General features: G+C 38.9%; 4 protein-coding genes across 19 annotated transcripts; 2 read left to right on the top strand and 2 right to left on the bottom strand.

Annotated features, from left to right (window-relative positions):
* Positions 1-25,670: 25,670 nt before the first annotated feature.
* On the bottom strand, positions 25,671-32,600 carry LOC143846533 (uncharacterized). 2 transcript variants are annotated; one of them, XM_077354989.1, is made up of 9 exons: positions 32,431-32,600; positions 29,790-29,867; positions 27,867-28,156; positions 27,574-27,643; positions 27,323-27,378; positions 26,781-26,856; positions 26,620-26,656; positions 26,068-26,182; positions 25,671-25,990 (listed from the first exon to the last, which is right to left on the bottom strand). In XM_077354989.1, the coding sequence occupies exons 3-9, from the start codon at positions 28,148-28,150 to the stop codon at positions 25,741-25,743; spliced, it is 888 nt and encodes a 295-aa protein (XP_077211104.1). In that variant the 5' UTR covers positions 28,151-28,156; positions 29,790-29,867; positions 32,431-32,600; the 3' UTR covers positions 25,671-25,740. The 2 variants fall into 2 exon arrangements, with proteins under 2 accessions (XP_077211104.1, XP_077211105.1); XM_077354990.1 differs by lacking the exon at positions 29,790-29,867.
* Positions 32,601-47,693: 15,093 nt separating this feature from the next.
* On the bottom strand, positions 47,694-54,149 carry LOC143893147 (RHOMBOID-like protein 5). 3 transcript variants are annotated; one of them, XM_077398139.1, is made up of 6 exons: positions 53,775-54,149; positions 53,264-53,427; positions 52,970-53,133; positions 52,489-52,748; positions 48,293-48,404; positions 47,694-48,114 (listed from the first exon to the last, which is right to left on the bottom strand). In XM_077398139.1, the coding sequence occupies exons 1-5, from the start codon at positions 54,041-54,043 to the stop codon at positions 48,353-48,355; spliced, it is 909 nt and encodes a 302-aa protein (XP_077254254.1). In that variant the 5' UTR covers positions 54,044-54,149; the 3' UTR covers positions 47,694-48,114; positions 48,293-48,352. The 3 variants fall into 3 exon arrangements, with proteins under 3 accessions (XP_077254254.1, XP_077254255.1, XP_077254256.1); XM_077398140.1 differs by having other exon boundaries at positions 47,694-48,097; XM_077398141.1 differs by having other exon boundaries at positions 47,694-48,090.
* Positions 54,150-57,153: 3,004 nt separating this feature from the next.
* LOC143847140 (uncharacterized) lies at positions 57,154-127,295 on the top strand. Of its 13 annotated transcripts, none has more exons than XM_077355838.1 (7): positions 57,154-57,480; positions 58,174-58,243; positions 61,286-61,355; positions 61,437-61,568; positions 61,968-62,064; positions 125,198-125,302; positions 126,911-127,295. In XM_077355838.1, the coding sequence occupies exons 1-5, from the start codon at positions 57,439-57,441 to the stop codon at positions 62,041-62,043; spliced, it is 390 nt and encodes a 129-aa protein (XP_077211953.1). In that variant the 5' UTR covers positions 57,154-57,438; the 3' UTR covers positions 62,044-62,064; positions 125,198-125,302; positions 126,911-127,295. The 13 variants fall into 13 exon arrangements, 10 of the variants coding, with proteins under 10 accessions (XP_077211953.1, XP_077211955.1, XP_077211956.1 ...); XM_077355844.1 differs by having other exon boundaries at positions 57,155-57,480; positions 61,976-62,064; XR_013234953.1 differs by lacking the exon at positions 125,198-125,302 and adding an exon at positions 58,383-58,487 and having other exon boundaries at positions 57,158-57,480; positions 61,464-61,568; positions 61,976-62,064.
* Positions 127,296-137,098: 9,803 nt separating this feature from the next.
* On the top strand, positions 137,099-138,642 carry LOC143846514 (putative sugar phosphate/phosphate translocator At5g25400). Its single transcript, XM_077354964.1, has one exon. It carries the CDS (start codon positions 137,217-137,219, stop codon positions 138,267-138,269), a length of 1,053 nt encoding a protein of 350 aa, XP_077211079.1. The 5' UTR covers positions 137,099-137,216; the 3' UTR covers positions 138,270-138,642.
* Positions 138,643-144,179: the final 5,537 nt, after the last annotated feature.

The following is a 144,179-nucleotide window of genomic DNA, read 5'->3' as shown; positions in this document are numbered from 1 at the left end:
CAGTGGTTGTTTCCCACTATCCAACGTCCCAGATCAAACCCGATCTAGCACTAGGAAACATCCAAGTGATCCTACAGTGCAGATCGCACCCGCTTGGGATCACATTCGATCAACATGATCTTGATCGGATGGTTCAGAACGAATTTGGAAAAATTTAAGTGCCGTAATCGCTCCTCGAGACAATGCGTACGTGCAAAGTGCGCCTAAAAGCGCCCTACAGCCTACGCCACCGTCCTTTGGTTCCACCATTTCCAAAACCCACTAGTGTTCCCACCACACTTCTACATTCTTTTGAAAAAAGTAATTTTTTCCAAAAGAAAAGTTTTCTTTTCCAAAACACTCTAGAAAAATATTTTCCAAAACACTAAATTTTGACAAAATCCTCGATTGTGAAAATCAAAATATCTAACACATTTGAGTCCTTTGTTTTCACTATCTAGGGTGTTTCAAGGATAGAGATGTTGGTTTCCATATTTAAATGTATCATCCTTGACTAGCCGCGTTGCCTGAAAAAAAGAGAGGGGGTAAACCCGATAGTTGCCACCGGTAGGATCAGGGATCAAAGGTGGAACAGTTGACAACGGAGAAAACCAAATGACATAAATCCAAAAGGGAAATGTTATGAGCACTACTGTATTTTGATGAGGGCACTCCTCACTTTATTAAAAGTACGGTATGGCCCACACCATAGGGATATCCAAACAGTCCACTAGATGGGCCACAACCTAAATAGGTTGTGCCCCAAAAATCATTTCCAAAGGTTGATCCTAACCCTCCGATCTGAATGGTAGAGGGTTGACAAAACCCTCCGATTGCTATACAAAGCTCATTCTAAGATATAGAAAAGGAGCCAAAAGATTACATAATCCATGCACGTGAAATTCTTACATGCAATTTGATACTAAATATTTCCTTGGATTGCATCAATCTAAATGAAACGGAGCAGTCAGTAACGAAAAGATTCATATAAATAGGAAGAAATGCTTAGACATAAGAACAAAAATTTACAGTTTGTCTCATGGGTAGAATGGTAAGAGAAATGATCTCTCTATCTCCCTCTCTCCTCTCTAAAACAATGTTATAACATTTTTTTTTTTGTTTTGCAGAAGGTTGTCATTCTCTTTGTTAGCTTGTGTGTGGCTTCCTTTGGGTTAACTCGCTTGGAAGCCTTGCCTGTTTTCAATGTTGTTGATTTTGGAGCAGTAGGAGATGGAAAAACTGATGATTCCCCTGTAAAATCCATCTACATATCTGCTTCTTCTCTTCTTTTTCTTTTCTTTTTTCCCAGTTTTTTTAGTAATGGTATAATGAACCATCTGTTTTATATTGGTTGAACACATGTCACTTAATTCAAATCATAAGATCCAAAATTATTTCAGATGGTGACCTAGAATATCCACAAAATTTGATGGAGAGTCATAGATCCAGATGGGTGGCTCAACTGTACCAAAGTACACTTCATGAGAAGTATTTTCATAATACTTAAGAACCCTACTTCAAATGACAAACAATATTACATCTTTTAGCTCTTCATTTTGACTACAACTGTCACACACTGTTGGAGATAAAGTGTTGATATGGTGGGAAGTAGAATAAATAAAAAGAAATGCTTCAAGGCACGATGTCGCTTTCCTTAAGACAATATTCACCCCACCAGTAGGTGTGCGAGGGGTACCATGAATTTGCCTCCAAAATACAATGAAGCTCGGTGTAGTCTACACCAAAATGTTTCTTGACGCTTTGCTCTAAGAGGAAACAAACTCAGAATCACCTTTGGGTGGAAGCAAAGCGTCAACAAACTCAAAATCACCTTTGGGTGGAGCAAGTATTTGAGATACCTAGCTACTGTTTCTATAGAAAACGGTAAACTAAAATGTTATTTGCAAACAGTACTTTAGAAAGGCCCAAGTTTGGATTTCGAATTCTGATGGAAATGGCATGTATCTATTCAATGTGGGTTTGATTACGGCCGTTAGATCGCTCCCATCCGCGATTCTACAGTCCATATTGATCCTGGAGTGATTGTTGGCTTCAGTAAAACCTCCCTCCAACCCCGTAACCGATAGATCAACCATCCATGGTGATGATCACACCCTGGCGCCCTACAACCCACTACACACGCCGCATGTGTATGAACTGTGTGTTGCACCGTCCCGCGGGTCCACCCAATGGCTAAAACCCATTGTGCACTAAAGCAACAGAGAGAAGTGGGAAAAGCTATATAAACCTCTCTCAAACTTTTTAACTTACAATGTGGGACAATCTTTCCAAAGCACTTTTACTCCCTTTTCAAAAGAACCCATATTTTACAAAACAAAAGCAATTTTCTTTATAAAATCTTTTCAAAAATCCACTTTATTTTGAAAATACTCTAACACACTCTTTGGCTATCTACTTTTTTTTTTCTCTTCTGTTGAGAAAGTTGCCTATATATAGCATAAAAAGAGGAATGATAGATGCAAGGGCCGGAAATCCCCTAAAAACTAGTTAAAATAAAATAGCTATATTTAGAAATGGTTGTGATTTCTTGATTTTCAGGAGCTTTTCATACTCTCCTCACTCCAGCTTCTCCACACCCCCATCTCTCTCTCTCTCTCTCTCTCTCTCTCTCTCTCTCTCTCTCTCTCTCTCTCTCTCTCTCTCTCACACACACACACACACACACACACACACACACACAACTGGTCACAAATATTTCATGAAAGTGTAGAAACTACCCTTTCATGATGACCCTTAAATCAACGGTTGAGATCACCGTGCACAGGCCATGAAGTGAACCCTTTTGCACATCTTGCACATACACATATTGCATTTATTTTCTTACCATTCTAGAATAAAAACCTAATATCAACCCTTTCATTGTGTGGATTTATAGGCCGTCTTAAAAGCTTGGGGAGCTGCGAGCAATGCGACAGGAGATCAGCCCACCGTATTAATTCCAGCGGGGAAGACATTTCTATTGAAGCCTATAGGTTTTGGGAACACCAAAAATAGCATTCGCATTCAGGTAAGCAAAATGATTAGGCTACTGATATTAGCACTACCCTGTTTTGATATTTGCAAACTCATCTTGTCTTTTCTTACTTAATTCCCCCCCTTAGATCTTTTTGGGAATTTTCATAACTTTTGACTTACATCCTCGAGTTATAAGTATGAAGATTATCCAATGTTAATGAACTATTTTTCAGTAGAGAAAGAAATTTGAGCAATTTAGTATGAGTTTATTTAATACCCGGATCCACCTAAAAGAAGTTTATTTTTTTGGGTGTCTTTATCAAAAACTGAGTTTATGGTTTAATTTCATTAATCTTATGAATGATTGAAGTTCTTGGACTTTGATTTAATGGATTATTCATTAACAAAAATCATTAGTTATATTTTGGTATTAATGGAATTGTCGATTGCTCTATATTGTAGCCTTGCACATATGTGAGTCTTGTCTGTAGGTGTGCGGTGCTATTACATGCCTGGGCACAGACTCGGTTCGGGATGTGATAGTTTAGGCTGCCTTCTTTACTGCTTCTCATTCCTCTTTCTCAAGAGCAAAGCAAATGGACGGTGCTGCAAGCCTGCTTCTGTTGTAGAAGAAATTATATGATGCCCGACCGTCAAGTCACATGATGGTGGTACTTCAAAAGTACCACCCTTGATATTTGATCCAACAGCAGCCTCTTAAAAAGTGGGTAGCTGTTAGATCAAATATCAAGGGGGCACCATTTTGACGGTACTTGACGGTCGGCCACCATGTAAAAACTCCTGTTGTAGAATTGCAAAAGCATAACAAGAAATGGGCCGAGTTAAAAAATGCCATTTTGTGCTTTTTTATATTTCATTTTTGCAAAACAAGAGAGGGGGGGGGGGGGGGGGGGGGCGCTTGAATATGCAATATTCATAATATATAAGGATATTGCTGCATTTGGTGAGTGTCACTTGATAAGTCAATTTATCGTATCACCTGCATACCCTAATTTATTAATATTGTTTTATTTTTATCTCTTTTATTATGAATTATTTTTATCTCTTATAAATGTAAATTTCTTTATAGTTAATACCACCGTAGATAACAAACAATTGTTTTGAAGAAATTTATTTTAATATGCTGTGTCATATGATTATTGAAACATACGGAAATGTATACTCGAAAATAAAATCTTCCAAAAAGAGATAAAAATAGTTGCATTGTAAGGAAAAAAAACTAACACACACATGTCATGATGAAACTAAACATAAAAAAAAAGTAAATAGAAAAATAAAGGTGAATCTAGATCCAATCATGTCTCCGCTTTCAAACCATAAAAACTTTCTAGTAAGAAGCATATATGTTTTGCATGATTTATGTTGATACATAGTTTATGGTTAGAAATGAAATAATGTTTCGTGCAAGTATCTGAATTTTCGAAGTGCAGATTTTAGGGAATTTAACTGCGCCCAGAGACAGATTCGCGTGGAATGGAGCAACTCAGTGGCTAAAGTTTCAGGGCTTATACAACCTCACCATAGATGGGTCCCGAAATATGGATGCACAGGGTTCCCCATGGTGGCCTTGCAAAGCAAACACATCACTTGTATGTTCTATCTTATCCATTTTCAGTTACCTTTGGTCTTTTGTTCACAGACATGTTAGGGTCGATAAGACATATTTTTGTTCCATCTGTTCTAATATTGCTTTATCGAATAATCACTTTTACTCCGAGCAATTTAATAAAAAGGATTGTCTCTCCTTTTCTTTATGTGAAACCAATTACCCCAAAAGCTTAAGCCGTTGGTGATGGAATTATTATTATTTTTATACTACACTCCCCCTCACACCTGACCCCTCTTTTTAGGGTAGGACTATACATAGAACATGTGGCCCCTCTTTTGGGTTGGCTATTACATGTGGATTTTTAATATCAAAGAGTTTTGAATGCAAGACCTTTGCTCTGATACTATGTTAAACAACCAATAACTCCAAAAATAGCCATTGGAGATGGCGTTATTTAATCTTTTAAACACTTTACCAGTGATCGATTCAATAGTCAATAGATTACCTTAAGTCACAACCCATTGGTTTAGATTGACAACGATAAGAACAGATGAGAATGATCCTTTATGTTCCTTTCACATATAACCAACTATATAGACTATCACTTTTCTTGATATATCTCTTGTATCATTTCACTTTTTGATAGAGAGCTTTTCACGTAGCTCACCCTAACTAAGCCCGTGATGATATGACTATGATGCTTATGACATGAGTTCGTCCCATCTATCATGGTTAACTCATGATAGTCAACTATGGAGCATTGTTTCTAATACATGTGTTAGACATTTAAATTCAAAAAGTTACTTTCGTAGTTTAAAATTTGGAGCGAAGATTCAAAATTGAAATATCCCTCTTCTTTTCAAAATGTTTAAACCCAAGACCTAAGAGTGTGTGGAGAGAGTCTCAACTCAAATGCAAAAACTTTAGTCCCACGTTGGAACTTTTAAGAGAGTCTCACCCCTTTATAAGAGGTGGATTGGGAGGAAAGGTTTGGGCCTTTCAGGAGGCCTTGGAATATGTTGGGTGATCAGGTTTGATATGAAACCAAGTTCATATAAACACACACATCCGGGTTTGGGTTTGCGTTTGTGTAAATTAAAATAGCACTTTGATGCAAAAAATGTTTTGATGTTTTAATTAATTCTAAAAATAGTTTAACTTCTTCAAACTTTTTTGGTAATGACACCCATTAATGTGAACCATTTCATATCCACCAACAGTCACAAAAGTGATTGTTGGGAGAGAAACATTTGTCTCTTAATGGGTGTTAATTTCTCCTCAATGGTCATATTTCTCTCTATAAAAGACAAAGATGGCAGTAGACCTGGCAAAAGTGACCCGGACCCGCGGGTCCACCCGGCCCGCCCGTAAATTTCCGGGTCCGGGTCACCTATTGGTGACCCGTTAGAAATTGACCCGCGGGTCCACCCGGCCCGTCAAAAGTGGGCCGGGTCGGGTGGACCCGCGGTGCCCGTAAAAAAAGTGCAAAAGACTGTTTTTTTCTTATAATTGTCATATTGTTTTACTTTTTTCCGTAGTTTTCTCGGTAATTGTCATATTTTATATGTAATTATTTTACTTCTGACCCTTTTGCGGTAATTTTTCATTTCAAACTTACGAATCTTTTAAAAATCCGTAATGATTACTTCTCTTTATTCTCTGTATTGCTAGCCACCTTTGCCGCAGACCGTACTTCACCCAATCTTTGCAGCAAAGGAGAGGCTACAAGCCGAAAAATAGCCCAGGAGAAGGTGGCTAGCAAATCCCTAAATAAAAAAAAAACTCTTAAAAAATACGTCAACAATCCGGGTGACCCGCGGGTCGACCCGGCCCGTACGGGCCGGGTGCGGGTCCAATGTCAATGACCCGTAGAATTTTCCGGGTCACTTTGACCCGGGCCGTTTGACCCGGACCCGTACGGGCCGGGTCAAATCCGGCCCTGCCCGCCCGTTTGCCAGGTCTAGATGGCAGCACTGTTTTGTGCAAATTTTCACACAGAAAAATACATACGAAATACACAAACTTGAAGAGAAAAGTTGAGTACTGTTTTAGTACTATTTTACACATTGAATTCCAGATTTCTCTCCTTCCTTCTTCCTCCATTCTGTTTCTTGTCTGACCACAATTTCAAGGTGGGTCAAAGTGAACTAGTCAGCGAGTGCACTTGGACTAGAGCCTGTTTGGGTTGTTTTATCTTGGAAGTCGATTTGCATACCCCGATTGCACTGTAAGAGGCAGATTCGATTCTTAAGGAGAGTGACTATGTGGCACCGACTCAGCCTTCCTCCATCATCAACAATCTGATTACATAAAGTATTTTTGTCAAAACTATAAGTGCAATATGTTTTTCAAGTTTCATTTCAATTCTGGAATTTTTAACTGTACATAAATTTTTGGGTTCGAGTTGGCACCAATTTAGAGCTGAGTAAAAAACTTGGGATCGAGTAACCAGTTTTGGGTTCGAGTAACCAAGCCGGGTTCGACTTACTTATTTTTGGGTTCGACTAAGACATGGACCAGCCCCTCTTTGATCTGTATTCCCAAAAATATGTGTCAAGCCTCATGTTATAGGTATTCTTCCGAATGGGCCAAGTATTCATTAGGGTCCTTTTTTGGAACTTTTGGATCTCTTTTATCTATATTTTATGAATATTATTACCACAACTTCACAGTTACCATATATTTTCACTTTTATCCATCTTAATTGCAAGTTTTTGTATGGAAAGTAATTATTGTATTTACTTAGCCTACTTAAAATTTTAATATTTTAGTTGTTATACAATTATTACTACGGGAAAAATATAAATTTGAGAATTGATTAAATTATTTTGCAAAACCACGAATCTATCTTTTTAAATTACGTTGAATTTGACACTTTATATCCATGTCAGATTCTAGCAATGTAGGTCAACCTTAATGACCATGAACCTTCTAAATTTTTTATTTATAATTTTGAATGATACAAATTTTTTGAGAAAATGTAGTTACGACCTTGTGGTGCTAAAGAGGTTCTTTGATTCGGGAAATGTAATTAGTATCCGAGATAAAGATAGAAAATGGGGGCAAAACAACTGAAATTTTATTGAAATTCGATAAAATTGACAGCAAGAGGTATACTTAGCTCAGTTTAAAGCTTATAATTGAGATGAAGATGAAAGCCTTCTTGAGCAAGAATTCTCTTCTCACATCAATCTAAGCTCCTCTTACAAGTGTTTTCTCTCTCCCAAGTCAAGAGTAAAATTGACAGCAAGAGGTATACTTAGCTCAGTTTAAAGCTTATAATTGAGATGAAGATGAAAGCCTTCTTGAGCAAGAATTCTCTTCTCACATCAATCTAAGCTCCTTTTACAAGTGTTTTCTCTCTCCCAAGTCAAGAGTACAAGCTCTTCAATTCAAATATCAGCAAAAGCCCCAAAACAAATGACTTCTCCACTATTTAAAGTGGACGATCAGCCCTCTTTTCCCTCTCATTTTCAAAAGAGCTTACTTTATCCCTCACACCCTCTCTTATTACAAGTATGCCCTACTTACAATCATTTTCCATTAAGACTTATTACAATTATGCCATCCTACTTGCATAGACCTGTCATACTTTGGCCGGGATCCAGTCCTCATCAAGTTGTTACGAAAGAGCTTAAAATCCATGCCTACTAGAATTTTTCATAGCAAATACAAAACATTCTAGGTGATCGATTTTTTTTTTGTTTTCATTTTAATTTATTGTGGCTATTTGCACATGAACTAAGCTTGTCTTAGTTTGAGCTTTTCTGTTAATATCATTATCCCTCAAATTCTTAAGTACTGACATATTTTTCTTCTTCTTCTTGTTTGCAGAAATGTACAATGCCACCGACGGTAAATATATTATGATATTTTGAAGATTTTAAACATCAGCAATTGCTCGATAACATTCAAAATTCCGTCGGATCATCATATATTTATTGTTGATCGTTCCTCTATGAATGTCAGATCTTGACATGTTGGTGATCATCCACTACGAAAAGATACCTCCATTTCTTTCGACATTAAATCGGTGTAAAATAAATTTTATGTCCAGTTTCCCACTTACAAATAGTCGTAAAATTTGTATTACACCCATTTTTCTTTGAAAGAAATAAAGCAGTAAAGAAAAGTCCTGCTCAAGGTTGCCAGAGCGGGAATTGAAAGCGGTGTTTAAAAATCTACTTACAAAATATGTTTGTTGGTGGACATAGGCATTGTCGTCTCAGTCAGTAGACGGCCTTTTTCCTAGAGAATGGAAGCTTTTCAATAGCCCAAGGAATCATATACTCATAAATGGATGCTATAGAGTTTTTATCAACAACATTTTTGATATCGGCACCGAAAGATAGCCCAAACACTGATGGTATTAACATAGGAAATTCACGTCATATTCACATCCGAGACTCTGTCATTGCATGTGGTAAGATTTCTACACTCTCTCTACCCTTTCACATTTTCTCCCCATTCATCCTAACTTATCTAATCTTACTCTTTACCACAGGAGATGACTGCATTTCTTTTCTTTCGGGCACTTACAAAGCCGATGTTAGTGGGATTACATGTGGGCCTGGCCGTGGTATAAGGTTTGTATGAATTTCAAAAATGCATATTATTCATGCATGTTAATTGGGTATGACTTGCTCCACCATAGAAAAGAAGAGTTATGCTAGCTGATAAACAAGTAAGCAAAAGGGCACGTACAATAGAAAGGAAAGTGAGTGAATTTTTTTGCTGATCTCAATAGTTTGACAATATACAAGGTCTCAAAGCTGCAAACTTCCTAAGGGAGCCGTTCACTCATTGACTGGAACGGAGTCTGAATATATGCTTGTTCCACCAGTCTAAAGACTAAACAAAACTTGCACCTTCCCACTTTCCTCTAACATAACCCAGAACCGACCTAATTCAGCCCCGTAATCATGGAATCCCATCACACAATTTGTTGAACAGTTTTTGTTTATTTTTATTTTTTATTTAAGTTGGGATTGAACCCCTGCCTCCTCGTCAATGAACAACGCCTCGACCATTGAGCTAGAGGCTCAATCCCAAATTTGTTCAACAGTAGGCAATGTATTCAAGACCCACAAACATCTGTTAGGAGAACCGAATTTATATCTGGGCAAAAAATCGAGCACATCAGTTATTCCCACGACATCGTAAGTGATGTAGGTTGAATTCTGGTTACATTGGATGTCCTAATCATACTTAAATTGGAATTCATAACAATATAGTTAAATTACAAGTCCTATTAGGAGTCAGCTTAGAAGTACTAGTAGGGTTGATATTAGTTTAAGTTGGTTAAGAATTCAATGAAAGAAATTAAACACTATATAGTGGACATGAGTGATGTGAATGAGTATTAGTGGAGTTGTTGCATGCATGCACTATGTTACCATATCATTTAGAAAAAACTGAAAACAGAATAATGCTATGTTGGGATGATGCTCACAGTGTCGGAAGCATAGCAGGACCGTCCCAAAGAATTTCTGGAGTACATGTGGAGCATTGTAGTTTCTCGGGTACTTAATTCAAATGGAGCAAGGATCAAATCTCGACAGGTAACACTGAACCTTTTGTTTTTTGGGTTTTTTGCAAAATAAGTCCTCTAGCTACTTTGCTCTAGTTGTAAAAATAGTCTTCTAGTTTGACAATTTGCAAATAGAGCCATTACGTTTGAAAGAAATTTGCAAAACCAAAATATCCATGATGGATTTTTTTTCCCTGTACATGTGAAAACATGAAGATTAAAAGACCAAAATACTCTCAATGCTCAGTGATATGTGTTGATAGGGTGGGTCCCACCAACTCAATTTAAACTCATGCATCGGGTGGGGCCCACCATTTTGCCTCATGTTTTGATGGGTTACGTCTCACAATCTCCACCTGAGCCCATGTGTACGGTGGGAGCCACAATTTTACGTGTGTTTGATGGGTTGGGCCATTTTTTACGACCATGCATAAGAAAGTTAGCATATATATAGAAAATGATATTCCCACACCCTTGATTCAAATCTCATCATTGATTGCATGGTTATTTTGGTCTTCTTTTCACGTATAAGGACAGTTTGGTCTTTCCAATGACTTAAAAAACAAAGAAGGAAAAATTACCAACGGGACACAAAAATAAAAAATTGTCAACATGACCCATGCTTTTCTAAAATTATCAACGAGGGACAAAAGAGGTCTTGTCAGTAAAAGCTGGACAAAAATGCCATTTTCTTAAGCAACGAGTTTTACTTTTCCACTTTTCTCTCTTCCCCTTCTTCCCTCTTTTTCTTACTTTTTCCATTCTCAACTTTGTTTTTTTACCCTACCAGTCATCTTCCCCCGTCCAGCCACCATTGTCGCTAGGAAGCTTCAAAAACTTGAAACGTGAGTTCATTCCCATCTATCTCTATGTTTCTAGGTTTTGTTTTTCATTTGTTATAGGGTTTTGCATTTCTCCTTCTCCCTTTCAATGGCGGATGAGGAAGATGAATCATAGGGTAGAAAGACAAAAAAACGGTGAAAATGAACGAGTGACTTGATAAGCCCATTCGGAAATTGGTAACCCTGTTTTTTATACTAGATAATCCCAAAGACTTGAAAACCCCCTTCCAAAACTCCAGTATCCTTGGCCAATTTTCAGGGAATTGATAACCCCATTTTTTATACTAGATAACCCCAATCCCAGAGACTTGAAACCCCCCTTCCAAAACTCTAGTAACCTAGGCCAATTTTCAGGGACTTGATAAGCCCAGTAGGAAATTGGTAACCCCGTTTTTTATTCTAGATAACCCCAATCCCAGAGACTTGAAAACCCCCTTCCAAAACTTCAGTATCATTGGCCAATTTTCAGGGACTTGATAAGCCCATTTGGAAATTGGTAACCCCATTTTGGATACTAGATAACCCCAATTCCAGAGACTTGAAAAAACCCTTACAAAACGCCAATACCCTCGGCCAATTTTCAAGGACTTGATAAGCCCATTCGAAAATTGGTAACCCTACTTTGGGGAGTTGCTAACCCCCTTCCAGAGAGTTAATAAACCCCTTCTGCTTCAAAACCCCCTGCTTATAACAACTCTTCTAATGGCATTACAATTTTGCTCATGATAGAAATAACAAAAGAAATTGATGGTGTATTCATTAAATGTGCTTCATGTATTACACCCCAATTCGTGTACTACAAAAAAATTTAAGTACATCAAAAAATGTGTAGCCATCCATTCATGTATTACGTCAATTTTTTCTTATACAACCAATTGTCTTCCAAAAAGTGGGTGAAGCCATCCAAGCATTATACAAACCATTTAAACCCTAAACAAGATAAATACAAAACATAGGAATAAAAAATAGTGCAAAACCCTAAAAAAAAGAAAAACAAAACCTAGATAGAAAAAGATAGATGGTAAGAACAATGATGGCTGCTTGAGGAGGAAGATGACTAGTAGGGTAAAAATAAAAAAGGTGAAGATGGAAAAGTAAAAGAAGAGGGAAAAAGGAAAAGAAACAAGGTGAAAACGTGTTGTAAATGCCAAAGAGCATTTTTGTCCAGCTCATACTGACAAGACATCTTTTGTCCCTAGTTGATAACTTCATAAAAGCATGGGTCCTGTTGACAATTACGTCATTTTTTTGTCCCCCATCGGTAATTGTTCCAAAAAAAATCTACCATTGGTTTTTTGGTCACAAATTGATGGCATGACCTGATTTGCAAAATTAACTCAACATGACGACTCTATCTGCAAATTTTCAAACTAGAAGAGTCTTTTTGTTAATAAAGCAAAGAAGAAGACTCCTTTTGCAAAAACGCCTTGTTTTTTTTATGGGTGGGTAACACGGATCTCCATCAAACTATGTACATGTTAGGGGTGCAACTTGGCAGGTCAGGTTCAGGCCAACCATAGCCCAACCCAAGATAGCATTCCCTCAACCCTAACCCAACCCGTCTAACCTGTTTTCTTCCAAATCGGGTCGGGTTGGGTTCGGGTTAGCCAAGGAAAAAACAGAAAAAAACAATAGCAAATGTAAGCGTAAGAAACCACAATAAAATTAGAGGATAACCGTCGGGATCGGGATCGGGTTCGGGTTGCCCAAGGGCCCAACCTAAACCCAACCCGAAATTAAATCAGGTTGGCTTTTCCTAACCCTAGCCCAACCCAACCCGAACCAAAATTGGATTGAGCCTCACCCAAGTTGCACCTCTAGTAAAAATGGGCGTAAATTTGCTTTTACGCCTGTTGTTCGTAGAAAGAAACAGAGCCTTTTTTGAAATTGAATGTAAACTTTCTACAGGGAGCAGCAGGGTATGTAAACGACATCTGGTACCAGCATATTGAGATGAACGCGGTCGATATCCCAATCATGATCAACCAATATTACAATTCTTATGGTAATCAGGAAAGTTTTGTTCTTAAAAAGATATTCGTGAACAAAATTCTAATATGGTATATGAATTCGCAAGGCTAAGTTTGTTTCCACATGGGGGATATGGATATAGTGAAAAAAATTCAGTGTAAATTTTCCTTTGAAAGATAGCTTTTCAGCGTGTTACTAACTCTTTTCCCATGACAAACTTTCAAGAAATCAATGTTTCCCTATGTTTTATGAATTTTTCATTCCAGTAGGACCTTATCTTTCCGTGAAAAGTTTTCTAGCAAAATTTTCTTTTTTGGCTATATTTTCTTTTTCCATGGTTTAGAGGGAATAGCTATGATTTTAGAGGGGGCGAGGTTTCTAAGGTATTGTGCAGCCTGAGCAAGCCACTATAAATACACCATCTCTATGTAGTTTGACTCATCCTACCCATTCATTCTATAGCACCTCACACAGATAGGGTGTTCCTAACAAACCATCTCCATACCATAATCCTAATTATTCGATCTATAGGAGCCTAATTTCTAGCCATCCAACTCAAAACCTCCACAAATCATAACTCTAACCATAACCCATAATCCTAACCATAACCATAACCATAATCCTACCTATAACCTATAGAATGAATGGGTTGGATGAGTCCAACAACTACGGGAGATGGTCTATTTAGAGGGCTGCTCAGGCTGCACGATACCTCGAAATTAGGCTCCTATAGATCGAATGGTTAGGATTATGGTATGGAGATGGTTTGTTAGGAACACCCTATCTGTGTGAGGTGCTATAGAATGAATGGGTAGGATGAGTCAAACTACATGGAGATGGTGTATTTATAGTGGCTTGCTCAGGCTACGCGATACCTTAGAAACCTCGCCCCCTATATCAGGAAAAGGTTTCTGAGCTATCCCGCAGGCTGAGCTTAGAAACCTCGCCCCCTATATAGAGAGAGGGCGTGGTTTCTGAGCTCTATCGCAGGCTGAGCTAGAGCTTAGAATACACCATCTCCCATAGTAGTTTGACGCATCCAACCCATTCATTTTATACTACCTCACATAGATAGGGTGTTCCTAACAAAGTAGCTCCATACCATAATCCTAACAATCCGATCTATAGGACCATAATTTCTAGCCATCCATTCTAAACCTCCACAAATCATAACCCTAACCCTAACCATAACTGAAATGCAAGTGTGACAACCCAAGAGGGGGGGTGAATTGGTCAATTAAAAAATCTTGAATTGATTAAGTAGAATATTAAAATTAATTTACTAATTAAGCATTTGTTAGTCTAACCCTTGTTCACATAATCAAGATAATGAAAATTAGGGTATAGATATTACTTTATGCTTATATGCTCTAACCCTTGTTCAACAAAATATAAATACAAGTAAAGGGTAGAGATTACCAATCACCAAATGCAAATAGAAGAAGAAGAAGATGCAACCACAAGGCACAAGATTTATAGTGGTTTGGTCTATCACAAGACCTACTCCACTCTTCCAAGTTGATCTCCTTGGACACTCCACTAAAGTTGAGATTCTTCAATAACGAATCTCCAAGCCGAACATCCAACTCCTCCAACTTTAAAGGGGACAAACCCTTTTTGCACAAAGCCTTGCGATGGCACACTCCCTCTTACAATGGATTCACCTTTGTTACCGGGCCGAATCGAAGACCCTCAATACAAACGAAGAACTAAAAATAAAACTCTCTTAGCCTCTTAATAGGCTTGATACAAACAATGATAGCTCACAAACTCTCCAAGAATAGACAATGTAAAGGCCTAATGGAGATCCTCTTGATAGAATGTAAAAATACAAGTTCAAAGAGGTTTAGCTTTTGATGTGAAGGTTTTAGCTCAAAACTATGGGATTTGATCTTTCAAAATGTTCAAAAGCTTGTTTAGATAGGTTTAGATGATGTATATATAGCCCATTTGAAAATATGACTGTTTGGGGATAAAACTGTAAAAAACAGGGTTGAAAAAGTCAACCTGCGGAAGCCCCAACGACTCTTTTGCCAGAACGGCGCAGTCGACCGAGCCACCGCGGTCCTCCGCCCCTATCAGGCTACCTTTTTTTTTTCAAATTTTATACCGTCGCGGTCGACCGGCCCATGGCGGTCGCCCAGCGAGGGCTACCTGTTTGTTCAAAAATTTAGGCTCAAAAACCTATCCGCGGTCGCCCGGCTTACTCCGGTCAACCGGCCCGCTATTTGAAACCAAGTGTTGGATTTCCAACTTGCTTCCGCGGTCGCCCGGGAAACCCCGGTCGACCGGCCCTATTTGAAAATCCATTTTAACATATAAAGATCAAGGATTTTGGGCCATGATCTTTAGGCTTTAGTCCTAGATTTTCAAACACATTTTTGAGTATGTGTGGTTTCCAAAGATGTAAAAATTTAAGTATAAAAACCATTTGAAAACTTATTGAAAGTGCATTTAATATAAAATCAAGAGGACTCTAAATATATTCTAAAAATGATACCATTGAGTCTTCTTGGAATGTATCGGCCCCTTCGCACTTCCTTGGACTTCTTCAACTTATGAGTGAACATCTTCAACTTGTCTTGACTCTTGTGACTCCCTCCAATCTTCAATGCAAGTTGAAAGGTGCATGAGGTGTCACCATGTTGGTTTATCTTCAAGCTTCTTCTTGAAACTTGCTAGGTATGCTTGAGGGATCTTCATCTTGAGCTTCTTGACTTGAACATCCTCCAATGGTGATATCTTCACTGTGAGTGCAAGCTCCTTGATCGTTGTGTGTGTGGATCCGCAAGCCATGTGTTGAGATGAGTTGTGTAATGGCGATTGACATGTGAAATTCCTGTATAAAACACAATACCTCAAAGCAACACATTAGTCCATAAATGCTAATCAATTTTGGTTTGCTAGCATCAAAACAAGAAGGTAAGGTAAATGATTGAACCCATGGGAACCCTGCTTACAAAAACCATAACCCTAAGCATAACCTATAAACTAAATGGGTTGGATGACTCAACCAACTATAGGAGTAGTGGTTTCTGAGTGAGCTCAAGCTCAAAAACCTTTTCCTGCTCAAAAACCTTTTCCTAATATATATATATATATATATATATATATATATATATATATATATATATATATATATATATATATGAGAAAAGTGTTCTTACAGGATCGTGTAGATAAGTTATCTACTCAGTCGGCTTAAAACATCGTGGGCCCACATTGTTTGGGTGATCCAAACCATTCATTTGATGGGTCATCACATAGATAGGGTGTGCCCAAAAAATAAACTCTATATGATCATCCTAACCCTTCAAACAATGTTGGCCCACTTTATTTCTAGTCGACGGAGTGTTGGGCATGTTATTCTCTTTCAGTCTCATTGATTATCTTTTCTAGTTGATAACGAAGGATGAACTGGCTGTGAGTGATGTGAAGTTCATCGATATCCATGGGAATTCAACAGGCAAATTCGAGGCCATTAGGCTTTCGTGCAGTCCGACTATTCCCTGCACCAACATTATTCTTGACAATATTCACCTAACATCTCTGATTCTAACAATCCCGTCATTCACCAACTGCAGCAACATACGTGGACCGCCTTGCCCCGACTGCACACCCCAAATACCATGTCTCCACGACTGAATCCAACCTTGTCGTTTGTTAAAATATCTTCCTTGTTATTTGGGTCGTAGTTGATTCTGCTAGTAAATTAGCAACAATAAGAAAATATGAATATGTGAGTGTGTGTGAAGAAGATGTTTGTAATCGAAGTACTTTCCAAAATTATCATGGGTGAGTGTTAATCTCCAACCAATGACTGCTCAAGGTCAGCAAGATTGTGTTGAAGGACAACATTAATATCCTGTTTAATCAATCTTTTGTCTCTATTAACAGGTAACAATCTAGTTTCTTTCGAGGTCTTTGATATATTAGTTTTGTTGAAGCAAAATAGTTTCGCAACACCCCCCCCCCCCCCCCCCCCCACAACGCGCACGTGTCCAAAAAGAAATTTTTTTTGTTATCGGAATCTCTTAGAGATGCTTCCAAATGCGCAAACGATGTCATTGATGCATGCAGATTAAAGAGGGGCTGGTCCATGTCTTAGTTGAACCCAAATATAAGTAAGTCGAATCCGGCTTGGTTACTCGGACCCAAAACTGGTTACTCGATCCCAAGTTTGCTACTCGGCTCCAAATTGGTGCAACTTGATGATGGAGGAAGGCTGAGTCATGCCACATTGTCACTCTCCTTAAGAATTGTATCTGCCCCTTACGGTGCAATCGAGATATGCAAATCGACTCTCCAAGATCAAACAGCCCGTGCACTCACAACTAGTCACTTTGAACCACCTTGAAATTGTGGTCAGAAACGAAACGGAACGGAGGAAGAAGGAAGAAGAGAAATCTGGAATTCAATGTGTAAAATTGTAGTAAAACAGTGCTCAACTTTTCTCTTCAAGTCTGTGTATTTCGTCTGTATTTTTCTGTGTGAAAATCTGCACAAAACAATGCTGCCATCTTTGTCTTTTACAGAGAGAAATATGACCATTGAGGAGAAATTTACGCCCATTAAGTGACAAACGTTTCTCTCCCAACAATAACTTTTGTGACTGTTGGTGGATATGAAATGGTTCACATTAATCGGTGTCATTACCAAAAAACGTTTGGAGAAGTTAAACTATTTTAAGAATTAATTAAAACATCAAAACGAGGACCGATGGGGAACAGCATCCAAGCAATTGCGAGGACCGATGGGGAGATTACTACCAACCCGGATGAAATTGAAGATATTTTGGTTAACTATTTCCATTCAACCTTGAATCATAATCAGTCTTTCGAAGGAGACTCTCCAGATCCTTCTAAAACTCTTTCAATTGAAGAAGCAAATTCCCTCATTTTGCCTTTTTCCAATGAAGAAATCAGGGAGGTTGTTTTCAAGGCTGATGGCAATAAAGCCCCTGGTCCCGATGGTTTTAATGGCTCATTTTTTAAAAGTTTTTGGTATCTAATTGGTGGCGATATCACTCTGGCTATTCAGCACTTTTTCCATTCAGGTAAACTTTTACCTGCTCTTGACACCACTTTCATTTCTCTTATTCCCAAATGTGCTAATGCAACCGGTCCTAATCATTTGAGACCTATTTCCCTCTGCAATTTTCTTTACAAAATTATAACCAAGTTGATGGCTAACCGGTTAAAGAGAGTTATGGACAAAATTATAAGTCCAAATCAATCGGCCTTTATTCAAAGAAGATTGATCCAAGACAATATTCTTCTTACCCATGATCTCTGCCATGGTTTTCACAGAAACCAAAGGAAAAAAGCAATGTGTGTTAAATTAGATCTAAGGAAGGCTTTCGACAATGTCAATCATAACTCTCTAATATCCTTCATGAGGAAAATTGGCTTTCATGAGACTTGGTGCAGGTGGGTTTCACAATGCATCTCCACAGCTTCATTTTCTATCCTCCTCAACGGGATTCCCAAAGGCTTCTTCAACTCCACCAATGGGCTCAGACAAGGAGATCCCCTCTCCCCTCTTCTATTCTGTATAATCATGGAAATGTTGACTTCCTCCCTTGATCAAGCTCTCCTTCACAAGTGCTTTTCGAGCCCCTTCTCCAGAGGAGATCTCACCATCACGCATCTCCTATTTGCCGACGACGTAATGATCTTCATTGATCCATCAACGGAATCTGCTTTAGGAGTAAAAAATTGTTTACCCCAATTCAGGAATTGGTCTGGGCTGGATATCAACACCTTAAAGAGCGAAATTTTCTTTACGGGATGCTCAGATCTTGTTAAAGAGCACATCTGTGCGATTCTGAACATTTCTGAGGGAGCCCTCCCCATCAAATACTTGGGCCTCCCACTTGTCACTTCTAGGCTCTCTGCTAATGATTGTCAGCCGCTTTTGAGCAAGATAAGGAACAGGATTGGGCTCTGGAGTAATAAGATGCTTGCAAGGGCAGGGCATCTTGAACTTATTAAATCTGTCCTGGGTTCTTTCCAATGCTACTGGTCTGCTTCATTCAACCTGCCTGAAGGGGTGCTTCAATCAATCGAAAGAATTATGCGTGACTTTCTTTGGGCTGGTTCGAGTCTCCTGAGGAAGTATCACCCAATTGCGTGGGACACTATCTGTAGGCCCCAATCGGAAGGAGGAGTTGGCCTGAGGAAACTTTCGGATATCAACAAAGCGGCCCAGGCCAAATTGTTCTGGCACTTAATTGGTGGGAGAAAATCGCTCTGGGTTAATTGGTTCAAGCTGAAATACCTCAGAAAGAAGAATATTTGGACCAGGCCTATGCCTTCTGATCTTCCTTGGGGAGTGAGAAGCATCTTTAAAATCCGAGATTTTGCTAGAGACCATATTTGCTATGTGGTGGGCCAAGGGAAAAATATTGACTTCTGGAAGCACCCATGGCATCCAGATGGTCCAGTTATTAAGCAGACTTCTGAAGGAACCCAGTTTAATCTGTTGAAAGATGTCACAATTGCATATATGAAATTATCAGGAATCTGGGAATTCATGCTGCACTCTGAACATCGAAAAGACTTTCAGAAAATCATGAGATCTGGTATCTTCTCAACTCATTCTAAAGACAGGGCGATTTGGAAGCCCACTTCGAGTGGCATTTTCACAACTTCGAGTGCGTGGAATCAAATTAGGTCCCCGCATGGTAAATCTGATTGGCACTCGACTGTTTGGTTTCGTGGGAATGTTCCTCGGCAGAGCTTCATTTCTTGGCAGGCTATGAGTAATGGCCTTAGCACTAGGGACAGATTGTGATTCCTGGGCCCGAACCGTGACTCCAGGTGTGTTCTTTGCCATAGAGAGCCGGAATCTGTAAATCACATCTTCTTCTCTTGCTCTTACTCTGCGTGGCTATGGAGATCTGTTCTTAGAAAGTTTTGCTTCAGAAGAAAAACCTTTAATTCCATTCGGCAGGAGGAGGAATGGATCCGTAACACGTTCAGTGGAAAAGGTCAGACAGCTACAGGTATCAGAATTGGATTTTGTGCTGCCATATATTTCATATGGTTGGAAAGAAATCGGCGAATTCATGAGAATGTTTCTTCCCACAAGCAAAGTATCCTTTGGTCAATCCTCTCGGCTATGAAGTCCCGGCTGTGCTATCTCGGTCTCCAGGATTCTCCCTCTTTAAGAAACCAGAAATTCGCTACCAATTTGAACATTCCATTCTTCCAATCTGTCGTCTCTCCCAAATTATTTTCCTGGATCAGCCCTGAGAACCAATCAATCAAAATCAATACGGATGCCTCCCTTATGTCTGACAGTGCAGGTATTGGTGGTCTTCTCCGGGACCCGAAGGGTGAGGTTGTTGCCTTTTTTTCAATCAACATGGAAAAGGAAGCAATAAATTCCCTTGAAATCAAAGCTATTAACCATGGCCTCAATCTTGCTGTCTTGAAAAAACTTGATCAGATTTGGGTGGAATCCGACTCCCTCATGGCAGTCAACATCATCAACAACACCTGGTTATGCCCTTGGAGACTGATTCCCATCCTTGATAATATTCATTGTTCCCTCTCCAAGTTCAGAAAATGGAAAGTGACTCACGTTTGGAGGGAAGCTAACGCTGCGGCAGATTTTCTATCTAAAGTTGATTGTGTGTGCAAGGGGGCAGATATTCCTCTTGATCTCATCCCTTCCCCGCTTGCCGATATCATTTTAAATGATGCATCAGGTTGTTTGTTCTCCCGCTTATAATTCCTATGCTCTAGGCCTTTTGTATTGGGAGCTTGTTCCCTTTTGGCTGCTTTTTAAGCCCCCCTAGGTGTACTCCTTTTTTCATTAATGATATCTAGTAGGGGTCCCGCCTAACCCCATCTTACCTACCAAAAAAGAAAAAAACATCAAAACGGTTTTTTGCATCAAAGTGCTATTTTAATTTACGCAAACGCAAACCCGGATGTGTGTGTTATATGAACTTGGGTTCATATAAAACCGGGTCACCCAACATATTCCAATATCCCATGAAAAGCCCAACCCTTTCCATCCAATCCACCTCTTAATAGTATTTACTTAGCCTACTTAAAAATTTAATATTTTAGTTGTTATAAAATTATTACTACGGGGAAAATATAAATTTGAGAATTGATTAAGGGCCCGTTTGGATACCTCCCATTTTGTATTTGGATTTGGAATTGAGTTTTGAATAGAAATTGAATAGATTCAGCAGCTCATGTAGAGGGAGACAGAGAGGGAAGGGGGTACTTCCTAGTGGAGGGGAGAGGTTGAGGAGCAAAGAGGGTGAAGGAAACTCCCAGATCTGTGGATTTCCAATTTCTTATTTCCACAACTTATTTAGAAATTTGATTTTTTTCACTGTCAGCTGCTGAATTAGAAATCCAAGAATTTGATCCGATCTAAATTTCCATAAAAAAAAAATTACAATGCAAAAAGGGCTGCAACTGTGAGAAATCCAAATCCAAATCTTTTCGGCATCCAAACAGGCCCTAAATTATTTTGCAAATCCACGAATCTAAGATTCTGGCACTTGTACCTATACTGATGCAATGTAGGTCAACCTTAATCACCTTGAACCTTCTAAATTTTTAGGGAAAATGACTAAAAAAGAGGGCTTTCTACTGATTATGACGTGGCAAGGAGGGTGTTTTCTAAATTACAATTTTGAAGTGATATTGACTAGTTTGGATGGGTTTGGGACAAAAATGCCCTCATTGTAAAAAAAACGTTAGTTTTACTCTCTTTTTTAAAAAAAAAACATTCTCTCTCTCTCTCTCTCTCTCTCTCTCTCTCTCTCTCTCTCTCTCTCTCTCTCTCTCTCTCTCTCTCTCTCTCTGCAAATACCTTGCCGGCAGAAATTTTCCGCCAACTCTCTCTCTCTCTCTGAAAATACCCCTTGCCGGCGGAAATTTTCCAGCAACTCTCTCCGTCTCTCTCTCTCTCGCTGCAAATACCCCTTGCCGGCGGAAATTTTTCGGCCTCTCTCTCTCTCTCTGCAAATCTCACCAGCAAATCTCTGAGAAAAAAAAAATTCTCGGAATTCCGCAGTAAACAACACAGTAAAAAAAAAAAATTTGCTCGAAAGTCCGAGCTTTTCTCTCAGAATTCCGCAGCAAACATCACAGTTAGAAAAAAAAAGTTCTCAGAATTTCGAGAACTGTTTTCAATTGCCCCTTCTATTTTGCATTCTTTTTCCCTTCTCTCTCAAACCCTTTCCAAACCCTAACTCTTTTAACCATTTTTTCTTAAAATTCCTCAAAATCTAACCCTAATCCATCTTCTTCTTCCTCTAAAATCCTCTTTTTTACACAAAAACCCAAAACCATTGGTAATCCTAAATAAACAACTTATAAACACTCTAAAACCACTGCTACTCCTATATAAACCACTTACAGACACTCTAAACCACTGTTTACTCTATACAAACCACTTGTAAATACTCCAAACCATTGCTTACCCCTATATAAACTACTTACAAACACTATAAATCACTGTTTATACTGTATAAACAACTTATAAACACTATATACCACTGCTAAGCCTATATAAACCACTTATAAACACTCTAAACCACTGCTAGTCTTATATAAACTACTTATAAACAATCTAAACCATTGTTTACCATATATTATACACTTATAAACCATCTAAACTATTGCTACGCTTATATGAGCCACTTATAAACACTTTAAACCATTGTTTGCCCTATATAAACAACTTGTAAACACTTTAAACCACTGCTTACCATATATAAACCACTTATAAACACTATAAACTACTGCTTACTCTGTATAAACCACTTATAAAAACTCTAAACCACTGGCAAGCCTATATAAACCAATTATAAATACTCTAAACCACTCTAGGCTTATATAAACCACTGTTTACCTTATATAAACTACTTGTAAAAACTCTAAACCACTGCTTACTCCTATATAAACCACTTACAAATACTGCTTACACTGTATAAACAACTTATAAACACTCTAAACCACTGTTTACCCTATATAAATCACTTGTAAATACTCTAAACCACTGCTTACCCCTATATAAACCACTTACAAACACTGTATAAACAACTTATAAACACTCTAAACCACTGTTAATCATATATAAACCAGTTATAAGCAATCTAAACCACTGTTAGACTTATATAAACAACTTATAAATACTATAAACCATTGTTTACCATATATTATACACTTATAAACCCTCTAAACAACTGTTAGGCTTATATAAAACACTTGTGAACACCTTAAACCACTGTTTACCCTATATAAATCACTTGTAAACACTCTAAACCACTGCTTACCCTATATAAACCACTTATAAACATATAAACTACTGTTTATCCTGTATAAACCACTTGTAAACACTTGAAATCACTGATAAGCCAATATAAACCACTTATAAACACTCTAAATCACTGCTAGGTTTGTATAGACCACTGTTTACCCTATATAAATCACTTCTAAACACTCTAAACCACTGCTTACCCTATATAAACCACTTATAAACACTATAAACTACTTCTTACCCTGTATAAACCATTTATAAACACTTTAAATCACTAATAAGCCTATATAAACCACTTATAAACACTCTAAACCACTGATAGACTTAGATAAACCACTGTTTACCCTATATAAACCACTTGTAAACACTCTAAACCACTGCTTACCCTATATAAACTACTTATAACCACTATAAACTACTACTTACACTATATAAATCACTTATAAACACTTTAAACCATCGGTAAGCCATATAAACCAATTATAAACACTATAAACCACTGGTAAACCTAAATAAACCACTACTTGGGATTATAAACCACTACTGAGGATTCTTAACCAAAGAAGCTATATAAACCACTTATAAACACCCACTTAGTGGCCTTCAGTAGTGGTTTATCGTAGTGAAATAGTAGTTTAACTTAAGAAATTAGTGGTTTACAGTAAAATAACAATGATTATAAAGTATTTAAAGTAATTTAAATATGATTAAATAGTGATTGAAGGCTTTGTGCAATGGAAGACAGTAGTTTAACATGGCGAACTTTCATTCAAGTTTGTAAATATGCCTTATAATGGAAAGAGAAGGGAGAGGGCTAGAAATACACACATTTCCATTGAATGGAGGCTTTGTGCAATGGAATGGTAGTTTGTAGTGAAGATTTTTGCGATTTCGGAATCCAATAACATTTTTTTGCAATAGTTGTTGCAAATGGAGGCGTTGTGCAATGCAAGGAAGGGTTTGACATCTAAAAATAAGGTTTTCAGCAATAGAATGGAGCTTTTAGCATCTAACAATGGAGGTTCTTGGATTTTCAGACGTACGTTTTTTTTTTGTAGGTGGGAGGAAGAAGAAGAAGAGGAAAAAAGGTGGGTTTTGGGATTTGTCATTTCAAAAAAGGTGATTTGATAGGGTGAGAGAGAGAGAGAGTCAAGGGCATTTTAGTCATATGCACTCTTGATTGGTGATTTAAAAAACACCCATCTTGACACGTCATAGTCAGTAGAAAGCCCATTTATTTGGTCATTTTCTCAATTTTTTATTTATAATTTTGAATGATAACAATTTTTTTGAGAAAATGTAGTTACGACCTAGTGGTGCTAAAGAGGTTCTTTGACTCGGGAAATGTAATTAGACAGCCACCTTGTAACAGATTTTGTCATATTCATTTAATTCATCTGAGGTGGCTATTCTCAGCCGCAAAGTGAGCTGCAAAATGCATTTTGTGAAATTGCCTGTTAAATCACTCACATTTTATCTTCGAAACCATTTGCATAAATGCAAGTAATTTTTAGAAGTTAGCCAAAGAGGCAGCTCGTAAATATTTTTCTTGATAGGCCACTTGGAACATCCATACCAAAACCAATCTTTAAAATTCTAAGTGAATACTGAAAATTGAGAAACAAAACCAAGGCAATATCAAGCACCTCTAATAGGACTTGTGCTAGTCTCCGTAGCCCACATTCATTAAACGTTGAAAATTGGAGGAGACACTAGTAAACAACATTTAAGAAAACTAACTTAAAATTGCACATCAGTCTTTCTTCATACATAGAAGTGCCATTTTCAGGCAGGCAGACATACTCAGAAAAATAAATGGCTCTTGGACAAAAGAGGGATTTCGGGAAGAAAATAAAATAAAATAAACTTAAGACAATTCTCAGAAAAATGGATGGTTCTTGGTAAAATGAGGGATTTCCAAAAAAAAAAAAAAAAAAACCTTAGACAATTCTCAGAAAATAATTTAATTCAAAGTGTACGCATTTCACTGAGGGAGCGCCATTGGATTGCTCCAACCTAGAGGGCTTAAGAAAAAATTTGAAAATATCTAAAAAGAGATTTTTTTGAATTTATAAAAATTATTGTAGTAAATTTCATAAATTTGAATTTATGGTTATGTATTGCAATATAAACATAGAGTACATGTCTTTTGTCGCAATATTGACAGTATTGACACACAGACTTTTAATAAGGGCGAAGATTTTTTTCACCCCCTAGGATAATGCGCCCCTCTTTTAATGTGATTCGACGTCAAAAAGAGTTAAAGTCTGCCCACAATTCACGTTAAAAGGGGGCGCTGGAATCATCTCCCTTTTAATAATTGGAAGAACTAATAGCCTGGTTTGAACAGAAACAGCACATGGAACGAACAGAAAATGCTTAATTTTGATTTTTACATTTTGAATTATTTTATTTATTTATTAACGCCGGCTAGGGCATCATGCCAGTGATGCCATGATGCCCGAGCATGATTAGAGATGAAATGCTATATTCGAGACAACATTTGCAATGATTAGAGATGAAATGCACTTAAGAAATAATGAAATGTATCTCACAGATAAAATAGTGATATGAAAGAATCAAAGTTCATCATGAGTAGGTTTCAAAGGGACTTCCACCTTGGGATCTGCAATGCCATGATTCTTAGTAAGATCCAATTCATCTTCACCTCCCAATGTCATCTTCCCCGGTCCAATCTCTTCGCGTCCTACGTAACCCGCTTTGATGGCAGCTGTAAGCTTTCTCTGCAACTTAAGCAGCCCAACACGTTTCGAGACAACATATAGAACAGCTGAAGTGAAGAAGAGAAATCCAACCACCAGAATCACCCTGTTCACAAAAAAAAAAGAAAAAAAAATTGTGACGTGATTGAAGCATTCATGGTCAAGATGCTAAACACATTGTACCTGTCAAGCACATCTTGACGTCTCATAGTGGTGAGTAGGCGTCGAGTCCGCATTAGCAACGACCGGTGCCCCTTGTATTCACTTTCTGCCTTCTTTAATACATTTGTGGATTCCTCTGAAAAAAGCCAAGTTTTAGAGTTTCAACTCCAACATAATTCTTAAGATTTGAAATAAAACCTACAATTGCTCTGCCAACACAATCATAATTCCCTGCCCAAAAAGGAAATGTTTTTTTCCATTTACATACAGTCCAAGAAGCTTTGCAACATGGGTGATCCACACATGAAAATAAAGATACACAGATGAAAACACGGAAGAAAGTAGCAGCAAATGATGTAATAGGAAACTCTGAATTGCATGTAGTCTTGGATGTTAAATGGTAGAAGGAGAAGTTAAAACTCAAACCTTACATTATGATTAGTGTACCCTGGTTTAAAAAGTATCAAGTACTATTTCCTGTGTAGGTCTAAACCCTTGAGACACAGTATGTCCCAGCTGATATTATTTGTCAAGTAAAAAATTGAAATGTCTGGAAGCATAAAAGGAACCTACCAAAAGTCATAAGTGTGCCCGCACTTCTATCCACCTCCTGAAGACAAACCAAAAATTAGCAAGAAAAATCTATAAAAGGAACCTGCAGATATATCTTATACCATTAAAGAACCAAAGTACAAAATGATAAAGGATAGATGAGTTTTATCATGAATCATAACCTGAACCATCAACTGACGAGTACGACGAAGGCTCTCCGTAATGCTTTCTGCAGCAGATGTCATTCCGGCATTTGTCCTGGATGACAATTACAGAGCATAAGAACCTTATATAAAATTCCTTACTATTATTCAGACAAGATGTGAACAGATCAAAGTAAGGAATGCTGCCTCCAATACTACAATTACAAAGTTCAAACAAGAAAGATAGCCAAAAAAACTTTAACAGAACTAACATTTATGGTCCAAACATGGTCCTTTCATGAGAAATGAATTAGACCTTGGGACATGAAATGCCTACACTTATGCAGACACCTGAATTAGAAGAAAGACCACAGCTACAGGAAATTGATTTTATCAAGTCTCACAAGATTTATAGGTTTGTGAGTTGAGAATTTTTTTAACACATAAGTTTATGTTCCAAGAATAACTACAAGTGAAAGCCTCTATTCTATACATACATTTGCCAATTGTAAATGCATCAGTATTTCGTGGATTGGAAAAGGAAACCTCTCACTAAGGCGAAAACGAATAATAGCACATACTGTAAATTTCGTCTACGAATTGTGGACTCCTCTCCGCCTCCTAAGAGAAGCTCCCTCTGCAACCAGAGTGTTCCAATTCAGGAAAAAGGCAAAAGGAAAAGGTTTACCAAAACCAGAAAACTGATAAGAGCTAAAGTATGATTCAACCATGTTATAAAAAATGTTGCATTAGATGAAATGAAAGAACAAACAAGGCAATGCTCCAGACACTAATCCATGCTACTAGTTGCAACCACAAGGAATGTCCTTACCTCTTCCTGAGCAGCTTTCCTGATGTTGGCCTTTGCTTGTAAATTAGCATTCCTCAAGCTCAAATGCAAACTAAGAACCAAAGAAGCAAACACCCTCAAGATTTAAAACAACCCAACTTTAAATAATGGTTTCAGTACAAGTTAATAAAATCCAACATTTTGAATTACACCCACAAAAAAGGAAGGGGAAAAATAGTAGGAAACCAAACGATTCAGCTCAACTAACAAACCCAGCACTTTTCAATTGGAGCCAAACCGAAGAACAATGAAAGAGAGAGGTTAGAACTTAGAACCTCTTATACTGCTCCTCGCAAGATTTTAATGTTGCCTGAGCAGATTGTACTTCTTCTTCTGTTGGAAGCTGCTGAGCTAGAAGATCAAGCCTAAACTGTAATGATCTAAGTAAAGCCAGCCCATCTTGCGCTGCACCATTCAATCTGGGAAGAGAACTTGCTTCCTCTGCTCCTCTTCCTGACTTCCCACATCTCTCAATCGACCTTACACTCTCTTGGGTTTGTGCAAATGTCTGATCCCACTCTTTTATCACCTTCTCAAAAGCCTGTGTAACCTCCTCCATTACAATCTACACAACCCATCAACAGATAATAGCATGGCAAATCATCATGAGTGAGTATCTTACTTATATTATAATTTTTAAGTTTGCATTTGTATTTATTCTAGCATTTTATCTCAGATTTCCTCCATTACATACATTGCTGTTAACTTTGGTGATATTCTTAAATTTTCATCAAAATCTAGCCATTGTAAAAGAAAATAGCATGGCAAAATTAGGATAGGGTAAATAGAACTCATGAAAAATATTAAAATTTCATCTCATTGTATGAATCTAAAATCCTGGCAACCCATCTATAATCAAAGAAACAAATGTGTGCCCCATAAATCATCTCCATAGGATGATCATAACTCTCTGATATCGTTGACCTTGATCTGAACTCGTGGACGAGTTCTTTCAAGAAAGGGGTCTGATGCATTTGCATCTCGCACGATCACGAGATCAACGGTCAAGATCGTTGGAGTCATAAAGATTATAAGATTTTGAACGGCGTATAGATCGACGGCTCACATTGATTACTAATTTACTACACTTTAAAAGATTAAAGAGTTTTACTTTTATTATGACTTTTTTTAAGAAATTTTAGGAAGAGTAGAGCTAACGAGTTTTAGGATTTCTTTAGAGAATTTTTAGGAATTTGATTTGAGTTTAGGATTTGTTTTAGAGATTTTTTAGGAGCTCAAAAGACGGTAGAATTTTACATAGAGTTGGAAGTTTTTCTCATTGTTTTAATAGGATTAGGAAGCGTTTTGAAAAAAGTCTACAAATAGACTTGCTTGGACACGAATTGAGAAAATTTTGATGAATAAAAAGTTTATCTTGTTGCCTCGGAATACTCTCGTGGAGTTGCCTATAGGGGTGTTCATTATTCAGTTAAAACCGAATAACCGAACCGAACCGAATTGGTTCGGTTCGGTTCGGTTTTTTTCCTTTTCGGTTCAGTTTCGGTTTTTTTTTTTGGAAATTCGGTTATTCAGTTTCGGTTATCTCAAACAAAAAAATCTGTTAACCGAAATAACCGAAATTATGATAAAAACCATTATTTTTTCAAAAAAAAGTGCTACATGGGCACTCCGTAGGATGATCAAAACCGTCCATTGATTGATCACAACTTAATTAGGTTGTGCTCAAAAAATCATTTCAATTGGATGATCCTAGCCCTCCGATCGAAACCAAGATTTTGCTTTTTTCCCTCTTTTTCTCCCACTATTCGCTTATTTGCTTTTAACCGAATTTTTAATCGGTTAGGTTTCGGTTATTTCGGTTATAACCACCTCTAGTTGCCTATCCTCGCAAGTCATCCGCTACTTGCTTCATTGCCGCCTGCTGGAAAGCACAGCCATCTGCTACTGTTGCCATTCAATTGTCCCACAAAAACTGCATTTAAATGTTAGTTTTCAGCCCTTGCCCTATCTTGCTTAGCTACCACCATCCCTGTAACGACCCGGAATTTTGGAGGTCCCGAAGCCCGGCCCGTTAACTAAATGACATCAAATTATTATTTTTTTAGGTAAATAAAAACCACCACTAAGCATACTAAACCATGAAATAAATTTAATCTTGTTTTATTTTCCGTACAAGGGTAACATAACAGAAAATCTAATACAAAAAAAAGAAGGAATAATACATAAAAGGAAACTACCCCTAAAATCTGTAAAACGCCGCTCCTTCAAAAATTCCCATCCTCGGCCTTACCCTCTTTAACGTAAATAGTGTCCACCTGAAATATTTTTGGTGTGAGTTTCAACCACAAAAAACCCAGGAGAGAAAAGACAGTTTTATATCATCTAAAAACATGAAAGAAAAGTGATAATATATATAATCTAATTCATCTTCTTCATAAATATTAGTATTATTAATACTTATCGAAATTGAATTACACAACATCATTACTAACTTCTTATGGTGGATTTTCTTTTATGCAACATTACTAGTATCGTATAGTGTATCTTCTTTTACCAGTTTCACTTTTAAATGCCATGATCAATGCGTGCAAGAAAACTTTTTTTTTTTTTGCATGAAAACTTACTTTCTTAGTCGAGAGGTATGAATGCCAATACCCAACCCTCGCACAGTAGTACGAAAAGTCATAAACATATCATCATCATCATAACATGCCCAGTCCACCGGATTTACCGGTGTGCGAAAAGGGTGCCTAGCCCAACCGATTTACCGGAAGCGACTTAGGCGGACTCTGGGCAGGCCCTCATATCCTTGGTTTAAGGGTGCCATCCTAAAGACGCGGAATGAACCCGCCCTTTTCATAGCTATACGGCATTCCATAGTGCTTTGCGATGCATTAGTCCTTAAATCATTTTCTTTCTTGTTTTACAAAATATGCAAATATGCCATAAACATAGGATCTTGGTTTGCAAACTTATGCATGATGTTTTTGAAAGCCCATGATGTAAAACCCGTATTACATACACCTCTTATCATTCTTTTAATCATATGTTTCAATATTAACATAAAGTGATCAAACTAAAGTGTTTGTAACTTCATGAGCGAGTCAAATATAAACATACAAGGGCCATTATCATAGAACAAGAAATGCCCAGTTATTTCTTTCAATATAGAGAGAGAACTGAAATGTGCCTATCATGTTTTGATAACGACGCTACTTACTTGTTTAGTTCCATTTTTCATGTTTGTTGTAATACCCAAGATGCTATAAACATTTAATCATAAAAATATAATATGGTACTTTGAATCAGTTCATCATCAAATCATAAACGTAGAACTGTTTACACCCGATTGACATATTTGCTTGTATAGCATATAAAACAAAACAACAGCATTTTAAATCTAAAAGTAACTCAGGATCTAATTAATCTAATATTATATATCCAAATAATTATTAAATCTAATATTTACTTGCATTCAAAGGATGTAGAAAATAAATTCTTCATGAAATTAAATGCTATAAAACATAAATTTTCACTACCTCTTTATCAAATTCCAAGTCTGGAGCATGGAGCTACGGCGGAAAACAACACCTTTTCTCTCTTTTCTCTCTTCCTTCTCTTTCTTTGTTTCTCTTCTTCTCTCTCTCTAATCGAAAATCGGAAAGGACCGGCTCAAATTTCGCGATGTGCGGAAGACGCCACGAGAACCCGAGTGTCTTTTGGGGAGTAGCCTAATGGTTCTCGGTATTGATAATGGGAAAAGGGATCAGCCTCCCTTTCACTTCCTTTGCCACAGACAATCCCAACCCTTCCTCTCCAATTTACACATGAGAACAACAATAATAAACCACCCAGCATTCTCTCAATTTTTGGTGCATAGAGTCACCTAAACCAACAGACCCCTTTCACCCTTCGAGACTAACTAATGCTAACACCCCTTTAGATAAGCAATGAACTGCTACTTTGTTGGGTACCTTGGGAAGAAGAATGGAGGAAAGGACATGAGGGGCAGATCACAGATTTGCTTAGAAGATGGAGTCGAAGGCGATCCAAGGCTTGAGTTGCTGCAGAGAAGCCATGCAATTGTTGCTGCAGAGAAGCCATGCAATTGAACCTTTCAAAGATCGTGCTTAGGATGGCCTCATCCTTGTAGGCACGTCATGGCCACAAGGCCCAATGGTCCTGCACCAACAATTAAAGGGGCATGTACCCACATGCATCTCATGGTTTCCAACATCCGTTTGCCGTGAGGATCACGAATGCTTTTGCCTTCAACTTCCATGAACAAAAGAGGAATTATTGAGATGATTGTAGCTGTATTTTTACCTAATTTCAGTCATGAAAATCAAAAGAAGCCAAGCTCGAGTACTCGTTTTTGGAGATGAAGGTAGAGATGAAATAGCACCGAACATATGAAAGATTCTCAGGCCTCTTTAACCTTCCTAAATAACATCCCATTGGGGTAAAATCCAGCTTCTTGAATCCTTTGTAAACACCCCAAAACTCTCGTAACTTTTTCGAACGGAGCACAGTGAAGGCTATTCGAATGCTAAAGTAACTAATTTCATTATTTCATAAGTGCATTTCATCTCTAATCATTGCAATTTATTCTCATAATTCAAAACAAAGAAGTCTTAAGTCCAATAATCGTATTTTTTTCCTTTGTAGAAATCTGGTTTGATGTGGAGTTTCATTCTCTGTATAAAAAATTTCAAGCATACGATTTCTACAAAGGAAAAAAATACGATTTCAAGCATCAAAACCCTAATAAGAACTCTATATCAAACCAGATTGTGCAAAACATCAAGAGGCGTTGGGGAGAAGAAGGGAAAAGATGATTAAGGAGAGAAAGAGAAGAAAAAGCATCACATCACATACCTTTGGAACCCTAGAAGGCGTATGAAGATTGGAGGAAGAGTCGTTTGATCGCACCCCTAGTCGACAGATTTTAGGCTTTTTTTCGCTTTTTTTTCCTCTGCTGAAACCCTAGATGGAGACGGAGAAGTGAATACCTCGAGACATTTCGAGTCGTAAACCCACTTCTCCGTAACGTATGTGGCCCCACTTGACGAAAAGACCCGCAATAGTGGGATTAAAAAAAACCTAGTGCTAAAAGGCAACCAAACATGGGATTGGACAAAAATTCATAAAAAAACATTGACATAAAGAAAACACAATGAAAAAAATACCAAAGCTTGAAGCTAACATAAAATAAAGATCCAATTGTTATTAAAATGAAGAGAGAGAGAGAGAGACTATGTGAATTTGGAGGAAATGAGGAATTTAATAGTTAAAAGGGGGTGGAAGGGTTTGAAAAAATGAGAATAAAATCAAACTCTAAATCTAAGGGTATGTAAAATTTGTACAAAACAATGAATGAACAGTTTTTCTGTTTTTATTTGTTGGAAAGGAAATTTTCAGAAAACGTCAGAAATTTCAGGATAAAAAACATCAATTCTCTATTCCATTGATGATTGTTCTTAAAAGTTGTGTCTAAAAAGAAACACCACCAAAATGATTGAGATTGAAATAGAAAAGTCCGATTGAAAAACTAAATCCCATTGAAAAAAAATGGTAACAGTCGATTCCCTGCTTTGTAAAATCGACATCAAATCGAATTCAAAGAAAGGGTCGCAGCGTCATTATCGATTTTAGAAATATTACTTTCTAACTACATTCTCTCTAGCTGTGTAGAGACCAAGGTCTTAGATTTCGGATTTCGGTCAACATCGAAACCGAAACAACCGAAGCCCAAAATTACCGAAACTTACCAAATTTCGGCCCAAAATACCAACATTTCGAGTCCCTTTACCTTCGGCGAGGACCGAAATTAACCCCGAAACCGAAATTTAAAACCTTGGTAGACTCTCTCTCTCTAGTTGTGCACACAATCATCGCCCTTAAATTATAGACTACAAATATTACATGAAGAGGAGAAGTTTTTATGAGGGTATGTGAAACTGAACTCATATGGATTTAGGAATTAGTTGTATCAGTTAGATCCGCAAAGAAATATTTGACAACAGGAGATCACAAAAATACACGTGTAGGATGAACTGGGTCTACAACATTAGATGCAAAATCTATAGTAAACATGTCTTCAGTTCATTCCCACAGGATTGGTGAATAGCTTAAAGATAACCTGCCCCCGGAGTCAATGTTATCATGGAAGATGTTGATAGCATTAGAAAATAGTAGATTAAGAAAAGACAGATTTATTTTTTGGAAACATAGTATTATATAATTGCCAAAAAAGAAAGACATGGTTGGAAATAACACATCAGGATAGAAGTTCCATAGGTATCCTTTAATGATCATACTTATGGGATGATCGAATGATTGCAACAAATGATAGAAGTACACATCCTTGGCTAAACCAGATCTTGAATCCGATAAAGTCCCACTATGTTCCCTCCAATCAGCCATTAGTAGATTCCTGAAATGAAACATGAGGAGTACAACACCAAGCTGAGCACCAAGATTCCCTCCAATCAGTAGAAAATAATGTTGAGAATGATCTTAAACATTACCCTAGTATTTATGAATAACTAAAAAAGCAAAATCTCTAAGTAAACCCAAGCAAGAAAACAGAACCTTCATGAAGAGAAATAATGTCCTGAAGATACCATTTCCCACAGTTTTTTATTTTGTACATATTTTTTTTTGAAAAGAGTACTTAAGAAAGACAGTGACCATTAGCTGTGTCTGCAACCACACGGCTAGAACATGTTGTCACACAAAAGGTGATTCCCAATCAAAGAAAAGTGAAAAATAAACCTTCCGTTGGACACTGAAGCAACTCAGTGTTTCATTTCTAATCAAGCAATTGGAAAATAAGGCCGCTACAACATAACGAAATCTCTAGATTCCTATATGACTAATTTTCCTTGCGGAAAGCTGGACATTTTCTACCATTAAAAAAAACAAAAAAAATAAGCTGCGCATTTCCAGTTCCTAAGAAATCTCATACTCCATGCTCAAAATTTTGTGATAATTATGCCACACACTTAATGGCAGGAGCCTCGTGTAATCAGCCGCCCTTTTTTATTTTTATGCCACACAATGAAAACACAACTACAATGATCTTTAACTTCACCTTGGGAGGGTTTAGGATCTTGATAGAAACTAGGCATATTTCATCCCAACTAAGGTCTCACAATCAAACCATACATATAAGTGCAGTGGCCAAAAGAAGGCTCAAACAATAAAGCAAGAACTTTATGCCTAAACAGACACAAAATGCGAGGTAAATAGGTCTGCACTAAGACTCAATAAATGAAAGGCCATACAATTTAGTATATGAATCTCCCTCCTAGAGTAGATCACTATTTGAATAGAAGGAGAACGAAAGACACACGATTAAAAACCCAAGAAAATGCAAAAGGAAGAAGAAAAGAACCAATGTAATTTCAGAGATGAATCAAAGAACATAAAGATTAGGAAAGCCTATTTCTTGATTACTTTTTCTTCACTATTGACAAAGTCTATAATGTTAAAACCAATAAAAACGGATGTATATGCATAAACATCTGTCTTATGCTCCCAAGAAATATATCTGCCATATACCAGCGGTACTGATATTAGATAAGAGAGACTGTTTGAGCGACAAAGCAAATTGGACAACGCAAATAAGACAAGTAATAGAGAAAAGATCAAAACATCCCAGATAAAGAAACACGCATTTAAAAGTTAAGAAGAAAAAACCCAATACAGAGGAGCAAAAAATCACATCGTCAAAATTACCACTTAAAACTCAGTTCATTCCCGAGAGGAATGAGAACTCAACTTAACAAAGCCTTTGTCCCAAGCTAGTTGGGGTCAGCTAAATGAATCCTTTAGCAAAAATTCATGAAGAAGGTAAAAAGGATCTACCCAACTCTAATCCTGGTTCTAGTTGGGTTCTTCTACGTTGATCATTTTCTTCCATTTTATCCTATCCAAGGTTATGTTCTCTGTTATGTTCCTAGCTATCAAGTCTTTCCTCACTGTTTCTACCCATGTTATTTTAGGTCTACCCCTACCTCTTTTTACTCCCTCAATTTGGCACGAGTCACCTCTTCTCACCGGAGCATCCAAAGGCCTATGTTAGATATGTCCAAACCGAGAGCAATGAGAAAATAAGTGAAAATAGGCCTTCAAACTTTATAACGATGATTATGTTAGGTTGGTGCTTTGAAAGAAAACTTTGTAAAGATTGTAGCATTTCTCGAAGAATCAAACTCTATTGCCTCGGTTATTCAAAACCAACGTCAAATGAAGAGAAACCAACAAAACCAATGTTGAGACAAAAGAGAAAAAAAATTTATGCTTAAGAATTTAAAATAAAAAAAAAAATAAATAAAAAAAAAAATATATATATATATATATATATATATATAGAGAAAACGGTTCCTACACATATGTGTAGAGAGTTCTCTACACACTAGCTTAAAATACAGTGGGGGCCCACATTGTTTGGGTGATCCAAGCCATCCATTTTAAAGGCCCTCACATAGATAGGGTGTCTACAAAAAATCAGATCCATAGGATCATCCCAACCCTACGATCTGTGGAGGTAAAATGGATGTCTTTAAACCTTCACAAATTAGTCCATTTTTTGCCTCCACAGTTCGAATGGTTAGGATGATCCTATGGATCTGATTTTTTGTGGACACCCTATCTATGTGAGGGCCTTAAAAATGAATGGTTTGGATCACCCAAATAATGTGGCCCCCACTGTATTTTAAGCTAGTGTGTAGATAACTTATCTACACATATGTGTAGGAACCGTTCTCTCATATATATATATATATATATATATATATATATATATATATATAATTTTAACTTTTACTTCATCGGTGAAAGTTAGCAGAGAACGAAAGAATGGTGAATGACAGCAGACAATCAAAGAAAAAAAGGTGAATGGAGAATTTCATATCATTGAAATAAGTAATCAAATCAATGACAAAAGAATTCATGATAGACAACAAAAGAAAAAGAAAAGGCGAACGGCGAATTTAATATCAACGAAATAGGTAATCAAATTAATGAGAAAAGATTCCATGATAGACAACGGAAGGGAAAAAAAGGCGAACGGCGAATTTCATATCATCGAAATAGGTACTCAAATCAATAAAAAAAAGATTTCATAATAGAAACAACATACCTCTCATAAAAATATATATTTCTAACTACATTCTCTCTAGCTGTGTAGAGACTCTCTCTCTCATAAAAATTGGACAGACACAGTTTGTCCACAAATCTGCCCATATTTCCCTCCACTGTTGGATGGGTTAGGTTCATCCTATGGGTCTGATCTTTTGTGGACACCCTATCTAGGTGAGTTACTTTCAAATGAATGGTTTGGATCACCCAAACAATGTGGCCCCCACTCTATTTAGCTCGACCGAGTAGATAAGCTTAGCTACAAGACCGAGTAGCAACACTTTTTCGTGTGTGTGTGTGTGTGTGTATATATATATATATATATATATATATATATATATATATGAGAAAATGGTTTCTACACACATGTGTAGATAAGTTAGCTACACACTAGCTTAAAATACAGTGGATGGCATATTGTTTGGGTGATCCAAACCATTCATTTGATTGGCTCTCACATAGATAGGGTGTCCATAAAAAATCAGCTTCATAGGATCATCTCAACCCTACGATTTGTGGAGGTAAAATGGACGTGTATAAACCTTCACAAATCTGTCCATTTTTTGCCTCCATGATTCGAAGGGTTAGGATGATCCTATGGAGCTGATTTTTTGTGGACACCCTATCTATTTGAGGGCCAATCATATGAATGGTTTGGATCACCCAAACAATGTGGGCCGCCACTGTATTTTCAGCTAGTGTGTAGAAACCGTTCTCTCTCTCTCTCTCTCTCTCTCTCTCTCTCTCTCTCTCTCTCTATATATATATATATATATATATATATATATATATATATATATATATATATATATAAAGAGAGAGAGAGAGAGAGAGAAGTGTTCTTACACGATTGTGTAGATAAGTTATCTACTCAGTCGGCTTAAAACACAGTGGGCCCACATTGTTTGGAGGATCCAAACCATTCATTTGATGGGTATTTCTGGTCGACGGAGTGTTGGACATGTTACTCTCATTGATTATCTTTTCTTCTTGATTTTAGTTGATGATGAAGGATGAACTTGCTGTGAGTGATGTGAAGTTCATCGATATCCACGGGAATTCAACAGGCAAATTCGAGGCCATTAGGCTTTCGTGCAGTCCGACTATTCCCTGCACCAACATTATTCTTGACAATATTCACCTAACAACTCTGATTCCAACAATCCCGTCATTCACCAACTGCAGCAACATACGTGGACCGCCTTGCCCCGGCTGCACACCCCAAATACCATGTCTCCACAACTGAATCCTGTTAGAAAATTTGTTGAGGGTACTGTTGATGATAGAAAACAGAAACTTGTTGCTTCAAGGCGTGATATCACTTTCCTTAAGACAAGATTCGCCCCCACTAGGAGTGTGCAAAGGGGATCCGCGAATTGCCTCCAAGATACAATGAAGCCTAGTAGGGAAGCCCTACTAATGTTTGATGACGCGTAGCACTAGTGGAATCAAACCCGAAATGCCCTTCCGAAATTTCAAGCCTTAGAGAAATCTCTAGATTCTGTTTCTGCAGAAAAACAGTATCTAGAACAGTAAACAAAAGAAAAACAGTATGTAGAAATACTTGGGGATTTTTGTAGGAGTGTAGAAGAGAGTGTAAAGTCTGTCAGAATTGCCAATTTGATTTCTATATGAAATGACTGAAGTTTGCACATTTTTATAGACCATCTGGTGTCTTTTCAGTGTGAAAAACACCTCTACAGGGCACCTTTCCAGAATGTTTGAAATCTGACCGTTAGATCGCACCCATTGATATTGAATGGTCCTGATCGATTCTAGAGGTGACTGTTGGTTTGAGTAAAACCTCTCTCCAACCCAGTCATCGTTAGATCAACCATCTATGGTGTGGATCGCACCCCCTTGGCACATGACCGTTGGGGGAAGGGACACAACCCATTTGATCACACCCTTTGACCGTTGGAGTCATGGGCCCGTTGGGCCGACCGTTAGGCCCGAACCGAAGCCCAACCCAACTGAACCATTCGGCTTGATGGGCCTGCGAACCATTTGACCCACCCATCCGACCGGTCCACCTTCATCTTGATCCAACGGTGCAGATCAAATCTGGAAAAATTAAAGGCTCCAATCGCTCATCGCGACGTTGCGTACGTGCGAAGTGCAAAGTGCGCCTAAAAAAGCGCCACTATGCGCCCTATAGCCCATTACCCACGCCGCGCGCGCGCGTGCGCGTGTGCGAACGGTGCGTTGCACCGTCCCGCGGGTCCAATCATGGGTTCAACCCAATGTGCAATCAACAAGAGTTAGAAAAGGTAGTGCTTTATAAGCCCTTCTCTTTCTTTTCTCTCATCCAGTACGGGACTATCTTTTCAACTACACTTCTACATCCTTTTGTAAAAGCAAATATTTCCAAGAAAACATTTTATTTTTCCCAAACGCTTTTGATAAAACATTTTCCAAAACACTAAAACATGTAATATACATGATTTTGAAAATGCAAAATCACTAACAATCCCCCACCATTTTCAAAATCAAAGAAAATTTTCTCATCAGGCTTGGAAATCTTATGCATAGATGAAGGTATCTCTCGATTTGAACCTTCACTTAGTGAGGACATATCAAAGTTAACCAGAATTGCATAGTAGACGTATCTTTGAACTAGCTATTCTATTTGGTTAACCGGATACGTCTCACACACAAGATTTCACCTCTTTGGGCAATTTCTAAAACCGACACATGTACTGGCCTTGTGTCTATATCTTGGTTTCATGAGCGCTCTAGAGACTAGCTAGGTCTCATAGGAAGCGGCACCACTTCCACACTCACATAGGTAGGCTTATCAAGAGTGCCCCTGTAACTAAAACACTCCAACACTATGTTATAAGCCTATTAAAAGTTTAAATACTCAGTCTTCTCCTTTTAAACATTACAGGTACCAAGCACTTTACCTTGGGATGGCAAATAATACAGATTATAGTGCGTGCAATCACTCCATATGATGTACTTGGACTCATTGAACTCAAGACTTGATGTTTATTCAAGTGTTGAGTTGATGTTCCATCATTGGTGACTATTGGTTAATGGCTTTAACCCCATCCCTAATGATGTTTTACACACCAGATCTCTTGCAAGAGCTTTAGTGAATGGATCGGCCAAGTTTTGGCTCGATCTCACAAAATCAATAGTTACTACTCCATTAGTAAGTAACTCTCTTATAGCACTATGTCTAAGTCCTATATGTCTGGACTTACCATTATAAACATGATTATATGCCCTTGATAGTGTGGCATGACTATCACAATGGACATAAATCGATGGCATTGGTTTAGACCATAACGGAATTTTCAATAACAAATCCCGAAGCCATTCCGCCTCTTTACAGCATGCTGCCAGAGCTATAAACTCTGCTTCCATAGTTGAAGTTGTTATGCATGTCTGTTTCTTAGAGGCCCAAGAGACTGCTCCCCCACCAAGGGTGAAAATCCACCCACTGGTTGATAAATGGTCTATACGCTCAGTTATCCAACTAGCATCAGAGTATCCTTCTATTACAGTTGGATACCCACTATAACATAAACCATAGTCTATAGTTTTCTTTAAATATTTTAAAACTCTATAGACTGCATTCCAATGAGAAAAACTATGATTACTGGTAAACCTACTAAGTTTACCTACAGCATATGCTATGTCTGGCCTAGTACAAGTCATAGCATACATAAGACTACCAATTACACTAGCATACCCTAATTGAGAGATAGTCCTGCCAGTATTAAGATACAACTTTATATTTGGGTCAAAAGGTGTTGAAATGGGTGAACATTCAAAATGGTTAAACTTTTTGAGAACTTTCTCAATATAATGTGATTGTGTTAGAATAAGACCATTATCCTGTCTTATGATTCTAATACCCAAAATCACATCAACTTCACCCATATCTTTCATATCAAAGTTTTGAGAAAGAAATGATTTAGTACTTTGAATGCTTTCAATAGCGATACTAAAAATTAACATGTCATCAACATATAAACAAATAACAACACCTTTGCCACCCTTAAATTTACTGTATATACATTTATCTGACTCATGTATCTTATAACCATTTGACACTAAGACTTTATCAAATCTTTCATGCCATTGTTTAGGGGCTTGCTTAAGCCCATACAAAGATTTGATAAGCTTACATACTTTATGCTCTTGGCCTGGCAGAATAAATCCCTCAGGTTGTTCCATATACACTTCTTCATCAAGTTCACCATTTAAGAATGCGGTTTTAACATCCATCTGGTGAATGTGAAGTTTGTATATGGAAGCAAGGGCAATCAACACTCTAATGGTAGAAATCCTAGCAACAGGTGCATATGTGTCAAAGTAATCAATACCGGGTTTTTGAGTAAACCCTTTGGCAACTAACCTTGCCTTAAACTTTTCTATGGTCCCATCTACTTTGATCTTCTTCTTGAAGATCCATTTACATCCTATAGGTTTAGACCCAGGTGGTAGATCAACCAAAATCCAAGTTTTATTGCCCATGATAGAATCCATTTCGTCATTAATTGCTTCTTTCCAAAAAGCAACATCTTGTGACTTTATGGCTTCTCCATAGGTTTGAGGGTCACTTTCTATGCTTAAGTTTAACAAGACAGAACCTTGGAGTTTTTCCCTTGTCCCTTCTACCAGGTAGGTTACAAAGTCAGGGCCAAAACTCCTATCCCTTCTATCTCTTGAACTTCTTCTTATTTTACTAGGTTGTACACTAGGTTCATCAACTTCTGTTTGTGATTCTAAATGATGATCTACAGAAGTTGTAGGTTCAATTTCTTTAGGAATTGAAGTGAACCTATTTTCATAGAAAAAGGCATCTCTAGATTCAATTATGGTATTGACATCTATGAAATCATTAGGTTCTATAACTAAGAACCTATAGGCCTTACTGTAACTAGCATATCCCAAAAAGATACACTCAATACCCTTTTCACCTAATTTTCTTAACTTAGGTTTAGGGACTTTAACTATAGATCTACAACCCCAAACTTTAAGGTAACTTAAGTTTGGTTTCCTTTTCTTCCACAATTCATAAGGGGTTATATCAGATTTCTTACTTGGTACCCTATTCAAAATGTGACAAGCTGTAAGTAAGGCTTCACCCCAAAAACTTTTATTTAAACCAGAATTAACAAGCATAGCATTAATCATTTCAGTAAGTGTCCTATTCTTCCTTTCTGCTACACCATTTTGTTGTGGTGTATAAGGGGCAGAAGTTTCATGGACTATGCCTACTGATTCACAGAAATGAGGAAAGTGATATTCACCACCTCTATCTGATCTGAGACATTTAATGCTTGTTATACATTGGTTTTCTACTTCAGTTTTATAAATCTTAAATTTTTCTAAAACCTCATCTTTATGACTAAGTAGATAAACATAACAGTACTTAGAATAATCATCAATAAATGTAACAAAGTACTTTTTACCTCCCTTTGTGGGAACACTATGTATGTCACATACATCACTATGAATTAAATCTAACAAGTTAGAAGTTATATCTACTTTAGGAAATGACTTAGTGATTATCTTGGTTTGCATGCATGTTTTACATCTATCTACTAAGTCATTTTCATATTTAGGAATTAAGGTTAACTTAACCATATCATTCATTTTCCTAGTATTTACATGTCCTAAACGATTATGCCATAAAGATAAAGAAGAATCCAAAACATAAGCAAAGACATTCACTTTATTGATATTAAGTTTGAACATCCCTTCATACATATATCCCTTCCCAACAAAAGTACCCCCCTTAGAAAGAATGAACTTGTCAGATTCAAATACAAGTTTGAAGCCATTCTTGTTGAGAATGCTTCCAGACACTAAGTTCTTTCTAACTTCTGGTACATGGTAGACACCGGTTAGAGTGAGTCGCTTGCCGGATGTGAACTCAAGTTCCACCTTGCCCTTCCCTTTGACTTCTGCTGTCGACGAATTTCCCATGTATAACACGCTTCCATCTTCAACTGTTTCATAAGTTGAAAACAGGTTCCTGTCTTTACAGACATGCATCGTCGCACCAGAGTCAATCCACCAATCATTGCCATCTTCAAGCATATTTGCCTCTGAAATCATGGCGACAAACTTTTCTTTGTCTGTTGGTGCACCCAACTTCTTATCCTTAAGAAGTCGGCACTCACTCTTGTAATGGCCTGGTTTGCCACAGTTGAAACAAGCACCCTTTCTTTTCTTATTCTTATTAATATTCTTTTCAGGGTGTTTATTTCTCTTCCAATTGCCTTTTCTTTGTTGGTTCGAATTCTTGACATTTTCCACCAAATGGATCTTAGATGATACAATTTCATTTTCTTTCTTGTCTCTGATTCTTGACTCTTCCTCAATCCTGAGGCATTGAGCCAAGTCTTCAATAGACATTTCCTCTTTCTTGTGTTTTAGACTTTTTCTAAAGTCTTTCCAATTTGGTGGAAGTTTGTCAATAATTGACGGGACAATGAAGGAATCATCAAGAAGAATGCCTTGCAAATGAATTTGATTAATTACATGTGTTATTTCATGTAATTGATCAATAACAGACTTATCATCTACCATTTTAAAATTTAAAAATTGACTCACAGTGAATTTCTTGCTACTAGCATCTTCCGCCAAGTATTTGGCTTCAAGTGCATTCCAGATTTCACTTGCTGATCCCATGCCTTGATATATGTCAAATAGTGTATCTGACATAGCATTTAGGATGTGCCATTTGCAAATGTAGTCATCCTGTTCCCACTTCATCCTTGCACGAGCCTCCGCCAAAGTTTCATTTTCATTTGCTGACGGCTTTAGAGTAGTGAGAACGTGGACCACTTTGAGTGATGTCAAAATGAAGTGCAACTTCTTCTGCCAGCGCTTGAAATTTCCTTTGTCGAAACGTTCGAGTTTGACAAAGTCTTGGGTCATTTGACGAACTGAATAAAGTGCCATTGAAACAACAGTAGAAAAATCTTGTCTTAAGATTGTTAGAGAATTTGTTGAGGGTACTGTTGATGATAGAAAACAGAAACTTGTTGCTTCAAGGCGTGATATCACTTTCCTTAAGACAAGATTCGCCCCCACTAGGAGTGTGCAAAGGGGATCCGCGAATTGCCTCCAAGATACAATGAAGCCTAGTAGGGAAGCCCTACTAATGTTTGATGACGCGTAGCACTAGCGGAATCAAACCCGAAATGCCCTTCCGAAATTTCAAGCCTTAGAGAAATCTCTAGATTCTGTTTCTGCAGAAAAACAGTATCTAGAACAGTAAACAAAAGAAAAACAGTATGTAGAAATACTTGGGGATTTTTGTAGGAGTGTAGAAGAGAGTGTAAAGTCTGTCAGAATTGCCAATTTGATTTCTATATGAAATGACTGAAGTTTGCACATTTTTATAGACCATCTGGTGTCTTTTCAGTGTGAAAAACACCTCTACGGGGCACCTTTCCAGAATGTTTGAAATCTGACCGTTAGATCGCACCCATTGATATTGAATGGTCCTGATCGATTCTAGAGGTGACTGTTGGTTTGAGTAAAACCTCTCTCCAACCCAGTCATCGTTAGATCAACCATCTATGGTGTGGATCGCACCCCCTTGGCACATGACCGTTGGGGGAAGGGACACAACCCATTTGATCAGTGCGCCTAAAAAAGCGCCACTATGCGCCCTATAGCCCATTGCCCACGCCGCGCGCGCGTGTGCGAACGGTGCGTTGCACCGTCCCGCGGGTCTAATCATGGGTTCAACCCAATGTGCAATCAACAAGAGTTAGAAAAGGTAGTGCTTTATAAGCCATTCTCTTTCTTTTCTCTCATCCGGTACGGGACTATCTTTTCAACTACACTTCTACATCCTTTTGTAAAAGCAAATATTTCCAAGAAAACATTTTCTTTTTCCCAAACGCTTTTGATAAAACATTTTCCAAAACACTAAAACATGTAATATACATGATTTTGAAAATGCAAAATCACTAACAATCCAACCTCGTCGTTTGTTAAAATATCTTCCTTGTTATTTGGGTAGTAGTTGATTCTGCTAGTAAATTAGCAACAATAAGAAAATATGATTATGTGCGTGTGTGTGTGTGTGTGAAGAAGAGTGCACTTGGAACAATACTTCATCTCCTCCTAAGGAGATACACGATAAAGATTGCTATAGCGCTAGTTCACCCAAATATGTATGCACTTGGAATAATACTTCATCTCCTCCTTCACCTGGTATAACAAGTTGGCTGTCAAGGGATCATATAGAAAGCGTTCCTCGTGCACTTTTCCTAAGATCATATGAGGGCAACCATTGATCTTAATCAACGATCTAAATTGACGAGTAAGGGATATAAAGATAATCACTGTATCGAGATTAGAGATTAGTTAAATTGATTAAAATTTTGTTATTGATGGAACTCTAAGAAATAAATAAAAAGGGTTGGCCTCTACTGCCAACTAATTGACTGTCTTGAGATTTATTTTTTCCATTACAGATTACTTCATTCGGATCCAGCCCAAATCAATCATCCACCATGGCTGATGATCTCTTTCGTATTCTAGATTAATTGCACGTCAAGATTCGATTGCTTTCAACAGAGCGTGGTGAGTTTTGAATCTCTTGGTGAGTGATTATGTTATTCTAAATTGTTACTTGAATGAGTTTTGAATCCTACACTTGTACTTTTATACTGTGCAATAGAGCGTGGGGATTTCAAAAGTGGAGAAGCTATATGGTGTGGACGCACGTGCACGTAAGAGTGTACAACAAAAGTGCTGCCCTTGTTATTTGATCCAACAGTGGCCTCTTAAAATGTCTGCAGTGGCTGGATCAAAGGTCAAGGGTGGTGCTGTGGCACCTTGATTACAAGCATTTGATGGGGGTGAAAATAAGAGCCTAATGAATGGCTAACACGTGGCAGAGAGCAACCAAGTAATCTTGCCCAATTTAAAAAGCTCTGGAGTGAGCCCTTGCCCAATCACAAGCCAACACCTGTTCAGAGACATTCGGATAATTTCATTCCTAATCAACCCTTAGCCTCCAACTATAAATAGCCTCCTAAAGTTCAAAGATAAGGGTTGAGATCTCAAAATTTACTATTCACAGTACTGACTTAGCATCGGAGGGCCTTCCCGGAACACCAACTCCGAGTACGTCGTTGTTTGTTTATATGCGCAAGCAGACCTCAGCTCTTCCGGACTCACCTCAGCAGATCATTGATTTTGACCGCAACAGCATTGCTGCATGGCCACCCCAATCGAATGATTCTAGGCCCTCCAAGAAAAACCTCCTCACCCTCCTCTTCATATGTTAAAATTAGCGTGTTTTTTTTTTTTTCTATGGTGAAATTTCAAGAATATAGAAGCGAGGAAGACACTTGGTCATTTTCACAATATTTTTTTGGCATTTCTTGACATTCCAGTTCTCATGTTAGTTATCTTGGGCACGTGTCCCAATAGAGGATATCGCCTCTTTTTTTTTACAAAATGTATTCCCATTACAGTCCTCTACAAAGAATAAAACCAACTTCTTACCCCTTTTTAATGAGGGAACCTTTTTCAAGGCTAATGATATTTGCACTACCATATTTTTATAATTGTACTAACTTACATTGTCTTTTATTATTTAAACAGCAGTCAGAGGTTCTTTCTGTTCCCAAAAAGCTGTCTGAAGCCAATTAACAAAGAAAAGAAAAGCTGAGTTAGTGTGATTATTATAATAGGTAGTGCCAATATCAGCTGGCTTTTTAATAAGAACAGTCCACTATTTTTTGTCGTGGAGGGAATATCATTATTCATTAGTTATGTTTCTTGTCCCTTTATGTTCAACAGCAAACCACATACATATTTGATTGAAGTGCCCTTATCAAAACATGAATATCATTTTCAATTTGCAGGTATAATGGAGAGGATTTCGTTCCGAGCTAACTCAGGGGCCAAACCAAGCACACATGGCTGCATTCAAATAGAACACTGATCCCATCAATGGTTCCTAAACATAGTCACAGATGACTCCTATACTTTAAAAATATTGAGATATTTTTGAAATTTTATGATAAAACAACATAATCCTAAAATTTCTTGAGATTTAGAAAAATCGTCGCGATATCTTGATATTTTATTTTTTTTACCACAAAAATATCACGATAAATTCACAATTTTATTGTTGACATAACATTGTTTCCATCAATGGTTCCAGAGCATAGTCACAAATGACTCCTATACTTTTTAAAGTATTGAGATATTTTTGAAATTTTTAGATAAAACAACATAATCCTAAAATTTTCTCCAGATTTTAAAAAATCATTTAGATATCTTGATATTTTAACTTCTTCTACCGTGAAAATATCACAAATAGCACAATAAATTCACGATATTATTTATTGACCTAATTTTATATTTTTATATCTTTTATTTTTCCAGTCATTTTCTCATTTACAAACATGAAATTTTAAAAAATTAAAATATCCAAAGATATTCCCATAGTGAGAAATTCCCGAGACTAGTTGCGACCATGGTTTTAAATTTCAGTTTTGGTACCGGTTTCGGACCCCACCAAAATTGAAATTTTGAAATTTCGGCTGAAATCCGGCAAAACAATAAAAACAATATTTTATTCGATACCAAATTTCGGCCGAAATTTCGGAAAATTCAGTCGAAATTTCGGTAAAATATTAAATTAATTAAAAAAGCTGTTTTTTGGGTGAAATTTCGTCAAAAAATGAAATTTCGGACGAAATAAAATACCATTTCGGGTAAGTGACGTTTAGGTGTCAGTCCCAAAAAAACCCGAAATTTCGGTCAAAATTTTTGGATTTCAGTCGAAATTTAAAACCATGGTTGTGACCATGTTCTTGAGCCGCTATTGACAATGAGAGATCATATGCCATGGTATATTACCTCATTTTCTCAGACGATTGCGCATATCATAAATGGCCTTAGATGAATGCATATACCATTGATGAACAAATCTATCGTACTTGTACGAAAATGAGCAATTGTTCCTTCTCTGTTCTAAAGATTGATAGGAAAGATCCACAAAAACACTCTAGTCTGCTATAGATAACATGCTCAGTTCATTTCAGTGATGAGAATCTCAGTTCATTTGGAAGGGAATAAATAATACAGTATCCGCTATCTAGGAAAATGGTGAATAAATAATACTTAATAGTTCAATATCAACACATATGATTCTTGAAATGCATTGAAGTCATAGCCATTTAATGCATTTCACCTATAACAATTTCCATGAGCTGAATTGGTTTTCGTTCATTTCAGTTGACAGGGAAATGTTTTTCCCATCCCCTTTCGTCTTCATAAAAGAAACTCATAAAAGCCGTAGTGTGGTTCTTTAATCCCTTGATTTCAGCCACAGTCAGTATGTATCTTCACACTTACTAAGTAGGAAACGAAATCAGTATATTTCGCATTCTGTCAACTAAAACTTTGTGTCAACTGAAAGTAAACAAGCAAACAACACTCAAAACAACTAGAGATATGGATTAAAGTAAAAGGGCAAATGGTTCATAAGCAAATTTTATTGCGCATTTGCAATGACCCTTTACATTTCCTCCTTTAGTGAATGGTTAAGGAAGAAAGTAAATGATAAGAAAATGATGGCCAATGTCATTACCTGCAACTCACAAGAAATTGTAGGATTTTAGAGCAACATAGGTTGCCACAGTCAATATATTCAGTCAGTTTGGGTGTCCGCATGGAAGAGTTTCACCAAACCGCCTGTAAAGCTGCAAATTCAAGGGAAGGAATTGGATATTACAAAGAAAAGCCAATAAGATATATAGGTATAGGGAAAGGTAGAGATACTGAGTAAGCAAACAACAATCTTCTAAAGCAGAAGTACAAGCAAAATTAACTAAATCAGTCCAGAAAATACTATGGCACAAAAGCCTTTTATCAGCATTCTAAAAGTCGATTAGAATTGTTGAATAGTGTAAGGGTAGTTTAAGCATTACGTGTACATTAGAGGGTATTATAGTCATTGTATATTGGATGCCCTATCTGGGCCTATATATACATCATATTCGTGAGGAGCTCCCTAGTGGAAATTCTCCATCCTCTCCATTCCTCTTCTTCTTCCTCTCTCTAACACTGACTCCTTTTCTAACATGTTATCAGAGCCAAAGGGCTGACCCTCAAGAATAAAGAAGAAGAGTTCCTCCCAATCTCCATGCTATCTTCCATGCACACAATTTTCTCTTGCGTGAGCGTATCTATCTCTCCTTGTCGCTGTTTTGCGCAAAGACTCTATTTTCTTTCTTTTTTTGTTTTCAAATCTTGAAAAATCTCTCTCTCTCTCTCTCTCTCTCTCTCTCTCTCTCTCTCTCTCGCGCCCGCTTTTTTTTTGGCCACCCAAATCCCTAATATTTCTCTGATTTCCGTAAACCACATTTCTGTGTTTTGCGCTAACCCCAAAACCCTTAAAATTGCAAACCCTTTCATTTCTCTCCCTATCTAGCACAAGTTCTTTTTTTGTTTGTTTCCTATTTTTTGTTTCCTAATATATCTCCTTTTTATCTTTCTCTCTATTGCATAGCAAACACCTTGCATACTCCATCAGAACTCCTCGCACAAAAAAAAAAGGTAATCGCAAACTCCTTTGAAATCGCGTCATGCGATTACTTCTTCTCCTCCTATATTCATATCTCTGTTTTACTCTCTGTGATTACTCCTCCTCCAACCTCTTTGCGATTAACCCTAGCGTCATTTCTTACATGGCCTTTGCGATTTACTCCTCCTCCAACCTCTTTGCGATTTACTCCTCCAACTCCTTTTTCTTTTTTTCTTTTTTATTTGCCGTGACCCCATTCCCATAAAAAAAAATAAAAAATCTAAACCCCTTTTGGGTCTCCATCCAACCCTAAATCTTTCCTTTCTTTCTCTTTTGAATTCATTTGAGAAGACTCAAATCCGTGTCTAAATCCATGCAACATAGCCCACCACTTAAACCTTAAAACCCTATCACGTATCCTATTGGCTACCACTCATGGACCACCACTTAAAACATTCAAAAAACACATCTTATATCCTATTGGCTATCGCCCCCCACCCATCATGGCGCCCCACTCAATCCATGCCTCCCCACATAAAAACCCACAAGCCCCCCTCCTCCCAACACCCACCCACCACTTTAACCAATTTTTTGATGAACGAAAAGAACATCCCCCATCTCTTCTCCTTGGACACCACCCCTCTATCCTTCTTTCTTTCTTCTTCCCACCCCGCCCCCCCCCCCCCCCCCCCCCCCCCTCCTCAGCTGGTGTGTATCCATCCTCTTCCCGCTTTCTTTCGTCTTCTATTTTCCCCCGCTCATCTTGCAGTTGGGGGAACACGCTTCGTCGCCCTTTCTTTCTCTTCTCCTTCCCCCTTCCACACCTCGCAGCTAAACTTGTTGTCACCACCCTCCCTTCCATTTTCTCTCTTTTCCTTCCCCTTATTTCCCCACTTTTTCCACTTTTAACCCACGATTGTGAGCCCCATCACAGCAGCCCCTTCTTCACCTTCCTAACTCACCCTTTAGCTCACATTTGTCCTCCGTCTCTTTCGTTCAAGTTTTCTTCCTTTCCCTCTTCTTTCTCACATTTCTCTCTTCTAATTTCTCACCCTCTCTTCACTGAAATCAACCCCTTCTCTCTCTAGCCCTCTCTCACCTCTCGGACATCACCTAATCACCTGTAGTATGACAACCAAGGCTCCAAGGTAAGATTCTCTACTTTTCTATTTTCACATCCTAATCCTATTTTTTTCTCCTGTGACCACTTTTGCTTTTCTTTTCTTTTCACCATATATTCCCCTATCTTTCATCACTTTCTTTACACCCCCTTAAGTAACCATTCCCATATCCATAACCCTATTATCACAATACCATGATTCCCATATATATTACCATTCCCTAGCCACCACTAGATATGTTTTGGTCTATAGCAAGGTTTATTTTGTAGATCTGATATTTGCAATGCCTTTGATCGAGATCTGATTTATTTTCCAATTATCTATCTTTCTTTATGGAATTGTTGTGTGAAACATGTCTAGGTAGATTTATTTAATGAATGAATTCTAAGGCTTCGAATTTCCATGAAAATTCTAGCTGAACTTGATTATCATGTTATGGCTTATTTGTCTTGAGAATGTACGTCGCTGTTCGTATTGAATTAAGACCCATATTCTGACGCCTATGTTCCCATAATTGACTTGTGAACCCTTTGTTTGCACCAAATTTCCTCTCTAAGAAAACATACAGACAAAAAAACTTCAGAAAACATGCGCACAATATCAAATCTTCTCTTATACCAAAACCCAAAAAAGAACTATTTAAAACTTTAGTCCCAATTACATTTACACTTCCCCCTTCATAGTCGTCCAATTAGAGTTCTAATTAGAATGCACTTCTAATAAAGAAAATACAAGAAACATAAAGAATTTATTAAACTAAGTACTATTTTAAAATACTATCAACCTGATTCTGAACAATTAAAACCTTCTAACAAGTGACTTTGAACAAATCCTTCTAACCCCATGAATAGTGACATGAATAGTGTCGTGAACAAGTGACGTGAATAGTATCATGGGAGTGCATTGGGCCCATTTATTCTAATTCACTTAATTGATTTAAGTGAAACTTAAATGAAATGCGTAGTAAAACCCTATTACTTCAGTCCTGACCAAGGTTTTAAATTTCAACCGAAATCCAAAATTTCGGATTACCGAAATCGAAATCGAGGTTAATCGAAACGTTACATTATTTCGATCGAAGTTTCGAAATTTCGACCGAAATTTCGAATTCCTAGAATTTCAAAAATCTGGATATTTGATAATTATTTAATATTATCCCAAAATTTCAGCCGAAATTACCGAAATTTCGGTTTTGGTGAGGACCGAAACGCATTCCGAAACCGAAATTTGAAACCTTGGTCTTGACTAATGTAAAATCGTATACTCAACTCAACTCAACTAAGCCTTTGTCCCAAACTAGTTGGGGTCGGCTACAGAGCGGCCCAGTGTATAACTAACATAAAATTCACTTTCGTACTAAGGATGGGCGCCATTAACATCAAGACTTGTCCTACGAACAGTTCCAACTACTATCTTCTTTAGCTCATGGATTTGATCTGGATCATCAACAGCAGCCCCTGGAAAATTGTATTACAACAATGAAGTGGCTACAATGAAGTGGCTACATTTAGTGTGGATTGTAGCTTTGTAATAACATTGTAATATATGTTGGACATGTAATTATTCTAGGCCACATTTTTCACTAGGCCAAACTGATACCAATTTTTTTTTTTTTTTTTTAATTTAACAAATTTATCATTCATAGAAGGCAGTAGAAAAATCAAAAGAAACAAAGAAAAACTAATTTCCATGAGAACTCTAAAAAGCTACATATTAATTTATCTATATGGCACAATCAAGGTGCCATAGTTTTGCATAATACAAAGCCTTTTGCGTTCGAAAAAGTATTGAATTTCATTAGCAAGGGAAAAGAATAAGCATTATCAAGAAAATGAAGTAAGCAGGACTTGCAAAGAAGATTTTAAAGATAAAAGACAGATATTGGTAACACTCTACTTGTGATATACTATATGCTAACTAACCAGAAATCGGCCAAATATAAATAACCAAATGCGCTGATAGCATGCAATCAATCAAAAGTTAGCATAAGACTATGCAACGCATACATAAGCATGAATAATATTCAAAACTCAGACTCAAGCAGGATATAAAGAAAACTACCCTATGAAAAATCATTGATAATTCAAAATACATAGCATATGAAGTCAAAATTTGAATGAAGGAAATTTTATGATTTACCCGATAATTAAGAGGATAAAAGCTATAAACCACAACAAGCTTTGATAAGTTTTGTGCTTTGATTTCGCAGGTTTCACATCATAACCTGGAGGAATGTATTTATGGCTGACCCATCCAAACTGAGGACGCATCAGAAGAATAAATCCAAGAAGAAAACCCGAAACAAATCCTCCAATATGAGCAGAGCTATCCACATGAGGAACAAGTCCAACAGCCAAATTTATGCCAATTATAAGCACAAGACTCAAAAGTGCAGCACACTGAAAAGAGATAAAGGAAATTATTCTTTTGAAAATAAGATAAAGCAAGTTATTGGATTAAACCTTAATAAATTTCAAAAGACAATTATAAATAAAAGAACTAATTTCTTTTGAAAATAAGATAAGGCTAGTTATTGGATTAAAACTAAATAATTTTCAAAAGACCATTATAAATAAATGAACTTAACTTGAACTAGACTAATGATACAATTTCTATGTACCTTATTTGCATAAATTGACCAATTTGTGATGAGCTCAGAAAGCATGGCTCCCAACAATCCGAAAAGTGCACCGGACGCACCCACTGATATTGATGATCTGAGAGAAAGAGAAGACAACAAACTCCCACCAAAGCCAGAAAGAATGTACAAAACTCCTATTCTCACTGTAAATCCAAGCCATCACAATTAATCACAGCAACGAGCAAGAAGGCCATTTAACCAAATGATCCAAACAAAATAACTATTTATTATAAAGTTTGAATGACACTGTGTATCCAGAAATGCACTTCTTACCAAAACCAAACTCTTGTTCAAGACGAATGCCTATGAATAAAAGGCTCACAATATTAGCAAGTAAATGGATAACTCCAGCATGTAGCCATATGCAACTGATAAGTCTCCACCCCTCACCTCCCTCTGCCACTTTCTTCCAATCAAGAGCTCCCACTAAATCTAACCTGAAAAAAAGAAAAGAAAAACAATCAGTATAAATAACATAACTTACAATCTAATAAGACTAAATTCTGCACATTGACTTGTAGAAAAAACAGGCAATTAATATTATACATATATAACAACTGCTGCTTGATATAATTCGAACTAACATGAACATCCATTTAGACCCATGTTTGTTTAAGATTATGAGAACCGATTGTGGGTGTTAAACCGATTATTGGACTCAAAAGTTGGGTTAGTGCTTGTAAATTACAATAAAATCACATTGACTACCAATTAAAATTTCAAATTATTAATACAATCAAACCCTAAAACAAAAAATGAACAAAATTTTGGGGTTACTACTTACGTGGCAATGGAAGGGCCAAGGAGGGGGTTCTCGGTGAGGGGTTGGAAGGAGAAGCGACCAAGCTGAGGAACAAAGAGACATGAAGAGGAGAAAGATGGGCAGTTGTTGATGTACATAGTTAGGGCAAAAGAGATAGCATTTATGAGGGCAAAGGTAGGGACGAGCCATGGGGTCCACGCCTCGTGTGGAATATGGGGTATGAAATGGAGCCCACGCGACTCTATGTCATCGTCGGTGGAGGGGAATGAAGAAGGTGGTCGCTTCCCCATTGCTTCCACCGAATGAAGGAGAAGGCGTAGAGGTGCTAGGAGGGTTGAAACCGACGGGGGAGCGAGTCATACGCTGCTATTTATTATTTAGGCTCTTCTTTAGCCCTTGCATAAAGAGGGCGCTTGCATCTATCATTCCAATAAATTTATTCAGGGATTAAAGTATTAAAGTATTGGATCAATTACCAATGGGGGACAAAAATTAGGTGGAATTATCAACGGGACCCATGCTTTTCATAAATTATCAACGAGGGACAAAAGAGGTCTTGTCATTAAAAGCTGGATGAAAATGCCCTTTTCTTAAGCAACACGTTTTGCTTTTCCACTTTTCCCTCTTCTCTCTTCTTTCCCTCTTTTTTTTTTACTTTTTCATTTTCAACTTTGTTTTTTTTTACCTTACCAGTCATCTTCTTCATCATTTAGCCACCATTGGAGGTGAGAAAACTCAAAATTTTGAAACGTGAGTTCATTCCCATCTATCTTTCAATATCTAGGTTTTGTTTTTCATTTGTTTCAGGGTTTTGCATTTCTCCTTCTCCCTTTCAATGGAGGATGAGGAAGATGAATTGTACGGTATAAAGAAAAAAAATGTGAAAATGAACGAGTGAAAAAAAACAGGAAGTAAAAAAGTGTTCATAAGGGACTTGATAAGCCCATTTGGAATTTGGTAACCCCATTTTGATACTGGATAACCCCAACCCCAGAGACTTGAAAACCCCATTCCAAAACTCCAGTACTCTTGGGCAATTTTAAAGAACTTGATAAGCTCATTCGTAAATTGGTAACCCCATTTTGATACTAGATAACCCCAATCCCAAATACTTGAAAACCCCCTTCCAAAACTCTAGTACCTTCGGCCAATTTTCAGGGACTTGATAAGCCCATTCGGAAATTGGTAACCCCATTTTCATACTTGATAACTTCAATCATAGAGACTTGAAAACCCCCTTCCAAAATCCAGTAACCTCGGCCAATTTTCAAGGACTTGATAAGCCCATTCAGAAATTTGTAACCCCATTTTTATACTAGATAACCCCAATCCCAGAGACTTGAAAATCCCCTTCCAAAACTCTAGTACCTTTGGCCAATTTTTAGGGACTTGATCACTCTATTCGGAAATTGGCGACCCCATTTTTTATACTAGATAACCCCAATCCTATAAACTTGAAAACCCTCTTCCAAAACTCCAGTACCCTCTGCCAATTTTCAAGCACTTGATAAGCCCATTCGAAAATTGGTAACCCTACTTCTGAGAGTTACTAACCCCCTTCCAGAGAGTTTATGCATTATCTTCATAACTCAACCTAAAAAACAAATCGCTTAAACCCTAACAAGATAAATCAGAAACAGAGGAATGAAAAATAGTGCAAAACCCTAAACAAAAAAGAAAAGAAAAACAAAAGCTAAATACAAAGAGATAGATGGTAAGAACTCAACATTCAAGTTTTCAAGATTTGCCAGCAACAATGGTGGCCGAGCAAGGAGGAAGATGACTAGTAGGGTAAAAAATCAAAAAGGTGATAATGGAGAAGTAAAAGAAGAGGAAAGAAGGAGAAAACAATGTCAAAACGTGTTGTAAATGCCAAAGGGTATTTTCGTCCAGCTTTTACCGACAAGACCTCTTTTGTCCCCTGTTGATAATTTTTGAAAAGCATGGGTCATGTTGATAATTTTGCCTAATGTTTGTCCCTCATTGGTAATTGGTCCTAAGAGTTTTACATGGCTTTTGAGTTTTTTTTTCCCAAACAATGTGTAGATTTACATTTCCAATGCATGGGGCATTCGTTAACAAAACACTTCAACATTCCACCCGATCAATGGTCATGATTATAGGATTTTAATTTTCAAATGAAAGTTTAATCATTAATCATTAATTATTAATAGGCTTTTATCTTGCAAAATAAAATAAAATAAGGGAAATGATATCAGCACAAATGTTTTTTGATATTTTCACTAACCCATCTTGTTTTTTATTATTTAAAGAGCTGTGAAAGGTTACTACAGAGTTCCCAAAAAAGCTATCACAAGCCAATTAAAAGAAAAGAAAAGAAAATAAAAGAAAAGAAAAGAAATACTAGGTTTATGAGATTACTAAAACATTGTTGTGCTGGTATCATTTCCCGTTAAAATGGTGTCTCGGGTTTTTAGGCCCTACTATTTATTTACAACTAGACCTGGCAAAACCGACCCGTGCCCGCGGGTGGACCCAATCCGCCCGCAAATTTGTGGGTACGGGTTAACATTTGAGTGACCCGTCAAAATTGACCCGCGGGTCACCCAACCCCCCAAAACAAGGGTTGGGTCGGGTGAACCTGCAGGTACCCGCAACTTGTTTTTTCTTTCTTGGTCTGAGTGGCTAGAATAGTGGAATTAAATTGAATACAGCCCTATTTTTCAAAATGGAAGGTACAGCCCACGCCATAGGATGATCCAAACCGTCCATTTGATGGGTCACAATGTAAATAGGTTGTGCCCAAAAATTCATTACCGTAGGATGATTATAGCCCTCCGATCTAAAGAGGGACTCACATTATGAAAACTTCTATAGATCGGATGGTTGTGATCATCCTATGGAAATGATTTTCATGGCACAACCTATTTACGTTGTAGCCCATCAAATGGACGGTTTGGATCATCCTGTGGTGTGGGATGTATCGTTCATTTTGAAAATAGGGGGTGAATTCATACATAGAAGTGGGTGAATTTATCATCGCCCAACCCACCTGCAGCGGGTGCGGGTCACCTAAGTGCTGACCGGTAGGGATGCCCGCGCACCCGCATGACCCGCGTGTCTATTCTAGACTACCCGTTACTTCTGAAATTTCTTATCATGAGTGTGCGCTTTTGACACATAGCAGTTTTTGCCTAGAAATCAGCCGCTCATATTTTCGTGAATGGCTGAGATTAAAAGAGATTTTTTACCCTTATTTGCTCTTTGAATGTGGCGCCACTTTCAAATTTGCGTGGGCATTAAGCCATTATCAATACAAGGAGAGTGAGAGAGCGCGACTTTCTAATTTCGCGGAATTGTTACCGTTGCTTGTTCTTCACACGTGGCGGGACTTTCTAATTTGCGTGGGCATTAAGCCATTAATACAAGGAGAGGGAGGGAGTCTATTTTGCGTACGCACTAAGCCATTAAATGCACGGAGAGAGAGAGAGAGAGAGAGAGAGAGGGGGAGAGAGGGAGAGAGAGAGAGACCTTTTGTTTCCTTTTCCACTCGTTCAAACCCTCACAAATCCTACCTTTTGTTTCCTTTTTCACTCGCTGAAACCCTCACAAATCCTACCTTTGGTTTCCTTTTTTCACTCGTTCAAACCCTCACAAATCCCTCTCGCTATTCCTCTTCCTCTCCCCACTCCTATCGGCAGGATTTATTCTTCTGATATTGCAAATGAAGCTCAAGAAAAGATGTGATTCCGCTAGTGTTTATAAGGTATTTCTGTTTTCTGATTCTGTTTTTAAATCTATCTATGGTGGCCGAAAATCACATGCATTTGATTTCACAGAGGATAGATCACTGCGTATGATTTTTAGGGTTTTTTTCGGCTCTTTTCTTTCATTTCGTCTGATAGAAGCAAGGGAGTAAAAAAAAAAAAAAACAAAACGTAGCATTTGGTTATATTTCTGGTGATAATATTTGACAGTGATTTATCTTACTCCTAGGGTTTTCTAAGCCCTCATTTTACAGGGATTTATCTTAATTTTAGGGATAATTTTGTACAGGCATTCCATATATTGGCTTAAAAAAGTATTACCAACAGAACCCCATCCTCTCTCTTCGTGGTTTTTTTTTTTTCTTTTTTTTTTCAAATTAGGTTTTGTGTTGGGGTTTGAGGAAGGCTTTTTTGGAGGGGCTGAGTTCGGATCCTTCGGCCGTTGAAATAAACTCCCAAGGAATGGAGATAATAATTTGGTCGTTTTTTTGTTTTTTGAACCTCTGTTTTTTGGATAAAAAATGGTCGTGTGTTTTGTCTTTTGAAGCTCTGTTTTTTAGATAAAAAATGCCATTTCATGTAGAAATGGAGATGGGTTTTTTTACAAAATGTTTCAGATGATTATTCTACGTCTGCCCTATGCTTGATATAGAAAGAGTGTTGTTTTGACGTTGTGATATTGTCAATTGCAGGACTGCTTCTTCTGGGTGCTCAAGTTGGGTTGTATTGGACCTCAATTTTTAATAAACTGCACGGTTTTAGGTACTATTGGAGATGCGTTTTGTCTCAAAAATTTCAGAGGATTATTCTACCTTGGTTATGTGGTTGTTGTAGAAAGTGTATTGTTTTGACAGTGTGAGAATGTTCATTGTAGGACTGCTTTTTTTTGGGTTTGATGTAGAAATCGTTGCCAAGTAAGGGACACATTGCATCAATCAGTGCGGATCACAGCATGGATTAAAGTAGGGTCAGAGGAGCTTTTTGCAACGCTAATCAAACCATCCAGGTCAGGAACACACCATGTTCTCTACATAAACCTTTCATTTCTTTATTAATATATTATCCTCCTTAAAGGCCCATCTTCTAAAGAGAGAAAAAAATCTCACGTCCATCCCTCCTCATCACTACCATTCTATTTCTGATATCAATGAAAACCCAAAAAATATGATTCCTCCTTTCCTTCTAAAGCGACAATTTATATCCCAAGGCAACTTTTTCCTTCAAAAATCTGTCATGAATAAGATACACATTGCCGAATTTTCAAAATAAGCCTTTTTTTTTTTTTTTCCCATTTGGTGGGGAAAAGCAGGAGCATAACGATAACCTCAAATATCTAGTTCACTTAGAATCAAGGTTTTAAGGTCCTGATATTTTTATTTTTTATTTATTTTTTGTTATGAAGTTCAGAGTGGGTCAGTACTGTATTCCCATTAGCATCCCGGATAACTCCACCAATTCCGGCCCTACCCGGATTCCCAATCGAACTGCCATCAAAGTTTAGTTTCATCTGTCCAACCAGCGGTGCTGTCCACTCCGGGCAAGATTTTTCCACCACCTTCTTTTCAAAGATGACAGCCTTCCAGTTTCTCAGAATGTCGCCCATCCTATATGCAATTCCCCTCCTTTCTTTAACCAACGAGATTAGTTCTATTTTGATTTCCAGTTCGACCCGCTTCAATCTTTTTGCCTTGTCGTTGGAAATCCGATTATTGCGTTCCTTCCATATATTCCATGAGATTACAAAAGGCATGAGTTTCCACATATCCTAACCAGTTTCTCCGAAAGATTCTCCAGTCCAGTGGTGCATTTGTTTTGATACTTGTTTCGTTTTTTGGTTGTGGTTTACTACTGGAGGCACTCCTTTTGGGGATATTGTTACTGCTAAATTAACAATGTGGAAACATAAGATTAAAAAAAACTCAAAAGAACGGGTACAAACATGACCATGGAAATGACTATGGAAACAGAATGCCTTTCAGTCAGGAGAATGGGGCACTCCCAGATATGAGCTGCTAGACCTAGTAGCTGACATCTCTTGATCTCTACCAACTGAATTACCTTAGAGTCTTATGCCTAAGCTCTTGACTTATCATGTAGAAGAGGCCTAAACCCCACTTACATCTCCCAAGATGAGGTGAGAAGGTGACGAAAATATACATTATGAGTTGGTCTTTAGCTTTCTTACTGCTCACAGACATCAACACCATGGCTGAGGTACAAAATATGTTCCGATAAACATAGGCGTTGATGTTTTAAAGTAGATTCCAGTAACTCAAAAGGTTGAAATTTAATAGAAGTTCAGGAAGCTTTCTTGGGGTATTAAGATTTCATGCTTTCTTAGATCTATTGTGGGAAGCTATTGTGCTTCCCACAACTTTTTTTTTTGAAGATGATGCTTTATTTTTTTAACCCGGAATTGTTCTCGGGACGGACCGGCTATACGGCTATATATATATATATATATATATATATATATATATTAGAAAGAACAAAGGGAGTACACAGACCGAGCCTCTAGATGCACATTAGGGGGAAGACCTGAAGAAAAAAATATATCAACAAAGCGCGAACAACCTGAAAACAGCCCTATGTCTTAGGAGGACCGAATATTAGGAAGGCTCAAAGCATCACACCGAGCAGCCCCTTGTGCTTTGCCGGGCCTTTCACTCCACGAGTCAAAGAAGGATGATTCTTTAGAGTCGCATGCCGCATTCACAAGGGTGTCGGCTAACGAATTACCTTCTCTGAATTGAAGTAGGACAGTCGGGCACAAGGACTCGAGAAGAGTAAGTATTTCCTTCCAGAAGTAGGAGATGGACCACGGGCACAAGCGAATTTAACCAATCCCTTGCTATCAGACTCAATGATGAGGTTTTGAACCTTAAAAGCTAAACAAATGCGAAGACCATCCAATAAGGCTCTAGCCTCAGCGCACCCGTGTGACAAGAAACAGAAACAAGAACAATATTATATTTCTGGTGATTTCACAAAGGATAGATCATCACTGGCTATTTTTTTTTTGGATTTAGGGTTTTTTTGGCTCTTTTCTTTCATTTCATCTAATAGAAGCAAGGTAGTAAGAAAAACGTAGCATTTGATTATATTCCCGGTGATAATATTTTACAGTGATTTATTTTACTCTTAGGGTTTTCTAAGCTCTTATTTTACAGGGATTTATCTTAATTTAGGGATAATTTGTACAGATTGAGGCATTCCATATATTGGGTTAACAAATGTTACCAAGAGAACCCCATTACCAAGAGAACCCCATTCTCACTCTTCTTGGTTTCTTTTCTTATTTTTTCAAATTAGGTTTTGTTTTGGGTTTGGGGTTTGAGGAAGGCTGTTTTGAAGGGGCTGAGTTTGGATCATTCGGCCCTTGAAGTAAGCTTCCAAGGAATGGAGATAATGAAACCATAATTTGGTCGTGTTTTTGTTTTCTTGCTGAAATTCCAAGCTTCCAAGGAATGGAGATAATGAAACCATAATTTGGTCGTGTTTTTGTTTTCTTGCTGAAATTCCATAGTCACAAGGATTTATATATATATATATATATATATATATATATATATATATATATTCTATGAGCTCTTGAATATGTTATAGGAATCGTTTTGAATTGCCGGTGGTAACGGGTGCTCAATATGGGTTGGATTGAACCTCTGTTTTTTGAATAAAAAATGCTATTCATGTAGAAATGGAGATGGGTTTTTTCACAAAATGTTTCAGAGAATTATTCTACCTCTGCGCTATGGTTGATGTAGAAAGAGTATTGTTTTGACATTGTGATATTGTCAATTGCAGGACTGCTTCTTCTAGGTGCTCAAGTTGGGTTGGATTTGACCTTAATTTTTAATAGACTACATGGTCTCAGGTATGATTGGATTATTCTACCTTGGCTCATGGTTGTTATAGAAAGTATATTGTTTTGACAGTGTGAGAATGTTCATTGTAGGACTGTTTTTTTTTGGGTTTGCTGTAGAAATCATTGCCAAGTAAGGCACACGCTGTATCAATCAATGAGGATCATAGCATGGATTAAAGCAGGGTCAGAGGAGATTTTTGCAACGCTAATCAAATCATCCAGGTCTGGAACACACCACGTTCTCTACATACACCTTTCATTTCTTTATTAACATATTATTCTCATGAAATGCGTATCTTCTAAAGAGAGAAAAAAAAATCTCATGTGCATGCCTCCTCATCACTACCATTTTATTTCTGATATCAATGAAAACCCAAAAAAGATAATTCCTTCTTTCCTTGTAAAGCTACAGTTTATCCCCAAAGCAACTTTTTCACAACTTTTTCCTTCAAACATATGTCATGAATAAAATAAACATTGCCGAATTTTCAAAATACATCTGTTTTTTTTTTCATTTGGTGGGAAAGCGGGGGCATAACCATAACCTCAAATATCTAGTTCACTTAGAATCAAGGTTTTTAAGGTCCTGATATTTTTATTTTTTATTTTTTATTTTTTTGGTTATGAAGTTCCTGAAGCTGCGACCATTCAAAACAAAAAAGTTTGTGAAGTTGTGATCGAAGCCGAATGCGTTTGAAGTTGATGAGAATAGTATCAGGTGAGGGTTTCTTTTTGTTTCTGCATATTTTTATCTGTGGTTTTGTATGCTGGCATGCTTTTCTTTTAATTTTTCTTCACTTGGATTTTTTTTATCTTCTTATTGTTTCAATTATTTCCTTTTCCCCATATTTGTTTCTTAGTTAATCTGTGATTGGTGTTTCATTGTCTATTATTTTGTTGGTGTTGTTGAATGTTGTTGTGTTTTGTTTAATTTCTCTTGTTTTGTTTTCATTGCTATGGTTGTCAGTTGTTGTCTGATAGGTGAAGATTGTAACACCTCAGACTTTATATTCTTAAATTATTTTATTGAATTTCATGAAATATCTTTGGTTAGAAAATTTGTATGATGAAAAAATTCCTGATAATGGTCTAAATCTTTTTTGGAATCGGATACGCACAATCGGAACTAATATGTTGAGATTTAAGAGATTTAGGCTGAAAACTGAGGTAGATCGAAAGTCCAGTTGTATGCTGACGTACAAATTCCAATGGGTTTTGGAGCATTTTGGTACTGATAATATTATAGTACACGGATATAGGGGACAAGAAGAAATAGAAGCCCATTTTGTATTTTTTCAAACAATGCAATATGGTATGCAATTGCCAATAATCATTTTTAGTGGAAGAAGAATAACAGATGAGTTCTTGGAGATAAAAGAGATAGAAGAATTTCAAATATGTTGAGATTTAGGAGATTTCAGTTGAAAACTGAGGTAGATCAAAAGTGTAGATGTGGGCTACATTGCATTTTCCAATGGATTTTTGGGCATTTTGGTATTGAAACTGTCGGTATATGGAGATGGGAGATGAGAACAAATATAAGAAGCCCATTTGGTATTTTGCTAAACAATGCAATATGATATGCACTATGCAGTTTCTGAGAATCATTGTTCGAAGAAGAAGAATGAAGGTGTGAGAGATGAGTTAAAAATTTCACAAATACTTGCTTAGTAGTGCTAGTGATATGATGTGGATCGAGATTGAAGTCTTAACGAATCTATTCAAGATCAAAAGGGATCTGGCCAGGAAGAAAGGAGCCAGAGACAGATTAGTCATTTGGTTTATTAGAGTTTGAGGTCTGGTAGTTGCAATTTTAGATTGACCCTCCACTGGATATTCGCACACAGGCATTCGGAGGTGCGATAAGGCTTGATGGTTTAAAAGGAGATTCTCCAGCGAGGAGGGAATTTATAAAAAGGTATTTTTTTTGGGTTTTGATAGGTAGGCCGTGGGGATACTGAAGAGCATGTTTTAGGGTAAACCTTGGGTACTCTGGCAATATTAGGAGGCTTGATCAAGCTCATAATCAATCTGGAACTGTGATTAAGGCTTTGGTTAATGTTCAATAATAAGAATCACGAGAAACAACTGAAAGGAAAGTTGAGAAGTATCTTCCCACAATGAAAAGTGACTAGATCTATCTAAGACTCATCTTGGAGTTAAAACCTTTGTGAATCGGTTAAATGATGGCAGATCTTCATTGTCTTATTTTATATCTTATTCATCGTAGAACTTGCAGAACTGGATTCAAGTGGTTCTACAAGAACAACATGTATTAGAACTGTGTTGCAACAGTCCTAAATCGATACTAACAATCCGATTCTATCTCTTGCTGGAAAATCTTAGATATAAATGATCCTTAACACAAAGGTGAAGATGTTACAAGGAGGATTGAAAAGAACTACAAAACTTCAATGTATGCACAACTGCAGGAAATAGCTAGGAAGCAAGGAAGGAATTTTGTATGAATGGATCTAAAATGTATTGGACAATAACATGGAAATATTAAGCCCGAGAGTTAAATGATCGAAGACGAATCACTTGATCTAAGTGCTTCATAATGATCTTGATTATTAATCTTTATCCATAGTTGACCTGAGTTTGTAGATCTTTGCCACTCTCTATGTTCTAAAGGAAAGAAAAATCCAGACCGTAACTTGGGAAATAGGAGAAAATTTTGGAAGAAAATAGACACTACAGTGTATGATTCCAGTAAGTTAGTAATAGGAACAAGACTGGACTACCGAGAAGATTCTTTGCATTAAAAAAAAGAAAGAGGGAAATGAAAGGCCTTACTCTCCCAAGGAATTTCTCCTCCACTCTCTCTCTCTCTCGTCCTCTCTCTTGAAAACCCGATTAAAACCCTAGTTTTTGTTTAGTACGATGTTTTCTTTTAATCTGTAGATGCTATTCTAATCCTTTTAAAACCTTAGTTTTTTGTTTTTCATAATCCCGACCAGATCTTTTTGTTCCATACATGCTTTTTGCATAATGCTTTTGCATTCTTCAAATCAGGTTAAAATAATGGAAAAAACTTTTTTTTCTCTCTCTTGGAAACACTATTAAAACCCTAGTTTTTGTTTAGTTTGATGTTTTCTTTTAATCAGTAGATGCTATTATAATCTTTTTAAAACCCTAGTTTTTTTTTTCTCATGATCCCGATCAGATCTTTTTCTTCCACATACGCTTTTTGCAGAATGCTTGTGTATTCTTCAAATCATGTTAAAATAATGGAGATTTTTTTCTCTTTTTTGGAAACCCTATTTAGACCCTAGTTTTTGTTTAGTATAATGTTTTCTTTTAATCTGTAAGTGCTATTCTAATCCTTTTAAAACCATAGTTTTTTATTTCTCATGATCCTGATCAGATCTTTTTCTTCGATACACGTTTTTCGATAATGCTTTTGCATTCTTCAAATCAGGATACAATAATGAAAAAAACATTTTTCTCTCTTGGAAACCCTATTAAAACCCTAGTTTTTGTTTAATAAGAAGATGTTTTCTTTTAATCCGTAGATGCTATTCTAATCCTTTTAAAACCCTAGTTTTTTGTTTTATACACCCTTTTTGCCTAATGCTTGTGCATTCTTCAAATCAAGTTAAAATAATGGAAAGAAATTTTTTTCTCTCTCTTAGAAACCCTATTAAAACCCCGTTTTTGTTTAGTTATAATGTTTTGTTTTAATCCGTAGATGCTATTCAAATCCTTTTAAAACTCTAGTTTTTTATTTTTCATGATCCCGGACAGATCTTTTCGTTCCATGTACGCTTTTTAAATGATACTTTTGCATTCTTCAAATCAGGTTAAAATAATGGAAAAAACTTCTCTCTTTCTCTCTTGGAAACCTTATTAAAACCCTAATTTTTGTTTAGTATGATGTTTTCTTTTAATCCGTAGATGCTATTCTAATCCTTTTAAAACTCTAGTTTTTTGTTTTTAATGATCCTGCTCAGATCTTTTTGTTCTATACACGCTTTTTGCGTAATGCTTGTGCATTCTTCAAATCAGGTTAAAATAGTGGAAAACCTTTTTCCCCTGTCTTGGGAACCCTATTAAACCCTAGTTTTTGTTTAGTATGATGTTTTCTCACAATGCTTGTGCATTCTTCGAATCAAGTCAAAATAATGGAAAAAAATATTTTTTTTTCTCTTTCTTGGAAACCCTACTAAAACCCTAGTTTTTGTTTAGTATGATTTCTTTTAATCCGTAGATGCTATTCTAATCCTTTTAAAAACCTAGTTTTTCATTTTTCATGATCCCGATCAAATCTTTTTGTTCCACACGCTTTTTGCATAATGCTTTTGCATTCTTCAAATCTGGTTAAAATAATGGAAAAACCTTTTTTCTCTCTCTTGGAAACCCTATTAAAACCCTAGTTTTTGTTTAGTATGATATTTTCTTTTAATCCGTAGATGCTATTCTAATCCTTTTAAAACCCTAGTTTTTTGTTATTCATTATCCCGATCAGATCGTTTTGTTCCATATACGTTTTTTGCTTAATGCTTGTGCATTGTTCAAATCTGGTTAAAATAATGGGAACAACTTTTTCTCTCTCTTGGAAAACCCTATTAAAACCCTAGTTTTTGCTTAGTATGATATTTTCTTTTAATCCGTAGATGCTATTCTAGTCCTTTTTAAAACTTAAGTTTTTTATTTTTCTTGATCGCGATAAGATCTTTTTGTTCAATACACGATATTTGCATAATTCTTTTGCATTCTTCAAATGAGGTTAAAATAATCGAAAAAAGCTTTTTCTCTGTTTTGGAATCCCTATTAAAACCGTAGTTTTTGTTTAGTATGATGTTTTGTTTTAATCCGTAGATGCTATTCTAATCCTTTTAAAACCCTACTTTTTTGTTTTTCATGATCCCGATCAGATCTTTTTGTTCCATATACGCTTTTTGCATATTGTTTGTGCATTCTTCAAATCAGGTTAAAATAATGGAATTTTTTTTCTCTATCTTGGAAACCTTTGAAACCCTATTAAACCCTAGTTTTTATTTAGATGTTTTCTCTTAATCCGTAGATGCTATTCTCATCCTTTTAAAACCCTAGTTTTTTGTTTTTCATGATCACGATCAGATCTTTTTGTTCCATACACGTTTTTCGATACCGCTTTTGCATTCTTCAAATTAGGTTAATATAATGATTTTTTTTTCTCTCTCTTGGAAACCCGATTAAAACCCTAGTTTTTGTTTAGTAAGATGTTTTCTTTTAATCCGTAGATGCTATTCTAATCCTTTTAAAACCATAGTTTTTTGTTTTTCATAATCCCGATTAGATCTTTTTGTTCTATATACGCTTTTTGCATAATGCTGCATTCTTCAAATTAGGTTAAAATAATGGGAAAAAAAACCTTTTCTCTCTCTTGGAAACCCAATTAAAACCCTAGCTTTTGTTTAGTATTTTGTTTTCTTTTAATCCGTAGATGCTATTCTAATCCTTTTAAAAACCTAGTTTTTTGTTTTTAATGATCCCAATCAGATCATTTTGTTTCATACACGCTTTTTGCATAATGTTTTTACATTCTTCAAAAAAGGTTAAAATAATGTAAACAACTTTTTTCTCTCTTGGAAACCCTATTAAAACTCTAGTTTTTGTTTAATATATGATGTTTTCTTTTAAGCCGCAGATGCTATTCTAATCCTTTTAAAACCCTAGTTTTTTATTTTTCATGATCCCGATTAGATCTTTTTGTTTCCATACACGCTTTTTGCCTAATGCTTGTGCGTTCTTCAAATCCGATTAAAATAATGAAAAAAAACTTTTTTTTCTTCACTTCGAAACCCTAGTTTTTATTTAGTATGTGATGTTTTCTTTTAAGCCATAGATGCTATTCTAATCCTTTTAAAACCCTAATTTTAGTTTTTCATGATCCCGATTAGATCTTTTTGTTCCATACACGCTTTTTGCCTAATGCTTGTGCGTTCTTCAAATCCGGTTAAAATATTGAGAAAAAACTTTTTTTCTCTCTTCGAAACCCTATTAAAACCCTAGTTTTTGTTTAGTATGATGTTTTCTTTTAATCCTTATATGCTATTCTAATCGTTTTAAATCTCTAGTTTTTTTATTTTTCATGATCCTGAACAAATCTTATTGTTTCATATATGCTTTTACAGAAAAATTATATGGTGCAAGGCCTTACAACAATAAGGCCCTTGTACGGTGGAAGTACCAACCTTGATATTTGATCCAACATCAGCTTCTCAAAAGTTGAGCTGCTGTTGGATCAAATATCAAGGGTGGTATCCCACCGTATTGTTGTAAGGCCTTACACTATATAAAAACTCGCTTTTGCATTCGTTAAATCAGGTTAAATAATGGAAGTTTTTTTTTCTCCCTCTCTCTCTTGGAAACCTTATTAAAACTCTATTTTTTGTTTAGTATGATGTTTTCTTTTAATCCGTAGATGCTATTCTAATCCTTTTAAAACACTAGTCTTTTATTTTTAAGGATTCCGATCAGATCTTTTTGTTCCATACACGCTTTTTGCATAATGCTTGTGCATTGTTCGAATCAGGTTAAAATAGTGGAAAAAAACTTTTTTCTCTCTCTCTTGGGAACCCTATTAAACCCTAGTTTTTGTTTAGTAAGATATTTTCTTTTAGTACGTAGTTGCTATTCTAATCATTTTAAAAACATAGTTTTTTATTTTTCATGATCCCGATCAGATCTTTTTGTTTAATACAGGCTTTTTGTATAATGCTTGTGCATTCTTCAAATCTGGTTAAAATAATGGAAACAACTTTTTTTTCTCTTTGAAACCCTATTAAAACCCTAGTTTTTGTTTAGTATGATATTTTCTTTTAATCCGTTAGATGCTATTCTAATCCTTTTAAAACCCTAGTTTTTTATTTTTCACGATTGTGATCAGATCTTTTTTTTCCATACACGCTTTTTGCATAAGTCTTTTGCATTTTTCAAATTAGGTTAAAATAGTAGTAAAAACTTTTTTTCTCTCTTAAAAACCCTATTAAAACCTTAGTTTTTGTTTAGTATGATGTTTTCTTTTAATCCGTAGATGCTCTTCTAATCCTTTTAAAACCCTACTTTTTTGTTTTTCATGATCCCGATTAGATCTTTTTGTTCCATACACGCTTTTTGTATAATGTTTGTGCATTCTTCAATTCAGGTTAAAATACTGAAAAAATCTTTTTTTTTTTGTCTCTCTATCTTGGAAACCCTATTAAAACCCTAGTTTTTATTTAGTATGATGTTTTCTTTTCATCCGTAGATGCTATTATTAAAACCCTAGTTTTTATTTAGTATGATGTTTTCTTTTCATCCGTAGATGCTATTCTAATCCTTTTAAAACCTTTTTTTTTTTTCATGATTTTGATAAGATCTTTTTCTTCCATACACGCTTTTTGCACAATGCATGTGCACTCTTCAAATCAGGTTAGGGAAAATAACTTTTTTTTTCGCTCTCTTCTTGGAAACCCTACTAAAACCCTAGTTTTTATTAAGTATGATTTCTTTTTATCCGTTGATGCTATTCTAATCCTCTTAAAAACCTAGTTTTTTGTTTTTAATGATCCCGATCAGATATTTTTGTTCCGTACATGCTTTTTGCCTTTTGCTTATGCATTCTTCAAATCTGGTTAAAATAATGGAAAATTTCTCTCTCTTGGAAACCCAATTAAAACCATTGTTTTTGTTTAGTATGATGTTGTAGATGCTATTCTAATCCTTTTAAAACCTTAGTTTTTTGTTTTTCATTATCCTGATAAGATCTTTTTGTTCCATATACGCATTTTGCATAAGGCTTGTGCATTCTTCAAATCTGGTTAAAATAATGGAAACAACTTTTTTCTCTCTCTTGGAAACCTTATTAAAACATTTGTTTTTGTTTAGTATGATATTTTCTTTTAATCCGTAGATGCTATTCTAATCCTTTTAAAACCCTAGTTTTTTATTTTTCATGATCGCGATTAGATCTTTTTTTTTCGTACACGCTTTTTGTATAATTCTTTTGCATTTTTCAAATTAGGGTAAAATAATAGAAAAAACTTTTTTTCTCCCTCTCTTTGGAACCCTATTAAAACCTTAGTTTTTTTTAGTATGATGTTTTCTTTTAATCCACAGATGCTATTCTAATCCTTTTAAAACCCTAGTTTTGTGTTTTTCGTTATCTCGATCAGATCTTTTTGTTCCGTATACGCTTTTTGCTTAATACTTGTGCATTCTTCAAATCTTGTTAAAATAATGGGAACAACTTTTTTTTTCCTCTCTTGGAAACCCTATTAAAACCCTAGTTTTTGTTTATTATGATATTTCCTTTTAATTTGTAGATGCTATTATAATCCTTTTTAAAACCTAAATTTTTTATTTTTCTTGATCGTGATCAGATCTTTTTGTTCAATACACGCTATTTGCATAATGCTTTTGCATTCTTCAAATGAGGTTAAAATAATAGAAAAAGCTTTTTTCTCTGTGTTGGAATCCCTATTAAAACATTAATTTTTGTTTAGTATGTTGTTTTCTTTTAATCCGTAGACTATTATAATCCTGTTAAAACCCTAATTTTCTGTTTTTCATGATCCCGATCAGATCTTTTTGTTCCATACACGCTTTTTGCATAATGTTTGTGCATTCTTCAAATCAGGTTAAAATAATGGAATTTTTCTCTCTATCTTGGAAACCCTATTAAACCCTAGTTTTTTTTTAGTATGATGTTTTCTCTTATTCCATATATGCTATTCTCATCCTTTTAAAACCCTAGTTTTTTGTTATTCATGATCCCGATCTGATCTTATTGTTCCATACACGTTTTTCGATAATGCTTTTGCTTTCATCAAATTTGGTTACAATAATGAATTTTTTTCCTCTCCCTTGGAAACCCGATTAAAACCCTAGTTTTTGTTTAGTAAGATGTTTTCTTTTAAATCGTACATGCTATTCTAATCCTTTTAAAACCCTAGTTTTTTGTTTTTCATGATCTCGATTCGATCTTTTTGTTCTATATACGCTTTTTGCATAATGCTTGTGCATTCGTCAATTTAGGTTAAAATAATGAAAAAAAAAATCTCTTGAAAACCCTATTAATACCCTAGCTTTTTTGTTTAGTATTTTGTTTTCTTTTAATTCGTAGATGCTGTTGTAATCCTTTTAAAAACCTAGTTTTTTGTTTTTAATGATCCCGATTAGATCTTTTTGTTTCATACACGCTTTTTGCATAATGCTTTTGCATTCTTCAAATAAGGTAAAAATAATGGAAAAAAACTTTTTTTCACTCTCTTGGCAACCCTATTAAAACCCTTTTTTTTGTTTAATATGATGATTTCTTTTAATCTGTAGATGTTATTCTAATCCTTTTAAAACCCTTGTTTTTGTTTTTCATGATCCCGATTAGATCTTTTTGTTCTATACACGCTTTTTTCCTAATGCTTGTGCATTCTTCAAATTAGGGTAAAATAATGGAAAAACTGTTTTTCTCTCCCTCTCTTCGAAACCCTATTAAAACCCTAGTTTTTGTTTAGTGTGATGTTTTCTTTTAATCCGTAGATGCTATTCTAATCGTTTTAAAACTTTAGTTTTTTGTTTTTCGTGATCCCGAACATATCTTTTTATTTCATATACACTTTTTGCAGGATGCTTTTGCAGAGAAATTTTATGGTGCAAGGCCTTACAACAATAAGGCCCTTGTACGGTGGAAGTACCAACCTTGATATTTGATCCAACACTAGCTTATCAAAAAGTGAGCTTCTGTTGGATCAAATATCAAGGGTGGTACCCCTACCGTATTGTTGTAAGGCCTTACACCATATAAAAACTCGCTTTTGCATTCTTCAAATCTGGTTAAATAATTGAAATTTTTTCTCTCTCTGTCTCTTGGAAACCTGATTAAAACCCTAATTTTTGTTTACTATGATGTTTTCTTTTAATCCGTAGATGCTATTCTAATCCTTTTAAAACTCTAGGTTTTTGGTTTTAAGGATTCAGATCATATCTTTTTGTTCCATACATGCTTTTTGCATAATAATTGTGCATTCTTCAAATCAGGTTAAAATAGTGAAAAAAAACTTTTCTCTCTCTCTCTCTTGGGAACCCTATTAAACCCTACCTTTTGTTTAGTATGATGTTTTCTTTTAATAGGTAGATGCTATTCTACTCCTTTCAAAAACCTAGTGTTTTGTTTTTCATGATCCCGATCAGATCTTTTTATTCCGGACACGCTTTTTCCATAATGCTTGTGCATTGTTCAAATCAGGTTAAAATAGTGGGAAAATTTTCTCTCTCTTAGGAACCCTATTAAACCCTAGTTTTTGCTTAGTATGATGTTTTCTTTTAGCACGTAGATGCTATTCTAATCCTTTTAAAAACCTAGTTTTCTGTTTTTCATGATCCCGATCAGATCTTTTTGTTCCATACAAGCTTTTTGCATAGTCTTGCGCACTCTTCAATTCTGGTTAAAATAATAGAAACAACTTCTTTTTCATCTCTCTTGGAAACCCTATTAAAACCCTAGTTTTTGTTAAGAATGATATTTTCTTTTAATCCGTAGATGCTATTCTAATCTTTTTAAAATCGTAGTTTTTTATTTTTCATGATCGCGATCAGATCTTTTTGTTCTATACACGCTTTTTGTATAATTCTTTTGCATTATTCAAATTAGGTTAAAATAATAGATAAAACTTTTTTTCTCTCTTGGAAACACTATTAAACCTTAGTTTTTGTTTAGTATGATGTTTTCTTTTAATTCGTAGATGCTATTCTAATCTTTTTAAAACCCTACTTTTTTGGTTTTCATGATCCCGATTTATCCCTTTTTGTTCCATACACGTTTTTTGTATAATGTATTTGCATTCGTCAAATCAGGTTAAAATAATGGAAAAAACATTTTTTTTCCCTCTATCTTGGAAACCCTATTAAAACCCTAGTTTTTATTTTGTATGATATTTTCTTTTAATCCGTAGATGCTAATCTAATCCTTTTAAAACCCTAGTTTTTTTTTTTTTCATGATCTCGATCAGATCCTTTTCTTTCCATACACGCTTTTTGCACAATGCTTGTGCATTTTTCAAATCAGGTTAAGATAATGGAAAAAAAACTTTTTTTTTTCGCTCTCTTCCTTAGAAACCCTACTAAAACCCTAGTTTTTGTTTAGTATGATTTCTTTTAATCCGTAGATGCTATTCTAATCCTTTTAAAAACCAAGTGTTTTGTTTTTCATGATCCCGATCAGATCTTTTTGTTCAATACGTGCTTTTTACATTTTGCTTTTGTATTTTTCAAATCTGGTTAAAATAATGTAAAATTTCTCTCTCTTGGAAACCCGATTAAAACTATAGTTTTTGTTTAGTATGATTTTTTCGTTTAATCCGTAGATGCTATTATAATCCTTTTAAAACCCTACTTTTTTGTTTATTATGATCCCGATTAGATCCTTTTGTTCCATGCACTCTTTTTGTATAACGTTTGTGCATTCTTCAAATCAGGTTAAAATAATGCAAAAAAACTTTTTTTCTATCTTTGAAAACTTATTAAAACCGTAGTTTTTATTTAATATGATGTTTTCTTTTAATTCGTAGATGCTATTCTAATCCTTTTAAAACCCTAGTTTTTTTTTCATGATCTTGATTAGATCTTTTTCTTTCATACACGCTTTTTGCACTATGTGATGTAGGCTGGAAAGAGGAAATTAGAAGAAGAAGAAGAAGAATTAGGGGGAGAATAGAGAGAAGAATAGGAGAAGAGAAAGAGACGAACACAAGAGGGGAGGAAGAGTTCTCAATATCAATCAATATTCATCCAAAGGTACCAATAAACGTTGGTTTATGGCTTTAAACAGCCAAATACAACCCACAAAAATAGAATCATACTAAAACTAGAACTTTAATAATTAGAAACCTACTAAAATAGAACTCTAAGAGATAAAAGGCTAAAATATCCCTAACAAAGCTAATAATAATAAAAAGGCCCATGTGGGACCTAAATAATAACAAAAACAACTCTATGGGCCTCTCGGAGGGCGGGCCCGTCTCGAATAGACGCGCAAAGGGCGTCGATCTCCATCATTTCCCCCCTGCTGAAAAGAACTCTCCTCCGGACAGTGAAGAGAGTGGTACTGCTCCAGGATGTCAGGATCTAAACTGCGAAGGTCGTCCTCTGTAAGCCAAGTAGCGTCTGAAGAAGGACGATCACGCCACTGAACGAGGTAACGCTGACAACCACCATTGCTGGAGGAAACGATCTGATCGTCAAGTATAGCCTCGATTTGGTCCGAAGGAAGTGGGGGCACTGGTGGAACCACTGGCACTGGTGCTGGAACAGAAGAGCTGGCAGTCCGACCTGTAGAAACATCTGTAGGCATAGAAGGAGGCTCAAAGGTACCTCGATATGGGATTAGATCTTCAATATTGAAAACATGACTAATATTCATATCAGCAGGTAATTCAATTAAATAAGCATTTGGGCCATATTTACGAAGAATACGAAAAGGTCCGATGGCTCTAGCATGCAACTTTTTAAAAGAATGGCGAGGGTAACGTTCGGGACGAACACGAACCATTACATAGTCGCCTTCATTAAATTCAAGGTTCCTACGATGTACATCAGCTGCTAGCTTATAGTCAACATTACTAGTAGCAATCCTGCGACGTATATCAGCATGAAGATCATGGATGTGTTGGGCAAAAGAATCGGCTGACTGAGAGGGACGGGCATCAGGTGGTAAAAGTATGAGATCAACAGGCTGACGAGGGTTGACACCATGAACACTCTCAAATGGGCTCTTTCCAGTAGTCCTATTGATGGAACCATTGTACGCAAACTCAGCAGGGGGTAACAACAAATCCCATGTACCAGGACGATCGCCAACTAAACAACGTAACAAAGCACGTAAACTACGATTAACTACCTCTGTTTTGACCATCAGTTTGTGGGTGAAATGCTGATGAAAACTTCAACCGTGTGCCAAAAAGTTTCCAAAGTGTTCGCCAAAAATGGCTAACAAACTTTACATCTCGATCTGACACAATAGAGAGAGGGAGCCCATGAAGTTTAACAACTTCCTTAAAGAACAGCTTAACTACCTGTACTGCATCAGCTGTCTTGCTACACGGAATGAAGTGTGCCATCCGTGAAAAACGGTCCACCACAACCATGATAGAGTCATGTCCTCGAGCTGTCCGAGGCAAACCAAGGACAAAGTCCATGCTGATATCTTGCCATGGAGAGTGGGGAATAGGCAAAGGTGTATATAATCCAGTATTTTGTTTCTTAGCCTTTCCTAATTGACATGTGCGACACTGTGACACGATTCGCGCTACGTCTTTCTTTAACGATGGCCAATAAAATCTATCCTCGACTAACGCGATCGTCTTATCATGGCCAAAGTGTCCTGCTAGGCCTCCAGCATGCATTTCCCAAACTAAGAAATCGCGGAGGGAAGTGCGGGGAATGCATAGCCTAGTACCTCGAAAGAGATAACCGTCATTTATCAAGAAATCAACATGTTCCCGACGGTTACCATCGTGGACATCTTGAAAAATGATGCCAAAATCAGGACACGTAGGATAGTCGTCCTTCAGCCGATCAAAACCTATGACTTGGACACTCATGGACTGTAAGACCATAACTTTACGACTTAAGGCATCGGCTACTTTATTTTCAATTCCTGCCCGATGATTGAGTACAAAAGTATACTCTTGGATAAATTCTATCCACTTAGCGTGACGTTGACTTAATTTCTTCTGTGAATGAAGGTATTTCAACGTTCGTGGTCAGAATATAAGACAAACTCCTGAGGTAAAAGATAATACCTCCAATAGAACAATGCCCGTATAACAGCGTATAACTCTTTTTCATATGTGGAATAACGTTGTTTAGCCTCATTAAGTTTCTCGCTAAAATAGGCTACAGGGTGTCCTTCTTGACTTAAAACACCTCCTATCCCTACACCCGACGCATCACATGATACCTCAAAGACTTTAGAAAAGTCAGGATGAACTAAGACGGGAGCTTCCATCATCTTCTGCTTGATATTTTGAAAAGCTCGTGTAGCAGAAGAGGTCCAACGGAACTCACCTTTCTTCATGCAGTCCGTTATGGGAGCCATAAGGGTACTAAAACCCTTAACAAATCTGCGATAAAATGTGACCAATCCATGAAAACTTCGAACCTCAGAAAGTGTAGTACGAACTGGCCAATCATTTATTGCTCGCACCTTTTCAGGGTCTGCAGATACACCCTTTTCCGAGACGATAAAGCCTAAGAATATCACCTGGGTTTGCATAAAGGAGCACTTCTTGAGATTTGCATAAAATTTAAATTCTCGAAGATCCTCAAGAACTTGCCTAAGGTGATCGAGATGTAATCCTTTTGATCGACTAAAGATCAAAATATCGTCGAAGTATACCACCACAAATGTGCCTAAGAACGGACGTAATTACCCTCATGAATGTGCTCGAGGCATTAGATAAACCAAAGGGCATGACTAACCATTCGAATAATCCGTCTGGTGTCTTAAAGGCGGTTTTCCATTCGTCTCCTTGACGAATCCGAATTTGATGGTATCCACTACGTATGTCGATCTTACTGTACCAACGCGACCCGGCTAATAAATCAAGCATGTCCTCAAGACGGGGAATGGGAAATCTATACTTGATTGTGATTTTATTTATGGCGCGACTATCCACGCACATTCTCCATGATCCGTCTTTCTTGGGTGTAAGTAATGCGGGTACAGCACAGGACTAAGGCTGTCTCGGATCACACCACGCTCTAGTAATTCCTCTACTTGTCGACGTAACTCTGCTCGCTCAAGAAGATTCATGCGATAGTGTGGAAGGTTGGGCAATTGAGAACCTGGAATTAGGTTAATCGCATGCTGAACATCCCTCATAGGTGGTAATTCTGCAGGGAGCTCATCAGGAATCACGTCGTGAAATTCCTGTAATATCCGGTTGACCTCAGGTGGTAGGTCAACAGGTTGCTCAGAAGAGAGCTGAAGAGCTCCTTCATCCACCAAAGCCAACATGTGTCCTGTCTCTTGACTTGCTCCTTCAAATTCTTTACGGTTCAGGATATGGAGACTCTTTTGTTTAGCTGGCTTTGAGGGTGGAGTAGGTTTAGAACTCTTAACTTTCTCGACAGGTAGCGCGGATTTCAACCTAATTGTTCTACCAAGATGCTTGAAGACATGAATTTTCTCGCCCATGATGAAGTACGTCCATATCATAAAGCCAAGGGCGGCCGAGTAAGATGTGGGCAACATCCATGGGTAGGACATCACACCATATCTTATCTGAATAATCTTCCATGTTGATGGGGACAAGACACCTCTATGAAACAGGTAAGGATGTCTTATCAACCCAAGCGACTTTGTACGGTTGCGGGTGTGGTTCAGGTTTGAGTTTCATTTTAGAAACACCCGCTTGAGAGACAACATTCATGGAACTACCTCCGTCGATGACGATTTTACACACTGTGCCTCCGCAGGCGAGATAAGTATGAAAAATGTTAGTGCGCTGACAATCATCTTTTGTTGCTGGTGCAGACAAAATGCAACGCACTACACCAACACGTGTGCCATCGAAGTCATCTTCATCTGCCGAGTCGACAGGATCGAGGCACTACTTCTTGCTCGTCATCTTGGTCCTCGAAGGGTTCACCATGCTCCTCCTCTATAGTAAGGGTGCGATGTGGACAATGGGAGGCAATGTGACCTTTCTGGTGACAGTTAAAACACTCAGGACCTTGGGGTACTTGTCGGGAATTGGAAGTTACAGCTCCTTGACGAGAAGTAGGATTTACCGGTCCTTTATCTCGATTAGTGCTAACTGTTGGACCAAAGTTATTGCTTCCTCTAGAAACAGTGGTGGTGTTTCTTGAAGCAGATGGACCGGACTGGGCGACCCTACCAGGCTGCTGTGAGTACCATGATCTACTCGTTTGGGTTTATCTCATTTGGGATGTTCCACCTCTAGGGTTGGGGTACTTGAGATATTTTTCAAATGCGAGAGCCTTCTGATAGGCTTCCTCCATGGTCTCAGGAGAATGGAGTTCGACTTCTCGCTTAATCTCGGATCGCAACCCATTTATGAACTTCTGGATAACCATGGAAAGCTTGTCAGTTACATCGCATCTCAGCGAAAGCTCTTCAAACTTAGACAAGTATTGAGTGACTGTAAAAGTCGACTGCCTCAAATTTAGCAATTCGTCCAGCAGTTGATGTTTATAAAAGGGGGGCATGTACTTATCTGTTAACCTGGTTTTCATCTCATCCCAGGTAAATTCGTATGGCTGTCCGAAACGCACTAAGTTCTTATGAATAGTTTGCCAATGCCGTTGGGCAGATCCCACTAACTTAACCTGACAAAACTGCACACGATGAAAATCATCCATTTTATACCACGCAAAGTAGGCTTCCAAGTCTGCTAACCAATCGAGGAAAGCATTGGAATCCAACTTTCATCAAAACTAGGAACCTCCAGTTTGACCTTTTTAGTTATATCCATATGATCAGTATGCTGACAATCTGGACTCTGTCTCGGAGGTCGAGTAGCAAAACGCCTATCAAGATACCTAGCCTGGGTAGGTGACTGGACATAATTCTCTGGGTCATCTTCCTGAAATTGTCCCTCGTTAACAAATCCCTCATGGTAGGGATGGCCAACATGGTGATTTCTCCTATCATTGCCCTGCATATGACTTTCCCTGGCAGGGGTTTCTCTAGCAATGGGACGAAGTCTCGCAAGGGTGGGGAGAAGACCTCCTGGACCGTCAGGATGTCCACGAGCATTGCCGGATTGGCCTGCCTGGAGCCCAGGTCCATCCACGTGAGTGGTAGACCTGTCACCCAACTGCGTAAGGCGCTCTTCTAGTTGTTCTATGTGTCCTGCCATTTGTTGTACTGTTCCCCTAAGAGTGTTCACGACATTTTCCAAGGCGGTGACTCTTTCTTCCATTTTGGTTTCTGAACGTGTTTGTATGCTCATGAACTACGGGTAAGGAAAGGATGGGGTTTTGGCTGATATACAACGCAAATAACTAAAAGTAATGCAACTAAACTATGCTAATGCAATGCAAGGAAACAAGTACGTAATAAAGGAAACTACTTAAGGTTGGTGTAAAAATAGAGTTCGAAAAATCACTGTAAAAGGGGTTCTAATGTAGAGGAAATAAGGGTTTGATGAAAACAAGGTGAATATGGGCCCTAAGTGCAAATTTAATGACTATCTACTGCTAGGAATATTAAATCTTGATTTCAGTAAAGAAGATGTGTACCTCGGAAGCCTACGAATAGCCTAAGAAGTCCGGGTGGTCTTCCTGACAGCAGATCTGTCACGGATCGTCGATCGGATGTGTGAAAGTTGATGATCGGATGAGGGGCACGACCAACGGTCGAGATTGCTCCTGAATCTGGGCCGATGCCTGCTGTCCGCTGCTGAAAATAGGCTGGCGATGCTCCAAAAGTTGTCACGAACAACTTTCGTGTTGAGGCCGCGGACAAATTACAAGCGGAAATAGCCCGAAAGTAGAGAGAGAAACTAAGTAGAAGGGGAGAGAGAGTGTAAAGAGAGAAAACAAGAGGCTATATCTCTTTCTTCTTTTTTTTTTTTGGGGAGAGGGTGCCTAAAGATAAAAGAGGGGGGGTTAAATTGGTTTGTACGAAATAGAGGGGGTGTCTAGGGGAAGTAGGGGGGGGGTATGATAAAAGTCTTCTTCTTTTTTGGCTGCTACTCATTCACGTGACAGATTGTCACGTCAAAATAAGACAAGAAAAAGAGGGGGTGTCCAAGAAGAAAGTGAGGGACGACAACTTAGGTATGAATTAAAAGAAAGGGGGTGTGTAAGGGAGGAAGGGGAGCTACTTCAGCTTTCTATGCAAAAGTAATTTCTTTTTCTGTTTGCTATTGATGGCCAAGTGAGATACGCCTACTGTGCTTGTGACTTACGGTAACTTTCTTACTTTCACATGTCACTTTCACACATAAAAAAAAAACTTTCCAGTAGTAGAGCTCCACACGCCACTTGCTAAAAAAATGGGGTGGAAATATCAATACAGTGGAGTAACTTTCCAAAAGAGGTAATCCAGAAACTTCAACAAGAATGACTCTGTTGCAGAGGCAATGCTTTCCGGTGAGGTTCCTTCTCCGATATGCAATAAAGATGGCAAAATTAGGGTTAGTGAAGACGGCCAAAGGGCTGGGATTGACTAACAGGTAGTAAGGCTTGAGTGTAAGAGGCAATCAAGGCAACAAGGGTTTTAGGTTGGGTAAAAGAGAGTTTTGAAGATGATGAAAAAAGGTTGCAAGGGGCTGGTAATCACAGAAAAAATGGTTGTTCTTAGATGTATTGGGCTGTTATGGTGGGAGGGTTTGTAGCGAAGATGGGACTGGGTTTAATTAGGGTCTTGGGTATTAGGGATAAAAATTTCTGGGCATGTGTTTGCTGTTGGGTGGAAAATAAGCAGGGTTTCAAGAGGTTGAGGTTGGAGCTTGGTGGGCTGGAATTTATAGAAAAGCTGAGATTAAAGGGGGTAAAGTAGAAGCAATTTTTGGGTCTTCAAAGAGGGTTAGTGGGCAGTCAAGATGAGTCGTTTCTGCAGATTTTCGACTGACAGCAATCGACCAATAAAACTTGGATCTTTTGCTCTGATACCAATTTGATGTACGCTGGAAAGAGGAAATTAGAAGAAGAAGAAGAAGAAGAAAGAAGAAGAATTAGGGGGAGAATAGAGAGAAGAATAGGAGAAGAGAAAGAGACGAACACAAGAGGGGAGGAAGAGTTCTCAATATCAATCAATATTCATCCAAAGGTACCAATAGACGTTGGTTTATGGCTTTAAATAGCCAAATACAACCCACAAAAATAGAATTATACTAAAACTAGAACTTTAATAATTAGAAACCTACTAAAATAGAACTCTAAGAGATAAAAGGCTAAAATATCCCTAACAAAGCTAATAATAATAAAAAGGCCCATGTGGGACCTAAATAATAACAAAAACAACTCTATGGGCCTCTCGGAGGGCGGGCCCGTCTCGAATAGACGCGCAAAGGGCGCCGATCTCCATCACTATGCTTGGGCATTCTTCAAATCAGGTTAAAATAAAGGAAAAAAAAAACTTTTTTTTTTCGCTCTCTTTCTTGGAAATTGTACTAAAACCTTAGTTTTTGTTTAGTATGATTTCTTTTAATCCGTAGATGCTATTCTAAGCCTTTTAAAAACCTAGTTTTTTGTTTTTCATGAACCTGATCAGATATTTTTGTTCCATACATGCTTTTTGCATAATGCTTTTACCATTCTTCAAATCTAGTTAAAATAATAGAAAAAACTCTCTCTTGGAAACCCTATTAAAACCATAGTTTTTGTTTAGTATGATGTTTTCTTTTAATCCGTAAATGCTATTCTAATCCTTTTAAAACCCTAGTTTTTTGTTTTTCATGATCCTGATTAGATCTTTTTGTTCTACATACGCTTTTTGCACGCTTTTTCTATAATGTTTGTGCATTCTTCAAATCAGGTTAAAATAATGAAATTTTTTTTTCTCTATCTTTGAAACCCTATTAAATCCCTAGTTTTTATTTAATATGATGTTTTCTTTTAATTCGTAAATGCTATTCTAATCCCTTTAAAACCCTAGTTTTTTTTTTTTTATGATCTTGATTAGATCTTTTTCTTTCATACATGTTTTTTGCACTATGCTTGGGCATTCTTCAAATCAGGTTAAAATAATGGAAAAAAAAAACTTTTTTTTCGCTCTCTTTCTTGGAAACTGTACTAAAACCTTAGTTTTTGTTTAGTATGATTTTTTTTAATCCGTAGATGCTATTCTAAGCCTTTTAAAAACCTAGTTTTTTGTTTTTCATGATCCTGATTAGATATTTTTGTTCCATACATGCTTTTTGCATAATGCTTTTACCATTCTTCAAGTCTAGTTAAAATAATAGAAAAACTCTCTCTCTCTCTCTCTTGGAAACCCTATTAAAACCATAGTTTTTGTCTCGTATGATGTTTTCTTTTAATCCGTAAATGCTATTCTAATCCTTTTAAAACCCTAGTTTTTTGTTTTTCATGATCCTGATTGGATCTTTTTGTTCTATATACGCTTTTTGCATAATGCCTGTGCATGCTTCAAATTAGCTTAAAATAATGGGAAAAAAAACTCTCTCTCTCTCTCTCTCTTTAGTATTTTGTTTTCTTTTGATCCGTAGATGCTATTCTAATCCTTTTAAAATCCTAGTTTTTTTTTTATAACCCCGATTTAATCTTTTTCTTTCATACACGCTTTTTGCATAATGCTTTTGCATTCTTGAAAGCTGGTTAAAATAATGGAAAAACCTTTTTTCCTCTCTTGGAAACCCTATTAAAACCATAGTTTTTGTTTAGTATGATGTTTTCTTTTAATCCGTAGATGCTATGCTAATCGTTTTAAATCTCTAATTTTTTATTTTTCATGATCCCGAGCAGATCTTATTGTTTCATATACGTTTTTTGCATGATGCTTTTGCCGAAAAATTATATTGTTTCATATCCCGAACAGATCTTATTGTTTCTTATTAAGACCTTTTTTTCTTTCTTTCTTGGGAACTCTATTAAAACCCTAGTTTTGTTTAGTATGATGTTTTCCTTTAATACGTAGATGCTATTTCAATCCTTTTAAAAACCTAGTTTTTTTTTCTCATGATCTCGATCAGATCTTTTTGTTCCATACACGCTTTTTGCATAATGCTTTTGCATTCTTCAAATTAGATTAAAATAATGGAATTTTTTTCTCTCTTGGAAACCCGATTAAACCCTAGTTTTTGTTTAGTATGATGTTTTCTTTTAATCCGTAGTTGCTATTCTAATCATTTTAAAACGCTAGTTTTTTGTTTTTCATGATCCTTTTCTTCCATACACGTTTTTTGCACAATGCTTGTGAATTCTTCAAATCAGGTTAAAATAATAGGAAAAACTTTTTTTTTCTCTCTTCTTGGAAATCCTACTAAAACCCCAGTTTTTATTTAGTATGATGTTTTCTTTTAATCCGTAGATGCTATTCTAGAGTTTTTATATGGTGTAAGGCCTTACAATAATACGGTAGGGGTACCACCCTTGATATTTGATCCAACAGTAGCTCATTTTTTGAGAAGCTGCTTTTGGTTCAATATCAAGGTTGGTGCTTCCACCGTACAAGGGCCTTATTGTTGTAAGGCCTTGCACCACATAATTTCTCGCTATTCTAATCCTTTTAAAAACCTAGCTTTTTATTTTTCATGGTCCCGATCAGATCTTTTTGTTCCATACACGCTTTTTGCATAATGCTGTTGCATTCTTCAAATCTGGGTAAAATAATGGAAAAAACTTTTTTCTCTCTCTTTCTTGGAAACCCTATTAAAACCCCAGTTTTTGTTTAGTGTAATGTTTTCATTTAATCCGTAGATTCTATTCTAATCCTTTAAAAATCCTAGTTTTTTGTTTTTCATTATCCCGATCAGATCTTTTGTTCTGTATACGCTTTTTGTATAATGCTTGTGTGTTCTTCATATCTGGTTAAAATAATGGAAACAACTTTTCTCTCTCTTGGAAACCCTATTAAAACCCCAGTTTTTGTGTAGTATGATATTTTCTTTTAATCCGTAGATGCTATTGTAATCCTTTTAAAACCCTAGTTTTTTATTTTTCGTGATCGCGATCAAATCTTTTTGTTCCGTACATGCTTTTTGCATAGTTCTTTTGCATTCTTCAAATTAGGTTAAAATAATAGAAAAAACTTTTTCTCTCTTGGAAACCCTATTAAAACCTTAGTTTTTGTTCTGTATGCTGTTTTCTTTTAATCCGTAGATGCTATTCTAATCCTTTTAAAACCCTACTTTTTTGTTTTGCATGATCCCGATCAGATCTATTTGTTCTATACACGCTTTTTGCATAATTCTTGTGCATACACGCTTGGGAACCCTATTAAATCCCTAGTTTTGTTTAGTATCATGTTTTGTTTTAATACGTAGATGCTATTCTAATCCTTTTAAAAACCTAGTTTTTTGCTTTTCATGATCTCGGTCAAATCTTTTTGTTCCATACATGCTTTTCCATTCTTCAAATCAGATTAAAATAATGAAAAAATTTTCTCTCATAGAAAACTTATAAAAAGCCTTGTTTTTATTTAGTATGATGTTTTCTTTTAATCCGTAGCTACTATTCTAATCCTTTTAAAACCCTAGTTTTTTGTTTTTCATGATCCCAATCAAATCTTTTTCTTCCATACACGCTTTTTGCATTCTTCAAATCTAGTTGAAATAATGGAAAAAACTTTTTTTTCTATCTTGGAAACCCTAGTTTTTGTTTAGTATGTTGTTTTCTTTTAATCCATAGATGTTGTTCTAATCCTTTTAAAACCCTTGTTTTTTCTTTTTCCTAATCTCGATTAGATCTTTTTGTTCTATATACGCTTTTTGCATAATGCTTCTGCATTCTTCAAATTAGGTTAAAATAATGGGAAAAAAACTCTCTCTGTTGGAAACCCTATTAAAACCCTAGTTATTGTTTAATATGATGTTTTCTTTTAATCCGTAGATGCTATTCTAATAACCCTATTAAATCCCTAGTTTTTGTTTATTATTTAGTTTTCTTTTAATCCGTAGATGCTATTCTAATCCTTTTAAAATCCTAGTTTTTTTATTTTTTATACTTCCGATTAGATCTTTTTGTTTCATACATGCTTTTTGCATAATGCTTTGGCCTTCTTCAAATAAAGGTAAAATAATGGAAAAACTTTTTTTTCTCTCTCGTGGAAACCCTATTAAAACCCTGGTTTTTGTTTAATATGATATTTTATTTTAATTCGTAGATGTTATTTTATTACTTTTAAATCCCTAGTTTTTAATTTTTCATGATCCCGATTTGATCTTTTTGTTCCATTCACGCTTTTTTTCCTAATGCTTGTGCATTCTTCAGATCAGGTTAAAATAATGGAAAAAAACTTTTTTTCTCTCTCTTCGAAACCCTATTAAAACCCTAGTTTTTGTTTAGTATGATGTTTTCTATTAATCCGTAGATGGTATTCTAATACTTTTAAAACTCTAGTTTTTTGTTTTTCATGATCCCGAACAGATCTTTTTGTTCCATATGTGCTTTTTGCATGATGCTTTTGCATTCTTCAAATCAGGTTAAAATAATGGAAAAAACCATTTTTGTCTCTCTCTTGGGAACCTTATTAAAACCCTAGTTTTTGTTTAGTATGATGTTTTCTTTTAATACGTAGATGCTTTTCTAATCATTTTAAAAACCTAGTTTTTTATTTTTCATGATCCCGATAAGATCTTTTTGTTCGATACACACTTTTTGCATAATGCTTTTGCATTCTTCAAATCAGATTAAAAAATGGAAAAAACTTTTTTTTCTCTTATAGAAACCCTAGTTTTTTTTAGAATGATGTTTTCTTTTAATCCGTAGATGCTATGCTAATCCTTTTAAAACCTTAGTTTTTTTAATTTTCTTGATCCCTATAAGATCTTTTTCTTCCATACACGCTTTTTGCACAATGCTTGTGCATTCCTCAAATCAGGTTCAAATAATGGAAAAAAACTTTTTTTTCTCTCTTCGTGGAAAACCTATTAAAACCCTAGTTTTTGTTTAGTATGATGTTTTCTTTTAATCCGTAGATGCTATTCTAAAGTTTTTATATGCTGTACGGACTTACAACAATAGGGTAGGGGTACCACCCTTGATATTTGATCCAACAACAGCTCACTTTTTGAGAAGCTGCTGTTGGATCAAATATCAAGGATGGTAATTCCACCGTACAAGGGCCTTATTGTTGTAAGGCCTTGCACCATACAATTTCTCGCTATTCTAATCCTTTTAAAAACCTAGTTTTTTATTTTTCATGATCCCGATCAGTTCTTTTTGTTCCATACACGTTTTTTGCATAATGCTTTTGCATTCTTGAAATCTGGGTAAAATAATGTAAAAAACTCTCTCTCTTTTTGGAAACCCTATTAAAACCCTAGTTTTTGTGTAATATGATGTTTTCTTTTAATCCTTAGATTTTAATCTAATCCTTTTAAATGCCTAGTTTTTTGTTTTTCATTATCCCGATTAGATCTTTTTGTTCCATATACGCTTTTTGCTTAATGCTTGTGCATTCTTCAAATCTGGTTAAAATAATGGAAACAACTTTTTCTCTCTCTTGGAAACCCTATTAAAACCCTAGTTTTTGTTTAGTATGATGTTTTCTTTTAATCCGTAGATGCTATTCTAATCGTTTAAAACCCTAGTCTTTTTGTTTTGCATGATTTCGATCAGATCTTTTTCTTCCATACACGCTTTTTGCACAATGCTTATGCATTCTTCAAATCCGGTTAAAATAGTGGAAAAAACTTTTTTCTCTCTCTTATGGATAGCGAAGAGATTACAATTTTTAGAATAATACCAAGGCCAAATTGCAGTGGCTCAGTATGAGTTAAGAAAAAAAACTAGGAAGCTACACAGCCTCTTCCCATTCCTGAGTGGAAATGGGAGCATATTACCATTGATTTTGTGATAAGCTTACCTCAGACTTCTAAGAAATTGGTGTCATCTTGATGATTATTTATAAACTAAAGAAGTCAGCCAATTTCTTGTCCTATATGCGTTTGTTTTCTTTTGAGCATATAGCAAATTAGAGTATCATAGAGATTGTCTCTTTATATGGGTTTCCTATGTTTGTTGTGTTTGATAAAGATTTTGGGTTCGTATTTCAATTTTGGGGAAGTTTTCACAGTGTAAGGTACATATTAAGTGTTAGCACTGGTTATCGCCCTCAAACTAACTGCCAATTAAAGAGGACTATTCAAATTCTTAAGGAAATGTTGAGGGCTTGTACCATCGCTTTCAAGGTAGCTTGGGATAAACGATTACCTTTGATAGATTTCACTTACAACAATAGTTATCGGTGGACAATTCAAATGACCCCATATAAGCCTTTATATGGGTGAAAATATAAGTCTCCTATTAGTTGGAACGATGTGGGTAAGAGGAAGTTATTGGGACTTGAGATTGTTTAAAAGGCCAAAAAAGAAAAAAAATCGATTGATCAGAAACCGCCACCGTATAGCTTAAAGAAGACAAAAGAGTTATGCAGATACGAGAAGGCGAGATTAGAAGTTTCAAATGGGCGATTATGTGATTCTTAAGATTTCACCTACTAAAAAAAAATTGAATCTTAAGTATGCCAGACCATTTCAATTTTTGGAAATAATATATATATATATATATATATATATATATATATATATATATATATATATATATAGAAATATTACCATCCGCCCTTTTCATAGTACACAATGTGTTTCATATGTCTATGTTGAGAAAGTATGTTTATGATATTCATAAAAAATATGGTTATGACCCAGCCATAGAGTGGGATCAACATCATTAGAATTAAAAAAGGACCCAATTTGTGAAAAGGCATGTGCGCATAGTCGACCGCAAGGATCATATTATCAGATGTAGCACTATTCCTGATGCCAAGGTTCAATGGAGTAATCATTTCGAAAGGAAAGCCACATGGGTGCTCGAAGAGGAGATGAAGGAGAAGTACCCCAAACTCTTCCGGCTCTTAGGTATGTAAATTTTGAGGACGAAATTCTTTTAAGGGGGAAGGATGTAATACCCGGTATCCAACATCTAGTTCTCGCATACAACATTACATGCGAGAGAAGGTGGTAGAAGATTAAAGATAACTTTTGAGTTTTTTTTTAATATTATTCTATTACACTCATTATGAAATAAAACTTATAGTTGTTAGTATTTACAATATTGCCATTAGTTATAAAAACAATAAGAGACAAGAGTTCTGTGAAATTCATTTCTGCAGCTTGCAAACCTTTAGATACTTATTTTGCACCCAATATCTACTTTTGTCTCATGTTTCAAACAGCTTGAAGCTAAGAGTTCCAACTGAACCCAAACTTCGCCATCCGATCCCTATTTAGCAAGCAACCCTTCTTAGTTGCAGAAACCTTATTTTAGGATTTTCAATTTCAGCTTGGATTCAAATGAAACCTGAATTGTTAGGTTTGGCCATTTTATAACCCCACCAAACACTATCTTGTCGACGAATTGCTGTTTTCTTCGGACTGGAGGATAAATACTGAGAAGGATTCATAAGTGGTCTTTGGGCACTTTAGGTCGAGTATAGAATGTAACTGATTTTCTACATTCACTAGGTTATTTTAAAGGGCTATTTCAAAGTGGTTTTGAAAATTATCTTTGGTGTATAGTTATATGGATAAATGAAATAGTTTATGTGAAATGTTATTTTGGAAATTGATTGAGGTTTTAAATAAAGTTCGGATCAAGTATCCAAAAATGAGTCTTTTATTTTTCTTATCAATCCAATCACCGTTCATGTTTTTTTCTTTTTCTTATCAATGAATAGATCTCTTTACTTGTACGACTTAGATGTCTCGTATTTCTCGAAAAAGTGATTCGATTGATGGGATTTGGTATGATACCTATGAGATCGATGATATCGATGAGATTGATGGTCAAATATTTCTTCTTAGAACGTATTGATTTGACCCCATAAATGGGACCACCACCCAATCGCTAGGTTATTTTAAAGTGCTATTTCAAAGTGGTTTTGAAAATTATCTTTGGTGTATAGTTATATGGATAAATGAAATAGTTTATGTGATATATTATTTTGGAAATTGATTCAGGTTTTAAATAAAGTTCGGATCAAGTATCCAAAAATGAGTATTTTATTTGCATCATTGGAAATTTGCATGATTAGAAATTCAACGCTTTGAACTCTGTATTGTGAAATATTGTACATCTTGATCTTTTGAAATTACATCGGTAAACTCTGAATATATGGATATTCTGTTTAGTATTGGTTTTGACACTCAGCCTGGCTATGCCTTGGACCCTACCAGTTGGGGGATTATGCACTGGTAGCATGATCATGTTTTTCTGTTCCACGTGGTATTGTTGTAAACGTGCTACATGTGTATATTGTTTATGGGGCTTGTCACAGGGATACTGTGACTATCGTCATAAAGGCTGTGGATTTTGTTTAAGTTTTTCTCCAAAGAATATAGATTTTAGAAATGTTTCTGTAAATAATATAGCTTTGAGAAGTGTTTCTGCAAAGAATATAGATTTGGAACAGTTTTTATAAAGAGTATAGATTTCTAAAAGTGTTTTAAATTCAGAAATAGTTTTATAGAAATGAAGTTTACATCACTTTGGAAATATCGATTGAGAAATTCTCATTGTTTTATAAAATGCATATATTTTTCTATTTACGTATTGAAATGATTTTCTTGAAAACATTTGCTTTGAGCTATTTGATTTTGAATACTTGATCTGACTAGTTAAAATTGATAATTACTTACTGAGTCATTTAACTCAATCTATATATATTTATATATTTTACAGATGATCAGCCACTCTAGTCTGCTCTGAAGCAGGAGAAAATATAACTAATAGGAAGGATTATTGGAAGTAGAAAGACTTAGTCTGTGTTATTGTTGACAGTCAGTGAAAAACTCATTGTAAGAATTATAAATTGTTTCGAAGCTTGTATTTTAGTTATGAATTTGTTGATAATTCTGAACTTGCTTATAAGAATGGAATTAAAGAGAATTTCATTGGTTTTATTTAGAATTTTCTGATATGAGACCTTGCATGCTTATGGGACTCTGAGCATATAGGTTTGCGGTCGCTGCCACGTCACTGGCTCGTTTTGCGGGTTCGGTGCGTGACAATTTTATGGCATCAGAGCATAGTTTTAAGGTCATTAAGGCTGTTATCTGAGAAACTAAGAGTTTGCAAGGAATTATGACGTTATGGCAGTGCAAAGTTTTGTAGACCTTTCGAAGACCGGTTTGTGATCTTGTGGATTTTTAAAACATAATTGACGACTTTGAGAACTAGTGGAATGTGATTTGTGATTTTGTGCATTACAGGAGTTTTGTTTATGATTTTGTAGACCATTAGAAACTATTTATGACTCTGGATTTTTGGGAGAACCTTATTTATGATTTTGAGGAATATTAAGGTATAAGTTATGATTTATGGACTATCAGAGCTTGGGTGTATAATCTGGTAGGATATGAGAACATATTTGGTGACTTTCAGAAAACTAGAGAATGGAATATGATTTTCTACACTATTAGAGTTGAAGTCTACGGACCTTATAGGTTATCTGATCATATATTTTAATCCTTCGGAAGAAATAAAATTCTGAGGCGAGTTTTTGAATCGTAAGAATTCTTTAATACTTACTCGAATCCGAGTGGCGGCATCCCCTAAAAGGGGCAAGATAAATCCTATCTTATAAGGAATTCAATTCCTTTCCTTATTTCCATTCCATAATTGAGGAACACACACCCCCCCTGATTTATTGGGACAAGTTTTTAGGAACATTATATGCGGTAAGAACCTATGGAGACATTATTTTGTGTAAGTCTCGAGTAGTCGGGATGAGAGCTAAAGAGTTACCAATAGAACCTATGGATTAACTAGTTACCTATCATTATCATATGGACTGTTTTGAGAAAAAGTGAAGTTTTAAATTTCAGGACAGATATAATTTAATTTTGAGGATATTAAGACTTAGGCACCTTCGTGTGTGATTTATACTGTAGTCGGTTGTCGACGAATGGTTATATAGAGGATATTGAGCTCCAATGAGGACTAAAGTGAGAGAGTAGCGTGATGGACTCATGTGCACCGGGGACGCCTGGTTTAGCAGATGAGTTAGTTGTGCTATTAAGAGACCGCATGATGAACTCATGTGCACCAGGGACGCCTGGAGCATTGAGTTCGTCGTGTTGGAATATGATAGTATAACAAGCATTTGTACAAGGAGCGCTTGGTTCAGCATGTGAATTAGTTGTACTAATGTGAGATATTGTAGTCAGCTCATATGGACTAGGAGCATTTGGTTCAGCATTGGAGTTGACTGTGCTTGTATGGGACAGTATGGTGAGCTTGAGTGAAGCACTTGGTGATGGGGCACAAATACGGCTACGCTCCCAGATATCGCCACGTGTCATCCATGCACGAGCAGAGCCCAACCATCATGAAGAATGGCGTTGGAAAACGGTAAAGACCACACATTCATGACACGTGTCGCACTCTCGCTGCCCAGGCCTCATCATCACAAATTATGGAAGGAAATGGCCACGCGCGCCGGCAAGATAAGGGGACGGCCCAATCCTGCAAAGGAAGGTTTTCCCTCCATAATGAGGAAAAGAGCCGCACACCTCCCTTTAAAAGGAGAGGGAGGTTAGCGCCATGGGGAGGGGGGAACGAAAGAAAGAAGAAAGGAAAAAGAGGAAAGGAGGAGGGAACCGATTCCCCACTCCGCAACACGAAGGAACCGATTCCCCACTCCGCCACACCGAAAAAAGAGGCGAGGCAACAATAGAGGAGGCTAGGAGCTCGATCCTATTCTCCCTGCTAGTCCCCTCCGACCCATTCACTCACACACCCAGAAAAGAGCCCGCGCGCTGCCCCTGGTAACCCTGATCGAAACTCCCTTCCCTCTCTCGATGTTCTTTATATTGATTGGTCGAAGGATCTGACTTGGGTGTCGAAGTGGTCGTCCGGGACCCACCCCGGACCCCTTGACCCCCTTTGTTTGTGATTGCAGACCCCGCGGAGGCCCTCTACCGACCGCGCGATCGCAGACCCGGATTCAGACGCCATCATATTGGCGCCATCCGTGGGACTCGTCGAGTACTGAACGCCTTATGGCGATGAGAAACCACACCCAACAGCAAGAAATAGGGGTAATGACCCGAAGCCAGGCTCAACGCGCACAAACCAGCACCTCAACCTCCCAAAAACCCAACTCACCGCCCTCGGGCCGACACCAGCCCTCCTCTAGCACGCCGCAGATGGTCCCCACCATGGAGATGTTCAACGAACTTCGCCGAGAACTACTCCAACGCTTGCCTCCTCCGGCCTCGGAGAGACCCCCGATAACGCAGGACCAGACAGAGGCCTATGACGAAGGTAACGAGGAACAACCAGGGGAATGCCATCCCCGGCGAAAGCGAGCACCGACTCGCCGGACGCCGTCCCCGTCAACAAATAGCCCTCTTCCCCCCGCAACTAGGGGATACCAACGAGACAGCGGGAGGCAGGCTACAAACAGCCGCGCTCCCCCTGTCCAAGCTACCCGCCTCCAGGAACCGCCCCTGGCTCGGGCGGAAGAAGTGGCAACCTCAGCACAACCGCCCGGCGTGGACCCGATAGCCGACCTACAAAGACAGATCCGGGAGGTAAAACTAGAAATGAAAAAACCCTACGCCCACGGCATCCTCGATGAGTGGGAAAGGGAGACGACATCCCCATTCAACTCGGAGGTCTTAAAAACCCCAGCAGAATCAGGCATAGACCTCTCCCGCTTCGGTCTGTACGATGGAAGCACAGACCCCCTCGAGTTCCTCCAAACCTTCAAAAGGGTAATGACGCTCCGAGGCGCGTCAGACGGATTCATGTGCAGAGCCTTCGCGACCCTACTAAGAAAAACTGCCAACGACTGGTACATGAGATTGGAGCCCGACTCCATCGCATCCTTCCACGAATTTGGGAGGAAGTTCAGCGCAAGGTTCGCCAACAACCGCCTCCGCCATGATCCAGCGGATGCCCTCTTAGCCCTCCGGTAAGGAAGAAACGAGACCCTGAGAGACTTCATTTGAAATTCAACGCCGAATTAGCCCAACTTTCTAACATGGACGTCCAAATAGCAGTCGCCACACTAAAGCATGTCACCACCGATCCGAATCTCAAGCTGCACCTCACCCTCAAGCCACCACGGGACCTACAGGAACTTGAATCCAAGGCTGATAAGTTCGTACGAGCAGAAGAAGCCTGCGCCCGAGAACAGAATCATCCCGGCCCCGATGAAAGGAAAAACGACGGCCGAAGGGCCATAAGGCCACGTGCCGACGAGAGGCAGGCGGGCAGAAACCCCGTCCCCATCTTCGAGAGACTGGGAACCGCCCCGCTAAAGTTCCCCCTCTCCCACGTTCTACTGGCCATCAGGGATCAGGGTCTCCTGACCCCCCCCCCAAGAGAATGGCCACAGACCTAAAGAAGAGGTCCGCCCGAAAATTCTGCGAATTCCACGGGGACCACGGCCACGAAACTGACCATTGCTTCCACCTCCGCCTCCAACTGGAAAAGTTGGCCGAAGAAGGGCACCTAAATCAATATCTCAGGAGTCCTGACGAAAGCTCGCGCGAGGTCCAGCATCCCTCCGACGAGCCCAGAGGTAGGCATCGGTCACCCAATGGACGCCCACAAGCCGGCATCGATCCCCTAGCAGGCATCGCTCAAGAAGCAGACGCCGATCCCGAAGCAGACGCGACGCGCACCGCCACCAGCGCCCCCGGAAAGAGGATCCCCCCGAGCAACCGCAGGCCCGCGAACAGCCGCCCACCATTATCGGGAAAATCAATATCATCACGGGCGGGCCAGCAGCGGGAGGACCGACAACCGCCGGCCGGCGGGCATACGCGGAACGAATATTCTCCATGGATATGCCTTCCAAAAAGGCCCGAACGGATCCACCCCTACAAGGCCAGATCATCACTTTTTCCAACGAAGACCTCGACGAGCTACAAGTCCCGCACGACGACGCACTGGTCATCAGACTGGTTGTCGCCAACTTCGATATAGGAAAAATCCTGGTGGACACAGGAAGCTCCGTCAACGTGCTACACCTCGAGACTTTCGAAGAAATGAAACTGGGCAAAGAAAGGCTAGGACCCGCGGAATACTCTATCTACGGGTTCTCCGGTGCGTCCGTACGGGTCGACGGCAAGATCGACTTACCCGTAACCTTCGGGACATACCCCCTCCAAAAAACCATCCTGACCACCTTCCTGGTCGTAGATATACCATTCACTTACAGCGCCATCATTGGATGCCCTGCTCTAAGAGATTGGGAGCAGTAGTCTCCACCCCCCACCTCAAGATGAAATTCCCCACTCCGACCGGGGTAGGGGAGGTCCGGGGACAGCAAATGATAGCACGCCAGTGCTACGCCGCAAGTCTGAGAGGAACCAACGCCCCGGCCGAAAATTTCACGATCGGTAGTGAAGATCCCTGGCAGCGGGCCCGCACAATCAGAGGAGAGCCCGCCGAGGAGCTAGACTCCATCCCCCTAGCCAAAGATCAGCCTAGAGACAAGTCCTGATCAACTTCCTGCTAAAAGGCCCCCTGCGAGACCAAATGATCGACTTCCTCAGAACAAACAAAGACATGTTCGCATGGTCCGCTAAGGACATGCCCGGGATACCCAAGGAACTGGTCGTTCACAAGTTAAATGTGAACCCAGCCCTTAAACCCGTCCGGCAGAAAAAAAAGGAACTTCGCAATAGAGTGTCAAACTCACATAAAGGTCGAAGTGGAAAAACTACTACAAGCCGGGTTCATCAGAGAAATCCGGTACCCCGAGTGGCTGTCAAACGTCGTCATGGTCAAGAAAGCTAGCGGAGGTTGGCGGGCTTGTATAGACTTCACAGACCTAAACAGGGCCTGCCCGAAGGACCCCTACCCCCTGCCGCGCATAGACCAACTCATCGACGCCACATCCGGACACGAACTTCTCACCTTCTTGGATGCGTTCTCAGGCTACAATCAGGTCAAAATGCACGAGCCAGACATCCCGAAAACGGCGTTCATCACCGATCAGGGCGTCTACTGCTATACTGTTATGCCTTTTGGTTTAAAAAACGCGGGCGCCACCTACCAGCGGCTCGTAAATAAGCTGTTCCAAGCACAAATCGGAAGAAACGTAGAGGTGTATGTCGACGATATGCTGGTAAACAGTCTGGAAGCCTCCAAACACATCTACGACCTTCAGGAAACTTTCAGCACCCTACGACGAGCCTGAATGAAGCTCAACCCCGCGAAATGCGCCTTCGGAGTAACTTTTGAAAAATTCTTGGGGTTCATGGTCAGCCAGAGAGGGATCGAGGCCAACCCCGAAAAGATCCAAGCCATCCTAGACATGGAACCCCCGGCAACGGCGGTAGAAGTACAGAGGCTCGCAGGTCGAATCACGGCCCTCGGCCGATTCATGCCCAAATCGGCGGAAAAATGCCAACCCTTCTTCAAACAATTAAAAAACATACGGGAGTTCGAATGGACCCCGGCCTGCCAAGAGGCCTTCAACTCCTTGAAGCAATACCTTCAGACACCGCCTGTACTAGCCAAACCCGAGCCGGGGGAAGAGCTATTTTTATACCTGGCCGTTAGCCCCCCACGGCAGTGAGTGCGGTGTTGGCCAAACAAAGCGACAAAAAGGAACACCCGGTGTACTACGTGAGCAAGACTCTCCACGGTGCAGAAATCCGGTACCTAAACATAGAGAAATTCGCCCTCGGAGTCGTCAGCGCCGCTCGAAAGCTCCGCCCCTACTTCCAGGCCTACCCCATTGTGCTTCTGACCGACCAACCCCTGAGGAAAATTCTCCAGAAACCAGAGACCTCGGGTAGGATGGTCAGTTGGGCCGTCGAGTTGGGAGAGTTCGACATACAAGTCCGCCCGAGACCAGCCATTAAATCCCAGGCCCTCGCTGACTTTATAGTGGAATCCACGGCCCTGGCCGAGGAACCAACGACAACGGAAAATGGCGACGGCCCCCCAAACAGACGGCTAGCAAAAACGTGGCGGAACAAAGCGACGAGGTTCATTGGACCCTGCACGTTGACGGCTCAGCAGGCCAAAAAGGGCACGGGGCGGGCGTGGTCCTCCACGGCCCAGAAGGATTCACACTGGAATACGCCCTCAGTTTAGATTTCAAAGCCTCCAACAACGAGGCTGAATACGAAGCCTTGCTGGCAGGACTAAGTCTAGCCGCGGAGCTCGGCGCTGGAAAGTTAAAAGTCCATAGCGACTCCCAGCTCGTCGTCAACCAAGTGAACGGCGTATACGAAGCCAAGGGCCCCAGAATGAAGAGATATCTCCATAAGGTAAAAGAAAAGCTGCAGGGAATGGGAGAGGTAGAGATCCTCCAAGTACCACGGGACATGAACAACCGAGCAGATGCATTATCAAGGATGGCCGCCGAAGAGACCCATGACTTCGGTACCGTGCTCACAGAAATACTGCCCCACCCCAGCATCGACAAGGTGCAAGTCTTGGAAATCCCACCAGGACCAAACTGGATGGACCCCATCATACGATACCTGAAAGACGGTATACTACCCGCAGATAAGCTGAAAGCCCGGCGCCTAACTGCAAGAGCCGCCCACTACGTGGTCCACGGACCCAGGCTCTACAAACGGTCATACACATGGCCGTACCTCCGATGCCTGGTGCCCTCCGAATCAGACTACACCCTGCGAGAAGTACACGAAGGGATCTGCGGAGACCACGGGGGCGGAAGGACCGTGGCTCAGAAAATCGTAAGGCACGGCTACTTCTGGCCTACGATCCTCAGGGACGCCAAGGAGTTCGTCAAAAAATGCAGCCCATGCCAAAGGTACGCAACCACCCCCCACCAACCGGCCACACCATACACCGCGATAGCAGGACCCCTGCCTTTCGCCATGTGGGGCATGGATCTACTCGGACCCTTCCCGAAAGCCCCCGGGGGGCATACTATGTTGTACGTCGCCATCGACTACTTCACCAAATGGGTCGAGGTCAAAGCCGTGGCAAAACCCAATTCGAAAGCAACAGAGGAGTTCTTCTACCACGACGTGGTTTGCCGCTTCGGCATTCCAAAGACACTTGTAACGGACAACGGTCCCCAGTTCGCAAGCGCCGAATTTGGCAAATTCTGCGATAACCTAAGCATCGAACACCGTTTCGCCTCCGTAGCACACCCGCAGGCCAATGGACAGGTAGAGGTAACTAACAGGATCTTGCTTCAGAGCCTCAAGAAGCGATTAGGAGAAGCTGGGAAAGACTGGGTAGAAGCGCTACCTAGCGTCCTCTAGACCTATCGAACGACGTCGCGGACCGCGACTGGAGAATCCCCTTTCAGTTTAACCTTCGGGGCCGAAGCGGTCATTCCGTTGGAAATTGGCCTCCTCAGCTTCCGCACCGTGAATTATGACGAACAGGGAAATTCCGAGCTCCTCCGGAACACCCTCGATCTCGTGCTCGAAAAAAGAGAGCAAGACCTTCTCCGAACCGCCTCCTACCAGCAAAAGGTGGCACAGTACTACAACGCCCGGGTAAGAAAGCGCTCGGTAAAACCCGGAGACCTCGTACTACGGCGTACGGCGGTATCCGACCCCCGCAACACTAGAAAACTCACACCTAAATGGGAAGGACCATACAGGGTCGTTCGAGCACTCCGCCTCGGGGCCTACCAGCTAGAAGGTCTCGACGGGACCCCAGTCCCTCGAAGTTGGAGCATGGACAATCTCCGAGAATTTTACCAGTAAAAGAACAGGGTAAGCTCCGTGTTTTTCTTTAAAAGCATGACGAATGTTTGTTTGTTTCTTTTTGTGTCTTTAGAGGCAAAAATGTATCTTTTCTCCTTAAACGAATCAATGGAATAGCGTTTCTACTTAAGACATACGTATCTCCACTTTCCGGCCCATGATAAACGAGCGACCCGAAAGAAGACAGGGAGCGAGACAGAGGTAGCATCGGGGCCGATCCCCCCGAGAATACCCTAAAACGCTCCCCATGAAGAAAAGACCTCCCCCTAAAAGGGCAGGCGGGGACCCATTAACCCCGAACTGATCACTCGAGGGGAAGATAGTCCTTCCGCAAAAGAGACACCCCACGGGGTGCATCAGGAACATTCTCGACGATCAGAATAAAATTCAAAAGGCTCGAATAACCCAGAGCGCACCGTGTATATAAAGAAAAAAGAAGAAAACAGAAAAGAAGAGAGGAAGAAGGAGAATTCAAAAGTTATTACAAACCCACAAGAAAAGGTAAAATATAAGATCCAAAAGACATCCTGGCATCACTAAAGCCCCCTCAGAGGTCTCGGTAACTACAGGATCCACCAGAGCAGCCACCTCCTCATCGACCAGCTCCGGTGCTTCTGCTGGTACCGACGGAGGATCGGCCTCAGCCTCGTGCATCAGTTTGTCCAGGGGAAAGGAAGGATCAACCTCGTGGACACGCCGCCGGCATTCAGCAAAAGCATCAATCTCAACATCCACGCTGAACGCAGCCGCAGCCTTAAGGAACTCCTCTGAGCCACGCCACTCCTCCCGCGCTTCCGCCAGCTCCCAGGCGTGCGTTCGCCGGGCCACCGCCAGTTTGTCCGACGCGCGACTTCTCCCCTCCATGGTTTTCCGGAGGTCTTCCCGAAGTTGAGCGACAGTGTCATCAAAGGTCGCTCTCTCCGCCCGGGCTCTGTCCAAGTCCTCACTTAGCCGCCGGTTTCGCTCCGCAAAGGCGCTTATCTCAGCCTCATCCTCGAGCAGGCACTGCACCATCCTCCTGGCATAGCTCTGGGACTGCAAAAGCAACCTCTCAGAAAATTTCCAACGTACGTTCTCCAAGTGACAAAAAGAGAAACGTACAAACAGAAAACTAGCCGTCCGGTACTTACGCAAGATGTTGATTGAAAATACTGAGCCCCAAGGGCCCTGCGATCATAGCCCTCCAACTCAGCCTCATCGCCAGGAAGGGCGGTCGTCACCCCCAGCTCCACCCCAACCCGGGGATTTGCAAGAACGCTATCCTCGACACCGATCTTCCAGTTAGGCTTAAACAACTCTCCTCGCGCCTGGAAGCTCTGCGGAGGAAGCACCACTCGTTCCAGAAGAAGTTTGGTCATAACCACCCACTCCATTCGACTTGGCACGTCCTCCGCAAAGACAGGAGGACGCGCCACACTAACAACATCCCCCTGTCGAGCGCCAAAGAGGCAGCCCTCTTGGCTGACGGCTCCGACTCCAAAGGAAAAAGCCTACCCGCCCCCTTTTCTCCGACTGCTCGAACAGGGGGGCTAGAAGGCACGGATGAAATCAGAAGGGATCTTCTTCTGACTCGTCGGACCCTTCGTCACCACCGCTACCCCTTTTCCCTTCCCAGCGTCACCGGAAGAAGACATACCTCCTGCCAAAAAGAAAAAAAAGAAAAACGGGAAAACAACAACTGCTCAGAACGAGGGAAAGCAACCAAAAAAAAAAGAATTTAGGAGAAACAGAGAGAGAGAAAGAGGGGAGGGGCTCACCACGAGGACTGGCGAAACTCTCCCCCATTCCCTCGCCCGTACAACGAGCCCTCTTCTCCACAGCTCCCAGCAAACCAAGCCTCTTCAAGCTCCTCTCCCATTTGAACTCGGAAACGTCAATAGCCTCCCCGGAGGCGAGCTTCCCCAAGTCAAACTTGCTATAGTCAGACTCGTCGGGGAGGGACTTCCTTCGCCACTCAACGGAGCGCCTCCAAGAGCGAGGAAAGCCCCAACCAATGTCCAACGGAGGGGTAATGAACACATACTCCTCCTTCCACCCTTTGATGGAGGAAGGCAAGTTCGCCGCCATTTTCACCCGAGGACGCTGGGTCAGATATAGCCAGCTGTCCTCCCCCTTCACCAACGGGCTAAGGGCAACACAGGCCCGGAGCAGCGGAAGGGTAGGTTGAACCCTGTGAAGGCCCGCCTTAGCCACAAAGGCGAAGAGAGTACGCCAACTATTAGGCGCCAGTTGGGAGGGAGCCACCCGGTAAAACTCCAAGGGCCTCTACTATAATGTCCAAGAGCGGGAACCTAACCCCCGCCCGAAAAGCCTCCACGTAGAAAGCTACCTCTTCCTCAGTGGTACCCCCACAAACACTCTCTACAAAGGAAGGAACCCTAATCCCATAATCATCGGGAATGAGGAACTCCCTCCTAATTTTCTCCGCCGCCCCTTCTCCCAAAGTGTTCCTGAAACACGCCACCCGACCAGGGCAAATAACGGCACCAAACCAAATATCCCCAGCCTCTGCCTCACGAGCCAGAGATTCCGAGGGGGCGGCCCCCACCGATGACCCAGAGGCCTCGGAGCTATCTCTCAACTCCGTGGGCTGCTGTACATCCTCAGAAACGACGCCCCCACCCTCTAAAGATAACCGCCTCCTTTTTCTTGGCAGAGCCCTCTCCACCACCTCCACCGACCCAAAAGAAGGGCTCTGAGGTACAGTCGCAGCAGACATCGTAAACTATCAAATCACGGATGAAATAAAAGATACGGAACTCACCGGAAGAAGTTTGGTGAATAAGCAACGCGTGAAAAAACCGCTGCGGAGGAAAACCCGTTCACCCGAGGAAGACGAAGCAATAAAGTAAAGAATGAAATCCCCAAAAAGGCTTTAAAAGGGCTAGGGTTTAGACATGCGTCGTCTCAACTCCCGCCCTTTCTAAATCCGATGGGACACGAACACGTGGCGCCGATTGGGAAACCCAAGGGAACCGCCATAAGTCGAAGCGCCATACGGAAAGGACGTCTTTACCCTTACCCACGAAGTAACTTCCCCAGCAAGCCATCCATAAACCCTCGCCACGTTCGATGGCAAAAGGCTCGGATCCCGTCACAAGGGTCCGGCATACATCTCCACAAGATGGAACAAAAATCGCGTTCGATGGCAAAAGGCTCGGAACCCGTCACAAGGGTCCGGCATACATCTCCACAAGATGGAAAAAAACCGCGTTCGATGGCAAGAGGCTCGGAACCCGTCATAAGGGTCCGGCATACATCTCCACAAGATGGCAAAAAGAAACCACGTTCGATGATGAAAACCCGACACAAAGTACCACCGGGCGAAAATACCAAACACAGCGAAAAGGGCTCGAGTCGCGCGGGAAAGCAAACACGCGAGAAGAAGGCAAACATAAGATATAAGTTGTAACAAACGGACAAAGGAAACAAAAACAAAGAGAGCCATTCATAAACTACTTCCTTCTGGCCCAAGGGCCTACAAGAGAGGGGGGGGGGAATAAGACATAAGGCACGCAGGCCTGGACTCCCAAGGCCCCTAACAAAAAAAAAGAAGAAGCTCCCTCCGAAACCCTACTCCTCCCGCCTCCTCCTGCTCAGAGCGATTGGTCGCTGAAAGAGTTCTCCGCATCAGAGAGCTCCCTATCACTCTGCTCCCCTTCCGAAGAGCTCCCCCAGCGGTGATTCTCAGCGAATCGGGCCTGGTCATTTAACCAGCGCACCCGATTCCTCAACAGATCATTCTTCGCCCGCAAGGCCGCAATCTCCCGCTCCATGTCAATCATCCGATTGCAAACCGCCATCTCCCTACGATAGACATGGGAGAAAAAAGACCGGTGGCGATGGACAAAAGCTTCATGGGACTCCCCCTCGTGAAACGGAAGAAGGGGAGAACGCGGGGAAAACCCTGGAGGCGGGCTCCTCTCAGGAAACGTCTGCAGGGGCCCCAACCCGTCGGGGTTACCCTCGGGACTGCTGGGAGGACGCCCCTCGGTAGCGACTCTCCCCCCACCATTGATGGATAGACCCTGGAAAGACGACGACATCTCTGGCAAAGAAAGGCCGGAAGAAAGCAAGAAAAAAAAACGGGGGACAAAGACAATCTGTAGAAGAGCTCACCCCTTATAAAACCCTATGGGGAACCCTGGGGTAGGAAAACGAAGCGGTAGCCGTCCGCGTGTTCGTTTCCTATTGAATGATCAAGCGGCGCCGCTGAATGGCAACTCCTTGGGAAGGAACCGCCGGACGAGACAGCACGTCCTCTCGAACCCCAAAGCTCCCATAAATGCCTTAGACACAATGTTCTCTGGCCAGGCAAGCAAGCCCGCTCCCCGGGACCAATCAATGAACTAAAAGTAGTATCATGAAGAGATATAAAGGCGGCGCTATTCCCAGAACACGCCGCGTGTCGCCCCCCACACCTATATAAAGCTTAAACTCCATAAAGAAAGGGAGGGGAAACGACAAGACCATACGAAGTCGACAGACACCGCTCTCCCGACCCCACGCAGGTTCGGAGCCCGGAGCGCAGACCTACACAAAAAAAAAGGGAGAAAAGAACGAGGCCCGGAGCCCAGATGCGAAGGCCACGGTACGCAAGCACAATGAGCAAACGAGATTAAAAGCGCCAGAGAAAGGCTCGGAACCCCTGGCAAGCTCCGTCAGAACGTCGCAATTCCTTACAACAAAGATAATCCCTATCAAACAAATGCAAAAAAAAAAGAAAAAGAAAAACCGCATAAAAGGACACGGCACCAATTCATAAAGATCATCCATTCACATCCTCCTGGCCCACAGGCCTACAAAAAAGAAAGGGAAACAAGAAAACACAGCACAGGGCACGCAGGCCTCAGAAATCCCCGACAAAGAAAGGGATAGGCACGCAGAAAAACAAGGCAACCCAAAGCTTAATCGGAGAACGACTCCTCTCCCGAAGGGTTCCCCTCCTCCTCCCAAGAGGTCTCCAGCAGGGGGTCCACCTCATATTCCAACAGTTGCTCGTTGAGAAGGTGAACCTTTTTCTGTAAAACCTCGTTCTCCCGCTTCAAGTCCTCGATCTCCTTGCCCATCTTCGAAACACGGCCGCGCAGTTCCGTTCCCTGATGATAGACTCGAGAGAAAAACGATCACTCCCTGGCGACGCGAGAACGAGACAATCTGTCCTCCCTAGGCAAGGAGGAAAGGCGAAGGGGGGGGGAAGCCCGAGGAAGGACCTGGGCCCCTCCTAGCCTTCTTCAGACGACCCACGAGATCCTCCCCCGGATCGGAGGACAAGTCAGGGTCACTCGACGACTCCTGGAGGAAACGGGCCTTGCCCCTAACTCGTGAAGAAGAACCAGACATGTTGCTAAAGAAGATACGAAAAGAACCCCTACTGAGAAGGAGAGAAGAAGAGCGACGCAGAGCCACAAAAGAAGGCACCAGGATAATTCCCTTCTTTTAAAAAAACTCGGGAAAGAAATCCTGGTGCCTCGAGACAACGCAACCTCCCTAACGACGCTGCCGCTTCCCGAGGACAGCCGCCGGATAAAATGGCACGTCTCCTCGTACCCCGGAGCCCTCGTAAATATCCTCATCATGACTTCGCTCGAACAAAACATTACTCCCTTGGCCCATTCAATGGACCAAAGGAGTAAGGGGGAGTTATGATGGGGCACAAATACGGCTACGCTCCCAGATATCGTCACGTGTCATCCATGCACGAGCAGAGCCCAACCATCATGAAGAATGGCGTTGGAAAACGGCAAAGACCACACATTCATGACACGTGTCGCCCTCTCGCTGCCCAGGCCTCATCATCACAAATTATGGAAGGAAATGGCCACGCGCGCCGGCAAGACAAGGGGCCCAATCCTGCAAAGGAAGGTTTTCCCTCCATAATGAGGAAAAGAGCCGCACACCTCCCTTTAAAAGGAGAGGGAGGTTAGCGCCATGGGGAGGGGGGAACGAAAGAAAGAAGAAAGGAAAAAGAGGAAAGGAGGAGGGAACCGATTCCCCACTCCGCAACACGACGGAACCGATTCCCCACTCCACCACACCGAAAAAAGAGGCGAGGCAACAATAGAGGAGGCTAGGAGCTCGATCCTATTCTCCCTGCTAGTCCCCTCCGACCCATTCACTCACACACCCAGAAAAGAGCCCGCGCGCTGCCCCTGGTAACCCTGATCGAAACTCCCTTCCCCCTCTCGCTGTTCTTCATATTGATTGGTCGAAGGATCTGACTTGGGTGTCGAAGTGGTCGTCCGGGACCCACCCCGGACCCCCTTTGTTTGTGATTGCAGACCCCGCGGAGGCCCTCTACCGACCGCGCGATCGCAGACCCGGATTCAGACGCCATCACTTGGTTTAGCATGAGAATTAGTGTGTCAGTGGGAGTTAGTATGACCGGTTCATGTTTACCTAGGGACTGAACTCGAACGATGAGAGTGAGTTTTCTTAGGCAACGTATTATATTTTATATATAATGCTATTTTGTTAGGTATATAAATATACTATTTATTTTGTGAAATCAATTCGGATCAGATGATAAACTTTGATTGATCAGAGGTCGCAGCGAAAACATGGTAGAGTTGGTTGATCTCACCTGAGTATCAAATATGCATTGTGGATTGTAAAGATCGAGTTTGAGGCAGTACACTATTTTGTATGTTAAAGATTCAGTTTAGTAATTGTTCAAAGAGAAAAGCAATTTTGGTATGTGAATTTGATATAATACCCTGCCCCAGCATTTTAAGGGAGATTTTTTTCATTAGATTTTCTATATTGAGTTTTTATGTGATCCATATGTACTCTTTGAGGAAATTCATTTGATAATGTGTTTAATGTCAACTAGTTTATGGGATATATGACTTGTTAATTTCTCATTGAACACGTGTCGCTAGAGATCGAATCTAAACCTCGGGTACTAAATCTGACTTACTAGAAACTCAAGCTTAAGATACACATACCTTTGAATATTGATTTATATTCCACCTCAAGAGTATACAAGACTCTTATGGTAGTAGTTAAGTACCTGCTAAGTTGTGTAGCTTATTCCGACTTCTATGAATATTTTTGCAGATCAATAAATCTTGAGGCGATAGATTATACTGATTCATTGGAAGAGAGTTATGGAAGAGGGCACTAGTGAATCCGTGAGTAGAAGTTGTGCAGTGGTGACAATGCTTAGTATTTTACTGTGGGCTATTTTAGAGGATGATCATTGTACCCTATGTTGTATTTATAAATTGTTTTTTGTATTATTACCAGTCTAGTATTTCGATTTTGTAATGTGTAAGGTGGGATCTCTAGAAAATATACGTACTTATAAATGATATGCAGTACGGGTTGATCTAAATTGAAATTTTTGTTTATATATTTGGATCATTAATATAAATTGAATCATGGATTAGATGTGTGTGAAGTGTCCCGCTCTTGGATTTGGGTGAACATTAGAGGCAAGAAAAATGCTAGTGACTTGGGCGAACTTTCTAAGTGTCTTCTATAAGATATATTTTCCTACTTAGTTATGGATAGCAAAGAGATTAAAGTTTTTAGAATAATAGCAAGGCAAAATGGCAGTGGCTGAGTATGAATTAAAAAAAACAAGGAAGTTACAGCCTCTTCCCATTCCTGAGTGGAAATTGGAGCATATTACCATTGATTTTGTAATAAGCTTACCTCGGACTTCTAAGAAATTGGTGTCATCTGGCTGATTATTGATAAACTAACGAAGTCAGCCACTTTCTTGTCCTATATGGGCTGCTTTTCTTTAGAGCAGATAACAAATTAGTGTATCGTAGAGATTGTCTCGTTATATGGGTTTCCTATTTTTGTTGTGTCTGATGAAGATTTTGGGTTCGTATTTCAATTTTGGGGAAGTTTTCACAGTGTAAGGAACATATTAAGTGTTAGCACTGCTTATCGCCCTCAAACTAACTGCCAATTAAAGAGGACTATTCAAATTATTAAGGATATGTTGAGGCTTGTACCATTGCTTTCAAGGTAGCGTGGGATAAACGATTACCTTTGATAGAGTTCGCTTACAACAGCAACTATCGGTGGACAATTCAAATGCACATATAAGGCTTTATATGGGTGAAAATATAAGTCTCCTATTGGTTGGAACGATGTGGGTAAGATAAGTTATTGGGACCTGAGATTGTTTAAAAGGCAAAAAAAAATCGATTGATTAGAAACTGCCACCGTATAGCTTAAAGAAGACAAAAGAGTTATGAAGATACGAGGAGGCGAGAATAGAAGTTTCAGATGGGCGATCATGTGTTTCTTAAGATTTCACCTACTAAAAAAATAAGATTTAAAATTCGAAGAAAATTGAATCGTAAGTATGCAGGACCATTTCAAATTTTGGAAAGAATATGTATAGATATATTACCATCCGCCCTATTCGGAGTACACAATGTGTTTCATATGTCATGTTGAGAAAGTATGTTTCTGATATCCCTAAAAAAAATGTTTCTGACCAGCCATATAGTGGGATCAACATCATTAGAAACTCAAAAGGGACCTAATTTATGAAAAGACATGTGCGCATAGTCGACTGAAAGGATCATATTCTCAAATGCTGCACTATTCCAGATGTCAAGGTTCAATGGAGTAATCATTTCGAAAGGAAAGCTACATGGGAGCTCGAAGAGGAGATGAAGGAGAAGTACCCCAAACTCTTCCGGCTCTTAGGTATGTAAATTTCGAGGACAAAATTCTTTTAAGGGGGGAAGGATGTGATAGCCGGTATCCAACACATGGCTCTCGCATGCACCAGCACATTCGAGAGAAGGTGGTAGAAGATTAAAGATAACTATTGAGGTATTTTTTGTATGTTATTTTTTTACATTCGTTATGAAATAAGACTTATAATTGTCAGTATTTACATTATTGCCATTAGTTATAAAAACAATAAGAGACAGAGAGAGTTCTGTGAAATTCATTTCTGCAGCTTTCAAACCTTTAGATACTTATTTTGCACCCAATTTCTACTTCTTTTGTCTCGTGTTTGAAACAACTTGAAGCTAAAAGTTCCAACTGAACCCCAACTTCTCGATCTGATCCCTATTTAGCAAGCAACCCTTCTCAGCTGCGGAAACCTTATTTTAGGATTTTTCAATTTCAGCTTGGATTCAAATGAAACCTGGATTGATAAGTTTGGCCATTTCACAGCCCCACCAACCACTATCTTGTCGACGAATTGCTATTTTCTTCGGGTTGGAGGATAAATACCGAGGAGGATTCATAAGTGGTCTTTGGGCACTTTAGGTCGAGTATAGAGTATAAGTGATTTTCGACCTTCTCTAGGCTATTTTAAAGTGCTATTTCAAAGTGGTTTTGAAAACTATCTATGGTGTATAGTTATATGGATAAATGAAATAGCTTTTGTGATATCTTTGGTGTATAGTTATATGGATAAATGAAATAGTTTATGTGATATATTATTTTGGAAATTGATTCTGGTTATAAATAAAGTTCGGATCAAGTATGCAAAAATGAGTATATTTTATTTGCATCATTGGAAATTTGCCTCATTTAGAAATTCAATGCTTTGACTCTGAATTGTGAAATATTGTACATCTTGATCTTTTGAAATTACATCGGTAAACTCTGAATATATGGATATTCTGTTTCATATTGGTTTTGACACTCAGCCTGGCTATGCTTTGGATCCTACCAGTTGGGGGATTAAGCACTGGTAGCATGATCATGTTTTTCTGTTCCATGTGGTAGTATTGTAAACCTGCTACAGGTGTATATTGTTTCTAGGCCTTGTCACAGGGATACTGTGATCGTAGTCACAAAGGCTGTGGATTTTGTTTAAGTGTTTCTGCAAATAATATGGATTTTAGAAATGTTTCTGTAAAGAATATAGCTTTGAGAAATGTTTCTGCAAAGATTATAGATTTGGAAATGTAGATTTAGAAGTGCTTACCGTTTTATAAAATGCATATATTTGTCTATTTATGTATTGAAATGATTTTCTTGAAAACCTTTGCTTTGTGCTATTGGATTTCAAATACTTGATCCGACTAGTTAAGCTTGATAATTACTTACTGAGCCGTTTAACTCACTCTATATATCTTTATATATTTACTGATGATCAGCCCCTCTAGTCTTCTCTGAAACAGGAGAAAATATTACTAATAGGAAGGATTTTTGGAAGCAGAAAGATTCAGTCTGTACTATCGTTGACTGTCAGTGAAAAACTCATTGTTAGAATTATAAATTGTTTCGAAGCTTGTATTTTATTTATGATTTTGTTGAGAATTCTGAACTTCTTTATAAGAATGGAATTAAAGAGAATTTCATTAGTTTTATTTAGAATTTTTTGATATGAGACCTTGCATGTTTATGGGATTTATCCGATAGGTTTGCGGTCGCTGCCACGTCACCGGCTCGTGCTGCCGGGTTCGGGGTGTGACAACACTGATAGAAGATGCTAGATCCGTGATAGGATCGCACCTCATGAATGTTATGAGGTGTCAACCACTCAACTACGACCTCGTTAGTGTCTTATTTTATATCTTATTCATCATTGAACGTAAAGAACTGGATTCAAGTGGTTCTACAAGAACAACGCGTATTAGAACTGTGTTGCAATAGTCCTAAATCGATACTAACAGTCTGATTCTATCTCTTGCTAGAAAATCTTAGATATAAACAATCCTTTACACAAAGGTGAAGATGCAAGGAGGATTGAAAAGAACTACAAACCTTCAACGTATGCATAGATGCAAAAAATAGATACGAAGCAAGGAAGGAATTTTGTATGAATGGATCTAAAATGTATTGGACAGTAACATGGAAATATCAAGCCTGAGAGTTAAATGATCAAAGGCAAATCACCTGATCTTAGTGCTCCATAATGATCTTGATTATTAATCTTTATCCACAGTTGACCTGAGTCGGTAGATCGTCTTTTCCACTATATGTTCTAAAGGAAAGAAAATCTAGAACATAACTCGGGAAAAAGGAGAAAATTTTGGAAGAAAATAGACACTACAATGTATGATTTCCAGTAAGTTAGTAATAGGAACAAGACTGGACTACAGAGAAAATTCGTTGCATTCAATCTGAAAGAAAGAGGGAAATGAAAGGCCTTACTCTCCCAAGGAATTTCTCCTTCTCTCTCTCTCTTGTCCTCTTCTTCATGCTCTCATCTAACCCCATAACTGTCTCCAAGCTGGAGGAGAAGAAGAAAATTTCAAATCTAAAAAATACTCAAAAGGAGTGCCCTCACCTTTATTTATCGAGGGAGGTAAGGGCCTTGAACAAATCCCTTGCTGCCACTTCTCCTCCTTGCCAGCTCATGGCCATTTGGAAGCTGACGTGGCATGCCATAGTAGCTACTCACCCCTTTGGTCAAGGGAAGAGGATCCAACGACCCCTGTGGATCGCTGCCATAGACGATCACGAAAGGAGAACATTTAGTGGAGAGGTTCATCATTGAGTTGAATTCAAACTCAATCTGAGGGATGACCGAGTCCCAATTTCCAAAGCTCTTGACGCTTCTCCACAACAAATTCCCGAGGGTCCTGTTTACTGCCTCTGTTTGACCATTAGTCTGCATATGGTAAGGGGAGCTAATATTCAAGTCGGTTCCAACCTGCTTCCAAAGACTGCCAAAAAGGGCTCACAAGCTCAAAGCCCCTATCAGACGTAATGGTCGTGGTATTTCATGATGGCGAACATCCTTGGTGAAATAAAGCACGGCTATGCAACTGACGTCCATGGTCGTACTACTCAGAACAAAACAAGCCTTCTTGCTAAACTGGTCAACTACGAGCATAATGCTATCAAATCCCGTGGCGGTCTTTGGCAATCCAGGGACAAAGTTCCGTGAGACATCCTTGCATGGTGCTCCTAGAATAGAAAGTGAAGAGTATAATCCTGCATTAGTGGTACTCTCTTTTGCAGCGTGACTTGTGTGGCATCTCTGGACAAAGGTATGAGCGTCTTTGTCATTGCCTTGCAAATAGAACTTCTTCACCAACCAAGCTGTTTTGCCTTTCCCAAAATGCCCTCGGTCCTGAAGCTCCTCAATGATCAGTAATTTAAGGGAAGCATCAGGGAAGTACACGCAATTTCCTCGAAAAAGATAGACGTTCTGGAGTAGTTACACGTCTAACATCCCCTCTTTTACCATTTTCATTATAGGGCCAACGTACTCATCTTCGGCCAATTGAACGTTGACCAATTCAAACCCCACCACTTCAATGCTCATCATGCGAAGCAAGGAATGGCTCCGGCTAAGGACGTCGGCTACCTTATTCTACACCCGAGGCTTCTGTTTTATGGTGAAGGTGAACTCTTGGATGTGACCCATTTGGCATGCCTTTCACTCAACTTCTGCAGCCATTGTAGAAATTTAAGGGCTTTTTTCTTGAATGATTATAAATTTAAGGGCTTTATGGTCCGAATATATTTCAAATTCCCCCACATAATGCTGCCAATAGTACATGGCTTTTACCATGGAAAAAATCTCCGGGTCATATGTAGAGTACTTGAGAGCAGCTCCTCTCAGCTTCTCATCATAGTACCCAATTGGTCGACTGGCTTTACTCAAGACCGCATTGATTCCCATTTTTAAGGCATCACAGTCTACCTCAAGTACCTTAGTGAAATCAGAAAGTGCATACACTTGAGATATAGTCGGAGAAACCTTTATCTCCTAAGTGGCTCGTTGGGTCATTGGGGTCTACATAAAGTCGCCCTTCCGCATACGATTCGTAATCAGAGCCGTAGTTATGCTAAATTGTTGTGTAAAGCACCGATAAAAACTAGACGTTCCCTAAAAAGATCACACCTCATGAATAGTCAGAGAGACCTTTATCTCCTAAGTGGCTCGTTGGGGTCTACATGAAGTCGCCCTTCCGCATACGATTCGTAATCAGAGCCATAGTTATGCTAAATTGTTGTGTAAAGCACCGATAAAAACTAGACGATCCTTAAAAAGATTGCACCTCATGAATGTTCCTAGGTGTCAGCCACTAAACTACAACTACGGGTGTTCGTTCGGTTATAACCGAACCGAATAGAACGAAATTTGATAACCGAAACCGAACTGAAATTTCCAAAAACCGAACCGAAACAGAACCGATCAAAAATTTGGTTATTCGGTTATAACCGAATAGTGGGAGAAAAAGAGGAAGGAAAGCAAAATCTTGATTTGGATCGGAGGGCTAGGATCATCCTATCAAAATGATTTTTTTAGCACAACCTAATTAAGTTGTGATAAATCAAATGGACGGTTTTGATCATCCTACGGAGTGACCATATAGCACTTTTTTTTGGAAAAATAATGATTTTTATCCATAATTTCAGTTATTCGGTTAACCGATTTTTTTTTGAGATAACCGAAACCGAATAACCGAATTTCCAAAAAAAAAAAAAACCGAAACCGAACCGAAAAGAAAAAAAACCGAACCTAACTGACCAAACCAATTCGGTCTGGTTCGGTTATTCGGTTATAACCGAATAATGAACACCCCTAACTACGACTGGTACTTTGTCATGGTAAGGGCGGATACTAGCTGCTAATACTTGATAACCTGGGAAGATGAGGCATGGGGCGAACCATCTTGACGCACTTCTTATAACAGGCAAACAGTTTCTCTGGCTTCAAAGATCTAGGACAGCTCGGAGGAGGTCCAAATGATGTGCCTCACTCCGACTATATACGAGGATGTCATCAAAGTAGACGACAACAAAACCATCAATGAAGGGTTGTAAAACCTGGTTCTTGACCCTCATGAATGTGCTTGGGGGGGGGGGGGGGGGGGGGGGTTGTTCGATAGGCCTAACGTCATAACCAACTATTCAAATAACATTTCACGGGTTTTTAAGACCGCCTTGTACTCATAACCGCCCTAACCCGCTTCTGAAAATCTAGGTCGATCTTGAAGAAGACCATGGCACCACTAAAGTAATGGGGAACCGATACATAATCGTGATGCGGTTGATCGCGCGACTGCCTACTCACATTCTCCAAGTGCCATCCTTCTTTGGCACAAGTACGATGGGGACAACCCAAGGACAATGCTTTATCCGATGAAGCCCATCCTTAGCAATTCTTCGACCATTCTGCGTAGTTTCTCTTGCTCCTATCAGACATGCAGTAATGAGCCACATCTTGGAACTCTTGAATTACCTTCATAATTTGAGGGGATAATGCGACCATTCCCTCATTAACACTATTTGTTGAAAAGTTAGTGGCAACCAAGGCAAATATGACTTCTGAGTGAAAAATAAGGCAAATATGGGCCTTTTTAGGGAGCACAACCGCAGGATGAAGATCGATGTGGTGCTGGACTTCTCTCATGAGAACCAACTCAGTTGAGAGCTCTTGAGGAAAAACATTCTAGAACTCTTCAATGGCCTTCATAACTCGAGGGGATAATGTGACCACTCCCTCATTCACACTGTCTGTTGAAAAGGTAGTGGCAACTAAGGTAAATATGACTTTAGAGTCCCCCATGACCACCTCAATCTCGGATCTGGAGAGACAAGTGATCCGCTTGTTAGAAGCCGGCTTATTAATTTCCCCTTTATGAGGTAAAAGAGTCTGCCAATCCTTTATTTATGAGGTAAGAGATTCATCTTCTGTCTACCCTTAATGAAGGAATAGACATTTTTCTGTCAATCATAATGGTGTTACGGTCATTTTGCTAGGGATGCCCAAGAAGGACAAGACATGACATGGTCTAAATTTAGTACAAATTCCCTCTGGACGTGATGATGCCAGCGGTAGTATGTGGAGTTTACTGTGGCAAAAAGCTCTAGGTCGTATGCAGAGTACTTGAGTGCAACACCTAGCACCTTCTCATTGTAGTACCCAACTGGTCGACCAACATGGGTAGGGACCGAATTGATTCACAATTTGAGGCTTCACAATCTACATAAAATACCTTTTTCAAACTGGGAAGTGCCAACACTAGAGCTCTAGTCTGACAAGCCTTTTTCTCTTCAAAGGCTTGTTCGGCCCTAGGGTACACATAAAGTCGCCCATCCTCACTAGATCCGTAATCAATGCCATAATCATGCTAAACGGGTGTGTAAAGCACAAATAAAAACTGGCCGATCCGTGAAAGGATCGCACCTCATGAATGTTTCGAGGTGTCGAACTACAGCTGCTACGTCGTTGTCATAGGGCAGAAACTAGCTGCAGATACCTGATAACCCGAGAAGATGCTGTGGGGCCATCGAGACTTACTTTTGAAAATTGACAAACAATTTCTTCGTCTTAAAGTCCCTAGGACGGTTCGGAGGTGGTCAAAATGATCTGCCTCACTCCGACTACCAACAGAGGGTTGTAAAATCTGGTTCATGACCTTAATGATTATGCTCGGTGCATTTGATAGGCCGATCGGCATAGCCATGCTTTCAAATAACCCTTCCTGGTTTTTAAAGGATGTCATCCAGTCATCATCTCATGATAGCCACTCTTCAGGTCAATCTATAAGAAGACCATGGTCCCACCCAGCTGATACAGCGTATCTAGTCAAGGTATGAGGGACTTGATACTTAATCATGATGAGGCTGATTGCTTGACTGTCTGTCTACACCCATTCTCCGATTGCCATCCGTCTTTGGCACAAGTAGGACAGGGACAACATAAGGAACTACACTTTCTCTGATAAAGCCCTTTACAATTTTTCCATTTTTTGACGTAGTTCCTGCTGCTCCTTAGGAGATGCGCGGTAATGGACCTTGTCAGGTAGCATATGACCTCAGAAAGATCGATGTGGTGCTGGACCTCTCTCATAGGTGGCTAATTCACGTGGGAGCTGTAGAGGAAAAACATCCTTGAACTCTTCAATGACCTTTATAACTTGAGGGGATAATGTGGTCAATTCCCACATTAACACTGTCAGCTGAAAAGGTAGTTGCACAACTAAGGCAAATGTTCCGCTTCTCAGTAGGTGGCTTATTAGTTTCCTCTTTATTAGGTAAGAGAGCCCCCTTCCGCTGATCCTTCATTTATGAAGGAGAGAGAATCACCTTCCGTCGATCCTTAATGAAGGAATAGACATTTTTTTCCATCATAATTGGATGCTACAGTCATATTGCCAGGGCCGCCAAAGAATGGCTCAACATGACGTTGATTACCTTATTCTGCACCCTGGACTTGTGTTTTATGGTGAAATTTAAGGGATTGATTGTCCGAATATGTCTTTCACTCAACTTCTGCTGCCCTTGTAGAAATTTAAGGGCTTGATGGTCTGAATATTGTACAAATTCCCTCCAGACCACATAATGCCATCAATAGTACGTAGGTTTTACTATGGCAAAAAGCTTGAGGTAATATGTAGAGTACTAGAGTGCAGTTCCTCCCTGCTTCTCACTGTAGTACCTAACTAGTATGGCTTGGCTCAGGAGCGCATCGATTCCCATTTTGAGGCATCACAATCTACCTCAACTACCTTAGCGAAATCGGGAAGTGCCAACAATAGATCTCTAGTCAGACAAGCTTGTTTTTCTTCAAAGGCTCGTTGGGTTGCTGGGATCCATATAAAGTTGCTCGTCTGCATAAGATCTATAATTGGAGCCATAATCATGTTAAAAGGGTGTGTCGTCACCCGGCCTAATCTGCATCTCATGCCACTTCCAGGTCAATTTATAGGAAGACCTTGACCCTACTCAGCTGATGCAACATTTCTAGTCAAGGTAGGAGGGAACCGATACTTAATCATGACCCCACTCAGCTGATGCAACATATCTAGTCAAGGTATGAGGGCACCAATACTTAATCGTGATGAGGGTGATTGCGCGACTGTCTACACACATTCTCCAAGTGCCATTTGTCTTTGGCACAAGTAGAACGAGGACAACACAAGGAACTATGCTTTCTCTAATAAAAACCTTTGTAGTTTTCCAGTTTCTGACGTAGTTCCTGGTGCTTCTTATGAGAGGCGTGGTAATGGGCCTTGTCAAGGACACGACCTCAAGTTGAAGATCGATGTGGCGCTTGACCTCTCTCATAGGTGGCTAACTCAGGGGTGAGGTCTAGAGGAAAAACATCATTGAGCTCTTCAATGACCTTTATAACTTGAGGGGATAATGTGGTCATTCCCTCATTAACATGGTTAGCTGAAAAGGTAGTTGCGCGCAACTAAGGCAAATAGGACTTCAAGGTCCCCCATGACCTCCACAAACTCTGATATGAAGAGGCAAGTGATTCACTTCTCAAAAGCTGGCTTATTAATTTCCTCTTTATTAGGTAAGAGTCCCCTTCCGCCGATCCTTCATTTATGAGGTAAGAGAGTCACCTTCCGTCAATCCTTAATGAAGGAATAAACATTTCCTTCCATTATAATAGATGCTACACTCATATTGCCAGGGCCGCCCAAGAAAGACATAACTTGATGTTGACTACCTTATTCCGCACCCTAGACTCGTGTTTTATGGTGAAGGTGAACTCTTGCAGGTAAGCGACCCGTGTGGCATGCCTTTCATTCAACTGTGCTATCCTTGTAGAGATTTAAGGGGTTGATGGTCTGAATATGTCTTTCACTCAGCTTCTGCTACTGTTGTAAAAAATTAAAGGCTTGATGGTATGAATATAGTACAAATTCCCTCCAGACCACAAAATGTCGTCAATAGTACATAATAGGTTTTACTATGGCGAAAAGCTCGAGGTCATATGTAGAGTACTAGAGTGCTGTTCATCCTTGCTTTCACACCGTAGTACCTAACTGGTCAACTGGCTTGGCTCAGGAGCGCACTGATTCTCATTTTGAGGCATCACAATCAACCTCAACTACCTTAGTGAAATCGGAAAGTGCCAACAATATATCTCTTGTCAGCCAAGCGCTTTTGCGATTCTTTCAAAGGCTCGTTGGGTTGCTGGGATCCATATAAAGTCGCTCTTCCGCATAAGTTCCATTATCGGAGCTATATTCATGTTACGGGTTTCATTGACAAAATCAGCCGATCCATGAAAGGATCGCGTATCATGAATGTTCGGAGGTGTCGGCCTCTCAACAACGTCCGGTACTTTGTCTTCATAGGGGCGAATACTAGAAGATATGTGATAACCTGGGAAGATGAGTTGTGTGGCCATCTAGACGCACTACTTAAAATTTGCAAATAGTTTCTCAGTCTTCAAAGTCTCTGGGACGGATCAGAGTTGGTGTAAATGATCTTCCTCACTCTGACTGTATATGAGAATGTCGTCAAAGTAAACAACCTGGAAACAGCCAATCGAGGGTTGTAAAACCTGGTTCATGATCCTCATGAACCAGGTGCGTTTGATAGGCCGAACGGCATAACCATCAATTTAAATAACTTTTCCTGGTTTTCAAGGCCGCCTTCCACTCATCTCCCCGCCTAATCCGCATCTGATGATAGCCAATTTCAGGTGGATCTTGGAAAAGAACGTGGTCCCGCTCACCTGATCCAACGTATCATCTAGTCGTGGTATTGGGAACCAATAGTTAAGCATGATGCATTTAATGGTGCGACTGTCTACACACATTCTCCAAGTGCCATCCTTCTTTTGCACAAGTAGGACGGAGACAACATAAGGACTTATCATTTCTCTGATGAAGCCGATCCTCAGCAATTTTTCCACTTTTCGGCGTTGTTCCTCCTTGTCCTTAGGTGACATGCAGTAATGGGTCTTGTTAGGGAGCATGTCCTCATGAAGAAGATGGATGTGGTCAAAATAATGCAATCCCGGAAGAGATTGCAGCGAAACCGCAGGATGAGAAGCGAATCAAACTCAGATGAGGTTAGAAATACTTCGACAAATCTAGTAGAACATTAGATTTCCCCAAATATATTCCAAAACTCAAAACAAACAATGAGACAAAGAAGCGAACCACGATCAATACGTGCTTAGATCCTTAGTAGAACATTAAGAGATCGAGCCAAACCATTTCAAAAAAAAAGAGATCGAGCCAAATAAAATAGAAAAGTTCTCAAAGAACCCAAAAAGCCTAAAGGCAAATTTCCATTCAATAATCAAAGAAAAACTATCCATTACAATGCTTTCATGAGTTCTATTTAACTTAATACTCAAGCAACTAATCATAGCCGTCCATCTAAAATAACATAAATAGAACCTACAATCTTGACTAAAACTTACCTAAAATAGTAATCACACAATAGCCCTATATCATGTCCGTAAAACGCCTATGACTTACCCAAATCAAGTCCAAATCGCATAATCTTGGGCTCTTTAGATAGGTTATCGAAAAACCCTTCTAAAAATACCAAAATGAGCTAATCGGACAAGTTTTGACGCCCCAAAAAAATACTACAAATAAAAAGACGAAAATAGAAAATAAAAAGTAAAAGACTTGTTCAATGCCACGCGTTCTACATCAGAACTCTTCAATGAACTTCATAAATTGAGCAGATAATGTGGCCATTCCATCATTAACAGACAACTGAAATTGTAGTGGCAACTAAGACAAATATGACTTCAGAGTCCTTGTCCTACTCAAACTCAGATTTAGAGAGGCAAGTGATCCCCTTCTCAGTAGTTGGCTTATTATTTTCCCCTTTATGAGTGGCAACTAAGACAAATATGACTTCAGAGTCCTTGTCCTACTCAAACTCAGATTTAGAGAGGCAAGTGATCCCCTTCTCAGTAGCTGGCTTATTAATTTCCCCTTTATGAGGTAAGAGAGTCACCTTTTGTGGATCCTTTATTTATGAGGTAAGAGAGACACTTTCCGCCGATCCTTTATTTATGAGGAATAGACATTTTTACGCCCCTCATAATGGATGCTATGGCCATGCTGCCAGGGCCGCCCAAGAAGGATATGACAGGACATGACATCGGCTACCTTATTATGGTGGATTCTATGGCCATGCTACCCGGGCCGCCCAAGAAGGATATGATAGGACATGACATCGGCTACCTTATTATGGTGGAGGTGAACTCTTGCAGGTTAGTGACCTATTTGACATGCCTTTCACTCGGCTTCTACGAAATTTAAGTGCTTAATGGTCCTAATTTAGTACTTATTCCCTTTGGTCTACATAATGCCGCCAATAGTACATGGATTTTAATGTGGCGAAAAGCTCCAGGTCATATGTGGAGTAGTTGAGTGCAACTCCTCCAGCTTCTGACTGTAGTACCCAACTAGTCGACCGGCTTAGCTCTGGACCGCACCGATTCTCATTTTTGGGGAATCACAGTGCCTCAAATACCTTAGACAAATTGGGTAATGCCAACACTGAGCTCTAGTTTGACAAGCCTTTTTCTCTTCAAAGGGTCGTTGGGCTGTTGGGGTCCACAAAAAGTTGCCCTTCCAAATACGATCTGTAATCGGAGCCATACTCATGCTAAACACATGTGTGAAGCACCGATATAAACTGGCCTATCTATGAAAGGATTGCATCTCATGAATGTTCCGAGGTGTCGGCGTCCGTACCACGACTGCTACTTTGTCGTTATAAGGGCGGATATTAGCTGCAACTACTTGATAACTCGGTAAGATGAGCTGTCAAAGGGTCGTTGGGCTGTTGGGGTCCACATAAATTTGCCCTTCCAGATACGATCCGTAATTGGAGCCATACTCATGCTAAACAGATGTGTGAAGCACCGATAAAAACTGGCCTATCTATGAAAGGATTGCATCTCATGAATGTTCCGAGGTGTCGGCGTCCGTACCACGACTGCTACTTTGTCGTTATAAGGGCGGATATTAGCTGCAACTACTTGATAACTCGGTAAGATGAGCTGTTGAGCCATCCAAATGCATTTTATAAAATTTACAAACAGTTTGTCGGTCTTCAAAGTCTCTAGGACGGCTCGGAGGAGGTGCAAATGTTCTGCCTCACTCTGAATGTATACGAGGATGTCATCAAAGTAGACGACAGAGAAACTGCCAATGAAGGGTTGTAAAACCTGGTTCATGACCCTCGTGAACGTGGTAGGTGGGTTTGTTAGGCCGAACGTCATAACCAGACATTCATATATACCTTGTCAGGTTTTAGAGGCCGACTTGCCCTTTTCTCCTGGCCTAACGTAATCCAGATCTGATGATAGACACTCTTTAGGGCGATATCTGATAGGACCATTGCCCCAATCAACTGATTCAACTTATCATCTAGTCGAGGTATGGAGAACCAATACTTAATCGTGTGCGGTTGATCGCACCACTGTATCCGAACATTCTTCAAGTGCCACCCTTCTTTGGCACAAGTAGGACGGGGACAACACAATGACTTATGCTTTCTTTGATGAAGCCCATCCTTAGTTTCTCCCCTTTTTCGGCATAGTTCCTTCTGCTTCTTAGGACACATGCGGTAATGGGCCTTGTTAAGGAGCTTGGTCTCAAGAAAAAGATTGATGTGGCGCTAGACCTCTGTCGTAGGAGGCAACACAGGTGGGGAGCTCTAGAAGAAAAACATCTTGGATCTCTTCGATGACCTTCATTGCTTGACGGGATAATTTGTCATTCTCTCATTAACACTGTCCGCTGAATGGTAGTGACAACTAAGGCAATTATGACTTCATAATCTCCCATTACCCCCCTCCACCCTCGAAACTCGGATTTGGAGAAACAAGCGATCCACTTCCTTCGGAGCCTGCTTATTAATTTTCCCATTATGAGATAAGGGAGTCACCTTCCGCCAATTCTTTATTTATGAGATAAGAGAGTTACTTTTCACTGATTCTTGCACCCCTGACTTGTGTTTAATCATGAAGGTGTACTCTTGCAGGTAAGCGACCCATTTGGCATGCCTTTCATTCAAACTTCATTTGCCCTTGTTGAGATTTAAGGGCTTGACGGTTCAAGTATATTACAACTTCTCTCTAAACCAGATAATGCCACGAATAGTACATGGCTCTTACGAGGGCGAGAAGCTCGATGTCATATGTAGAATATTTGAGTGGAGTTCTTCTCAGCTTCTCATTGTCGTACCAAACTGGTCGACCGACTTAGCATAAGGACCAGACCGATTCCCATTTTTTCTCAGACTAGCCTTTTTCTCTTCGAAGGCTCGTTGGCTGCTGGGGTCCACATAAAGTCGACATTCTGCATAAGATCCGTAATTGGTGCCATAATCTTGCTAAACAGGTGTGTAAAGCAATGATAAAAACTGACCGACCTGTGAATGGATCGTATCTCATGAATGTTCCAAGGTTTCGGCCACTCAACTATGACACCTCATGAATGTTCCGCATAAGATCCGTAATTGGTTCCAAAATCTTGCTAAACGGGTGTTTAAAGCAACGATAAAAACTGGCCGATCCGTGAATGGATCATAGTTCATGAATTACTTCATGAATGTTCCAAGGTTTCGGCCACTCAACTATGACACCTCATGAATGTTCCGCAAAAGATCCGTAATTGGAGCCATAATCTTGTTAAACGGGTGTGTGAAGCAACGATAAAAACCGGCTGACCTGTGAATGGATCATATCTCATGAATGTTCCAAGCTTTTGGCCATTCAACTACGACACCTAATGAATGTTCCACATAAGGTCCATAATTAGAGTCATAATTGTGCTAAACGGGTGGGTAAAGCGATGATAAAAACTGGCAGACCCGTGAATGGATCCCTCATGAATGTTCCGAGGTGTCAGCCACTTAACTACAACCACTACTTTGTCGTCTCAAGGACAGAAAGTTGTCGTAGATAATTGATAACATAGCAAGATGAGCTATGTGGCCATCCAGACAGACTTCTTAACTGATGATATGGTCACACTCCCAAGGCCGCCCAAGAAGGACATGATATGGCATCGGCTACCTTTTACTGCACCCCAGACTTGTGTTTTATGGTGAAGGTTAACTCTTGTAGGTGAGCAAGCTATTTGGCATGCCTTTCACTCAACTTCTGTTGCCCTTGTTGAAATTTAAGAGCTTGATGGTCCGAGTATCTTACAAATTCCCTCAGGACCAGAAAATGCCGTCAAGAATACATGGTTTTAACTATGGTGCAAAGCTCCAAGTTATTTATAGAGTACTTAGGTGCATATCCTCCTAGCTTCTCACTGTAGTACTCAATTGGTAGATCCGGCTTGGCTCAGGACAGCAGAGATTCCCATTTTTAAGGCATCACGGTCTACCTCAATTATCTTAGTGAAATCGGGAAGTGCCAACACTGGAGCTCTACTCAGACAAGCCTAAGTCTCGTTGGGCAGTTGGGCCACACACAAAATTGGCCTTTTGCATAAGATCTGTTGTTAGTCTTAATCATACTAAATGGGAGTGTAAATCACTGATTAAAACCGGTCGATCTAGGAAAGGATCGCACCTCATGAATGTTCCGAGGTATCGACCACTCAACTACGACCGTTACTTTGTCGTCATAGGGGCAGATCTTAGAAGCAGGAACCTCCTCTCGGGGTGACGCTCCCACCTCGGAACCTCGATTCGGCGCTCCTTAGGAAGGAGCTTCCAGGGAGCGCGATCCCAGAGAGACAGAAACCGCTCTAATGACGCTTCCTGCTTCTATTACTCTATAAGTCCCACCATCACCAACTTCCTTATATCAAACTCCTCCAACTCTTTAAAGTACTTCATTGGAGCAAGCACAAAGGCTTGTACATCTTCAGAAGGCACGAGGAACGAGTGCACACAAATGAAGATGGTGAAGATGATTAGAAATTAGCTTTTAGATGTACTTAAATTTTGAAAGATACATATGAAAATGGTTAGAAACTATTATTTTTTGATGTACTTGAATTTTGAAAGATATATAAAGAAAATATTACATGCACGCTCCCACGACGCTCCCAAACTTAGACTCTTTTAGACCCCACGCTTCCCCGCACCCGCTCTCGCCTCCGCACCCGCTCCGGCACCCGCTTCGTGCTTCTAAGGGGCAGATACAAATTGCAGATACTTGATAACTTGGGAAGATGAGATGTGAGGTCATCCAGACGTACTTCTTGAAATTACCAAACAATTTCTTGGTTTTCAAAGTCCCTAGGACGGCTTGAATGTAGTCCAAATGATCTTCCTAACTTCGAATGTATACGAGAGGATGATATCAAAGTAGGTGACAACGAAATTGCCAATGAAGGGTTGTAAAACATGGTTCATGACCCTCATGAACGTGCTACGCGCGTTTGATAGGCCGAACAACATAACCGGCCATTCAAATAACCTTTCTCGGGTTTTAAATGTTGTCTTCCACTCATCATCCCACCTAATCCGCATTTGATGATTGCCGCTTTTCAGGTCGATCTTGGGGAAGATCGTGACCCTACTCAACTAATCCAATGTATCTTCTAGTGGAGGTATTGGGAATTAATACTTAATCGTGATGATGTTGATTGCGCGACGGTTTACACAGATTCTCCAAGTGCCATCTTTCTTTGGCATAAGTCAGACGGGGACAACACAAGTACTTATGCCTTCACCGATGAAGCCCATCCTTAGCACTTATTCCACTTTTTTGTGTAGTCCTTTATGCTCGGTAGTGCACCTTGTTATGGAGCAAGGCCTCTGGAAGAATTTTGATGTGGCCTTGGGCCCTCTCTCATAGGAGGCAACTCGAGTGGAAGCTCGGAAGGAAAAACAGCCTTGAACTCGTCAATGACCTTCATACCTTTAGGGGATAATGTGGCCATTCCATCATTAACACTATTTGCTGAAAGGGTAGTGGCAACCAAAGCAAATATCACTTCAAAGTCCCCCATGACCTCTTCAAACTCGGATCTGGAGAGGCATGTGATCCGCTTCTCAGGACCGGGCTTATTAATTTACCCATTATGAGGTAAGAGAGTCACCTTTCACTGATTCTTCATTTATGGGTTAATACAATCACCTTCCACTGATTCTTCATTTATGAGGTAGTAGAGTCACTTTTTGCCGATCCATGATGAAAGCATAGACTGTTTGGCATGCCTGTCATTCAACTTCTGCTGCCCTTGTTGAGATTTAAGGGTTTGATGGTCCGGATATAGTACAACTTCCCTCTGGACCAGATAATGCCGCAAATAGTACATGGCTTTTATTATGGCGAAAAACTCTAGGTACTATGTAGGGTAATTGAGTGCAGCTCTTCCTAGCTTCTCACTGAAGTATCCAATTGGCTGACCTGCTTGACTGAGTGCCACACAGATTCTCATTTTGAGGCTTCACGGTCTACCTCAAATCCCTTAGTTAAATCGGGAAGTGCCAGCACTGGAGCTCTAGTCTAACATGCATATGTCTCTTTAGAGGCTCGTTGGGCCGCTTGGTCCACATAAAGCCCCCCTTCCGTTTAAGATCCGTAATTATAGCGAAAATCTTGCTAAACAGGTGCGTAAATCACCGATTAAAACTGGTTGATCCGTGAAAGGATATTGCCACATGAATGTTCCGAGGTGTCGACCACTCAACTATGGCCGCTACTTTATCGTCATATGGCGGGATAGTAGCTGCCTATACCTGATTATATCCAAGTAGGTGAGCCTTGGGGCCATCCAAACACACTTCATAAAATGACAAACAGTTTCTTGGTCTTCAAAGTCTCTTGGACGGCTCGGAGGTGGTCCAAATGATCTATCTCACTTTGGCTGTATACGAGGATGTCATCGAAGTAGACGACAATGAAACTACTTATGAAGGGTCATAAAACCTGGTTCCTTACGCTCATCAATGTACTAGGTGCATTTGATATGCGAAACGACATAACTAGCCATTCAAATAACCTTTCCCTGCCTTTACTCATCACCTGACCTAATCCTCATTCAAATAAGGGCCGTCTTCCACTCATCACCTGACCTAATCATCTGATGATAGCCGCTTTTCAGTTTGATCTGGGAGAAGACCGTGGCTCTGCCCAGCTGATCCAATGTATCACTAGTCGAGGTATAGCGAACCATTACTTAATCATGATGCGATTGATCGCACGACTATCTATACATATTCTCAAAGTGCCATCCTTGTTTAGCAGAAGTTGGATGAGGGCAACACAAGGACTTATGCTTTCTTTGATGAAGCCCATCTTTGGCAATTCTTCCTCATCTGATGATAGCCGCTTTTCAGTTTGATCTTGGAGAAGACTGTGGCCCCGTCCAATTGATCCAATGTATCACTAGTCGAGGTATAGGGAACCAATCCTTAATCATGATGCAATTGATCTCACGACTATCTATACACATTCTCCAAGTGCCATCCTTGTTTAGCAGAAGTTGGACGAGGCCAACACAAGGACTTATGCTTTCTCTGATGAAGCCCATCTTTAGCAGAAGTTGGACGCTGGACCTGTCTCTTAGGAGGCAACATAGGTGGGAGCTCTTAAGGAAAAAATATCCTATTACTTTTCAACGACCTTTATAAATTGAGGGGATAATTTGGCCATTCTGTCATTAACACTGTCTATTGCAAAGGTAGTGGCAATGAAGGCAAATTCGACTGTAGTGTCCCCCATGACCTCAAACTTCGATCTGAAGAGGCAAGTGATGCGCATCTCAATTCTCAAGAGTTGGCTTATTAATTTCCCCTTTATGATGTAACATAGTCACCTTCCATTGATCATTTATGAGGACATGAAATCACATGACGTTGGCTACCTTATTTTGCACCCCGGACTTGTGTGTTATGGTAAAGGTGAGCTCTTGCAGGTAAGCGTCCCACTTAGCATGCCTTTCACTCAAGTTTTGCTGCACTTGTTGAAATTTAAGGGCTTGATGATCCAAGTATAGTACAAATTGCCTCTGGACCAGATAACGCCGCCAATAGTACTATGGTTTTACTATGGCTAAAAGTTTTAAGTCATATCTAGAGTACTTGAGTGCAGCTTCTCATTGTAGTACCCAACTGGTCGACCAGCTTGTCTCAGGACCGCACTGATTCCCATTTGGAGGCATCAATGTGTACCTCAAATACCTTAGTGAAATCGGGAAGTGCCAACACTAGAGCTCTCGTCAGGCAACCTTTTTCTCTTTAAAGGCTGGTTGGGCCACTGGGGTCATCATTAAGTCGTCCTTTCGCATAAGATCCATAATCAGAGCTATAATCATGCTAAACAAGTGTGTGAAGCATTGATAAACTAGTTCATGACCCACATTCTTGATAAACTAGTTCATGACCCTCATGAATGTGCTAGGTGCTTTTGAAAGGCCGAATGACATAACCAACCTTTCTCGGGTTTTAAAGGTTGTCTCCCATTTATCACCTTGCCTAATCCGCATCTGATGTTAGTTGTTTTTCAGGTTGATTTTGGAGAAGACCGTGGCCCTGCTCAACGGATCCAACATATCATTTAGTCGAGGTATGGGGAACTGATACTTAATTGTGATGCGCGATCAGCCCAGCCCTACTCAACTGATCCAACATAACATTTCGTTGAGGTATGGGGAACCGATACTTAATCTTGATGTGGTTGATCGCTGTTTACAGACATTCTCCAAGTGCTATCCTTCTTTGGCACAATTAGGATGGGGGACAACAGAGAGACATGATTTCTCTGATGAAGCCCATCCTTAGCAATTCTTCCACCTTTCGGCGTAGTTTCTCCTACTCCTCAGAAGACATGCAGTAATAGGCTTTTTTAGGGAGTACGACCTCAGGAAGAAGATCGATGTGGAGTTGGACCTCTCTCATTGGAGGCAACTCAGGAGGGTGCTCTTGAGGTAAAACATCGTGGAACCCTTCAATGACCTTCATAACTTGAGGGGATAATGTGGTCATTCCTTCATTAACACTATCTATTGAAATGGGAGTGTCAACTAAGGCAAATACGTCCTTAGTGTCTCCCATGACCTCCTCAAACTCGGATCTAGAGAGGTAATTAGTGATCCGCTTCTTAGGAGCTGACTTCTTAATTTTCCCTTGATGAGATACCTTCCATGGATTTTTTATTTGTGAGGTAAAAGTGTCACCTTCAGCATATTCTTAACGAAGGAAAAGTCATTTTTCTGCCCATCATAATCGATGCTACGGTCATACTGCCAGGGCTGCCCATGAAAGGCATGAAATGACATGAGGTCGCTACCTTTTTCTGCACTCCGGACTTGTGTTTTTAGTGAAGATGAACTCTTGCAAGTAAGCAACCCATTTGACATGCCTTTCACTCAACTTCAAGCTGTATTTTGGAAGACGTGCAATAACAAGCTGTGTTTGGAGGAACAAATGATGAGACCAAAGCAGTAGATTATAACTTGAACATGGTCGAAGTATAAAGAATTATGGTTTCTCTATTGCCTTCTTGCTAGAGTTTCGGGGGATGTTGCTCCAACATTTAAGTTATTCATGAATGAGTTTTACTTCTGTCATACTACCCATAAGACTGAGTTCTACCTTTACAATGCTTACACAAAAGATTTTACTTCTTCTTTTGAATGGTTACACCAAAGATTATTAATACATTGACATGAGAGACTTTTAACCCCACAATATGGTCAAAGAAATCTACAAGATGTAAAGGTCTTGCCAATGTGGTGAAAAAGTGATAAAGTTCTTCATAGCAATTGGATATAGAGGGTTGCTAAAAAAGGACACAAATTCTAGCAAGTTTTGGACTTGTGAACATGCTTCGAGGGTCGCTTTCAAGCCTTTTTTTTGTAAGCTTGTTGATGTATAGAAGACATATCACAAGGATAAATTCAAAGTATACAACTGCAGGAACAAGAAAGGCAAAAAATGGCAATTTCCATGCACCCCAGGTCAAAGTAGTCAACCCCAGGACTCGATTTGGAGCTTCACTAAAGAAATGGACTCATATGGGAGGTAAAAGGTTAATTAGATGGTCTTTTATAATGTTTTGGAATGCTCTATAATCCCTTTGCTTCGCTATATACGTAGGCCTTAGGGCCATCTCTTGAGACACGTTATGTTTATGAAAAACATAGCTTTTGCTTGCAACTTGAAGAATTCTTCTTTTCCTTACTTCTTGAAATAATTTCTCGATTGCCTTTGGGTTTTATGCCTTGGTTCAATGGTGTGATGTCTTAGAGTTCTATATTTCCTTCTTTCTCCATCTTCCACGTTAATATATCTTCACCATCTACTTTCTTTTTCTTGTTCGAAATTTGAAAGGTTCCCTATGATTGTGAATTTTGAATTTTAAAGTTCTCGTGGATAGTTAGGTTTTACTAATATCATTGAGAGGGAACAATATGAACAGATGATCTAAAAAACTGACAGATGGTTTGAGACTTTGAGTCAACATCAATCAATAGATTTATTTTCTTTATTGATTTATTTATTAGGCTAATCTCAAAATCCAATGGTCAGATAAGACTGATTTCAAGTTGAATTGACATGATAAACACTAGTTGTGAATTCTAAGACATAGAGCGTTCATATCTGATCTGTTTTTGAAAAAGTTCCACTAAAGCCCTAATTTGAGCGTATTTTGGTCCATGTATACAAGTTAAGATTGATTTGGCTATCCTTTATAAGTTCTACATCAACATATGATTGGGTGGAGTGGATGTTTCTTCATCTGGTGTTGGAATGAATTAGGTTCAGCCTCAAGTGAAAAAGATGGAAGTACCAGTGCATGAAACTAGCTCGTTTTATCAGCCCGAGTAATGGGAGCCTTGGGAGTTTTCTCGTCCTATTGTGTCCTTTGCGAGGGAGATCCACCATCCCTTTTTAGTATTAGAATAAAGATGATCAACATGATTCTTCAATGAGCTACTTCTAGTGAATTGTTAGATGGCTTCAGGGTCAGCAAGAGATCAGTTTGGAGGATAGACATATACACATGGTAGATATTATAAATTTTTCCCAAGCTTCTCTTTGCTGAATTTCAGACGATATGGTATATTATCAACCTTTTAAAGGTCATCTTAATGGCAACATTTTAGCACTCACATAGGAGAGGTTTCTTTGTAGAAAGAGGCATCTGACAAGGACAGCCATGTGAATAGTAAACGACAAACAAACCCAGCTAGGAAATGGAAAATGTGTCCTTTTGATTTTCTCACTTTTGGTGCATCCAAACGGACCCTTCCATTCTTTCCAACTCCAAATTAAAGAGAGGCCTTGCCTTATCAGCTTTTGTCTAACCCGCTCTAAAACCCACAACTCACAATTCTCCCCCTCCATCGCCCTTCTATATTGAGCTCATTGGAAAACAGGATTCCGAAAGAGGCTTTTTGCTTTGCCTTGCCCACTTCGATTTCAAAAGGAAATTATTATTTTGGATTTATTATTTTTACTATCTTGACTGTTTATGAGTACTATGGTAATGTTATAGGAACATCTTGCATTTGATTAATTAATATATTGCAGGAGATATGTCATTCTAGCTTCTTGTAGAAATAGAATCATTTTCAACTAAGAATAATGACCTGAATTCTCTTTATGGTACACCTTGCATATGTTCAGCTATTGTGGGACATGGTGACTTCTATCTGTCATTTGAGTAGACCCTCGGCAGACATGTGGGTATGCATAATCGATATGTACAATTAACATGATATGAGTTTATAGAACACCCAATGAAAGAATCACTTCTATATCTTTGGGGATTATTCTATTTACATGATACAACTATTCTCTAGACACGAGGGGTTCAAATTAGCTTTTGTGTTGTCTGTATAACTATATGATATCACCACACAGTGATTCACAATCAGGGAAAATGTACGGGCATGACACAACATATGAGATATGTATCCCATATGTATTTGGCCTTGACAAATCTAATGCTTGTAGTATTGATTTCGTAAAATTATTGTATCACATGTTTTATTAATTTATATATTTTATGTAAATATGTCTATGCAGAGTAGAGAATTCATGGGCTAGAGATAAGCTAGTGATACTTATAGTCCCAATGGTCCACACAAAACTATTTTCTGTTATACATAGAACCTATATGCAGAGTTCTAAAAACAGTAGATCCTCATCCTATTACAACCTTAGAAACCCTCGAGTATAAAATACCCCGGAGTCCACTAATTTTGCAAGATTAATGGGTCATCATCTCTTAAAAAAAATGTAGAGCCCCTGACGTTGCACATGCACTATTGGGGCCCTTATGCTCATTAGAAATATTGTATTATTTTTCTTAATTTTTTGGACAGAGCCATAGATGATTTCGTAAAATTTGATGAATAAACTAGGTGATAATTGCCTTCTAAAGGGGCGGGCTGGGCTGGGCGGCCCAGTGCATGAGGCCGTGCACCTGCCATTGCGGGGTCTGGGGTGATAAGGGCCTTCTCATTGTCCAAATTATGTGGATTTGAAGAGAAATCTGACCATAGATTGGTAAAAGCAAATTTTAAATGGATTAAGAGAACAACAAGGCAGAAACTCATTGGCAGCGTCAATAATGGTAACACACAATTTTTGGGTTCCAAAGGGACTAAATGTGTGAAATCAACACTAATGACTTGTATACCATCATAAGTCTCGACCTATTTGATCTTGGTCCCATTTAGAACGGACATCCCATGCAGAAGATGTAACACTCCCAAAAAAAATAGGCTTTCAATGGTAGAACGGTAAACACTAGGCTTAATTCATGAAGGACTTCGGTTTCCAATTAAGGTGTTCTAAACAGGATTTGGTCGAACTTATGGTCTACCGTCCTTTTAGAAATTTCCCTAGATTATTGAAGAAGGAGCAATTTCTTAGAGTGGAGCCAACTTATAATGCTAGCCATAGTAGCCACAGGTATATATTTGTACTTCTGTCAATTTGCTATCCATCTTCAAAACATTGAGACTTTGGGGAAAGGATATTATGAGATGTGCCTATATGGTACCTCGCATAAGTATTAATCGTGGCTTTGCCATAGCCTAATTAACGTTTGGAAAAAAAAAATCCAATAATCCAAGAGGAGGCCTGCAATTGCACGATTGAAACTAGGGTTGCAACTCGGGCTGCGCAGGTCGGGATGACAACCCACCCCCCCCCCCCCCCCCCCCCCCCCCCCCCGGCATGTGCGCGCGGAGAAACAATCTTTTATGGCAAAGCCCGAGATTCAGAAACCCAACCCTTTCGGAGTTAGTTTCTCTGGTCAGGTTGGGTTTTGATTGTTTAGCAGAGGGTAATGACTAATTTCAAAGAGTGTAGAAAACAATAAATCTTCACACCAAAAATCTCTAGATTTATGTCAAGTGCATAAATTTTATAAGGAAATTAGGTTGTGTTCGGCAACCATTATGAAAACAAGCCTCTTTTTCAGGTGTGTACAATGAAAAATGATAAAGAATCCCTAAACTCACATTCGGCTCACCTGGCCTGGTGGAGTGCGACCCGTGCTGTAGATTGGCGGTCGGTCGTGATCTAATGATTATTGGGAGAGGTCGGGGGTTTTATTAAACCCAACAGTCACTCTAGAACCGATTTGGACGATCTAACGGTCAAGTAAGCCGCCCATGTTGATAAGGTGCCATGAAAGTGTGCATTTCTATATGAAAATGTTAGAGTCAAGCAAGGTTGCTTGAAGCATTACACCCTAGGTATCTAGTTTGGAATACCAAGTTTGTTGCCTCCAGGCTCCAGCCCCTATATATAGAGATATACTAAGGTTAATGAGTGGTTAAAGGACTCTAGCCTATGTAGGCCCACAACACCGGTCCATTATCTTATTGGGCTTATATTAGAACATACATGGGTTCTATCATATACCCAACAGAAAATACACTAGAAGGTCTATAAATAGACCAAAAACTCACCATTGAAAAGTGAGAAATTATATGATGAACGGTCGTATGAAAAAGTAGTCATCATCCCATACTTGATATTTGATCCAACAGCAGCTCCTAAAAAAGAGGTTGATGTTGGATCAAATATCAAAGGGTGGTACTTCTATCGTACCACCTTAATGTGTTTATACGGCCCTTGAGCATGTAGTTTCTCTTGAGATGTAATCCGAGATAGCTCTGAAATTCTCCTTTTAAATCCATTTCAATTCTTTTGTTTCTTGTTAGCTGTTTATGGCGAAAACAGAAACCAGTATCTCACATACTTACAAATTCTAAGGAAATTTTGGGTTTGCTTCTTCTGCTTGTGCATAGCGTAAATAAACATCAATAAATCATATCTATTGGGCTTCATTGCATCCATCTTAGAGGCGAACGCGGATCCCTTTCACTCATCATTCAAATGGTGGGGGCAAATATCATCTTAAGGAAAGCGTCACCATGACACGCCTTGAAGCAATCTTCATCTACATATCCACTCAATCTTCATCCAAAACACAATTTTCTCCAACATAAATTCTTTAATCAATAATAAGAAACTTAAATGTTCTGTAATTATCCTAAAAGATTAATTTACAGCTCACAAAAAAAAAAAAATTCTAGGTTCATGTAGGGATCAATCCTATGGCCTGAGAATGTTTCATGGGAGCCACCCAATTATGTGCAAAATATCTGAACCATTGATCTATTTCTCCTCACCCAATGTTTTGCTCAACAGCATAAAGTATGAGATCTCTGATAACTCATGTTGCTACACATGTATCACTTACTTAATATTATTATCTATAGTATCTCTCAACCTGCTTTCATGATTTATGTCACCCCAAGTGGAGCTCTAGTTGACTATTCTCCCCAACTTACCAAACCTAGTCTGGGCCGTGCCAAACCTTAATTTTATTTTTTTTCCTTTCAATCCTCATAATGGAGATATTTCTTTATTTATATTTCATAACAGAGATGGGGGAAGACTTTTTGTCGCTAGGAAGTGCTCTACATGACAAAATATTAGGTCTATCACAGAGAAAAAGAATGCCTCCTATTCTAAAAGTCTTTCCCTCTGATTAAAGAAAGAGAAGGTTTCCAAACCTTCAGTCTCCCCTAATTTACGTGGAAAATGGTTCATGGTCATGGCCAAAACTGGCCCTAGTTCGGTGGAAAATTACAGTCTTGTGGTGTTTTTCTCTCTTTATCACATAATTGGGGTCAAATATCTTTCATATACTGTAGATAAAAACTGTCACCTTGCTCAAGAAATATAAAGTTGGATGAAGGATGTATTAAAAATTAATGAGAGTTTACCTATTAAAAAAAAATTAATGAGTGGAGGTTAAAAATTGCAATGGGAAATTAGCTTTTACTGCCTATGGGACGTAGGGATATTTATCAAGAGATTAGATACAAGAGTATCCAAGTAAAAATATCCAAGGAGATTAGTGGGAAAAAAAAGTCCTAGAAGTATCCCAGTAAAATAAAAATCCAATGTTTGGTTGACGGGACTATGGTGGGAAAAAAAATTGTTTGGTTGCTTGAACTGTTGGGAAGAAAAAAATTCTTCTCAAGCTTATTTTTGGTTGGGATGGGATGAAAAGGCGATCATTACTAGAGTGGGATTAAAAAAATTCACCTCACAAGCAATTATTACAAGAGTGGGATTAAAAAAATTCTAATGCTACAGGCAACCAAACATGGGATGGGACCAAAATTTTACTAAAACTTCCTAGGACAAAAATTTTACTGGCATTTTAGAGATTTTATATGGTGTAAGCACTTAGGGTCCGGTATTTTTTCAAAAAGTGCTGCACGGACCGCATCATAGGATGATCCAAACCGTCCAAGTGATGGAACGCAACGTAAATAAGTTGTTCCCCAAAAAATCATTTCTATAGGATGATCCCAGCCCGGTCTATAGAGGAACCCACTATACTTTCCGAAAAATAATGGATTTCACTAGCACTAAGCATATAAAATCTAAGCAGTTCAATTGTTGGACTATCACATAAATAGCTTCTAACCAGCAGGTCATATCCATATGATGATCCTAACCCTCCGATCTGCGGATTTTTTAATGTGCAGTTCCTCTATAGATCGGAGGGTTAGGATCATCCTGTGTAGATGATCTTTGGGGTACAGCTTATTAACCTTGTGGCCCATAAAATGTACGGTTTGGTTCTTCCTGTTAAGTGGGGGCCGCTGTACTTTTAAAAAAATATGGTTTGAACGATCTTTAAATAAGAGTGTTTTAAAGTTATTTTTGTCGGATACGGTGTAACTACTTTTGTGTGTCATGCACCTATTGCCCCCATTAGTTTTTAAGGGAAACTCCTTTCAGTTTACTTATTAGAAGAACTCACGTTATTAGACGCAGCTAGTCACTTAAAATAAGAAGTTTGAAAACGCATATTAACTGTTTGGATGCCAATTGCAAGGGAGGCTTGAGCAATCTCCAAGCCAAAAAAAACGCACTTTTTGGTGTTCCTTTGCTAATTTAGCATTACTCTTCATGGAGACTACAAGACAAGAATGATAGCTCTCCTTATATCCTCCATGCCTCATTTCTCCAAAATGGTAAAATTCTTCAAGTAGAATTTTGCTTTTTCTCTCACTCTTTCTCTCTTCTCTTTCTTTCTATATATATTGGTAATGACAACCCCTCGAGATCGGCAGCCAAACCCTAGTCATTAAATCCTTTGTAGATCAAGCATCACAAAAGTTTGTCTCTTCCCTATTGACTACGACTACATTATACCACTAATCTACATGGTAACCTTATGCATCCAAACAGAGCCTAAGATAAAGGCATTTGTAGTAGTTTTTAACTTTTTATCAACGAAAAGGGTATTTTGGGAACATCATTAGAAGAGACAAAAGATTGGAAGAAAACGAAATAAGGTTGGGCGGCCAGTGAAGCAACGGAGAAAACGCAGGAGAAGGAATAGGAAAAGGTGTGATCACATGACTTCTAATGAAAGCATGTGCATGCAGCCCATGTGAATACTTCTTGGGCAACACGCGGAAAAACCTCTCACCTCACTTCTGCCATCCTTCATCCGGACTCGAGTATTACGTTCCAATCCACTTTATATTATACATCTTATTGTTAGTAGACCTTCCATTGGGCTTCCGAGCCTATTGGGCTTTATGGTTCTAACCAACGTTTTAATTTTCGACCGAAACCGAAACGTTCCAAAACCGAAATTCCCGAAACATACCAAATTTCGATGATATCTGGGAAATTTCGGGCGGGCGAAACTTAAATAGAATATTAATATTTTATTCCTTTATGGAATTTCAACCGAAATTTTCGATCTCGGGAGAAAAAATCGGAATTTGATAAAGTCGAAATTTCAGGATTTCGGCTGAAATTTGAATCCCGAAATTTTAGCCGAAACAGAAATTTAAAACCTTAGTTCTACCATGGTTTCATATTTCGGTTTCGGAATGCATTTTGGTCCTCACCGAAACCGAAATTTCGTCAGTACCTTTTAGGTATTCCCGATTTTGGAAATTTCGGTGGAAATTTAAATTTTGGATTTCGATTGAAATTTAAAACCATGGGTTCTACTATCCTTGTTTGGCTCTCTTTTTCATTATTGCGGAAATTATATGAGTTTTTATTCCTTGATTCTATGGGTAAAGTTGCCTTTTGAGTCTCATTGTATGGTGGACACACAAGAAATACAATCATTGTCCAAAACGAACAAAATCCGCTGTTTTAAAACTTTGGTGACTGAAAATCTTCCTCCTCAAAACAGAGCATGAAAGGGTTATAGCGACGGTTGTCGTATTTTATTTTGTATACAGTGACAGAGTTTTTTTTTTTTTTTTTGCTCGGGTAAGTGACAGATAGTTCTGTCAACAAAATTATTTTTATTGTTTTTAAAAGAATAACATATGTCATTCATTGAGGCAGAAAAAGTCTGTAGAAAATATGAAACCGTTGTGATAAAATATATAATTTAATGCAACGAATATTTCCGTCGCATTGATTTTTTTTTTTTTAAATATTTTTGTTGTTAGTGACGGTTGCTTCCAGCATGGTTTTAAATTTCGGCAATTTTGGATTTCGGTGGGGACCGAAACCGAAATTTCCTAAAATTTGAAATTTAGCGAAATTCCAAATTTCGGATGAAATTTCTGAATTTTGGAGGTAATTTCGGTCCGAAATTTCTATTAAATGCCATTTTTTTTTTTTTAAATGTTACAAATTTTCGGCCGAAATTTTGGAAATTCGGTTCGAAATTTCAAGCCAAAATACCAAATTTCGGATTTCGGTGAGGTTCAAAATGGGTACCGAAACCGAAATTAAAAACCTTGGTCGTGAGGAGGTCTTTTTTTCATCCGAATAAGAGATTTAACTTGTCATCTGAACCGTCCATTTGCCAGGCCCCACTTCAGGATGGTAAAAAATAACAATGTAAGAGAAGGGACATTAAAATCAAGTTGTTTTATTCGAAAGTCAAAACAATGGTTTTAAATTTCGACCGAAATCTGAAATTACCAACACCGAAATGGCCTTTCCCTGAAATGGTCATTTATTTCGGTCGTTTTTGCCCGAAATTTAAACCAAAAAACATGTTTTTTATTATTATTTTAATATTTTACCGAAATTTAAGTAATTTTGGCCGAAATTTTAAACCATGGCTTCCAGCACAATTGGTCCATCTTGTGAAGGTTAAAAACAGACAAGATATGTTTTTTTTTAAAACTTTTATATAAATTAGCGATGTTTAAAAACGGTCTCTAAATAATTTTTTTAAAAAAAGAGAAATGATATATCTGTTCCCTTTTCTTCCCCGGGCCACCCTCTTTACTGTAAAAAGTCTAGTCATAAATAGACTAGAGGCGTGACCCAGGGAAGAAAACGGGGCGTATATATCACTTCCCATAAAGAAAAAGAAAACAATGCCAGTCGTCAAATTTGACATTACATAAATTAAAATTGTTCTATTACAACAATTGCATCATAGTTGTTAGTTGTTCTCAGTTCTTTTACAATAAATTACATCACAATTGTAGAGGAGCTTGTTTCCTATCCAACAAAGTCCCTTTGCTCTTTATATAGGAGACAAAGTTTTGTGATTCTGATGGTTGATGACACAACTTATAATTTGAGGAAGCTCTCTCTATGGAACAGTTCATTTGCATTCTATTCCACTCTTGCTTTAAGTGGACTATAGAGTCAAATGTAGCATATGTTGTAATAACCTACTTGGTGTAATTGTTAAAAGGGTTTGCACCCCCACGTAAAATTGTATGGGAAACGAAACTAGAAATCGCATAGAATAAAAAATTTCTCATCGATTTCGCTCGTTAACCCAAGATCCTAGGGTTTAGATGATCCAATGGTGATTTAAATAATAACATAAAATACAAAAATACCTTTGTGGCTGTCCGTAATAACAACCTCTGCTTGATTTACTCCTCGAATTGCCATAAACGATCCAATCGTCACGGCCCGTAAGTTGAACCAATGGATTCCTTCAAATTGCACGAAGGGAATAGAACAACTATTGTTCTTGATTAAGTGTTGATCTAAATAAGAACCAAGGTTGGGGATTTCAAATTTTCATGTTGTAGCTTTTGTGTTTTTGTTCTAAAACTAGAACTAGAAAATAGAGAAAACAAGAGAGAAGAGAGAGAAAACTCTTCGACGTTTCGAATTTTCTGATGGTTGGTGACACAACTTATAATTTGAGGAAGTTGCCTCTGGAACATTCATTTGCCTTCAATTCCACTCTTGCTTCAAGCGGACTATAGAGTCAAATATAGCATATGCTGTAAGAACCTAGGATTTAACCATCATTTATCATGCATTAATCACGTCATAATTCTAGTATTTATCATCATTTATCATGGATCCATGGAGGCACCCTTGGAATTTGTTCTTAATTTAATAATTTATCTTTTCAACCTTTACGAATCCCTAATAATTCATAATTCTAGTATTTTTTGAATTAAATGTGAATTTGATGAATAATTTTCTCATATATTTTTTTGTATATCTTGTGCGAAATTCAAAATTAATGAAAAAAGACATTGTAGTGGAGATTGAACTAACATCCTAGCTAATTAAGCATAACAATGTGTTTAACCATCCTTCCAAGCCTTTGTTATCTCATAATTAAGATAATAAGTGCATATAAATAGAAAAACAAATGTCATTTTCTCTGAATTTTTCTAAAACTAAAGCCCCCTTTTCCCACACTTCTAATAAAATGGAACTTTGTACTAATTTCTTCAACGCAGTGGGGCACAGGGGAGAGCCAGGAATTTACACACACTTTGCCTTGGGGGCTGCTTTCTAACTTTCTGTAATAATTTCTTCAACGCAGGTAATTTTTTTTTTTTTTCTGCAGATGTTGTACTGGTAAAAGGTATACAGCAGGTCATTGATGGGGGGCACGCTATTTGTCGCCCCTGGTGGGGCACATTGTTTTGGTGATTCAAACCATTAAGTTGTTGGGACCTGTCATAGATAGGGGGTGCCCAAATTAAACCTCCACAAATTGGAGGGTTAGGATCCTCCTATGGACAAAGATTTTCTGGGTACCTCCTTTATATGACAGGTCCCAACAAATGAATGGTTTGGATCACCAAAATAATGTGGCCCCCACGTACCTTGCCCTAACAATTTCTCTAAAAATTACCCTTTTCCTATTACCCGTACTCATTTTCGAGAGAAAGACAGAGAAGACAACTGGAAAAACAAAAAGAATAAATACTCTTCACCGACTCCCTTCCTAAATCCTCCCGAGAAGGTACAGAATGTAAGCCTAATATTTCAAGAAATTACAGATTTAAGGTACCTTTTAAAATAAGAATGAAACATGGGCTAATCTTCAAAATCAGGTGGTGAAAAGACCCTAATACCCTTCTGACATCGAGAAAGTCCTCCCTTTTCGTTACTGCTTATTAAACTTGCGTGCTTCACGAGGCTTCTTTTGGTTCGTTTGAATGTGTATTTGAACCGACATAACCTTGGTTTGTTTCTATCCGTCGGAAATAACTAGAGACGGATGGATGCTTGACACATGTTGGAAAACTTTTTGGAACGCTGATATTATTGAATACTTTTTGGAACGCTGACGTCATCTTTTCTCACTTTTCTTTTGGCTTAGAACGGTAACGTTATTGAATACGTCTCTTTTGGCTTATAATCTTTTCCCTTCTCATTATTTACGCCCAGTGTACCTCATTATTTCCGCTGGCGTACACCTTATTTCTGCTTACACCCTATTTTCGCTGGCGTACCTCTTAATATTCCCGCGGCGTACTATAGAATCTGGCGCCATTTTCAGCCAAAAGAGACCTAAGAAATAATAAAGTATTCAATAACGTCGTTGTTCTAAGCTAAAAGAGACGTATTCAATAACGTTACCATTATAAGCCAAAAGAGAAGTGAGGACCAAAATAGAAGTGAAAAGATTCTAAGCCAAAAGAGACGTATTCAATAACGTTACCGTTCTAAGCCAAAAGAGAAGTAAGAAAATATAATGATTGACTCTCGGTTGTCAACGTTCTAAAAAGTTTTCCAACACGTGTTAAGCATCCATCCGTCTCTAGTTATTTCCGACGGCCAACATAGAAACGAACCAAGGTTCTGTCGGTTCAAATACACATTCAAAGGAACCAAAAGAAGCCTCATGAAGCGAGCCAATTTAAGAGGCAGTAATGAAAAAGGAAGACTCTCTCGATGTCAGAAGGGTATCAGGGTCTTTTCACCACCCGATTTTGAGGATTAGCCCGTGTTTCATTCCTATTTTCAAGGTACCCGTAATCCGTAATTCCTCGAAACATGAACCTACATTCCGTACTTTTCTCAATCCTTCCCATTTTAGTCTTCCTCAAAACCATCTTGTCCTTTCTATCAATTAGGTTTAGGGTCTTAAAGTCTTAGTCTTTTTGTGGGGGTTTTCATCTTCTCTCTTCTCTTCCTCTCAACCAAGACTGAAAGAGAGGAAATCCAAAGAAAAAAAAAAATGGGAAAGGGCGGGTCACTGAACGAGAACGTTGTGAAGAAGATCCTCCTCTCTTACTTGTACGTTGGCATATGGATCTTCCTAAGCTTCACTGTAATCGTCTACAACAAATACATCCTAGACAAAAAAATGTACAACTGGCCCTTCCCAATCTCCCTAACCATGATCCACATGGCCTTCTGTTCCTCAATCGCCTTCCTCCTCGTTCGTGTCTTCAAAATCGTGGAACCCATCTCCATGTCTCGTGAATTATACCTTTCCTCAGTAGTCCCAATCGGAGCCCTTTACTCCCTCTCCCTTTGGTTCTCAAACTCAGCCTATATCTACCTCTCTGTTTCCTTCATCCAAATGCTCAAAGCTCTAATGCCCGTCGCGGTATATTCCATCTCAGTTTCTCTTAAAAAAGAGTCCTTCAAAACTGAAACCATGGCCAATATGCTCTCAATCACTGTTGGTGTAGCCATAGCTGCTTATGGAGAGGCTAGGTTTGATTCATGGGGAGTCATCCTTCAGCTCGCCGCCGTGGCTTTTGAGGCGACCCGCCTTGTTCTTATCCAAATTTTGCTCACTTCTAAAGGGATTACCCTAAACCCAATTACCTCGCTTTACTATGTTGCTCCTTGTTGTCTTCTCTTCTTATTTGTCCCTTGGATCCTTGTAGAATTCCCAATTCTCAAACAGACCTCAAGCTTTCACTTTGATTTCGCCATATTTGGTACTAATTCTCTCTGCGCGTTTGCTTTGAACCTTGCTGTTTTTCTCTTGATTGGGAAGACTTCTGCGTTGACTATGAATGTCGCGGGTGTTGTTAAGGATTGGTTTTTGATTGCGTTCTCGTGGTCTGTGATTCGAGATACTGTTACTCCTGTGAATTTGATTGGTTATGGTCTTGCGTTCCTTGGCGTGGCGTATTACAATCATACAAAGTTGCAGGCACTTAAGGCGAAGGAGGCGCAGAAGAAGAGCGCGGAGGCGGATGAGGAGTCTGGTTTGCTTATGGAGGAAAGGGAGGGTGGGGATGGGTTGGGTAGGAAGAACGATTCGCAAGATTGAGATCTGATCCTGTTATGGTTTGAGACTTTTGCTATATTTATATATATAAATGGAGGATGATTTTAGGAAATGGGTTTGAGCCCTCTCGCTTTGTTGGATGGATATGTTAGTAGGTTTTTTATTTGGGTATAGATGAATTGGATGGATGTTGAGGTGGGTTTTCAATTTGGGAAGTATTTGAGATAATATTTTCTTTTTCTATGTTGGTCCTTCTTGTTGCTTTGTGATCTTGATCTCAGGCACTACTGCAGCCACCTCTCTATCGATGTGAGTAGGGAAAGAATTCCGGTAGTCCTGTCCGATCTTTTATTTGCCACCCGTATGTAGAAACACTTCCTTTCAATGGGAAATCTTAAATGCTTAGTTATTGATCTATGCTTATCTTCCTTTTTCTTCGTATCACATTCTCTTCTTTTAATTTTTTGTTGTCATTGCTACTATTATCTCGTATATTTACAGTCTATTATACTATAAAAAACTTTTATCTTGTAGTTGGGAAAGACAATGCTCTGGATCTGTTTTCTAACTCTAATTGATGGTGTTTGCCTCTTTCTTTCATAGCTTTCATGAAAATTATAGCTATGTTGTTGGGGAAATTCTCTTTCTTAGTTACAAAAGAAAGCATAAGTTGGATGTGCAGCACTAGTGATCATAATCATTTTTTAAACTACCACATGAATAACTATGTTTGATACCTTTATTGCTTGGCTGTAGTCATAATGCATTTCCGTATGGTAGTAGTAAAGTTACACTATTTGATTCTTCTATGCTTTTTTTTTTCTTTTTTCTATTCGGGTTGTGAATCTTGTGCTTCCCTGTATGTTATCATCAAGATATAGAGATTGAGGGTCTTTATGCTTTTGATTTTGATCTATTGTGTTGACTTTTTGTCTTTCTCTATTTTATGTTGTGGATCTTGTAATGGTCTTTATGCTTGCCGTTCTGATTTATCATGAATGCTACTAGTCAATGTTTAAACACAAATACTTGATTTGGAAATCGATATTTGATGTTTTGATTCGAGATAGAGATAGTCAATAGAAAAAAATTTCAATTTCGTTAAAATATTTGCTGAAGATTTGAACATTTGATGATGGCATTGCATCATATCATGATCTAGGTAGGCCTTTTGAGCTATGTTACTTACAGACGGGTGTGCATAGTAGATACCACAAGGATTTGGTACGATGATCCTCCATGTTTGAAAGTCGTAAGATATGGATATCACAAGGATCAAATATGTGATTGTGAGATATGGGTACGAATCATTTATGAAATTTTAAAATAATTTAAACTAAACATGTTTGAATTTTGAAAAGCACATTCATCTCTCTCGTACAACAATTCAGCACTTCCTTTCATAAAGACCTCATTCTCTAGGGTAGGGTTCTTAGTTCCTTACAAATACCGAGTATAAAAAGAATAAAGTAAGACTTGCAACTTAAAATTTCGTTTATGATGAGGAATATAAAAGAATTAAAGGAAATTTATTCTCAAAAAGGTATCTTTCTATTATCACTATATGAACAACCAAAACCTAAACAATAGCGGCAAAAGCAAAAAACCCAAAAAAATCAGGATATAGAATAAATGTATCCAACAAGTATCCCACGCCCGTATCCTTATCATAACATGTGGAGTCTGGTACTCTACCCATTCTGAAGGATTTGAGTTTTATTGTTCATGACAACTTATACATGCATGCAGTGGGTTACTTCTATTGTTCGTGCTTTATTTTTGTGATACATTTCTATTTATGAATTCAGTATTTTTTCCAAAACATACTTTCTAGGTTAACAATTTGTCATTATATTTCCTAGTTATGAAATAGCCTGCAAAATGTCTTTTGTCTTGTTTAAAGTAAAACTCACAAAGCATGACTTTTCTTGCTTCCAAAATTATAGGAAAGGTGTTCTATAGGAAACTGAAAATAATGTCAATAAAATGGGAAAAAGGGGGATAAAAAGAAAACTAATTCACATCATCTTAATGAATAACAAATTATGATCATAAATAAAATATCGAAAAGGTAGTAGTTAATCAATGACATGAGAAGCAGGGCGGTCCATTGACCATCATAGCCACCTGAGATCAAACAAACGTCATTTTTCATGGGCATTGTATTTTCGGCACATTCATTTGGTGCTCAACATGCTTTGCTGTGTTATCAAATCAGCATGATGATGTGCCAGCTCAATATTCCCCACACAAATGTGCATCCATCTAGTGGAAGGATGTGGAATAGTGGAAACAAATGCATCAAAGAGGTGGCAGGATTTATTGTTAAGTTGATGTAAACCAGGAATAATCTAAAGTCATTGGGAATGCTATGGAAACAACATCACTCAATTGATCCAATATTCTCATTGCTACACTTAAACTAAGATAGAATATCAATCTGGTTGAAGATTAATATTGGGTTAATGATGCTTCTTGCATTATACACACGTGGTTTCCTCTCTAAATTTTCAGTCATTCTTTGTTGCTCTAAGATCATGTTTGAGTGTGATGCGTGTGCATGTCATATACCATGTGATGCAATATGCCTGGTGAACCATGAAAAGAAACCTTCTTGACTTTCCACAAATGATATAGTTGGATGGAAATTGACTGAGTCAACATCTTACAAGTCATCTAAATTTACGGTTTTAGGTTACGGTTATGGTATGCATTTCGATTGTGACGGAAATAAAAACATGTCAATTTCAAATGAAAATTTCGGTGAAAATCCTGTAAAATTATAGAAACTTATAAAAACATATGCAAATGATGGACATTTAAGATGAAAGTTTAGGAAGTACTAGACTAATCATAAATACACAGAATAAAAGAGAAAATCTCACATGATGGATTAACAATGTCGTCTGAATTGTTCCAGCTGCATACTTAGTTCCCTTGGAAAATGTGTTAATAGTTGGACTTCTTATTTAAGAAAGAAAGCTTGAGATTTGATTTTTTTTCCTTGGAGGCTTCTTGATCCTATTGTGGCACTGGACTAATGTTCTCTTAAATTTTGTTTTGGCATATTCATAGGGGGGCTGGTTTGGTGGCCGTCACAATCTACTCCATAAAGAAGTTATTATCCAGTTAGAAGATTCAAGACACGAGGAAGATGTGAAAGGAAAGCATGGTGGTAAGAAGAGTAAAGCGTTTTTAGGGTTGTGGGCCCACCTTGTAGTCACTTAGGTAAACTGAAAAACACATATAATGGAAGGGGAAATCACCAAACTGCCCCTGTACATGTAAAACCCAATAAAATGATAAGAAACAAGAAATAAAGTTGAACAATGATAAACCCCACTAATCCTCTTTCACTCACCCTGAAGCTGGTGCATAGATGTCACACATGCTCAGCTTGTCCAATACATCATGAAAGGTTGCTCAAACTGTCTCTTTTGTAAGGATGTCAATTAATTGAGCGGTAGAGTTACAAATGAGGTGGCAATGGTCTTGGATTTCACCTGGTCCCAAACTTCCATGAAACACTGAATTAGAAGCAATGTGAATGGCATCATGATTGTCATAGTGGAGTTTCATCAGAGTAGAGACCTCAAATCTAATCTCACTCAGAAGGCTGCATAGCCACATTAACTCACCACATGCATGAGCCATGGATCTATATTTAGCTTCTGCTGATGATCGAGCCACCTCTTACAGTTTTTGCTCTTCCACATTACAATATCCACTAGTTCACTTTCTGTTAGTTGAGGATCCAGCCTAATCATCATCACAGTATCCCATAACCTCCAGATGCCTATGATTCTTGTATAATAGACCTTTTCCTGGTGACCCTTTGAGATATAACACTATGCGGAGAGCAGCGTCCCAATGATGGAGGCATGGGAAATGCATGAATTGATTGATCACGTTCACGACATAGGAAATGTTTGAATGTGTTAGGTCAAGTATATCGGCTTGCCAACCAAACAGTGATATTTACAAGGATTATTGAGAGGATCTGTAGTCTTGCTAAAGAGTTGTCATTTAATTCAAAGCTGGTTTTGCCCCTAGTAAACCTGTGTCTGAGAAGATCTATGACATATGTGCTCACAATTTCATACCCATAAAATGTCTTCCTGGTAAAGGCAAAATGGTCTTAAGTGCTTTGTTTAAATAGATATATGGAAAGGACATTGTTGAGGCATTCAAACCATGCTTGGGTTGATTGTTTGAGTCCATAAATAGTCATTCTAAGTCTGCACACTTTGCTAATCTCCCTGAGGATGAAAACTTGGAGGCTTTGGTATATAGGCCTTTTCTTGAACATCATCATGAAGAAAAGCATTCTTCGCATCAAGCTGATGTAAGTCCCATGATTATGTAGCAGCGATATCATGTAGGATTCACACTAAGTTAAGCTTTGCGACAAGATAGAATATCTCATGATAGTCAATGCCTCTTAGCTGAGTGAAGCCTTTCGTTACCAGATGTGCCTTATATCTCTCAATACTCACATCTAGTTTATACTTTACATTGTTCACCCATCTGCACCCTGCCACATGCTTACACTTAAGAAGTTCAACTAGATCCCAAGTTAACTCTTATCAAGGGCTACCATCTTGTTTTTCACAGCCTTCTTACACTTAGAATGAGGCAGAGAATATGCAAGTTTAGTATAAAAACATAGGAAGTAGAGGCATGGCATACTCTAGAGGTAGAAGACAAGGACTAATAAGAAACAAAGTTATTAATTGGATAACGGGTACATGATCTCTTTCCAAAGAGCAATTGGTAAGTCAAGAAGATAAGAGATACCTAGTAGATCAGATGATTGGAGTGGCAATTTGAACTGGCCTGTTTGTTTAATTTGAGACTTTCATCTAGTATAGATCTGCAAAGGTTTGTTGGGAGTGACTCGAGAGTTGGAACGATCAACATGGGGATTCCATCAACTGGGGGATTATCTACGACAATTGGGAGAGGTAAGGGAGGTTCCAAGGACTCGAATTTGACTCTTGTGGACAAACAATAGGGAACATCCCCAAAGGTGACATCTTTAGATAAAAAACACTTATTGGGACAAACGCATTTGTTTCCTTTATGTAAACACGAGTAGCCCAAGAAGAAACATTTAAGTGATTGGGGATCCAACTTATTTCTTTTTGGACCAAGGACATGTACAAAAGAGACACATCCAAAGGTTTTGATATTTCCCCAAAAGTTGTAAACTTGAGAAAAAAGTGAATTATTATCTTTAAGTATTTGATAGGGAGACATTCCTGTAAAGATGAGAGTAGGCACCACCCAATAGGCTTTCCGAATCATCACCTCAAGACCGAGTAACTTCAAGTAGGTGCCGATTCTTTTGCTCAACCACACTATTTTGTTGTGGTGTGTAGGCACAATACAAGTGAGTGTCTATACCATTCTCAAGGAAGTAATCCTTTAGTCCACGGTACACATGCTCACATCCTTGGTCTGAGCAAAAGGCACACACCTTTGCATCATACTGGGTTTGCACTATTTTGTAAAATAATTTGACAATGTGTTACCTGAACCCGATAGAATATATGGAATGCAACTTTAGTAATGTAAGGAGGCGGGACGAGGATGCAGTAAATATGAGTGGACAAGAGGTACCTAAGAGGGATATATTTCGATATCTTGGTTCAATTCTACATAAGGAAGGAGAGATTGAAGAGGATGTTAACCATAGAATAAGAGCAGTTTGGTTAAAGTGGAAGCTTGTCTCAGGAGTTTTGTGCGACCGTAAAATCTCTACCAAGTTGAAGGGAAAGTTTTATAAGACGGCTGTGAGGCCAGCCATGTTGTACGGCTCAGAATGTTGGGCCGCCAAAAAGCAGCATGTGCATAAGACGAGTGTAGCGGAGATGCGAAATCTTAGATGGATGTGCGGCCACACAAGGTTAGATAGAATTAAAAATGAAGACATTCGTAAAAAGGTGGGGG

The sequence above is a fragment of the Tasmannia lanceolata genome, unplaced genomic scaffold (assembly GCF_043159265.1).
Source record: "Tasmannia lanceolata isolate RefF3 unplaced genomic scaffold, GAP_Taslan_0.1 ptg000015l, whole genome shotgun sequence".
Taxonomy (NCBI): Eukaryota; Viridiplantae; Streptophyta; class Magnoliopsida; order Canellales; family Winteraceae; genus Tasmannia; species Tasmannia lanceolata.
The sequence above is the reverse complement of the archived record's forward strand: the minus strand, read 5'-3'. Positions and strand labels throughout refer to the sequence as shown.

Excerpts from the sequence above, each read along its gene's own strand:
- LOC143893147 (XM_077398139.1), bottom strand. The coding sequence starts at position 54,043 with ATGGGGAAGCGACCACCTTCTTCATTCCCCTCCACCGACGATGACATA. Across the intron at positions 53,428-53,774 it reads CTTGGCCCTTCCATTGCCAC|GTTAGATTTAGTGGGAGCTC; the intron begins GTAAGTAGTAAC and ends TCTTTTTTTCAG. Across the intron at positions 53,134-53,263 it reads TGAACAAGAGTTTGGTTTTG|TGAGAATAGGAGTTTTGTAC; the intron begins GTAAGAAGTGCA and ends TTGGATTTACAG.
- LOC143847140 (XM_077355838.1), top strand. The coding sequence starts at position 57,439 with ATGAAGCTCAAGAAAAGATGTGATTCCGCTAGTGTTTATAAG. Across the intron at positions 57,481-58,173 it reads ATTCCGCTAGTGTTTATAAG|GACTGCTTCTTCTGGGTGCT; the intron begins GTATTTCTGTTT and ends TGTCAATTGCAG. Across the intron at positions 58,244-61,285 it reads AATAAACTGCACGGTTTTAG|GACTGCTTCTTCTAGGTGCT; the intron begins GTACTATTGGAG and ends TGTCAATTGCAG.
- LOC143846514 (XM_077354964.1), top strand. The coding sequence starts at position 137,217 with ATGGGAAAGGGCGGGTCACTGAACGAGAACGTTGTGAAGAAGATCCTC.
- LOC143846533 (XM_077354989.1), bottom strand. The coding sequence starts at position 28,150 with ATGGAGGAGGTTACACAGGCTTTTGAGAAGGTGATAAAAGAGTGGGAT. Across the intron at positions 27,644-27,866 it reads TGCGAGGAGCAGTATAAGAG|TTTGCATTTGAGCTTGAGGA; the intron begins GTTCTAAGTTCT and ends TTTGGTTCTTAG. Across the intron at positions 26,857-27,322 it reads ATTCGTAGACGAAATTTACA|GACAAATGCCGGAATGACAT; the intron begins GTATGTGCTATT and ends ATTGTCATCCAG.